The following is a 144,179-nucleotide window of genomic DNA, read 5'->3' as shown; positions in this document are numbered from 1 at the left end:
AGGCACATATCATAAGTAGGAGTTTAAGATGTTGAAAAACATCAGTAAAAGTTTTTACTCAAGAAAGTTCTGTGCAAATAAGCATATGAAAGTTTACTTCATCAGCAAACACAATTCCAAATCCCAATACACAAATGCTTTGTTTAATCCACCATACTTATTTGGCTAATCCAATGAAAATTCAAAGAAAGAAAATAGCTCTTTAGTTAAAACAGTTAAATATTTTGTGCAGGAAATATATAAAACCAGCTCAAACCAGGTTTTGTCATTAAGCATTCTCTTTTTTTTTTTTGCAGAGGATAAAAACTTTCTTTATTCCTTATTAACAGCATTGAGTTTGCTAATGTTTATTTTGATGGTCTAATGAAAAAGTTAGTGGATTTCTTTTTTTATTTTTTTTAATTTTTTTATTAGTGAAACACCATGAGGTACAGTTATAGACTTACAAATTATTGTGGTTGTATTTCAGTTATACAATGATCAAGGAACCATCCCTCCACCAGCGCCCATCCTCCACCACAAGTCCCAGCATCCCTCATCCCATCATCCACACCATCCTTGCAGTACCTTTAACAGGGTCCCAGAGCACCACCAGGAGTAATCTCTGAGCATTTCTAGGTGTGACCCAAAAAGACGGCGTATTCCCATAACTGCAAACAGAAAAGCAGGTGAATGCGGGACTGTGTGACTGACCAAGCAAGTAGCTCCAGAGCAGAGAGGACAAAATAGGGGAAACACATGTCCTGGGATACAAGCCACCATAGCTGCTAGGGCGAAAACGGGGCCAGCACACCCTAGGGGACCGATGATGTGCATGAGGTCGGAATCTAGAGCACAGAGCCAAGAAGGCCTGGGCACCTCCAATGTGGCACAAAAATAAACAGGAAAGAAAATAAAGCAGCAGGATGGAGTAACAGAACAGAAGATCGGGCTGTGAACCCAATCTTCCCATATGGTCCCCCAAGCACTGCCAGGTGCAATGCCAGAGTGCAGGGCCAAGAATAATCCCCAGAATCACTGGGTGCAGCCCTCCAAATAAAACAAAATATCCAGATGCAAGTGTTCCACCCTCAGCACCCCATATGGTTCCTGAGATATGTCAGGAGTCATCCTTCAGTACTCTTTAAGCTGGGTGTGGTTGAAAAGCCAAATACAACACAACTGAAATAAACATAGCCTCCATAAAGAAAGTATCGGGTCCTCTGACAAGGAGGCACAAAGCAGGATCCTTCCTGAAACAACTCAGAGAAATTTGGCCCAAGAAGACCGAGCACTTCTGTCACTGCATCACCTTGTCACTCTCCTCCCACCTAGGGATGGGTATCCGATGGCATGTCACCAACTTCTCCTGCCTCTGATTTTCCCAAGGATCAGAGACATGAAAGAGGAGTTAGAGCAGTGAGCACTGGAGAGGAGCACAATCCCCAGCCATGGCCAGCCACACCCTTGGGCACTGGCTCACAGACCCACCTGGGGGACACTGCTTAATGCTTCTGTCTCCCAAGAAGAAGCAAAATGGGTTGGCATCTGTGCTGCCTTCCGCAACACAAGCTCTGGGCATGGTTACAAAGGGGAAAACTCAGCCTTATCTTGGCCTGAGGACTCCTCCCTGGGTCCTACAAAAGGCTCTCACAGGCACAGACAGAGGCTGACTCAGAGGTCAGATCACGTGCATCAGCGCCCCCTGAAGGTTGGCAGCAGGGCTGCCCCCACAACCATACCCCAGAATGTGGCTCTATCACTGGTCCAGCACTTCTCCTCTTAAAAAAAAAAAACCCACTTTACACACACACACACACACACACACACACACACACACACACACACACACCCCTTACCCCCATTACTCACCTCAATAAACAGGGGTCTAGACAGGGCTTTTTCAACTTGATGTGAAGAAGCAGAAATTCCTGTTCCGGCAGAGAGTAAAGCTAGCGAGATGCTTGCCTTGTTGACAACAGTCAATCCTCTGCATCCCTACGCATCCCCCATGTCCCCCAGAGACTCCAGGAAAAATACTTGAGCCAGGAGCCAGAGTAAGCCCTCAGGGTATCTTAGTGCATGCAGAGCCACCCATTCTCCACACCAAAAATAGCCCCAAAAGGAAACTAAAACCCCTGTCACCTGTGGATCCACTGCTCCGGATCGCCCCATCATACCAGGGAAGCCAGTGAAAAAGCCGGACAGTAACAGGGTCTCTTGGAATTGCGGGAGCTGTGACTCTGCCCAAACTGAATCTGGAGATTTTACTGCAGCGAATCTGGGGCCAAGGTCCCAACGTAGGCCAGCTGGAGGTCAGAACGGCCAAGCCCCTGCCCTCGGCAGGACCCTCACCCCCAAGGTCCACAGCCCCCTTGCTCAGCCCCGTAGCCACCGATCACTGCTCCATTGCAGAGCTGGAGGCGATTGTGGCCACAGGAGCCCCCAGGGATCACTCACTCACATCCTCCTCCCTTGACCTCGTCAAAGATCCACCGCACCTCAGGAACCACATGATATCAGGGAACAAGTGAAAAACAGGTGCAAAAGTGCCCCCCCAAGCTGCCGAGGACCCGCAGCTCAGTGTGGACACGGGGAACTGCCAGACGCTCATGGGAGATAGTCCCCATTCTGCCACAAAGTTGGCCTTTAAAGCCCCACTTTCTCACAGAGCCCTACTCTGTCCTTTACCCACATGAACAATAAAATTGACCCAGTCTCCAGGAATAGAAGCACCAGGAAGTGCTTCTTGTGATGTCACTTCTGTTTCCGCAAGCAGCCTTAAAGAGCCAGACTGCAGATGTGGAGAGAACTATTATGCCCACCAAGGTGAATCTGCAGCAACAGGGGGATGGGCTCACATTAAGGGGTGGAGAGGCAGCTGCTGTACTGGCAGGTCACACAGTGGAGGGCTAGTGACAGGTAAGAAGTCCTACTGGGCAGACATGAGCCAATGCTCTCACTCACAGTCCATAAGGAAAAAAGCAAAGGTGGTTCATTCAAAGTCAAAGAGACAGAGAGGGAGCAAGTAGGGCACGGAACAATGACCTTCTCCAGGAAATCATCAATCAAGGTAGGGTGAAAGCAGTGACTTGAAGCCAGGACAAGAGCAGAGAGAAATTGCCCTAGTATCAGCCCAGAGAGCTGGAGAGACACTGGAACAGGAGCAAAGGCTTGTAAGAACATCAGAGAACACTGTCCAGTCAACGTTCTATGACTGCCAACAAGTGAGCAGTGAACAATCATCTACAAGGAAAACCCAGGAGGCAGTTTCCAAACCCTGAGTTGGGCTAGAGAGATAACACAGCAGGAAGGATGTTTGTCTTGCATGCGGACTACCTGGTTTGATTCCCAGCATCCCATAGGGTCCCGTGAGCACTGTCAGGAGTAACTCCTGAGTGCAGAGACAGGAGTAACACCTTTTCATTGCCAGGTGTGACCCAAAAAGAAAAAAAATAGACTCTGAGCAACTCTGAATGTGGTACACAAGCCAAAACAAAACAATCATACTGAAAAAGTGTCATTTGCAAATCCCAGCCTCCAGCAGGGATCAAACCACCAAGTGGCCCTGCCATATCATGACAGTCAAAGGCCAGAAAACAAAAGGGGGGCTGGGTTCCTGCCGTTTGAAGTGAAACTGAAGGTTCTACATGAGTGAGTGATGCCAGGGCCAAATTCTCTGGAACAGGGCAGAGCAAAGTCCCATGCTGTAAGGTCGGGACCGCCAAGCCCTGCCCTCTGCATGTCCCGCATGCCCCAAGTTTAGCCTCTGTGCTCAGCCCCACGCCCACCTGCTGCTGACCATTCATGGAGCTGGAGGTGATGGTGGCCAAAGGGGACCCCCACTATCACCCACACACTGCAAACTCTGCAACCCCTAAAGCCTCTGGGTTCCCGTAAAGCATCCCTCATGCCTCAGGAAATGGTTGATATAAGAAATGAGAGAAAAACAAGCACAAAAGCCCCCCCCCCCCAAGCTGGAACGACCCTGGCGCTTACAGGGCAGAGAATGAGAGGCACTGGGCGCTCACAGACCGCCACTCTCATTCTGACAAAAAAAAATAGATCTTCACAGCCCCCCTTCCACGAAAGGCCGCCATTTCCTCCTATACCACCAGACCAATGGTGGCCTAATCAGGCAACCACAATGGGAAGAGAAAAAATACCTGAAGGTCTCTGGCCTGGGATGCCCCTTCTACTTCTTCCTGAACCTGAGCCTTAAAGGGCCATGTTCCAGATGCACAGACCCTTTTCGCGCACCCAGGTTAATCTGTGCTTCAAAGGAGATGGACTGGATAAAGGTGTAGAGAGTTGGCTGTGAAGAGTGGTGGGTCAGACAGTTGGGGGCTGGGGATAAGAAGGCCTCTGATCCTGTACTGGTCAGTCAAACAATGACCCAATGCTCTCACACACAGTCCATCAGAAATAATTCAGCTGCGGTGATTCAAGGTAAAACAGGAAGGTTGGTACAATTCACCAGATGCTGAGTATATTGGGAAAATAATCAAGATGGGCTGAAAGCAGTGACTGCAGAGCCAGCCCTGGAGATGCAGAGAGGAACTGACCTAGCAGCAGCCCAGAGAGCTGGACAGACACTGGAAGAGGAGCAGAGGCTGGTAAAAACATCAGAGAAAACTGTCTGGTCAACTCACTACCCCTTGAAAACACCAAACCAGGGCACTCTTGCCTACAAGGAAAACCGTTTCAGAAGCACAATTTTAAATCCAGACCATGGGGCAAGAGGTTAGTACAGTGTTCAACCCTCAGAATTCCAAATTTCAAATGGTCCCCTGAGCACCTCGAAGTGCAAAGCCAGGAGTAGGTCCTGAGAACTGCCAGGCTGCACAAAAATCATATATTCCGACCCTAAAAATGGGGCTAATGGGCAGCAAGTGATTTCAGTCACCTTGTAGCCTTTTTTGTCCTTTAAGCAGATCTGAATCCTTTCTATCATTCTGGTGACTACTACATTGAGGGGAATTTGCTAATTCTAAATACAATTAATTTTTTCTGTAATATTGTTGAACTTGGGGGGGGTCCAGGAACGTGACCAACCTTGTAAGTAACCATAGGTAAATGGAACAGCCTGCTGGGATGTGGGGAGCTGAACCATATTCCCGTCATTTGATTCAAGGGGCCCCTTCCATCCTTTCCTGTCTTTTTAAACACAGGAATGTTCATTTAAATTGTTTCCAATAGGGTTCAAAGAGGAGGTACAACAGACAGGACATTTGCTTTGCACCAGGTTTAACAGGGTTCCTGGAGTACCACCAGGAGTAATCTCTTGTGGGAAGCCAAGAGCCCTCTCATAGACCCTGGCCATGGTTCCCATACTAAGAACTGTTTGGGACAGACATTGGTGACAGTTTCCCAGGACTTCCTGATCTCAGTGAGTGCCTGATCTATAGCAAGCAACATCAGAGTGACAGCTTATTTGGCCTTATCTATAGTAACCTCCAGGATACATCTACTCCCTAAGACCCTTTGATATACAAATGTAAAGCTCAGGAAACACCTACTGCCATAAGGTCCTTTGATATACAAATGTAAAGCTCAGGACTCACCTTCTGCCACAAGACCCTTTGATGTGTAAATGTTTACCTTGAATGTTAGGTAAAGCTCTTGTTGCTGACCTTACCATATATGGTTATACTACTTCTGCTGGAGCTATAGCACAGTGGGTAGGGCGTTCACCCTACAAGTGGCCAACATGGCCGACCCGAGTCCGATTCCTCCGCCCCTCTCAGAGAGCCCGGCAAGCTACCGAGAGTATTCGATATGCCAGACACAGTAACAACAAAGTCTCCAATGGAGACGTTACTGGGCCCGCTTGAGTAAATCGACGATCAACGGGAGGGCCTTTACCTTTTACCTTTTACTTCTGCTCCTGACTGAGCTGCCGGACCCTATATAAACAGCCTGTATCCCTCAATAAAGTGCTGTCCCTTTTTCTGTTTCTAAACTGTACTCTGTCTCTTGTGTCTTGTGTTCATTTGGTCGGTCCTTCCCTGCACCTACGGATCCTAGGACCACCTTCGCAGGACGGAGAGTGGTTACCGGGGCCCCCTGCAATCTCTGAGTATTTCCGGATATGACCCAAAAATAAGGGAAAAACAAAGTTTAAAATTTAAAAACAAACTGTATTCATGGCACTCCATTAAACAACCTTGCCAGGGCCATTTAACTAAGACAACACTTTCTGAAACATGTATCCTTTATACTTACACAACACTAACCAGTACCTGAACACATGGGAGCAAGAGATGGCATGGGGGAAGGAGCTGGTCATACATAGCCCACCTGGACTCCAACCACGGTACCCCATAATGATCCTGAGTCCCCCAGGTATGGATGACTGAACTGAGAGAGACGAGTAGGACTCAGCTGGCTGTGGCTATAAAGAACAGGTATGAGCAGGCCCTGAAGAACGAAGGTGTGGCTGTTTCTCTTCCATTATCCCCCAAACAAGGGCCTCAAAACCAAGTCACAGGGGCTGGAGCAATAATCCAGGGGGAGGACTTTTTCCTTGCATGGCACCAACCCAGTTTCATTCCCTACCATCCCATATGGTCCACAGGCACCACAAGGAGTAATTACTGATTGTGGAGGCAGGAGTAACCCCTGAGCATCACTGGGTATGAACCAAAAAGCAAAAAAAAAAAAAAGTCTAGACATAATCACAACAAAGAATAAGACAGGAGTGAGTCTTGACAGCCCTGAGCGAAGGGGATATTTTTTGCCTTTTAATTCACATTCCTCCTGGCTTTCACCAGAAAATCCAAAAAAGTACATGTTTACACATCAAGTTTAAATTGTGGAACCGTGGCATAGACTTTCCCGTGTAGACTGACAACACAGAAAGTTTGTTACACACTAACGGATTATTTCCTTCCTGGCTGCACTTTTGTAGCACAGCATCCCATGGTACAAAGAAAACAGACTTTACCAAAGGGGCCTGTTTTGACATTAAAAATTGTTATTACGGCATTGAGTTATCTAATATGAATTTTATGATGTTTCCTAAGACCAGAAGCAAACACAAAGGCCTTCCCACATTCTTGACATATATAAGACTTCACCCCAGTGTGAACTGCCCTATGTACATATATGCCGGAGGCCTGACGGAAGGCCTTCCCACACTCCTTACAAACATAAGGTCTCTCTCCAGTGTGAATGCTCATATGCCGAGTAAGGCTTGCGGATTCAACAAATGCCTTTCCACATACCTTACATCCATAAGGCTTCTCTCCTGTGTGTTTTCTCATATGACAAGTAAGTTTTGAAGGAAAAAGAAAGACCTTCCCACATACCTTACATTCAAAAGGTTTCTCTCCAATGTGAATATGATGAGTAAGGCTTGAGGAATAAACAAAGGTCTTCCCACATTCCTTACAAACAAAAGGTCTCTATCCAGTGTGAATTTTCATATGGCAGGTAAGTCTTGAGTATACAACAAAGGCCTTTCTACATATCTTACATCCATAAGGCTTCTCTCCATTGTGAATTCTCATATGCCGAGTAAGGCTTGAGGACACAACCTTACATCAATAAGGCTTCTCTCCAGTGTGTTTTCTCATATGACAAGTAAGTTTTGAGGGATAATAAAAGGCCTTCCCACATACCTTACATCCAAAAAGCTTCTATCTTTTGTGAACTCTTATATGCCGAATAAGGTGTTAGGAATAACTAAAGGCCTTCCCGCATCCGTTACATATATGAGGCCCCTCTTCAGTATGACTTTTCATATGCCCAGTAAGGGTTGAGGATCGAGTGAAGGCCTTTCCATGTGCCTTATATTTATGTGGTTTCTCTCCAGTATGAATTTTCCTGTGTCTAGAAAGGTATGAAGAGTAACCAAATACCTTCCCATATTGCTCACACGAATATGCTTTCTGTCCAGTATGAATTCTCCGATGTTTTAAGAGGTCTGAGGGTCCAGTGAAGGCCTTCACACAGTCCTTACATGTATGTGGTTTCCCTCCAGTGGGGATATTCATGTTATCCCATTGGGGTGATGCCGGATTCAAACCAGTCCCTTGCTGCTGACACTCCTGGGAATTCTGTCCACTGTGGGTTTCTAAGGGAACATCACAGTCCTGGGAACATGGGGAAGCTCCCCCACATTCCTTACTCTTGGACAGGGTCAATCCATGGTGACTTTGCTTGTGGGCCTTTCGGTGTGAAAGACTCACTCTAAACAGTGCTCCTCTCCCACATTCAAGGGTCTGCCCCAATGTTGGGGTTTGTAGACTGAGAATAGCTGACTGTGTGAACCTTTTCCCAGGGGAGGGATTCTTCAGAGTGAGGTTGCTCTCTCCATTCTGATCACCCTCAGAGGCCATCCTGCCTGCCTTGGCATCCCCGTGTGGCTGAGGGCATAAATACACACTAGAGACTTTTTCACAGTGTGAAGGGTCAGAGACATTCCACTCGGGCTGGCTGCTTTCCTGTAGAACAGCAGAGGATTCCAATTATCATTCTATGCCTTAAGAGTCTCCATGTTAACTGAAATTGATACCTGCAGATTGGTTTCTAACATTTGCACCAAAACAATGCAATTCCCGACCGGTGGATGGCATTACCATGGACTAACCTAATGTTTCTGTAAGAAACACATGGGAAATTGATGAATGCCAGGCCATTAATTTGTTAAATCAAATGAAAAATCACAGCATTTACATGAAACACAATACAATTTTGTTTAGGATTTGAGCAGAGATGTCAGCACCCAGTCAAGATAAGGGTCCTGGACCTCAAACATCACACTATGAATCTGTTCCTGGCCATTCCTGGCCCCACACTTTAAAAATAACATGCTGGTCCACTGACATTTTCCCTTAGTATTATAATATTGATTCCAAACTTGCAAATCTTACCATATCACTCATACTCGCTGACTGAGTTCCCAAATCCTGAAGCCGTGCTTTGAGTTCTGAAATCAAACACAATACACAATGTAAGAAGTCTTCGAATGAAACATACTTAATCAGGCAGTACAGCTTGAGGAAATCTCTATGGTCCTCACAGTCCAAAGTATCCCACAGAACAGGGAAGATCCCGGGGAGGATTGCTGTGAAAAGGTTGGCAATCCCACAAGATGTATTTTTTTCTTTTTAGTTTGGTGAACATACGCAGTGATGCTCAGGAAACTATATGGGATGCTGGTTATTGATCCAGGTGGACAGTGTGCAGGACAGCACATTTCCTGCATTACTATCACTCAGAGCCAAATAGCTTAATTATGGCCTCACTTATTAACTAAGCATAAAAACGCAAAAAAAAATTATTGAAGATACAGTGGTATTATAGGCTGTACAGACAGCTGGTAAGGGAAAGACAGGAGGACCAAGGAGTGAGAATTTCATGGACTGCCAGAAGAGGAAAAATAATGTCAAAGCCAAGAAAGTAAAACACAAGATTATTACACCACAATTCTTGGGAGCGAAGGGCAGCGTGAATGTAGCACAGATGCCTGGATCCAGGAACCCAAGGATATCAGGGTCAGCAGCGCATTTCACATGTGCTCAGGGCACCCACACACTGCCCCGGTCCTGAGCCAGGGAGGGTTCTCAGACACTCACCTGCACGCATGCCTCTCCTCCCCGGCCTCAGGGTCCCTCCTTCCAGCCAGGAGATCACCGCAGGCTTCACCCCAGAATACCCTGAAAGTCACAGAGATAGAGCATGGAATAGTGACAAGGAAAACGTGACAAGGAAACCCCATGTGTCCATATAAAATGGAGTCAATTACTGGAAAGGCATGAACAGAATCTGCACTTCTAAAATGCTCCAGATTTGGAGTTATCCAAGAGCTAAGATTCAGGACTTAATTTAAGAGTGAAATATGGGGCCCCAGAAAACACCACAAATAGTATAGCCCGGGTCTTAAAGGGCCAACAGGGGTTTGATCACAGCACAGCACGTAGTATTTTTTTCTCCAGTTTGGGATCCTCAGCTGGGGATGTTCAAGGCTTCTCCCTGACAGAGTACTCAGAAATCACCTTTGATGTTGCTTGAGGACCACATGGGATGGTAATAATAGAACGCATGTCCAGAACTTGCAAGACAAGCAATGTGCCCGCTGTACTCTCACTCTAGTCTTGGCATCACATGCAATGTACTGAGCCTGCGTGAACTGATGCCTCAGTGCAGCAAGCCCCAAAGCTTAACAAATCCAAAAATGGCCAAAGACGACGAAAGCACCAAATTGGTTTTAAAAATAAACATAAAAGGATGCAGAAAGACGGCACAGTATGTCAGGAACGGGCCTTCCTCAAGGTCAATTAAAGTTTGATCCTGACATTCAGTAGGGTCTCTCAAGCCATCAGATGTGAACCGTGACTGCATAATCCAGAGGCAAATCCTGACTCCTGATGAACCAAGAACCACTGGAAATGACCACGAGCACTGAAATGGAGCAATATCAGATGGGCTGAGGCCCTAAGAAATAAATGAGCTATGTTGGGATCGATATTACAGCAGGCAGGACACGGACACTGCACACACGTACAGGATTGATCCCCAGCAGCACACAATGTCCCGGACCACAACCAGGATGAATAACTGAATACTCAGTCAGAAATAACCCCTATGTATTTGTAAGTATAAACCCAAACCAAATCAAAACAAAATAAAAGGGAATGCCCTGCCACAGAGGCAGGGTGGACAGGGGGGTGGGGGGTGGGAGGAACACTGGGATTAGTGGTGGTGGAGAAAGGGCACTGGTGGAGGGATGGGTACTTTATCACTGTATAACTGAAAGCTAAGCACAAAATTTTTAAGTCTACAACTGTTTCTCATGGTGTTTCAATAATAAAAATTGTAAAAAATTAAAGAAAAAGAATACATATAAAAATAAATTAACTGAAGTTGTAGGCCTGATGCAATAGTACCGGGATTAAGACAGCAACCTTTTAAGCTGCCAAGTGTGTTCAATCCTCAGAATCCCATGGCCCCTGAGCACCCCCGGGAGTGATCCCTCAGCACAGAGACAAGAGGATTCAGGTTGTGCCTGAAATAAAAGCAAAACTAAAACAAATACTAGAAATTATATGTAGTACAAGAAGTGATCAGAGAACTCAGCACTGGCAGGAACCAGGAAGTTTTTAGAGAGACTTGAGCGATGGTACAACACGTGGGGAGCTTGCCATGCACGGGGCTAACCTGAGTTGAACCCCAGCACTCCAGACTCATGCAAACCCACAGAGAGTGATTCCTATGGACATAGCTTAGAGTAAGCTCCGAGCATCGCTAGGTGAGCACCAACAAGAAAACCAGGGAAGGAGCTAGATAAACAGCTACTGCATGTCTGCCTTCGCTAGGACAGTCACAGCTACTGTTGGACATACAGTCACAGCCCGGCATAGGGAGCCAACACGGGCCTGCCAAGACAAGGTTGGCCCCGCACTGCTCTCACCAATGGCCCACAGGTTCTGGTAGGTCTCCAGCATCACGTCCTTGTAGAGTTTTCTTTGAGAGGCATTCAAGCACGTCCACTCCCCTGGGGTGAAGATCACAGCCACGTCGTGGAAGGTCACCGTGTCCTAAACCAGCATACAAACGGGGCAGAAGTCAGGGTCTGTCACCACCCTGCTCCCTGGGCTGTGAGGCCAGGACCCCAGGGCCCTAGAGGGGCTCAGTGTCTGTCCACTCGGGAGGAACCAGCCTCCACCCGAACTCTGGCAGATGGGTCCCAACTTCTAAGACAGCTGCATCTATGAAAATGTGAGGATGCTCTACTAGAAGGTTCCTGAAGGTGGCAGACTTGCTCCTGATGCCAGGGAATTCCAGCACTGCTCCTATGAGCACCGCAGAGTTTACTCTCTGAGCACACAATCAGTGGGACCCAAATGAGTGACCCTGCTTTCAGCTCAAAACACTAAACATACACCCCTTGTATCCCACAGTCACTTGAGCTGCAAGGGCACAAACAGGTCCAGCACAGCTGGGGACCCATGATGCACATCAGGCACAGAGCCAAGAGGAAGCCCTGAGCATCTCCCCTGTGGGACAAAAATAAATACGAAAAGAAACAAAGCAGCATGACTGTGTAACACGACAGTGGGTGGTGCTGGTGATCACCACCATCTCATAGGGTCCCCTAAGCAGTGCCAGGTACAATGGCAGAGTGTATAGCCAAGAGTATAATCCCCAGAATCACTGTGTGTTGCTCCAAAAACAAAACAAAATACCCAGACACCAGCCTTTGATGTCCAGCACCCCAAATGGTCCCTGAGACATGTCAGGAGCCATCCTTGAGCACCAGTAATCTTTGAGCTGTTGTGGTCCAAAAGCCAAATACAACAAAACTGACACAAACGTGGCCTCATACTGCAGAGTTAGGTGCCCTCACAAGGCGGCAGGAACTTTCCTGAAGCAAGTCAGAGACAGAAAGCCCAGTAAGCCTGACGCTCCTGTCACTGCTTCACCTCATCTTGTCACTCCTACCTGGGGTCGGTGTGTTTGATGGCATTTCACCATCTTCTCCTGCTCTAGTTTTCCCGAGGATCAGAGAACTGGAGGAGAAGTCAGAATTGTGAGCACTGGACAGGAGCAAAATCCCCAAGTTCTGACCAGCCAAACCCTGGGGCACTGGCTCACAGACCCCCCTGGGGGACACTTGTCAGATGTTTCTTTCTCCCCAGCAGAAGCCAAATGGGTTGGCATCTGTGGTGCCTTTCACGACACAAGTTCTGGGCTTGGCTACAAGAGAGAAAAGTTGGCCCTGCCTTGGTCTGGAGACTCCTCCCGGATCCCACAGCAGGTTCTCACAGGCCAAGTCAGGAAAGACTGAGGCCAGGAAATCACGTGCATCAGCGCCCCGTTCCGGCCACCAGTGGGGCTGCCCCCCCCCCCCCCCCCCCCGTGATAGAGTCACATTCTGGACTATGATTGCCTGGGAAAGCTCCTCTTTTCTAAAACAAAAACAAACAAACAAACAACAACAAACAAACAAGGGCTTGAATGGTAGAACAGTGGGTAGGATAGTTTGCTTTGCAAGTGGTTGACTTGGGTTCGATTCCCAGCATCCCATATGGTCCCATGACGACCACAGAAGTAATTGTTCAGAGGTGAACCAGGAGTAACCCCTTGCATCGCCAGGTGTGACACAAAAAGTAAATATTTTTTTTTAAAAAGTGTCTACAGACATACAGTTTTACCAGCAATACACAAAGACACGAACCCACAAGTGTACACACACACACACACACACACACACACACACACACACACACACACACCTTTTACCCCCAGTACTCACCTCGATAGACAGCGGTCAAGGCAGGACTTTGCAACTTGATGTGAGGAAGCAGATATTCCTATTTCAACATACAGTAAACCTGTTAGGATGCTTGTGTTGCTGACACTAATAAATCCTCTGCATCCCCAGGGCCCCAGAGCACTGCCAGGAATAAAATCTGAGGGCAGAGCCAGAGAAAACCCTCAGGGTATCTTTGGGAATGCAGAGTCCCCCATTCTTCACGCCAAAAATAGCCCCAAAAGGAAAGTGTCACTGGGAAACCCCGGCCAACTGCAGATCCACTACCCCTGCCTGACGCTGGAGGGCAGGAATAAAAAAGTTGGACAGCAACAGGGTCTCAGACTTTGGGGGAGATGGGGATGATGTAGGCAGGTAGATAGGGAAAGGCTCTCTGCAATGAAACAAAGTCTCATAGAAGAAGAATTCTAGGACCAACCTACCCTGTGGACACAGAGAATAAAGACTTGATAAGACCACCCCCAGACCCTGAAGATATGGGCCTCCTCCCCATGAAATTCCTCCTTCCCGAAAACCCACTTTCAATCCGGTTAACTCCAGCGACCCAGCCCCAAGGAGATTCCAGGACACTCCAAGTCAGATGATTCTCGAACCCCCTCTCAATCCGGTTAACTCCAGTGACCCAGCCCCAAGGAGATTCCAGAACATTCTGAGTCAGAAGGATCTATAAGAGCCAGCTCGAGAGCCCACTTGGGGGTCTCTCCACCCTCGGAGAAGCCCGCGTTCCCTCTGATGCGTTACTCTCTCTCTCTCTTACTATCTGCTTATCCCTTTCTCTCCCTCTCCAAAAGCCTCCAAATAAAATCTGTTACTTCACTGCTCGTCTACTCCTGAAAATCTTTTCTGCGAGCGAGACAAGAACCCCAGAAACCTCGGGTAAGGCTTGGGACTGGTCTCTCCTTTCCTGCAAAGAGCGAATTCTCGCCCCAACTTGAGTCCGTGGCACCCCGAGCAATCGGGTGGCGGTGATTAACTCCCGTGCGGAGAAGATCAAGCGGACTTCACGTGTGGTTGACGGCCACCTTGTGGGGCTGGCAGGGCTTAGGCCCGTGCCGAGCAGCTGCTCACTGCAGACTTTACCGGTCCTAGCCTACCCAGGGTCCCGTGAGACAGAGGCGGGTGGGGAGAAAGTGACTGTCTTTCTCCTCCCCACTTCACATAAGTCACCCGTGGGGCCCACAGACATCAGATGGCGACTACGAAGGGACAGATGCAGTGAAGAAATCCACGAGGAAGGAGGTAATCTGTGGAAAATCTGTTGTGGAAGTATGCTCCCTTGGAAATCTCTAGTGGGGAAGGGGGAGGAATGTGATAACCTCTGTGTGAATGTGTGTGTGCATGAGCACCCTGATAGGTCCTCCTATCAGGCGTGATTTTGTAGCTCCACGACCTGGCACTCTTAAAGTCCCTCTAAAGTCACGGAGCTCGAGTGGGCTGCTTGCGATTCCACGGAGAACATACGGTCAATGGTGGCACTGGCATAGATGCGGGTCGCAAGTCACAATGCTGAACCACTAAGGCTAAATTCTCCAAAGGCCAGGCATGCATCTGAATGGTCTCTGCAAAGAGGCACCCCTCCTTTGTCTGTCTTGCGTCACCGTCCACTATGGGAGGAATGGGAGGAAAGCCCAATAGTGTGAAGATTCTGGGAAACTAAAGCAGATCAATTTCCAGACTGAAAATCTCTCCAGTCTAACTAGAAAATCCTTTTCCCCAGCCTAACTAGAAAATCAGTTAGAGGTCATTTGAAATGCTAATGAAGGCAGTCCAGAGGTAAGGCAGAAAGAAAAAAAAAGGGTAACAGGCAGGTAAGAAGCCTGAGAAAAGCAGAGAACCAGCAAGAAGCAGGGAAGATGTAACAAGCTAAGAAAAGGCAGAACTTTTTCAAGGAGCAGAGTTTTAAGACCACAGCACTAGGTTAGGCTCGGGCACACAGCTGTGGCTCTGCCCGATGCCAGGCCCGCCCAGGGACGCCTGCGGTGGAAGCAGAGGCCATTGGTGGACACGGTCCAAATCCAATGAGCCTCTGAGTGAAGGCCTATCCACGCGGGGTTAGAGTCCCCTTGGGAGAAGCCAAAGTGGAGGCCTATCCACGAGGGGTTAGAGTCCCCTTGGGAGAAGCCAAAGTGGAGGCCTATCCACGAGGGGTTAGAGTTCCCTTGGGATAGACCTGGGAAAAGTTCTGCTTGAGAACCATTCTGTCTTAGGTTTTTCTGTTCCATAGGTCGTTGCTGGTAATCAGAGACATGGGCAACTCAACTTCAATACCTAAAGATTCCCCTCTGGGTTGCTTATTAAGACATTGGAAGAGCTTCCATTTAGGTAGTTTAAATAAGGAACGTCTTGTCAACCTCTGTAACATCACATGGCCTGAATATAAGCTAGAGCATGGGAAAACATGGTCAGTAAATGGCAGTTTGCATTACCAGACCATTTCACAGTTAGATCGTTTCTGCAAAAAGGAAAAGAAGTGAGATGAAATTCCTTATATCCAGGCCTTCATGGCACTATATGAGGATTCAGAGAAAAGGAAAAGCTGTCGCATCTGCTACGTGCATGTTTCAGAAGTAAGAGAGCCAGAATCAGACTCTATAGATGATATTCTAATGTTGAACTCCCCAGGAACTGCCCCAAAGGCGCCCCCACCTCCATTCTCAACTGTGCCTCTATCTCCATTTCCACCTCTGCCTGCTGGTCTGGCTGGGGCGGCCTCTAATGAGTTACCTCCCTCACCGGAATCACCACCAATGTGGTCTAGTTCCAGGTTTCCTGGTCTGGCAGCCCAGGAGCAATCCACACAAGAAAAGAAAGGTTTAGAGAAAAGTGCTAGCGGGTTAGCTCGCCGTGATCATAGAACAGTTCAGGAGAGTAGCCCCCCTTCAGATGAAGGGGCTAGTGCAGAGGAGTGTGCTAGCAAAGGAGCTTGCTGCCAGCCCAAAGCAGCTCATGCAACTCAGGCATGCCCCTCCCTGTCAGAAGCAAGTCCAGCAGGGTGCACCTGGAGCGGTGCTTGCTATCATCCCAAACCTGACCCCAGTCCTGTTAGGCTGGCCCAAATGTTTCCCCTAAGGGAAGTGCCTAACGGAGAAGCAGGCACAGTGAAGGTTCATGTGCCTTTCTCAATGAGTGACCTTCACCGATGCAAACAACAGCTGGGGAGATTTTGGGAAGATCCTTCAAAGTTCACAGAGGAATTTCAGGCCCTGATTTATTCTTATGAGCTCACCTGGGATGACATACAAGTAATTCTATCCAATTGTTGCACCCCAGATGAAAAGGGACAGATTATAACAGCTGCACAGGCCTATGCAGATGAGCTCCGGGCTAATGACCCTGATTACCCTGTGGGTTTAACAGCAGTTCCCTTAACAGACCCAGAATGGGATTATCAAACTAGGGGAGGCAAGAAAAGGCGAGACCACATGATTAACTATCTAATATCCGGCATGAAGAAGTGTGTCGTTAAGGCTGTGAACTATGACAAGGTAAAGGCAATTATGCAGGAGAGAAATGAAAATCCCTACCAATTCCAGGGGAGGCTGATAGAAACAATGAGAAAGTATACGAACATAGATCCCCAATATGAGACAGGAAAAGTCCTGATAGCCTCTTACTTTATAAGTCAGTGTGCCCCTGACATAAGGAGGAAGCTTCAAAAGTCAGCCATGGGACCCCCGACCACTCTAAGTCAGCTTCTTGAAATCGCTTCCAGCGTATATAACAATCGAGAACAGGTAGAGAAGGCCGAGAAAGTCCAGAGAGATCGGTTAAAACGACGAGATCAGGCTCAGCTGATAGCAGTTGCTATCGATAAAGTCCTGAGACCTCAAAGTAACCCTAGAGGCAGGTCCTCAGCTGGAAGATCCTAGATGAGCCCGTCCGAAGGGGAGTGCCTCAACTGTGGAAAAGTGGGACATCAGAAATGGCAATGTCCAGATCTACAACCACCGCACGGGCCGTGCCATAACTGCAAGCAGGAGGGCCACTGGAAAAGGAATTGTCCTCAGCTCCAGAAAGGGCTGCGGCCAGCTCCTGCTCTAGAGGCCCCAGTGCAGGAAGACTGAAGAAGCCCGAGGTCATCACTGGCTCCTGACTCCAACTTGGTGATAACAAAAGCTGAGCCTCGGGTTACCTTTGACGTAGCAGGTAGGGATATCGACTTTTTGGTCGATACAGGAGCCACCTACTCTGTCCTTTGCCAATCTCCAGGACCACTCTCGGCCAACTCCTGTGTAATAATAGGGGTAGGAGGTGTCCCTGTGAAAAGGGTATTTACTCAACCATTGAGCTGCAGCTATGGAGATATTGTCTTTACTCATGCCTTCCTAATTGTCCCAGAGTGCCCAACCCCCCTATTAGGAAGAGACATAATGCAGGTTTTAGGAAGCACCCTTCAGCTCTTCCCCTCGAGGGAAAGGATCTTTATAGCGATTTTATTGGATAACTCTGACACAGACCTCCCAGGCATTCCCCTTGAGATTAGAAGCGCTGTAAACCCTGTGGTATGGGATCAAGGAATGCCTGGAAGAGCCTTAAGAGCATCTCCAGTAAAGATTAGCCTCAAGGAAAATGCAGGTTACCCACATAAGTGTCAATATTCAATTAAACCTGAAGCCAGAAAAGGGCTACAGCTGCTGGTAGAGAAGTTCTTAAAATATGGACTGATAGTGCCTTGCCAGTCACCTTGTGATACTCCAATCCTTTCCGTAAAGACGTCAAATGGTGAATACAGACTAGTACAGGACCTCAGAGCTGTTAACGAAGCAGTGGTTCCAATCCACCCTATTGTGCCCAATCCATATAACATCCTAAATTAGGTCCCTGGTAACTCTGCCTGGTTCACAGTACTGGATCTAAAAGATGCATTCTTTTGCATTCCCCTGCATCCTGATTCTCAGTTCCTCTTTGCCTTCGAATGGACTGACCCTAATTCTAACGAAACACAGCAATATACCTGGCCTGTTCTTCCTCAAGGCTTTAGAGACAGCCCCCACATTTTGGGGAATGCACTGGGTAAAGAACTCAGAGAGTTACAGCTAAAGGATGGAGCTGTCATACAGTATGTGGATGATATTCTTATTTGCAGTCCAACAAGGGAAGCCTCCATTAGCCATACAATCCAAGTATTAAACTTCTTGGGGGAAAGAGGATATAAGGTCTCCCCCTCTAAGGCGCAGATTGTCAAGCAAAAAGTTAAGTATCTAGGATATGTGCTCACACCTGAAGGCCGAACACTATCTAGTGACCAGAAGGATATCATTTTAAAGCTTGCGGAACCACAAACTAAGAAACAGTTGAGAGGCTTCTTGGGCATGACAGGATTCTGTAGACTGTGGATCCCCAATTATGGAATCATAGCTAAACCTCTTTATGAGGCTCTAAAGGGAACAGATTTTGAGCCTCTAAACTGGAATAAGAGTTGCCAATCAGCATTTCAGAACCTAAAAGACCAGCTGGTCGCAGCCCCAGTCCTAGCAATACCTGATCTGGAAAAGCCTTTTACTTTGTACGTAGCTGAAAAACAGGGAACAGCCCTGGGGTTGCTACTTCAAAAGTTGGGAGAGACTCCTAGACCTGTTGCCTACTTATCTAAACAGCTTGATAGCGTGGCCCAGGGTTGGCCCGGATGTCTGCGAGCAGTAGCAGCAACTGCCCTTATGGTAGAGGAGTCCATTAAGCTCACTCTTGGACAACCGCTAGAAGTTATGACTCCTCATCAGGTCTAGAGCGTGCTAGAAATAAAAGGCCATCAATAGCTAACGGGTGGAAGGCTAGCGAAATACCAGGCCTTACTCTTAGATTCTCCAGAAGTGACCCACAGAACTTGTCAGACCCTGAACCCGGCAAACTTTATTCCCCTCCCTGAGGAGACCTGTGAGACCTTAGACCATAGATGTGTAGAGGTGATTGAGCAAGTCTATTCCAGCAGAACTGATTTAAAGGAGACACCCCTGGACAATCCAGATGAAACCTGGTTTACTGATGGAAACAGCCTAGTACCTGAAGGGACTCGAAAAGCTGAATACGCCATTGTTAGCCTAACTAGGGTAGTGGAAGCTGAGGCCTTACCAGGGGGAACATCAGCTCAGAAGGCAGAATTAATTGCTCTCACCCGAGCCTGCCAGCTGGCTGAGGTACTGAGAGTGAACATCTACACTGACTCTAAATAGTCTTGCACGCACATGCTGCGATCTGGAAGGAACGAGGATTTTTAACTGCTAAAAATTGTCCAATAAAACATGGGGAAGAAATTCTAAGACTACTGGAAGCTGTGCATGCCCCTAAAGAGATCGCTGTTATGCACTGCAAAGGACATCAAAAAGGAGACACTGAGATTATTAGAGGAAATCGCCATGCAGACACTGTAGCTAGAAAGACAGCCCTTGATTCTTGTTTCATCATGGGACTGATACCCCATTCTGAAGACATTCCCTCTAAGACAGAATATACAGCAGAAGAGGAAAAATGGGCACTAGAACGAGGTTTCCAAAAGGAAGTAGATGGATGGTTTACCAAACAAGGAAAATTGTTGATTCCAGGGCCAATGCAGTGGAAGGTCATTAAAGGGCTACATGAAGCTTCCCACATGGGAAGAGATGCTCTAACAACACTGGTGAAAATCATTTTCCAAGGAAAAGGACTAAATAAGACAGTAAGAGAAGTGACTCAAAATTGTGCTTTGTGTGCTGTTAACGAGCCTGGTGGGAATCCCAGGCCTCCCCTTCTGACACCACCTGTTCAGCATCGAGGAACTTATCCAGGGGAAGATTGGCAGCTTGACTTCACACAGATGCCTAAATGCTCAGGGTACCGGTATTTGCTGGTCTTCATTTACACCTTCACTGGATGGGCAGAGGCCTTCTTAACACGCACTACCACAGCCAGAGAAGTATCTAAGGCATTACTTAAGGAAATAATCCCTAGATTCGGCCTGCCTAGGTCATTACAGAGTGACAATGGACTGTCCTTTGTTTCTAAGGTCACCCAGGATCTAGCCTCTGCTCTAAAGATTAAGTATAAACTTCATGCAGCCTGGCACCCTCAATCATCAGGGAAGGGGGAGAAATTCAACCACACCTTCAAGAAGATTTTAGGGAAATTGTGTAAAGAAACACCTGAGTCCTCGCTGTCCCTCTTGCCAATAGCCCTCCTCAGACACCGAATGGCTCCAAGAACAAAACTTCAACTCAGTCCCTTTGAATTGCTCTATGGCAGACCCTTTTTAACTACAGATCTCTTACTGGACTCAAAAAGTCTAGACCTGACCAAATATGTTGTTAATCTGGGACGAGTACAACAGGCGATTCAGGAATATGGGAATGCTGTTCTACCCCACCCAAATAAAGAATTACCTCCAAGTAAAATTCAGCCCGGTAGCTGGGTCTTGCTAAAAACCTGGAACGCTGGGTCCTTTCAGATCACCTGCTGCCTAAGTGGAAGGGACCTTACCAGGTTATCCTACGCACTCCTATGGCTGTAAAACTTAACGGAATTTCTAGTTGGGTTCATCTTTCCAGGATAAAACCAGTTTCATCTACATCACACAGCGATGAAACCCGGGCAGAGGAAGAAGTGACCTATTCCTGTGAGCCTATTGAAGACCTAAAGCTCCTCTTCAAGAAGAACTAGAGAGGACACTTCGAGAGAGAGTGTTCCTATCAAAAGCCAAGTACCATGTCTCTTTGTTTGAAATTGCTCTTAATAGCCATAATTGAAATGCAGCTAATAGAAGCAGGGCCTGACCTGTTCTTACAGTGGACCCACCAGTATGCAAAGGAAAGAAATTAGAGTCCATGCTGGGTATGTGGCCTCATGCCAGCACCTTGGGGTTCATCCAGCACCTTGGGGTTACCCTGGTGGGTGTCCCCATTTCAAGGGACAGACTGGGCTTCTCTCCAGGATTTTATTAACTCATATAAGATACTGTTTCTTTCTTCAGATATCCCTATCACCAGATCCAATGTAAGCAAATGGCCTGGTGTTTTTATATCCATAAGAGAGCCAGGACACAACATGTCCTTCTCCATTAGCCAGACTCAAAGAGAGGCCAATGCTTATGCCAAACAGCCATCAAATATATCAAGACACGTAGCACCTTCTAAGAGAGTTAGACATACCGAAGAAGGACTATACCAGGTCTGGGATCAACATACATGGATGACTCCCTCAACAGGGGCTCTAAGTAAAAAGGCCCCATTATGCTGGGAACAAAATCGGCCACGGGCTTCTAAATACTACACCCGTTCCCTAGATATGGGGTGGCTCCAACCTTTCATGTGTGAGCAGGTTCAAATCCTACAACCTACTGATTGGTTTGCAACAGATTGGACAAGGAGTCCAGGGATTAGATGGTTTGCACCAAATGGGTCTCACTGGTTATGTGGACAGAATTTAAGGCCCTGGCTTCCTCCCGGCTGGAGTGGCCGATGTACTTTAGGCTTCGCCTGGATGCAAGGCAGATATGTACAGACACTTCATCCACACAAACCAGCTAACTACCGACATATGGTCCACCGCTGGACTAGGTCAGCTTTCCACTGGTATGATCATTTGGGTTTTTTCTTTGCCCCACAAATTGGAATAGAAGACATTGCTCAACATATAGAGACCCTGACGAAGTACGTGCAAAAATCATTAAATGATACCCACAATAGTCTCTCCCTCATTAACTCAGAAATGTCTCAAATGAGAAGGGCAGTTCTCCAAAACCAGATGGCCCTAGATATACTCACTGCTGCTCAGGGAGGAACTTGTGCGGTCATAAAAACTGAGTGTTGTGTGTATATCCCAGACTATAATGCTAACATATCTAACTTTCTGGATGAAATGAAAGCACAGGTACAGTCTCTTGAGGACTCCTCTCCAAGTTTCTGGGACCGGATCACTTCATGGTTTGGAGGAGGGTGGACATGGGTGGAGAAATTATTACTTTCCATCCTTATGATCATAGGCATAAGTATAGGATTATGCTGCTTCGGGTTCTGCTGTTTTAATTTCTGTCTCACCATCCCAGACAGAACGTTATCTAAAGCCATAGACCATTCTGCCCTTGCTAGATCAGAGGCGGCATTCTACTCTAGGGTCTAATCATCTCAAGTGATATCGCTCAGTCTAATAGATCCAATCTTCTTTTTCAGATAACTCCAGAAACCGAACCAATTCATTGCTGAGGGCCACTAAAAGCTGAGATAGTATGTGAGATTTCACCCCTTGTGTAGGCAGGGCCAGCACCCCATTGTCAGCATGAAGCAGCTCCAGAAGATGGACCTTCTGCCATTTTCCCTTAAAGATTTAAGGTGGTGAAATCTCTAGGGGGGATTTGATGTAGGCAGGTAGATAGGGAAAGGCTCTCTGCAATGAAACAAAGTCTCATGGAAGAAGAATTCTAGGACCAACCTACCCTGTGGACACAGAGAATAAAGACTTGATAAGACCACCCCCAGACCCTGAAGATATGGGCCTTTTCCCCATGAAATTCCTCCTTCCCGAAAACCCCCTTTCAATCCGGATAACTCCAGCGACCCAGCCCCAAGGAGATTCCAGGACACTCCAAGTCAGATGATTCTCAAACCCCCTCTCAATCCGGTTAACTCCAGTGACCCAGCCCCAAGGAGATTCCAGAACATTCTGAGTCAGAAGGATCTATAAGAGCCAGCTCGAGAGCCCACTTGGGGGTCTCTCCACCCTCGGAGAAGCCCGCGTTCCCTCTGGACGCGTTGAAAGAATTCATATTAGGGCATCAAATTTTTTGCATGCTTCAGCTAACTTGCAACATTGCTTTCTGTAAAACTGCTTGACTGCTTTGCACCTGGGGGAGAGGGGACTTGGAAAGTGAACAGGGCATAACTTATTTCTAAATCAAGTATGACAGGATTCAGGTGTATTTACTGTCCCTGAAATGTATTGTCTCAGTAAAGCACCCTGCAGATTTGGGTAAAGGATAACTCAGGATGGAGGTGGTTGGGGGAAATTGCCCTTTCCTGGAATGTATTGTCTCAATAAAGCACCCTGCAGACTTGGGTTACTCAAAATGTGTATGGTCAAGGGAGATTACCTAAGGCTTAATGATTCCAGCTATAACCTTGCTTGTGCTGACAATCTATGTACGTAAATGCTGATCTTTGAATCTATAGGCTAGGGAGTGAGGTACTTTTAAATGGATTGGTTAAGAAAGTAAATGTTGTTACAAATCTATTGGCTATGACATGTGTGGGCCTTGCTGTAACGGCCAGTGAAGGCCTATATAAGATCCCCTTTGAAGAAGATCGGGGCTCTCAGCCACTGCTCTCTCTGGGGTGTGCTGTGGAGCCCCAGCATGCTGGTCTAAATAAACCCCGTTTTTACTCCTGCAGGAATTGTGTCTATCTGGTCTCTCCGTGCCTCCCAGGGCTAGGGAACTCCCGATCCCAACAGCGTTACTCTCTCTCTCTTACTATCTGCTTATCCCTTTCTCTCCCTCTCCAAAAGCCTCCAAATAAAACCTGTTACTTCACTGCTCGTCTACTCCTGAAATTCTTTTCTGCGAGCGAGACAAGAACCCCAGAAACCTCGGGTAAGGTGTGGGACTGGTCTCTCCTTTCCTGCAAAGAGCGAATTCTCGCCCCAACTTGAGTCCGTGGCACCCCGAGCAATCGGGTAGCGGTGATTAACTCCCATGCGGAGAAGATCAAGCGGACTTTACATGTGGTTGACGGCCACCTTGTGGGGCTGGCGGGGCTTAGGCCCGTGCCGAGCAGCTGCTCACTGCAGACTTTACTGGTCCTAGCCTACCCAGGGTCCCGTGAGACAGAGGCGGGTGGGGAGAAAGTGACTGTCTTTCTCCTCCCCACTTCACACAAGTCACCCGTGGGGCCCACCGACACCACCACTACATCCCCCGACGAACCTCCCAAAGTTCCACGCCCCCCAAAAGAATCCATCATACCTCAGGAACCACTGGATATCGGGGAACATAAGAAATACAAGCGCGAGAGGCCCCTTGAGCTGGCGCAGTCCCGCGGCTCACAGCGTGGAAACGGGGAGGTGCAAGGCACTCACAGGAGGCCACCCCCGACCTGCAGCAAGGCAAAATCGGCCTTCAGAGTCCCGCTTTCTCGCTGGGCCCCACTTTGACCTTCACCCAGGTGAACAAGGACTCTCTGACCCTGTTTCCAGGAAGAGAAGCACCAGGAAGGCCCCGCTGTGATGTCACTTCCGGTCCTGCAAGTAGCCTTAAAGGGACAGACACCAGATAACCATTATCCCCACCCAGGTGAATCAGTGGTGGGAGGGGGATGGACTTGCATAAGAGAGTGGAGAGGCAGCTGCTGGATTGGGAGCTCGGGTAAGAAGAAGTCCCCTGATGCTTTACTGGTCAGTCAAGTGTGGAGTCAATGCTTTCACACACAAGGCCATCAGGAAAACTAAAACAGGGTTGATCCGGGTAAAACAGGCAGGTAGGGAGTGGGTGGGGCACAGGACAGTGAGTTTACCAGGAAAGTAACAAATCAAGATGGGGGTAAAACTAGTGACTGGGCAGCCAGCCCTGGAGAAGAACTGGAACAACCCAGACAGAGAGCAGCCACCTGAGTGCTGGACAGAAACTGAAAGGAAAGAAAGGCTGCTAAGGACATCTGAGAGCACTTTATGCGTTAATGCTCTACCCCTGACAACACACGAAAAATGGAAAGTCACCGGCAAGGAAAGTTCAATGGGGAGGCTTCAGAAATACATTTTCAAACCAGAGTATGGACCAGGAGTGATGAGTACAGTGAATTAGCACTTGCAGTGAACTTGGTCAACTTGAGTTCCATCCCTAGCATCCCAAATGGTTGCCTGAGCACCACCAGACACTAGGAAGTGTCAGGTGTGGTTCCAAATAAATATTATTGAAAGAAAGCAACCCAGCATAAGTGCCCATCCTAGAATGGAGGTGTATACTGAGCTCACAGTTAGCAAACTTTCCTGATGAAAAGGCCTTATTTAGCCTTTTCAAAAACCTAAATGATGTATAGCATCCTAGTGACTACTAGATTATTGGGATTTTTACTGCTTCCAAAAGCAAAGAGTGTCAGGCTTCCCCCCCCTCTAATATTAGTAAAGTGACAAGTGCTCTTCATTTTTATTTATTTTTTGCTTTTTGGGTCACACGTGGTGATGCATAGGGGTTACTCCTGGCACTGCACTCAGGAATTACCAATGTCTGTGCTCAGGGGACCATATAGGATGCTGGGAATTGAACCTGGGCAGCCACATGCAAGACAAGCACCCTACCCGCTTGCTCCAGCCCCTCTTCTTTTCCTTTTAAAAAAAATTGTTCATGGCTAATACCTGGCTCTGCACTCAGGGTATCCTATAGGATGCTGGCTTCAATCCTGGTCAGCAGCATACAAGGAAAATGTCCTCTTGGTGTACTAGCCTCCTGCCCCATGGGGGATTCAGGGGATGATTCTTTATTTGCTTGGGGCGCAATAGTATTTGGTGGACCTATTTGACTTTCACATGCTCCCACTCATAAATAGGTTCTGGAAGTCTCACAGGAAACTGTAAGAGAATGCAGAGTCTGGTGCTGCATGAGGGTTGTGCTGGACTGTGTGCCCTGGTGCGCCCTCTCACTCCCATCCAGGGGCCTGTTACTTGACCCAAGGCCCAGGTCCCAATTGTCCCACCTGGAGACTAGTCAGTAGCCTGGGGAGGGTCCCTCCACTACTCCCCCCATCTCTGCTCTGGTTCATTACCTGGACCAGGTTGGTCTTCCTCACATGGTCCCAGGTTTCGATGCTCACGACCTTCACCTCCACATCTACCTGACCGGTCTCCAGGGGGATGAGCATGTAGGGCACCGTTTTGGATGAGGTAGTGAGCACAACCACCCTCTGACAACAGGGGGATCCTGGCTTGGACGCCCTGCACAGAGCCTCCTTGTGGGAGAATTCCTCTCGGACCTGGGGACAGGGCGGGGTGGTGGTTGGGGTTCGTGTCCATCCTTCCTGCTTCTTGCTGCCCTGAGGATCCCCAGAGCAAAGATACTTCTTCGTGCTGTGTAACCTCAGGGAAGCTGCTGCATGTCACTGGGCCTGCATTTTTCTCCTCTCTACATGTGTCATTGCAGGGACTGGGAGATGATACAGGAGTGAGGTTGCAAGCTTGGTATGTGTGGGTTCAATCCGCAGTTCTACACAGAGACTCGATCCCCCAGTGATGGACAGGTTCTCTAAAGGCCCTTTCGGGTGTCGGCCCAGGGTGACTCAGGTGACCTCCAATACCTCATCCTGGAGACCTTGCAATGAACTGCCACCAAATTGACCAGGGATTGCCAGTGGGGACCCCAGTCGATTTCTTGAGCACTGCTGTTGCATTCTCAACAGAAAGCATCATGGTCACCCCCTCTCCTCCACTTGGGTGCTTGGGAGGGAAGCAAAGGAGAAAACATCATCGAAAAAACAGCTTTGCCAAGGAGTTTGGTGGTTTCCAGCCCCTTAGCGCTCTCCCACTTTAATTTTTTAGTAATGTTGTTTTCTGCTTTTTGGATCACATGCAGCAATGCACAGGAGTTACTCCTGGCTTCGAGCTCAGGAATTACTCCTGACAGTGCTCGAGGGACCATTATGGGATGCTGGGAATTTAATCTGGGTTGGCTGCATGCAAGGCAAACACCCTACCTTCTGTGCTATTACTCCGTCCCAAAAGTTCTGCCTTGAGGATCAGAGAGAAAGGTTAGAGGGTAGGGCACCATCCCTAGCACCCCAAAGGATCCTTGAGCCTTGCCAGTAGTGATTTCCAAGCACAGAATCAGAGGAATTCTCTGAGCACCGCTGCATGTGGCTCCAAACCAAGTAATAATAAGATAAAAGCTTGGATCTGAGGAGATGCTTAAAGGGCTGCAGCATATTTTGCATGTGAGAGCCCCAGGTACGGCTCCTGGTACCACATGGTCGACTGAGTCCTACCAAGGGCAACCCTTGGGGCTGGAGCGATAGCACAGCGGGTAGGGCGTTTGCCTTGCACACGGCTGACTCCACTTCAATTTTCAGTATCCCATATGGTCCCCTGGCCACTGCCAGGAGTGATTCCTGAATGCAGAGCTAGGCGTAACCCATGAGCATCGCCGGGTGTGACCCAAAAAGAAAAAAAAAATCCAGATCCTACCAAGGTCAACCCTTTAGCACCAAGTCAGGAGGAATCACCTGTATCCAGGAATAATACTAAAACCAAATAGGAATTTGAATAATAATCATAGTAATAAAAGGAGAAGATATGCCAAGGCCAAAAATAAAAAAAGAGCAGGTCACACGGCTTGCTTGCTCTTCCGAGCCTGCTCTCTCCACATTTCCCATGAACCCACATCATTCCCTTTTTCTCTCCCGGCCATGTTCTGTCCTAGGGCCACACTGGGTGTGGGTGTGCTTAGGGCTTTTTCTGGCTCTGCAATCAGGGATTATTACTCTTACCAGTGCTGGGAAATCATGCAGGATGCTGGGGATCAAACCTAGGTTGCCACAGGCAAGGAAAATGCCCTCCCTGCTACAGCATCCTTGAACTGAGGCTGAATCCCATATGATCAGGGAGATGAAAGTGGGGACCCTCCCGCCAGCACCGTGGGGTCTCAGCTGGGCAGGGCGGCAGGAGTACCAGAATGGGACTTCCGTTTACATCTCCCACCGAATTGTGCCCCTTTTCCTGGGGCTCAATTCTCCCTGGGAGCCCCCAACAGGGAGGACAAAGAGAGGATTCAGTCCTTGTTCTTGCAGGCCTTTGCACTCTTGGAACGCTCATGAGTGAGGGCTCCCCTGAGCTTGGGTAATCATGAACCCGTTTATGTTTTAGGGCCTTAGGGGGCTACCTGGTGATCTCACAGCCCCAGGAGACCCCGGTGTGCCAGTGAGTATGGCCTCTACTCCACATTCAGCGTTGTCCCAAATTCTGTCCTGTTTCCCCATCACCCACCCCAGATGTGGGTGAACCACGGGAGTTGAGGAGGAGGCACGAATCACCTTCACATCCCTTCAAGCCCCACCCTGCCCCCAAGATCCCACAGGTCCCCTAGATCTCCTGACTGTCCCCCATACACGGTATAGAAAGCACCCCAGGAGACGGGGAGACCCCAGGCATGTCGGGGCACCAGTGAGTAGGGTGGGGGGAGCGGGGAGTCCAACGTTCTCCAAAAAGGCAAGTCGTGGGCTTACATCCACAGGGTCCGCCTGGTGCTTCTTGGAACCTGACCCACGGAGGTTCCCCAGCAAGAGGGTGAGTGATGCATGTCCAGCTGCAGCCTCATCTCATGCACCCCACTGTGCCTGCACCCTGCATCCCAAGTCTCCACATGAACTTCAGGCCCCTCAACCCTCAGCCCCCGGGTACCCCCAGTCATCTAGGACCTGAAGGCCGAGAAAGGGAGAAGGGCATCAACGTGTGCCTTTTTCATTTTTTTTTTTGCTTTTGGGGTATACACAGAGATGTATAGGGGTTACTCCTGGTTCTGCACTCAGGAATTACTTCTGGTGGTGCTCAGGGGACTATATGGGATACTGAAAATTGAAGCCAGGTCGGGCAGGTGCAAGGAAAACGCACTAACTGCTGTGCTATAGCTCCAGCCCCACTGCTGAGGACTTTTAATTTTTATGGGGATTTGGTGGAGCCCGCGAGGTTCTGGGGACCATCAGAAATGCCTAGGATTGAATCTCATCTGCCACAAGGAAGGCATATTTTCATTTTTAAAAAATTTAAATAAACCTCTTCCTCTTCGTCCCCAATGCTGTGTCATTCTTTTTCCCCACCCAGGTCAGTTTATTCGCCAGTACTCGAACTCTGGACTTGGCTTTCTCCGTATAAGAGCCCCAGGCAACCTCTAGGACCCTACATCAAAAGCAGCCCTGAGCCTCTGCCTCTTCCTCTTCATCCGCAACGCTGTGCCCATCTTCTTCTCCACCCAGTCTTTACCTCCCCCACACCACATTCCCGTGAGGGTGTGGCCTCTTCAGAAGTGGGCTTTGGTAGGAGTGGGCCTGGCCTAATTTTAGGCGGGCCAACGCTCACACAGCCGAAGGTAGTTTACTCATACCCAGAAATCTAGTGTAGCATCACAGTTCCCATACCCACACAACAACATGAAGAAAAAAACGCAAATGCTCACCACGTGGGGAGGACGATGGAAAGAGTCCAGAAGCCTCAGTAGGTCCTACTCACCGAAGGGAACTCTCTGACAAAGAATTCAGATATGAAGTCATAGAGATGTTCAATGAACTCAATGAAACAGTCAGAAAGATATCCAGTAAACTGAAGGAGGACATGAAAGATACAATGGACCGGACAATCGAGAAAATCCAGGAAGAAATGAGAGCAGAGATTAGAAAACTATGGCACCGAAATGTCACAAATTAAAGTTTCCGTACATGAAATAAAAAACTCAGTCTGTGCCCTCAACAGTAGAATTACCACAGCAGAAGACAGAATCAGTGAGCTGGATGATCAGCTGCACCAAGCTAACTGTCAACAACAATGGCAAGAGACCTCAAAATAGCTTGAGAGCGAATCAGAGTCTTAGATGATTCCAAGAGGAACAACATTAGAATCATTGGAGAACCAGCAGCTCAGGGAAACAATCCCAATGAAAAAGCCATGGTTCAACAAATCATTGCTGAAAAATTCCCAGAGCTCAACAATGCAGTCATTCAGATTCAAGGAGCCCGAAGAGTACCAGATAAAAGATCACAATCACACAAATCACAAATCATCCTGTTAATCGTCGATTGTTTCAAGCAGGCCCCAGTAACGTCTCCTTCATCCTAGCCCTGAGATTATATTGAAGGGTCTTTAGGAGAATGAGACACATCATTGTTACTGGTATTTTGCATATTGGGGACGCCACGGGGCGTTTGCCAGACTCTGCCATGTGGGCAGGCTACATTCGGTAGCCTGCCAGTTTGTCCAAAGTAGGAATGAGATAATAAGATGTCATAATAGGATGTCACGCAGCCGCAAATGCGGTTCCGGGAGCTGGTTTTTATAGTTTCTGAGTCTTGGCCATTGATGGGATTACACGGCGCCAGGGGGCCAGTTGGTGGGTGTGACCCCCGCCTACTGGAATTTGGAGGATCTGGGTGGAGGATGCTCAGCCCAAATTCGAGTAGGATTGGAGATCTCGGCCCCGGAACCCGCGTGACTTTGTCCCTCTGCCAGTACCTTCATGTGTGCGGAGAGTGGTCTCAGCATGGTGGTGGCTGGTCCTGGAGATCTTTGGCTGCTGGAGCCCTGGTCGGGGCAGGGAGGAAAGCTCAACCCGCTCCCCCCCAAGGGGCCCTGGCAGCGAGGACAGTCAGGCGCGGGGGCAGGAGACTGCATTCTTCTCTTCAGGGAGCTGGTTTTTATAGTCTCTGAGTCTTGGCCGTTGATGGGATTACACGGCACCAGGGGGCCAGTTGGTGGGTGTGACCCCCGCCTACTAGAATTTGGAGGATCTGGGATAAAAGATTCCCTAACAAAAACACTCCAAGACATATCATAGTGAGAATGATCGATGCTGCCAATAGAGACACAATACCGCAAGCAGCAAGGTCAAAGAAGGAAATCACACACAAATGTGCACCCCTTAGCTTCACAGCAAACCTATCAGAGGAAACCCTCCAAGCCTGAAGGCAAAGGTGGGGTATAGTGAAAAATCTCACTGAAATGAATGCTTCAAAAAGAATAATCTATCCAGCTTAACTCTCACTCAAACTCGAAGGAACGGCACACTATTTTCTAGATAAACAGCAGCTCAGGAACTTCAGACTCAAAACCAGACCTAAAACAAGGGCTAAAGGGGCTACCATAAGACAAGACAAACCCTACAAGCACTATAGACCACTACAGAAAGATGACGCAAAACTCCATAACAATAATCTCTCTCAATGTCAACCTTCTAAGTTCACCAATTAAGAGACAAAGAGTGGCAAAATGGATTCTGAGACAGAACCCAACATTCTGCTGCCTACAAGAAACTCAACTCACCAGTCAGAGCAAACACAGACTCAAAGTGAAAGGATGGAAAACAATCCTGCAAGCAAACAGCTCCCTCAAAAAAGCTGGGGTGGCCATACGAGTATCCGACAACACTATTTTCAGGTTGAAAATGATTAGAAGGGACAGCGAAGGCTATTTTCTCTTAATCAAGGGATACGTACAACAGGAAGAAATCACACTCTTAAATGCATACACACATAATGAGAGAACAACTAAATATTTAAAACAACTGCTCACAGATTTTAAGGAGGGCATTGCTAGCAACACAATAGTAGCTGGAGTCTTCAACATCGCCTTATCACCTCTGGATAGATCAACAAAAACAAAACTCAGCAAAGAAACATTGGCTTTGAAAGAAGAAATAGAAGAGAAAGGGCTTATAGACCGACACAGGACTTACAACCCAAAAAGAAAGAATATACATTCTTCTCCAGTGTGCACAGAACATTTTCCAAAACAGACTATGTGCTAGGACACAAAACATACTTCAATAGAATCGGGAAGATAGAAATAGTATCAACAATCTTTTCAGACCATGGCCCAGCAATACCACTCCTGGGAATATATCCCAGAGAGGCAAAAAAGTATAGTCGAAGTGACATCTGCACTTGTTTGTTCATTGAAGCACTGTTTACAATAGGTAGAATCTGGAAAAAAAAACCTGAGTGTCCGAGAAGAGATGACTGGTTAAAGAAACTTTGGTACATTTACACAATAGAGTACCATGTAGCTCTAAGAAAATATGAAGTCATGAAATTTACATACAAGTGGTACTGCATGGCAAGTATCATGCTAAGCGAAATGAGTCAGAAAGAAAGGGACAGACATAGAAAGATTGCATTCATCTGGGAAACATAAAGTAACAAAATAGGAGACTAACACCCAAGAACAGCCGATATAAGTACCAGGAGATTTATTCCATGGCTTGGAGGCCAGCTACACATGCTAGGGGTAAAGGCAGCTCAGATAAAGAAGGGAGCACCAAATAAAGCCCATTTCAACATTCTACAATTCACCCTATAAAGAGCCTGGCCAGGGTCACTCACTTTTTGTGAATATTAATGTTTAGTGCATATGTACATTTAACAAAAATATGGATAAAAGGTTTGTAGAAATGATACAGCAGATCAATTCCTTGCTTGTACATGGCTGAACGCGATGCTGAGCCCCTGTAAGGATACCTGTGCCTGACCTGGTATGGATCCCTGAGCTCAGAGCTAGCAGTAACGCCCACGCCCTGTGGGGCACGGCTCCCCTAAACATAACACAGGAAGTTCTGAAGAATGAACGTATCCACTTTCATAAAGGTTCACTGCAGCATTGTGGTTGATTTCTGCCATAATTCCCGCAAACCAGGGCCTCTGGGCCAAGCCAGTGTAAGAGCAAATAATGACACAATGGTGAGCTGTGACAGTGTGGAGATAAAACTCTCTGCCATGTTGACATAGGTAACTGCATCTTGAACCAGCACACACAAGGGGAGGAGGCCATCCCACTCCACACAATAGGGCCAAAGGATGATATACTGCAACACCGTAGAGGAGCTCAGGGCCTCTCCCGTCTCCCTACTTCAGAAGGAAGAAACTGGCCTCCACCAACACTTTAGGGTGATGGGCCCCAGTAATCACAGTATGGAAGCCAGATCTCTTACAATGGCACTATACTGAAAGTTGATGGACTTGCACACAGCCACCCCAGGGACAAAGCCAATGAACACTGCTCCTGTGAGCACCAGACAGAGTAATACCTAAGCACAGACCCAGTAGAACCAAAAGAAAGCAACACTGGGTTGGACTGAACCAATAGACATTCGTCCCTCATGCCACACTCCCACATAACCTGTTCTAGGGATGAGAAGGAGACACTCAATTTCCAGTGAGCAACTCAAAGATGCTGTGGACTGGAGTACCCTTAGGTTGACCACATGCAAGGCAAGCACTGTACTCGCTGTACTATGGCTCTGGCCAATTCTAAAATGAATTTCTTCTCAGCACACTAGGAGTGACCCCTGAGCAAAGTTCCCCTTCCCCGATCATGATCACGACCATCCTTTTGTTCGTCGATTACCTCGAGCAGGCCCCAGTGACATTTTCTTCATCCTAGCCCTGAGATTCAAGGCTATTTCAGGGTTAGGAGAATGAGACCCATCATTGTTACTGGTATTTGGCATATTGGGTACGCCACGGGGAGCTTGCCAGACTCTGCCATGTGGGCAAGTTACATTTGGTAGCCTGCCAGTTTGTCCAAAGTAAGCATGAAATAATAATGTCGCTCAGCCGCATTCGCTTCTGGGATCTGGGTTTTGTAGTCTCTGAGTCTTGGCCGTTGATGGGATTACACGGCGCCAGGGGGCCAGTTGGTGGGTGTGACCCCTGCCTATTGGAATATGGAGGATCTGGGTGGAGGATGCTCAGCCCCGATCTGAGCAGGCTTGGAGATCTCAGCCCTGGAACCCACATGCCTTTGTTCCTCTGCCGGTACCTTCGGGTGTGCGGAGAGTGGTCTCACCATGGTGGTGGCTGGTTCTGGAGGTCTTCGGCTGCCAGAGCCCTGGTCGGGGGGGAAGGGAAACTCAACCCACTCCACTACAAGGGGCCCCGGCGAGGACAGCCAGGCATGGGGGCAGGAGACTCTGCGCTGTTCTCTTCCAGGATCTGGGTTTTATAATCTCTGGGTCTTGGCCGTTGATGGGATTACACATTACACGGCACCAGGGAGCCAGTTTGTGGGTGTGACCCCTGCCTACTGGAATATGGAGGATCTGGGTGGAGGATGCTTCCCCATACTCACATATCTTCCTTTCAGAAAAACATAAAAAAACAAGTTTACCGATGTAGCCACCCCAAGAACCAGTATCCCTGATATCCTGGTCAGGGAGTGATGAAGAGAAAGGGACTCTTTGCAACTGCGCATGTGGAAATAGAAATTCTTTTCCCCCTAGGAGTATTGCTGTTTATTCAGCCATTAATTAGGCTGATTGAAATGGGCATGAACTACACCTTACTTTTTCACCCTTTTTTCATAATTTTATTTATTGAATCACCGTGAGAGCAGTTACAAAACTTTCGGGATTAAATCTCGGTCATACAATGAAACACCCATCCCTTCAGTGAGCCCGTTTTTTTACCACCAAAAACCCCAGTATACCCCCCATTCCACATCCTCCACCTACCTGTGGGGCAGATGATTTCCACATTACTCTCTCTCTCTACTTTGATCACATTCAATATTTTGACACTAGACCCACCATTACTATTTGGGATTTTACCCAAGCACTGAGATCTGCCAAAAAGGCAACAATAGACAATTTATTTTCTATTGCAGGTTATAAATAACATATGATTTTTTAATTTTGAAAATTTAACAATATGGAGGGATTTCTGCCAAAATCTGCTGGGTTCTGATAGTTGTTCCTGAGTCTATGGAATCATGGCCATTAAGCAGCTTTATCAGAAGAGAGGCGGTTCGTGGGTGCAACTTAGGGTCTCGGGGCTGGAGGAAAGGGTCACCTCCACACCAATACGTTGATGCCCATTGTATCTTGTCACTGTGGGCCCAAACCTGACTTTCCAATGGCCTCTGAGGATGGTGGCCATGGATCCGCCAAGGGGAGCAGGCGGAGGCACAGCATCCTTTCTCCCTGTGTGATCTGGCGACAGTAACCTACTGCGTGGTCCCAACGCATTTCGGCCAAAAGCTGCTGGGTTTCTAGGTTTGTTTCTGAATCTCTGGGATCATGGCCATTAAGAAGCTTGATCATGAGCCACAGAGGCCATTCATGGGCACCAGGCAACTCGGGGGCTCTTTGGGGTGGGGAGAAAAGGACCGGCTCCACCACCATCCCCTTAGGTACTGCATGTCTCATCACTGCGGGACCAAACCTAACCGTCCAGAGGCCATTGGAGATAGCATTCACCGAGCCACCAGGGGTAACAGGCCACGGCACGAAACCTATTTCCACCTGGGGTGACCCAGCACCGGTAACCTACTATAGGGAACAGATGCATTTCTGCTAAAAGTCGCTGGGCTCTGAAATTTGCTTTGAGTCTCTGGGATCATGGCCGTTAAGTAGCTTGATCCCAAGCAAGAGAGTCCATTGGTGGGCAGTGACACAGGGTCTCATTGGGGCAGGGAGGAAAGAGCCATGTCACCCCCATCTCATGAGGCCCTGCGAGTTTCGTCACAGCAGGCCCGAACCTGACTGTCCAATGGCAGATGTCCAATGGCAGATGGCAGCCGTCAAGTCAAAGGGGGAGCAGGCAGAGGGACACACCCTTTCCCCCTTGCCATTGTCTGACACTGGTAGCCCATTGTGGGGACTGGGTGCATCTATGCAAAGGCTGCTGGGTTCCAAGATTTATCTCTGAGTCTATGAGATAATGTCCTTTAAGCAGTTTGATCAGGAACCAGTGAAGCCTTACCTCCATATATATAGCTGAGCAAGAAATTGTTTCTTGGTGTGTCTCACACATACCTAACTTTTGAGTGTTTACTTTCCTGGTAAACTTTGCCCCAGTTTTTGGAGTCTGGCCAAAGGCAGAGCAGCAATTTGGGGGTATATGGAAGTCTGAGGGTGCCATCAGTCTGCTGATACACTCGCTTCACAGCCACAGATTGACCTGCTGGGGGCACCACACCGCCAGGAAGTAGAAATTCTTGATATGGAAAAAAAACAATATTGGAGTTAGACTCACCGTAAATTGAGTAGGATGTTTGACTTGCTGATCCAGGTAAAGCCTTCCCATCCCATAGAAGCCCGGCAGCACCCCAGAATAATTCCCGAGCTGCAGAGCCAGAAGTAAGCCTTGAACATCGAAGAATGTCTTTTCTTCCCTTCCAACTCCACGGAATATAAAGAGCTACTAAAATTAATCCAAAGAGGGGCTGGAGTGACAGCAGAGAGGACAGGACATTTTCCTTCCACGCGACCAAATCGGGTTTGATTTCCAGCAACGATATGTCCCCTGAGCACTTCCAGGAGTAATTCCTGAGTGTATAAGCCAGGGGTAACCCCTGTGCATCGCTGGGTGTGACCGAAAAAGCAATATATATATATATAATCCAAAGAGCAAATTTCAGAGGCAAATACCTCTCACTTGTAAAGACACACCCGGAAGGCCCCATCCCAGCATGGGAGCCAATAAAAATGACAGCGACATATCTGGAATTTTGATTAGTGTTATATCCAGTCCAAAGACTCCAAACAGGGCCACACGCTGTCCTGAGTAGGGAGGTATGAGATGGCTAGGACCTCCACTTTCTGCAGGTCCCTCAAACCAAGGCCCAAAGTCCATGTGCCCACCCACCAGTACCATCTTGGACCTGGATGTGATTGTGGCTGCAAGGGCTTTCAGGATAACGCACCCTCACCCAATATACCTGCGCCACTGAACAGCCCCCAAGCATCCATAAAAAGCACCACATCCCCTAAAGCCTGGTTATCCAGAACAAGTGAAATAAAACAAGGGTGAAAGTTCCCTACAAGCTGGCATGATCCACGCTGAATTTCCCAAACCAGAGGCACAGGGTGCTCAAGCATCCCAAATCCTAACACAGAAAGGACTGAAGAATGAAACTTTGCCTTATTTCCACTTTCAAAGGATTCAAATCAGCATCTTGGGTGATTTCTGCCATAATTACTACAAACCAGCACCTCTTGGCCAAGCCAGAAGCAGAGCAAACAATAACACAGTGGTTAGCCATGACAGCTCTGAGCAGGGGGTGATTTTATACCTGTTTATTCAGTCAACTTTCTCCTAATTTTCATCACCAAGACCCATTATTTACAAGTTTAATAAAAAACGCAAGCTCAGCACTACTTTACTGACATAGCTACAGCCTGGGTGAAAATTAGCAGGTACCTTTCACTGACATGAGAAGGCCGTCACAAGCAGGCAGGCTTACTTCCCTCGTAACCTCACTTTTGTAGCACCCTTGACCATCTTGTCCAAAGGAAACTCGCTTTACTGAGCTGTTCTGTTCTGACCTTAGAGACTATCATTAAGGGATCAAATCATCCAGTATGAATTTTTCTATGTTGACTAATGTGTGAGGATAATATGAAGCCATTCCCACATTCCTGACATATATGCGGTTTCTCTCCAATATGAATTCTGATATACTAAGAGAATAGCACCAAGTGATGGCCTTCCCACATGTCTGACACTGATAAGATTTCCCTCCACTGAATTTTACTGTGCTGAGCAAGGTATTCAGAATGGTAGGGCTTCCCACATTTATCACGTATATAAGGCTTTTTTCCAGTGTGAATGCTCCTATATACACTAAGTCTTGAGGCTCCAGCAAAGGCCTTTCCATATTCCTTATATATATAAGGTTGCTCTACAGTGTGAATTCTCCTATGTACATTAAGTATTGAGGCCACTGGAAAGGCCTTCACACATTTCTTACATATACAGTTTCCCGCCAGTGTGAATTTTCCTATGTACAGTATGTCTTGAGCATCCAGAAACGGCCTTTCCACATTTCGTACATATATACAGGTTCTATCCTGTGTGAATTCTCCTATGTACACTAAGTTTTGAGGATCTAGTAAAGGCCTTCCCACATTCCTTACAATATATGGTTTCTCCCCAGTGTGACTTTTCCTACGTGCAGTAAGTCTCGAGGCTCCAGCAAAAACCTTTCCACATTCCTTACATACATATGGTTTCTCTCCAGTGTGAATTCTCCTATGTACAATAAGACCTGAGGCTCCAGCAAAGGCCTTTCCACATTCTTTACATATATATGGTTTCTCTCCAGTGTGAACTCTCCTATGTACACTAAGTCTTGCAGCCCCAGCAAAGGCCTTTCCACATTCTTTACATCTATACGGTTTCTCTCCAGTGTGTATACTTGCATGTCTACTGAGGCTTGAGGATTGAGTAAAGGCCTTGCCACACTCCTGACATATATAAGGCTTCTCTCCACTATGAGTTTTCATATGTCTATTAAGATGTGAGGTCTGAATAAAGGCCTTCCCACAAGTCTGACATTTATGTGGTTTCTCTCCTGGATGAATTCTCCTATGCATAAAAAGATACGATGGTTTAGTGAAGTTCTTCCCACATTGTTCACATGCATAAGGTTTTGCTCCTGCATTTATATTCATATGGACACGATGGAGTAAACCTTGACTCACACTTTGTCGTTGGTGCCAACTTTTCCGGGGATTCTGTCCACTGTGATTTTCTAAGGGAATACCACGGGCTGGAGCGATAGCACAGCAGGTAGGGCGTTCGCCTTACAAGCGGCCAACATGGCCGACCCGAGTTCGATTCCTCCGCCCCTCTCGGAGAGCCCGGCAAGCTACCAAGAGTATTCGATATGCCAGACACAGTAACAACAAAGTCTCCAATGGAGACATTACTGGGCCCGCTCGAGCAAATCAACGATCAATGGGAGGGCCTTTACCATGGTGCTGAGAACATGGAGAGGATCCCCAACATTCCTTACACTTAGATGTGTTCTGCTGATGGTGACTTTGGTTGAGGGTACGTCGCTGTGAGGGTCCCCCTATAAACAGTGCTGCTCTCCCTAGACGCTGCCCCACTGGGGGGTTTTCTGCCCGTGAACTGAAAACAACACACACCAAGAAATTTTTTCCTGGTGAGGGCATCTTCAGAGTGAGGTCGCTCTCGCCATTCTGATCACTCTCAGAAGACATCCCACCTGTTTCGGTGTCCCCAAGGCACGAAGGGCAGGTCTGCTCACTCAAAACATTGTCACAGAGCGCAGGATCAGAGACATTCCTCTCAGGCTGGCTGATTCTCTGTAGAACAGCAGAGAAGGATGCCAATTAACACTTATTCTCCGAGTCTCCTGTCAAAAACTTGAGTCTTTCACATGTATTATCTCACATATGCACAATACAAATGCAATTACCGACATCACTTAATCACTTAACTTCCCGTTAGTCGTCGATTTGCTCGAGTGGGCGCCAGTAACGTCTCTATTTGTCCCTGTCGCGTGCTACTGTAGCCCAATGGCATCTGTTCGCTCAGGGAACATGAAGAGCCTCAAACCGATCATTCATGACCTTCACGAGAAGTCTGACAATCTGGTAGGTTGGCGGCCACACAGTCTTTTGACATCCCGTGGAATCCAGTCAGTAACAGCTCTAGTCCAGCGGTCGTCTTTAAATCTCATTACGTGACCAGCCCATCTGATTTTTGACACCTTGACAAACGAGACAGCGTCCCTGATTCTTGATCATCGACGGATGTCAGAACTCTGGATTCTTTCTCTCATTTGAGTGAAACGTGATATTCCAAGCATAGCTCTTTCTATTCTTCTTTGGGAGACCTGAATAGCGTTCTCATCTTGTTTGCGTAGGGTCCAGGTCTCTGAGGCATATGTTAATGCAGGAAGAACAGTGGAACCAAAGAGATGTGCCCGGAGTCAGAGGTTCTTTGTCCTCTTAGCTATTTCTTCGACGTTCTTGAAGGCGTTCCAAGCTGGTCTCTTCCTCCTGCGCAGCTCGGGTGCCAGGTCATTTGTCATGTTGACTTCTCGACCTAGATACACATAGTTGTTGCATTCGGAGATGGTCGTTCCATTGAGAGTGAATGGGGCATCAGGAACGAAGCTGTTTCTCATGAACACTGTCTTCGTAAGATTCAGCTGTAGTCCTACCTTTCCACACTCACGGTCAAAGTCGGCCAGCATTTGTGCCGCTTCGCTGATGTTTGGTGTTATTAAAACAATGATATCAGCAAAGCGGAGGTGGTTTAATTGCCGACCATCTATCTTCACTCCCATTCCGTCCCATTCCAGTCGTCGCATGATGTTCTCGAGGTTGGCACTGAAGAGTTTTGGTGAAATTATATCACCCTGCCGGACCCCACTCTCTTGACATCAACGATCATTTCTTTGTAGAATGGTGAGATCCTGGTAGTGAATCCGCAATACAGCTCACGGAGGATCCTGATGTATTGGACTTGAATGCCCTGATTGGCTAGGGCTTCAATGACCGCTTCCGTCTCAACAGAATCAAAGGCCTTCTTTAAATCATTGAACGTTAAACAGAGTGGCATCTTGAACTCCCGAGAAACCTCAATGAGTTTGGTTATTGTGTGGATATGGTCGATGGTGCTGAATCCTTTGTGGAACCCGGCTTGCTCGCATGGTTGGCCTTCATCTAGTGTTCTCTCAATCCTAGTTAGGATGACTCGAGTGAACAACTTGTAGATGACAGACAATAGGCAGATAGGGCGATAGTTGCCAATGTCATGGATGTCTCCCTTCTTGAACAGTAGTACGGTCCTGCTGGTTTTCCATTGGGATGGAACCTTGCATTCAGACAGGTAGCGAGTAAAGAGCCGAGCCAGTGTATTGATGAGTACTGATGGCAGGTTCTTCAGGTGTTCAGGTCTGATCTTGTCTGGGCCGGGTGCTGTTTGTTTCTTTACTGACGAAATGGTGTGTCGGATTTCGGAAGGGAGAACGTTGGGAATGACATCCATCCTGTGGAATTTGGTATGTCGGCAAGTGGACACGGCTATCGAAGAGATTTGAGTAGAATTCATGGATAATCTTCTCCATTGCCATTCTGGAAGATGTTATGGATCCATCAGGACGTCATAGGGCAGTCATCTTGGTCTTGTAGTTGGTGAAGGACAGGAGGGCATAACAAATACTTTTCCCAGCTTCTGCCACATCTACCAGTACTTCTGCTCTTCTCTCTTTGAGGTCTTCCTTGATCGCATCTCTGCACTGCTTTGCGAGCTCGGACATTAGCTTGCGGTTGCTTGAGGCATGCGCCAAACCACGCTGGCGAATTAGCTCAAGAGTTTTCGAAGACAGGCGTTTTTTTGTGGCTATTTCTCTCTTGGCGTTCCTCGCACATTCATGTAGGTGCTGAACCAGTCGATCGTATTCCTCGTCAATGTTGTCAACAATGGCATCTTCCCATGTTGCCGCAATAGTGCCAAAGAGTTCCCAGTTGGTGGTCGTTCTGGAAGTTCTCTTTTTGAACTTTGCAGCCCTTTCTCCCCACTCTGTTAAGTAGAATTTTGCATGAAGGACACGGTGGTCCGATCCTGTTCAAAATTTTGGGACAATAGTGACATCGTTCATGGAAAACCTTCGATTGAATATGATGTGGTCTATTTCGTTGTGGAATCGTCCACCAGGAGACTCCCATGTCCAACGTTTAGATTCTGCCTTCTGGAACTGCGAGTTACCATGGATGGTCTTGGTCGACATGATGAACTCAGACAGTCTCTCACCCTGTTCGTTCCATTCTAGGCCATTGGTCCCGATGTGAAGTTCTTCAGCTGATCTTCTCGGTTCTATCTTGGCATTAAAATCACCCACGATGATCTTGTAGAAGGTGTGGTCTTCTTTTTAGAACTTCTCCAGCTCCATGTAGAATTTTTCGATTTCTCTTTCATCATAATGAGATGTTGGTGCATAGACAACGAAGATAGAAACTGCAGGCAGTGAGCCACATCTATTCACATGTAAACGTCCGATTCGGGTTGTTAGGCATTCGAATGAATCAATGCTCTTGGCAAAGTTTGTGTTGACAAGGACACCGACGCCTCCGACACCTCTTTTATCGCATGTTCCGAGGAACAATTCTTCTCCAGTGTCGAAAACGGCATGGTGAGATTCGTGCCTTCTTGTCTCAGTCAGACCAATGATGCTGTATTTGATCATTCGCGCTTGTACCATCAGGTCCTCGATGGATGTATCTGATGCTAGCGTACGTGCATTGAAAGTACAGACGATCATTTTTGTCTTCCTTCATTGTGGCAGCCTAGTTCGGCCTTGAGATTTTGACATATGGATTACCGACATATGAATTCTTATTATAGAATAACTTCACGTTATTGTAAGTTGGGCACACAAAATTGATGGACACAGAGTCAGTAAATTCTGTGAATTCCCGCCCCCTCCAACTTAATAAAGGAGCAAACTGGAAATAATTCCTCCTATAGAAAACTGACTCACCCTTTTAAAGACAAAATGAAATACATCACATGTGGGTTTGATTAATGCTCATTGCAGAACCTGTGATGCAGGAGTGACGGCAACGTTGCATCGTCACACAGCTGAGACAGACAAAGCGGCCATAAGTGATGGCTTTCAGGATCAAAGAATTTTTTGTTTTTTTCTGTTTTGTAATTTCTATTTATTGGGGTTGTGTGGATGGAGGGGCACACCATGCAGTGTCTAGTATCAGTTCTGTGGGTCGATGGAGACCATAAGGACTGCTGGGCATGGAATATCCATCCCTGTGCAAAGCAAGTATATCTTTCACTGCACTATCTCTAGGACCCACAAATTAGCATTGTAAACAACTACCAATGTCAAGCAAATGAAAACTCACAGTATATTTATACATGGTTGATTTCAGTACCTAGTGAAGCTAACGGTCCTCTACTCCAAGCATCAGGCTTTGGAATTCCTCCCTGCCACGTCGAGCCCTCCACCTTAACAATTACATACTTGGTCCACTGAGCTATCCCGCTGGCATAATAATATTTATTCTGAATTAGCGAATCTTACCAACGCAGTCGTACTTGCTGACCTCATTCCCAAATCAAAGTGCTGTAATGCCAAATCCTGAAGCCGCGGTTTCAGTTCTGGAACTTAACACAATATGCAATTCAAGAACTTGTCAGAAAAAAAAAAAGTTGGAAAATGATGCCACGAATTTAGAGTACATCTCTGTAGTTCTCAAAGTCCAAAGAGTCCCACACTAAGGAAAAGATCCGGTTAGTGGAAAATTGTCAGGATCTTGGCAAAACTACACTAGGTTTTGTTTTTGCTTTTGAGCAGACCTGGTAACGTTCAGGAACCATATGTGATGCTGGTTATTGAACAGGTCACCTTCAGGCAATGCAAGGCACTCCTCCATGTACTATAGTTCAGATCCAAACTAGCTCTGTTATGTGCTCACTTATTCGGATTTAAACAAAAAGGTCTAAAAATATTTTTACAGGTATAGTGATACCGTGGTTGTGAATCCAATCAGGTAAGTCATAGATAGGGGAGGGGGTGAATCAGGAACGGTGAATCTCATTGACTGACAGAGAGCAAAAATAACAACAAAGACATGGACGCAAATTACAGGATCATTCTGTGACAGAGAGTCCAGGGGAGTGAAGAGCCGCATGAGTGTGTCACAGACCCATGGATCCAGGAGTCCACCGGACTCAGCAGTGTGTTTCATACATGCTCAGGTCACCCATACACTGCACAGGGCCTGAGCTAGCAAAGGTCCTCAAACATTCCCCTGCACACACACACCTCTCCTCCCCGACCTCAGGGCTCCTCCTTCCAGCCAGGAAATGACCACAGGCTTCATCCCAGAGTGCCCTGTCTTGACAGAGACAGAGGCATGGATAAGATACAAGGAAAAGGTGACAGGTAAATCCCCGTGTTTTCCTGATATAACTGGGCAAATATCTGAAAGGCATCAGCAGAATGTCCATTTCCAAAATGCCACATATTTGTAGTTATTCGAGAGGTAAGACCCAGGTTTCAATTTAAGAGTGAAATAGGTGAACCCTGAATATACCACAATACTCTAGACCTGGCCTTGTGGATGGCCAACAAGAGGTTGATCAGCACAATATGTTGTTGGTTTTTGTCTTGTTTCGGGCCTCATCTGCCAATGCTTAGGGTGTCTCCTAACTCTGTATTCAGAAATCACCGCTGATGGTGCTTGGGGATCAGGGATTGAACTCACGTGCACTCCTTGCAAGACAATCACTTTCCTCCCTGTACTGTCTCTCTTGGACCAGCACCACATGGAGTTTCCTGAGCCCCTCATGAACTCATCACGGATTTCAGTAATACTAAGTGCTTAATAAATCTGGAAATGGCCAAAGGTGGCAAGAGACCCTTATTTTTAAGCTGAAAAATGTTTCAAGAAAGAGAGCACAGCAGGAGTTTCTCAAAGCCAACCCAGTTGCGATACCTGACATCCCCTAAGATCCCTCATGCCATCCAGGAGTGATCTCTGAGTGCAGAGTCCAGGAGGAAACCCTGAGTCCTGCTGAAGTCTCACAAAAACCATTAGAAGTAAATCCAAGCACTGAAATAGGGCAGCAATTATGAGTTGAGAGACGAAATATTAAAGCCCCGGTGGCAGGAGAGATAGTACAGCACATAGGACAGAAGCATTGCACACACATGTGGGTTTGATCCCAGGCAGCCCATATGGTCTTGGAACAATGCCAGATTTGGATCCTGAATACAAAGGCAGGAATAATCCCTATCCATAAGGAAAAAAAAAGAAAAAGAAAAAAACCCTCTGACTTGAGAGCCTGGTTGAATAGTACTGGGGGTGAGGTACCAATGTTTTAAGTTGCCAAGAGGTTTCAGTCCACGGTACCCCGGTTCCTGAGCACTCTTAGGAGTCATCCTTTAGCACAGAGCCAGGAGACCTGTGGACTGTACCTGCAAACAAAGGCAACAGCAAAATCAATTAAACACAAAAAAGTTCATGTAGTACACAAGGTAAATTGATTCACCAATGGCTGCAACTATTTAAAGGGACCTGAGCGATAATTGGGCAGATAGGGATTTTCCCATGGACACAGTAGAAACAGGTTGATCTGAATCACCCCACAGGGTCCTGCTACTCCACCAGAGTGATTCCTGAGGACAGAGCTGAGAGTAAGCCCTGATTATCCACAGGTGAACCCTAAAAAAAAACAGGGAGGGAACAGCTACCACACGGCTGTCCAACATCCCAGCTCATCACAATGACAGCTACTTTTGTACACACAGCCACGGCCCAACCCCAGGAAGCCCAAGTGGGTCTGTCCAGACACGGTTGGCCCCACACTGCTCTCACCGACAGCCTGAAGATGCTGGTAGATCTCCAACATCACGTCCCTGTAGAGCTTCTGCTGAGAGGCCGCCAGGCATGACCATTCCTCCGGGGTGAAGTTCACAGTCAAGTCATGGAAGGTCACTGCGTCCTGAGTCAGCACACGGAGAGGGTGGGAGTCAGAGTCTATCTTAGCCTCATTCCCACTACTGTGAGGCCAGGACCCAGGGTCTATATTGTCGCTGGGCCTCTCCCCTCTGAATGAACCAACCTCCACGCATGGCTGACGGGCCCCAGAAATCACATAAGGCAGCTGGATCTGCTAAAGTGGGAGGACATTATACAGAAGGCTCTTGGATGTATCTGCCTTTCCTGGTAACCCCAGGTCCAATTCGAGCACCACTGGTCCAGTGATCACTGTAGAGAGGATCAGCTGAACACAGACTTGTACGATCCTAAAGACCATCCCTGGGTGCAGCAGAAACCACTGCCTGCCCACTGCTGTAACCCCACAGCTCATGAACACTAGGACTGAGAACTCGACAGTCCATATAGACAACTAGCCATAGCTGTGTACGGACATGTGTGCCTGTAGGAACTCACTGCTCAGGGCCGCCCCAAATTCCTCTCAAAGAAGTTAGAAGTTTCTTGACCCCAACATCTCTACTAGCCTCAGAGATCCTTGGCTCTTTCTCCTTCAGATAAGTGCATGCCCAGAAATCGACATGTCTGGCAATGCCAGAGTGCAGCACATGGAATGATTGTGAGAATCCTTTGCTGTGCTACCCCAAATAAAACATAAAACCTAAAATGAAACCCTTCGACCTCCAGCATCCCATTGGTCACCTAGACCTGTAAGGGATGATCATTGAGCACTGAGCTTCCAGTACTCCTCATGCACCACTGGGTCGGCCCCAAAGCCAAATAAAACAAAACAAACATACACAATAGCAGCTTCGAAGAGCAGAATGTGATGGTCTGATCGGAAGTCTCATCCTGGAATCCGTCCAAAAGAAACTCAGAACAGATAGCCCTGGGGGCTGGAGCAATAGCACAGCGGGTAGGGCTTCTGCCTTGCACGCGACCGACCCGGGTTCAATTCCCAGCATCCCATATGGTCCCCTGAGCACCACCAGGAGTGATTCCTGAGTGCAGAGCCAGGAGTAAGCCCTGTGCATCGCCGGGTGTGACACAAAAAGAAAAAAAAAAGAAACAACCCCAAACAGATGGCCCAGGAAGCCCGGGCACTCCTGGCACTATCTCATGTCATTCTGTCCCTCGACTCCTACCTGGGGACGGTCTATCAGAGACCGTGTCACCATCTTCTCCCACCACTGTTGTTCTGAGGAGCAGCAGGAGACTCCGTGCAAAGACCTGGAGAAGTCAGAATAGTGAGCACCAGAGAGGAGCACCTCCTCCCACCCCTGAGCTCGGACCAGCCAAACCCTTGGGTAGAGGCTCAAAATTCCACCTCAAGGAGACAGTGGCAGAAGCTCCTGTCTCCGCTGGGGATGCAAATTTTGCTGGCATCTGTGCTGAACTTCAGGATAGGAGCTAGGGCCCAGGCTGCAGGGGTGGAAACGACAGCCTTCTCTGACTCTAAAATTCCTCCCTAGATACCACAGGAAAGTCCCTACAGGCCCAGCTAGGGGCTGACTCTGAGCCCAAGGGCTCCTGAAAACCAGCGCCCGCCCCCTGCAGGCTCGCAAAAGTGCTACCCCTTGAGAACTATAGCCTGGAATGTGTCTTTTCCACTGGAAAAGACACAGGGATATAGAGTGGACAAATGTTCAGCCACTCTCTTGCAGGGTGGACAGAACCTGAGCCTGGGCACTCTGTCCCAGGAACCAAGATCACTTCTGGGCACAGTTGGGTCAGAGACACAGCCCTGCTCTTTACCACTGGACCTGAGCCCTTATGGGTCCTGATTCACTCTAATCCTAAAACGGCACATCTGCGTGAGCCTCAGCCAACACTTGCTCCTGTCGTGCAAGAATATATTAGAAAACCGCGCAAATAGTCGGTTGTACAGCAAAATAATTCAAATAGCCAGGGCATTTACTAAGGACCTTAATATGAACTGTCAGGAATTAAGACCTGAGCACTGTAGATTATGAATAAAAATACTGAAAGAAAAAGGCAAATTCGAAGCACAAGAAACAAACAGAAATCATGTGCAAAATAAGAGGGAAGAAGATTTCAATAGTCAAATAGCAGGACCTTAAAACTTTGTTTTTCTGCTCTTCCTCTTCACCCTCCAAGCTGTCCTGGTCTTCTTCTCCACCCAGTCTTTACTCCCCCCCCCACAACCGGTTCCGGTGGGGGCATCGCCTCTTCTGAAGTGGGCGTGCCGTTGTTAGAAATGGGCGTGGCCTGATTTTAGGCAGGCGGCCCCTTAAGCAGCTGCAGGTACTTTAGACATACCAAGAAACCTAGTACCCATACCTACACACCAACATGAAGAAACAACGCAAATTCCCACCACATGCGGAGGACGATGAAAAGAGTCCAGAAGCCTCTGTAGGTGCGACACACCGAAGGGACCTCTCTGACAAAGAATTCAGATATGAAGTCATGAAGATGTTCAAAGAACTCAATGAAACAGTCAGACAGATATCCAGTAAATTAAAGGAGGACATGAAAGAAAGACTTGAGAAAATACAGGAATAAATGAGAGTAGAAATTGGAAAGCTACGCACAGAAATGTCACGAATTAGAGATTCTGTAGATTAAATAAAAAAACTCAGTCTGTTCCCTCAATAGTAGAATAACCTACTGATTCTGAGGACAGAATCAGTGAGCTGGAAGATCAGCTGCACCAAGCCAACAGGCAACAACAAACAATGGCAAGGGACCTCAAAATAGCTCTAGAGTGAATCAGAGTCCTAGGAGACAATTCCAAGAGGAACTACATTAGAATTATTGGAATACCAGAAGCTCAGGGCAACAATCCCAATGAAAAATCCACGGTTAAACGAATCATTGCTGAAAAATTCCCAGAACTCGACAATGCAGCCATTCAGGTTCAAGGAGCCCAAAGGGTGCCAGCTAAAAGAGACCTTAACAAAAACACTACAAGACATATCATAGTTAGAATGATGAATGCTGCCAATAGGGACACAATACTGCAAGCAGCAAGGTCAAAGAAGGAAATCACATACAAAGAAGCACCCCTTACATTCACGGCAGACCTATCAGAGGAAACCCTCCAAGTCCAAAGGCAATAGGGGGATAGAGTGAAAAAACTCACTTAAATGCGTCACCAGGAATACTCTATCTGGCAAAACTTACTCAAAATTGAAGGAACGGTACACTATTTTCTAGATAAATAGCAGCTCCGGAAATTCATAGACTCAAAACCAAACCTAAAAGAAGGGGTAAAGGGGCTACTATAAGACAAGACAAACCTTATAAGCACAACAGACCCTTACAGAAAGATGACACAAAGCCCCATAACAATAATATCTCTCAATATCAACAGTCTAAATTCACCAATTAAAAGAAACAGAGTGGCAAAATGGATTCAGAGACAAAACCCAACATTCCGCTGCCTATAAGAAACTCATCTCAACAGTCAGAGCAAACACAGACTCAAAGTGAAAGGATGGAATACAATCCTGCAAGCAAACAGCTCCCTCAAAAAGCTGGGGTGATCATACAAGTATCCGACAACATTAATTTCAGGCTGAAAAAGATTAGAAAGGACAGCAAAAGCTATTTTCTCTTCATCAAGAGATACGTACAACAGGAAGAAATCACACTCTTAAATGTATATGCATCTAATGAGGGAACAGCTAAATATTTAAAACAACTGCTAATCGATTTTAAGGAGGACATTGCTAGAAACACAATAGTAGTTGAAGACTTCAACATTGCCTTATCACCTCTGGATACATCAACAAGAACAAAACTCAGCATGGAAACATTGGCTTTGAAAGAAGAAATAGAAGGGAAAGGGCTTATAGAACTCTACAGGGCTTTACACCCCAAAAAGAAAGAATACACATTCTTCTCCAGTGCACACGGAGCATTTTCCAAAACAGACCATGTGCTAGGCCACAAAACATACCTCAATAGAATCAGGAAGATAGAAATAGTATTAACAATCTTTTAAATCCACGATGAGCTGAGGATAGAAATGAATCACACACAGTCACGGAGAACCAAATCAAACACCTGGAAATTAAACAACTCAATGCTGAACAATGAGTGGGTAAGGAAGGAAGTCACGGACGAAATCAAAAGATACCTGGGAGTGGCTGGAGAGATAGCACAGCGGATAGGGTGTTAAACTTGGATGCGCCGACCTGGTTTTGACTCCCAGCATCCCATATGGTCCCCTGAGCACTGCCAGGAGAAACTCCTGAGTGCAGAGGCAGGAGTAACCCCTGTGGATGGCCAGGTGTGACCCAAAAAGCAAAAAAAAGGATACTTGGAAACAAATGAGAATGAAGACATGAGCTACCAGAACTCATGGGATACAGCTAACGCTGTATTAAGGGGAAAATTCATAGCTCTGAAAGCATTTTTTTAGAACAGAAGAAAGGATGCACATAAACAACTTGATTTCACAGTTCAAGATCTTATACAAGATCAACAGAATGAGCCCAAATCAGGCAGAAGGAAAGAGATCATAAAACGTAGAGCAGAAATCAACGACATGAAAACCAAAGAAACAATCCAAAAGATCAATGAAACCAAGAGCTGGTTCTTCCAGAAAATAAACAAGATAGATAAACCACTAGCAACACTCACAAAGAAAGAGAGAGAACCCTAATAAATCTAATCAGAAATAAGAATGGGTATATCAGAACAGGAACCAAAGAAATTCAAAAGATCATCAGAGACAACTTTGAAAGTCTGTATGCCACGAAACAAGAGAACCTAGAAGAAGTGGATAAATGTCTGGATTCCTATAATCTCCCAAACCAAAATCAAGAAGATCTAGAGTACCTGAATAGACCTATGAACATCAAGGAAATTGAAACTGTAATCAAAAGTCTTCCCCAAAACAAAAGCCCAGGTCCAGATGGATTCATTAGCGACATTTTCTAAACATTTAAAGAGGATCTATTTATTGCCAGTTCTTCTCAAGGTTTTCAGGAAATTGAAGAAACAGAAACTCTCCCAAACAGTTTCTATGAAACCCATATCTCTCTCATACCAAAAGGAAACAAAGACAGCATAAGAAAAGAAAACTACAGGCCGATATCACTGATGAACAAGGATGCGAAGATTCTCAACAAAATACTAGCAAATAGAATTCAACAACTCATCAAAAAGATCATACACCATGACCAAGTGGGATTCATCCCGGGGATGCAAGGATAGTTTAACGTTGGAAATCAATCAACATAATCTATCATAACAACAAAAGAAAAGATAAAAATCATATGATCATATCAATAGATGTAGAGAAAGCATTTGACAAGATTCATCAGCCGTTCATGATGAAAACCCTCACCAAAATGGGGATAGAGTGGATTTTCCTCAATATAGTTAAAGCCATCTACCACAAGCCTAAAGCAAGCATCATCCTCACTGAGAGCCTTTCCTCTAAGATCAGGGATGAGACAAGGATGCCCACTCTCTCCACTATTGTTCAATATAGTACTTAACTAAGGAAGTAAAGGACCTGTGCAAAGAAAACTACAAAATGCTACTTCAGGAAATAAAAGAGGACACGAGGAAATGGAAAAATATCCTCTATTCATGGATCAGGAGAATTAATATTGCCAAAATGGCAATACTTCCCAAAGCACTGTACAAATTCAATCCGATCTCTATTACAATACCCATGACATTCTTCAAAGAAATGGAGCAAACACTCCTAAAATTTATATGGAACAATAAGCCCCCACGGATAGCTAAAACAATTCTTGGGGAAAAAAAATGGGAGGAATCAATATCCCTAACTTCAAACTCTACTACAAAGCAGTTATAATTAAAAAAGCATGGTACTGGAGCAAAGGCAGAGCTGCAGACCAATGGAAGAGGGTTGAATATACTGACACCCCCCCAAGCATATGATCATCTAATCTTTAATAAGGGCCAGGAAAAGTGAAGTTGAGCAAGGAAAGCATCTTTAACAAATTTTGCTGGCAAAACTGGATGGCTACATGCAAAAAGTGGGCTCAGATCTCTGCCTAACACCATGTACAAAAGTAAGATCAAGATGGATTAAAGACCTCAACATCAGACCGGAATCCATAAGGTACATTGAAGACAAAGTTGACAAAACCCTCCATGACATTGAAGCAATGGTATCTTCAAATGGTTTCACAGCACTGGCCAAGCAAGTGAAAACAGAGATAGACAAATGGGACTACCTTAAACTAAGAAGTTTCTGCACCTCAAAAGAAACAGTGACAAAGTAAAAGACAGTCTACAGAATGGGAAAGAATATTTGCCGAATACACATCCCACAAGGGGTTGATATCAAGGATATACAAAGTACTGGTTAAACTCCACAAGAAAAAAACATCCAACCCCATCAAAAAATGAGGCAACAAAATGAACAGAAACTTTCTCAAAGAAGAAATCCGAATGGCTAAAAGGCATATGAGAAAATGCTCCACATCATTAATCATCCAGGAGATGCAACAAAACAACAATGAGATTTCATTTCAATCATTTCACACCACAGAGACTGGCCCACATCCAAAACAACAAAGCAACCGGTGTTGGCGCGGACGTGGGGAGAAAGGGACTCTCCTTCACTGCTGGTGGGAATGCTGACTGCTTCAGCCCTTTTTGAAAACAGTATGGACGATTCTCAAAAATTTAGAAATTGAGCTCCCATTTGACCCAGCAATACCACTCCTGAGAATATAGCCCAGAGAGGCAAAAAATTATAGTTGAGGGGCTGGAGCAATAGCACAGCAGGTAGGGTGTTTGCCTTGCACGCGACCAACCTGGGTTCAATTCCCAGCATCCAATATGGTCCCCTGAGCACCGCCAGGAGTAATTCCTGAGTGAATGAGCCAGGAGTAGCTCTTGTGCATTGGCAGGTGTGACCCAAAAACCAATATATATATATCGCGGCCGCGCGACATCTTATCATCTCATTCCTAATTTGGTCAAACTGGCAGGCTACCAAATGTAACATGCCCACACGGCAGAGTCTGGCAAACTCCCCGTGGTATACCCAATATGCCAAATACCAGTAACAATGATGGGTCTCATTCTCCTAACCCTGAAAAAGCCTTGAATATGGCACTTTAAAAAAAAAAATCTCAGGGCTAGGACGAAGAAGACGTTACTGGCACCTGCTCGAGGCAATCGACGAACAACAGGGTGGTCGTGATCGTGATATATATATATATATATATATATATATATATAGTCGAAGTGACATCTGCACTTGCTTGTTCATTGCAGCATTGTTTACAAGACCTAGAATCTGGAAAATACCTGAGTGTCTGAGAACAAATGACTGGTTAAAGAAACCTTGGTACATCTACACAATGGAGTACTATGTAGCTGTTAGAAAGGAAGTATCACGGTCCTCCCGTTATTTGTTAATTTGCTCGAGTGGGCCCAGGAATATCTCCATTGTGACTTGTAGTTACTGTGTTTGGCATATCAAATACGTCACGGGTAGCTTGCCAGGCTTTGCTGTGCGGGCAAGATACTCTCGGTAGTTTTCCAGGCTCTCCAAGAGGGGCGGAGGAATCTAACCTGGGTTGGCTGGGGTGGCTGCATGCAAGGCAAACGCCCTACCGCTGTGCTATCGCTCCAGCCCGTTAGAAAGGATGAAGTCATGAAATTTACATACAATTGGTACTACATGGAAAGTATCATGCTAAGCAAAATGAGTCAGAAAGAGAGGGACAGACATAGAAAGATTGCATTCATTTGGGGAACATAAATTAACAAAATAACAGACGAACACCCAAGAATAGCCAAGATAAATACCAGAAGGTTTATTCCATGGCATGGAGGCCAGCCGCACACTCTAGGTATAAAGGCAACTCAGATAGAGATGGGAGCACCAAACAAAGGGTGTTGGGAAGATCCGCCAAGGATGGGAGATGCATGCTGAAAATAGACTATAGACTGAACATGATTGCCACTCAATGCCTATTTTGCAAACCACAGCACCCGAAAGGAGAGAGAGAGACAAAAGGGAATGAGCTCTACAGAGGCAGGGTGGGATGGGGGATGGGGGCGTGAGAGGGATACTGGGATTAGTTGTGGCGGAGAATGGGCACTGGTGGAGGGATGGGTACTCGATCACTGTATAAATGAAACCCAAAAATTTGTAAGTATACAATTGTACCTCATGGTGTTTCACTAATAAAAATTATAAAAAAATAACTTGGTATTTCTGCCACGGTTTTCCATGAAGTATTATTCTCTTTTTCTGCGATCACACGTTTTCTGTGTCCATGTGGGTGTGTCTGTGTGGGTGTGTGTTAATGTTTTTCTTCTTTGAGTCAGAACCAGCACTGCTCAGGTAATATTCCTAGCTCTGCACTCAGGTTTCACTCCCGGCAGGTTTGGGTACCAGTGGGATTCAAGATACAGAACTTGGGTTGGCTGTGTGCAAGGCAAGCACCCTACCTGCCGTACTTTTGCTCCGCCCTTTTCTATGTAAGTTTCTTCCAAAAATACCAAGAGTCATGAACACAGCTCTCCCTCCCCACCCAAAAAAAATCTTCTTTCAAAAAATAAACATTTAAAACTCCTTTACCTCAGGGAGAGATGAAGGGTGCTTTGCAGCCTGACGTGAGGGAGTTGAGGTTCCTGATCTGGAAAAAGAAACAACAGTGTTGAGTTTGGACAGGCAGTAATGTGAGTTGGGCATTTGACTAGATGAAACGATCAATCCTCTGCATCCCATATGGTCCCCAACAGCGCCAGGGATAATACCTGATATTAGAGGCTAGAGTAAGTCCTGAGCATCTCCGGATGTGCCCCCTCCCCCACAAAAAAAACAAAGAAGCAAAAACAGCTCCCCAAGTACATTTTCATTGGAAAACCCCTGGCACCTGAAGGTCCCCTCCCCCGTCCCCTTCATGACACTGGCTATCACAGCTGACAATGAAGATGACCAGCAACAGGTCTCCTGCCATTAGGTGGAGGGGCTTCAGATCTGCCCCTCAAATCTGGAGATTCTACAGAAGATTAGCGCCGGCGGTTCAAATATGGAACTGCTGAGAGGGTTGGGATGGCCAAGCCTCCAGCTGAGTCCCGCATTCGCCCGCTGTTGCTCCATCCCAGAGGTGGAGACGATGGTGACCATAGAGGCTCTCCAGCATCAAGCACTCACAGCTGCGAACCGTGATACAGCCCCCACTGCACCCCAAAAGCTCCATGTCCCCCTAAAGACTCCACCACACCTCAGAAACTGACAGAATACCGTGGAAGAGTGAAAAAAACAGTGCAAAAGAGCCCCCCAAGCTGGCTCGGCCCCTCCGGTCACTGTGGAAACGGGAAGCCGCGGGGTGCTCACAGGAGGCTACTTGAGTCCTGCCACAAAATCCGCCTTCAGAGTCCCCCTTCCAGGATGGGGCACAAATTTACTTGTCCTTTTCCAAGTGAGCAAGAGCCCCAGTGCCTGTGTCAGGGATGGATAATGAACCATGGCATCACTTATGACATCACTTCCGTTTTCATAAGGTGCCTTAAAGAGCCAGAGTCTAGGCACTGAGAACCTTTTTGCCACCCAGGTGAATCTGTGCTGTAAGGGGGATGGACTCGAATAAAGGAGTAGAGTGGCAAATGCTGGACTGGTCTGTCACACACTAAGGGGCTTGAGGGTAAGAAGTCCCCTGATCCTGCAGTTGTCACCAAACATTGAACCAATGATATCTAGACACACAATGCTGCCCTGACTCTTGCCAAATGATCCCTGAGCTCAGAGACAATAGTGAACTCTGAACACCGTAGGCTGTGGTGAAAAACATAACACAAAAAAGGAAAATTCTACCAAAGGGGGAAAATGATGTGCAAAGACAAATTCTAGAGTGAAGAGTCAAATTTCTGTTCCTTAAAATCCCCTATTCTTGATATTTCCCTGCTACAGAAACTCAGTTTCTCCTGAACCCCTATTTTCTTTCTCCATTTTGCATCTTTCTTAACTGTACATACATATATATGTGTCTTCGTGTGATTTTTCTTTGGAGGCCACATCTGGCAGACTCAGGGTTTATTCCTAGCTGTATACTCAGGAATCACTCTTGTACGGACCATATGGGATGCAGGGATGCAGGGTACCTAGGTCGATTGCTTGGATGGTTAAGTGCTTACTCGCTGGCTCTGGCCCTAAATAAATGTGCTCCTAGCACACCCAGGGTGATCCCTGAGCAAATGTCCTTATCCCTGAAAAAACAAAACTATCTTGCTTAAAAGAACACAGCCCTTTCCCTTGTTGGATTAGAGTTCTAAACAATTTAGGTTTAACATTGATCCATCATTTCTCCTCTGCTACAAGGAGCTTAGGCTTATTGAGTAACATCCATCCCAATGCTTCTGAATCACTCCCATTTCCTAGCATTCATTTTTAATTTCCAGGTGCTTCTACTTCCTCTATGCATTAATCACCCATTTCCCCTATACAGAACCTGTGAATTGTAAAGTCAGATTCTTCAGAGAGATTTGGATTTTGTATTCGTAAGTGAAATTTTGACTTTCCCTTTCCTTTATTTCCTCTGCAGTTTACTTTAGACAAATATCCTTTTTGCTCCTGGACAAGGACCAGTGCAGAGAAGATTGTGCTGGGAGGATCTTGCATAGACAAAGGAAGACAATATTATGCTTTTGTGACTTCAGAGTTAATTGTCTCCAGATACTATATACTCCTGGGCATTGTCATATTTATGATACTTAAGCCTCAGCTGGCCTATGTTCCTAGCACATCAAAAGCAAGAGCCTGGATGGAACCAGGATAGCTCTGAGCTACCCTGGCATTGAAAAGGGACAGGTAAGCACCATAACAAATTCTGTCATTGAGGTAGACAGGTAGATAGGGAAAGGCCCTTGACAATGAAACTTGGATTAACAAAATTTCATCGAAGAATTCTAGGACTGATCCACCTTGTGGATACAGAAAAAAAGACCTTATAAGACCATCAGCAGACCCTGAGGACATTGGCCCCCTCCCCAAGAAGTTTCTCTTTTCAAAAACCTGGGCCCTCTTCCTTAATCTGATTAACTTTAGTGATTCAGCCCAAAGAAGACCCTCACCACTCCCAACCTCCCTGGTAACCTCCTCGGTAACCAATTGCAGAGTGCTGCTACTGAAGATAAGCCCGGAGCTGCCACAGATGTCCCCAAAATACAATCAAAAATAGCCTAAAAGTATATTTTCATTTGCAAACCGCAACCTCTACTAGGAACACGGCCCCAGGATGGCCCTGGACATCAAGGCTACTAATGACTAGTGACCGAGGGCTACAGTGTCATTTGCCATTAGGGAGCTGTCCCCCCACCACCCTCCCCCCCCCCGCCGCTCAAAAGGGAACAGTCCTTTTATAACTTTGGAGGCAACACCAGCAATATGGACGAGAAACTTCTGACTCTGTGCTCAGGAACCCGTCCTGGTGGAGCTCGGAGATCGAACTTGGATGGGCCAGATGCAAAGCAAACGCCCTAACCGCTGTGCTATTTCTCTGGTCCGCTATGTGAATCTGCAGGTTTTGCAGCAGTGAGGTCGGGGCCAAAGCGTCCAGGACAGGGCCCAGCGCATTCCCGTGCTGGGAGGGTCAGGACGGCCCAGACCGACGCTCTGCAGCCCCCGCGCTCAGCCCCGTGCCCACCCGCCACTGCCCCACGGCTGAGCCAAAGGTGATTGTTGCTGCAGGAGATCCCGGAACCACGCACTCACACCCCCGACACCTGCGCCCAGGCACAGCCCCCACTGCACTCACCAAAGCTCCGCGTCCCCCACTAGACAAGCCTGAGCTTGAGAGTAGATGGTCTCCAGATAATATTACCTCCTGGACATCTGCTCTTTTGACTGAAACCTCAGTTGCCCTTACTTCCTCGATCCCCAAAAGAAGGGTCCAATGACGGACTAGATGGACCCAGGGCAAGTGGTGAGCTAGCTACCCTGGCATCGAAATGGGCCTGGACAAAGTACTATAATGTTTATTTATATGAGCCTGGTCATGGACAAATTCTGTCATGTATCAAAAAGTAATAACTAGAATTGGACACTGCTGGGATTAGGAGTGATTGATCCGGCCTGAGCACTGTAATCTAATCTGTGGTGAGAAGTCCCCAGGAGAGTCACCCACAACCCTAAAAGTATCTATTACTGTGTCCATACAAAATGTTAATCATTAGGAAGTAAAACGAAATATGTCAATTAAGTTCCTGGTCTAAGGAGATGAGTAACACACCTTAAGGGCTGCTTTTTCTTCGTGGGATGCAGGTGATGGGGAAGTCTGGAAAACCATTTTTTATTGTGCTTCCCGTGGGGAGGCATGGATTGGGGTCGTGGTGAGGGAAGAAAAAGAGAAGCTTCAGGGAGACAGGGCGAATGAAGGAGACTGAGAAAAGGGATGGTCCTACTCCACCCAGATCCCCTAACTTCCAGTATGTAGGCGTTACAACCACCAACTGCCCCCAGCGCTGAGTAATCCCATCAATGGCAAAGACCCAAAGACTATAAAACCCTGCTCCTGGAAGAGAAGAGCACAGTCTCCTGCCTCCGCATCTGGCTGTCTTACTGGGGCCTCTTGGAGGAGGGTGTGTTGAGTTTCCCACCCCAATATGCAACAGGACATCGGCTCACCCACTCCAGTACTGCTAAAAATGATACATGAACTCAGAACCAAAAATAACCCCTGAGCATTGAATGCTGCTTTGGTCAAAAAAGTACACTATATTAAATAATAAAGACATTTCTGGGGCTGGAATGATGGTATACCAGGTAGGGAGTTTGCCTTCCATGCGGCCAACCCAGGTTCGATTCTCAAAATCTAATATCGTCCCCCAGCACTGCCAGGAGTGATTCTTGAATGCAAAGCCTGAGTAAACCCTGAGCATCGCTGGGTGTGACCCTAAAAATGCAAAAAAGAGAAATTTCTGTGGAAAGATATTGGAGACACAGTATAGCAGGTGAGGTGCTTGTCTTGCACTCGGCCAAGCCAAGTTTGAATCCTGGCAACCCATACGGTGCCCTGAGCCCAGCCAGGAGTGATACCTGAGTGCAAAGGCAGGAGAAGTAACTGAGTCTTGCAGTTGTACTTACTACAGACTGAATAATTAATTCATTCAAATGAATAAAGTTATGGTGGCCAATAGTGATCCTAAATTGCATTATTAGAGGGTTTAGGGCACACTCTGGAAGTGCCCAAGCTACTTCCTGCTAAGATTGCATATTTGGTTGCAAGACCCACTGTAGCACCACCCTGATGCACCCCACCAGACCGCAACCTGAGCTGGCTTAAAGCTCCACACCTTGGGGACTTGAATGACAGCATAGACAAATGAGCATTTCTTTTGAAGGTGGCTAACCTGTGTTTAATTCTGGGCATCCCTATGGTTCCGAGCACCACTAGGAGTGCTTGCTGAATTTAGAGCCAGGAGTAAGCATAATGCCTCACTGGGTGTGACCCCAAATGCAAAATAAATAAACAAAAAGGAAAGAGAAGCTCCCCACCTCCCTGAACTCCCAGAACCCACTGAATGAACAAGAACCAGTGAAAATCAAAGGCTCTGCCAAATGTGTTTGAGCCCCAAGCACATAAAGAATATGATGCGCCCCACCCCCCATCCAGCCCGGCCATCCCCCAAGAATGACAGGACAGAGGAGAGGGTGTTTTTTCCTTCAGGCTGCTGACCCAGATATGGGGTACCCTGAGCAACCCCAGGTTTGACCCCTAAACACTGCCAGGTGGGGCTCAACACCCCCCACGAGGAAAAAGGATGCGCCCCCAGGTCCCTTTGATGAGGGAAACCCATGCTTTACCTACTCCACAAGCAGCCAAAGGAATGAAAGGGGGCCAGTAACGGGATGTCCTGGGGACACTGCTGGGATGATCCACCCACCCCTGTAACTGACCAGGTGGCGGGAGTCGCCCCGAAACTAAATTAACACTGATGATCCCTCACACGCCCCATCAGCTCTGGGGGGAGACTGAGACTCCCTCTAGCTCTGACACTTTCTGCTTTGTGAGGGGCCCGAGCGATGGGTCAGCAGGGAGGGCGCTGGCCTCACATCCCGACACCCCAAAGGGTCCTCGGATCCCCAGGGAGGGAGTCCTGAGCGCCACCAGGTAGGGGTCTAAAACACATAAAAAATTAAAACTTTTTTCCACTTTTATTTGTTTCGTTATTGTCCTTGTTTCTGGAACTTTCAGAACGAACTTAGCGCTTCAAATTCATTTTTCTCCTTGACCACGTGCTTCCTCTACCTACCCATATTTTTGTGGGGTCTGGGGGGCTTTGCCCAGGGATTACTCCGGACTCTGGGCTCACTCCAGGCTGGTACCGGGACACTGTGTGGTGCCGGGATTGAACCCGGCCGGCCGCGTTCCCCCATTATGCATCTTCCTAAATAAGTTCTACTTAGTAAAAATTACTCTGTGTCCCTCAAAATCAGTTTATAAACAAGATAAAACGTTTGGCAGGAGCGCTCTGTGCGCTCCGGGTGAGGGACCGCTACCCCAGGCCACCGCCATGGAGCAACCCCGCCGCCCACAAGGCGGAGGACGCAGAGGTTCAGGCGCTCAGAGCGACCACCTGGGCGGGTGGCGGGGGCACCAACCTTCGGGAACCTCCCTCCCCCCAGGGTGCCCCCTCACCCGCTCGTCACCTTCCGCAACCAGGCGACCCACTGGCACCTCCCCACAGAAAGCCAAGCCCTGGCGGATAAAGGTCGAGGATTTTGTGATGTCACCTGCACGTGTGCCCAGAGCCTTAAAGGGCCAGGCTTCAAATATCCCTGACCAGGTATTTGCCTGCTCAGGAAGGTTCATTTTTCTCGTTTCCGGGATAGGATTAGGTGATCCAGACAGCTGGGGGTCGCCAGGTCTGGGATAGATAGAGAGGGATGAGCTGAGCAGATAACATGTCGAACAGAGAGTGTTTGTATTTACGAAGGAAATAAAATTCACAAAAGTACTTTGCAAACAGCCACCAAGACCATCTCTGTGAGTCCCGATGTTCACGTATATATTCATTTACAACCCTCAGCCACATGCTAGAAATAGGTCCCCAGGAATCTTTCTTTTTTAAGTAAATAGATTTCATTTGGAGGATTTTTAAGCTGTGGAGTGGGGGGAAAGAAAGAAAGAAAGAGAGAGAGAGAGAGAGAGAGAGAGAGAGAGAGAGAGAGAGAGAGTAAAGTTAGACATGAAAGCATGAATGTACACATCCAAAGAGGGGAGATGCGGGCAACACATGTGCTCGGGAACCACATGTGCTCGGCCATGTGGGTGCAAGCAGCACATGGGCACATGGGCTCCGGCAGCATATGCGCCCCCCGGGAATCTTTCTGGCAGGTGCCAATAAAAAGACGGGCTTCAATAAGGTCCCTCACCATTGGGGGCTGAGGAGCTGCCCCTCAAAGTGATCTGGCAGTTTTACACACACATGTCTACACCGAAAGCTGCGGGACAGGGCCTGGTACAACCCCTGCTTGAGAAGGCTGGGATGGTCAAGACTTCTTCCATCAGCAGGTCGGGCATCCTCGAGACCCACAGCCCCCCATGTTCAACTCCGCACCCAGGTCATGCTGCCCCATCGCAGAGCTGGAGACGAATATGCCCCCAAGCTCACACCCGCGACCCACGTGCCGTGTTAAATCCTCCCAATGCAAACAGCAAAGCTCTACATTCTCCTAAAGCCTCTGGAGCAAGGCAGACCCCAGGAACCCACTGGATATGGATAAGGGGGACTGAAAAACAACCACAAAATTGTCCTGAAAGCTGGAACAATCCCATTGGTCACATTACAGGCACTGAAGGTGAGAGGTCCTCATGTCCTGCCACTGATTGGCATTCAGTTCCCCCCTTCACCTGAAGTATCAGTTTGTCCTTTAAACACTTGCCTGTATGAGGCCTGATCCACTTGACAGCATTAGGAAGTAAAGGTGCACATGGAAGACTCCTGTCTGTGACATCATCCATTTCACCAAGGAGCCTTAAAGTGCCAGGTTCCAAGTGCAGACAGACCATTATGGCAGCCCAGGTGAACCAGTGCAAGGGGGATGAGCTCGAATTAAAAAGAGGAGAGGCAAGTGCTGGAGGGGCTGTGCCTGATAGTCTTCTCGTAAACAAAATTCTAGACCTGCAGGCTGGTTTCTAACATTTACCCAACTCGGTTGCAATTCTGACACATGGATGGATTTTCCAGGCAACGACCTAACGTTTCAGCAAGATGGACAAGCAGAATAGACCGACAGTAGGTCACATAGCTGTGTGATTTTTTTCCAACTCAAAGAACAGACACAGTAAGTGGAAATGACTCCCTCTGCAGAAAATTGAAGTACCAGTTTAGAGTGAAAATAAAAGGGGCCCGAGACTGGGTTTGGTACTACCTTAGTTTGAAGCTTAGTGGGATAGCTTAGTGGGATACACGTGCAAAGGCAATGATGCATTCCCACACAGCCGAGACAGACCTTTGAAAACATCTCACCTGAAGCAGATTCCTCTCGAGGATCAATGAGTTTTCTGTTATCTTGTTCTCTTTATTTAGGTGGGGAGAGGGTCACACCAGCATTGCTCAGGGATTCCTGCTGCTGGGACTCTCGGGGCCGAGAGAGATAACCACGAAAAACCCGCCTTTCTTCGAACACTCTTGAACTTATTCGCCAACGTGGCTTGGCACATGCCTCAGGAAACAGCAAGCGAATGTCCAAGCTCGCAAAACAATGCAGAGAAGCCATCAAGGATGGCCTCAAAGACAGGAGAACAGCGATGCTGGTAGATGCGGCAGAAGCCGTGAAAAACCTTCGTAATGCCTGCCTGTCCATCACCAACTACAAGACCAAGATGACTACCCTCCAACATCCTGATGGATATATCACATATCTCAGAAGGGCAATGGAGAAGATTATTCATGACTTCTACTCAGATCTCTTTAATAGACACGTCCACTATCCCACATACTACATTCTGCATGACTGACATATTGTTCCCAATGTTCTCCCTTCCAAATTTCAACACGCCATCTTGTCGGTAAAGAAACAAAGAGTACCTGGCTCAGACAAGATCAGACCTGAACACTTGAAGAACTTACCAACAGTACTCATCAATACACTGGCTCGGCTCTTCACAGGCTACCTGTCTGAATGCAAAGTTTCATCCCAGTGGAAAATCAGCAAGACTGTACTACTATACAAGAAGGGAGACATCTATGACATTGGCAACTATCGCCCAAACTGCCTATTGTCTGTCATCTGCAAACTGTTCACTCGAGTCATCTTGAATAGGATTAGCAGAACACTAGATGAAGAACAACCAGGTGAACAAGCCAGGTTCCGAAAAGGATTCATTGCCATGTACAATATCCACACGATTACTAAGCTCATTGAGGTTTCTCAGGAATTCAAAATGCCGCTCTGTCTAACATTCATTGATTTAAAGAAGGCCTTTTTTTCTGTTGAGATGGAAGCGGTCATAGAAGCCCTAGCCAATCAGGGTGTACAAACTCAATACATCAGGATCCTCCATGAGCTGTATTGCGGATTCACTACCAGGTTTTCACCATTCTACAAAGAAGTAATTATCCATGTCAAGAGAGGGGCGTGGTACCAGACACCTGGGAAGTAGAAATTCTATATATGGAAAAAAAACACCAATATTGGGGTTGGACTCACTATAAAGCGAGTAGGATGCTTGCCTTACTGATCCAGGTCAAAGCTCCCCATCCCATAGGAACCCAGCAGCACTGCAGAATAATTCCTGAGCTGCAGAACCAAAAGTAAACCTTGAGCATCAAAGAATCCCTTCCAACTCCCCTGAATTTAAAAAAAGCTATTAAAATTAATTCAAAGTGGGGCTGAAGTGATAGCAGAACAGGTAGGACGCTTGACTTGCACATGACCAACCCGGTTTCGAATCCCAGCAACAATATGGTCCCCTGAGCTTTACCAAGAGTAATTCCTGAGTGCATAAGCCAAGAGAAACCCATGTGAAACGCTGGGTGTGACCCAAAAAGCAATAAATAAATAAATAAATAAATAATAATCCAAAGAGTAAATTTTCAGAGGCAAATATCTCTCACTTGTCCAACCACGCCCCAAAGTCCCAAACCCAGCACGGAAGCCAATGAAAATGACCAACGCCAAAAGTGTCCCTTTCCTTTGGGGCTGCCCGTGAACATATCTGGAGTTTCGATAAGTGTTATGTCCAGTTCAAAGGCTCCAAACATGGTCCTGCGCAGTCTCGAGTAGGGAGGAATGAGATGGCCAAGACCCCACTCTCTGCAGGCTCCTCACAACAAGGCCTGAAGTCCATGTGCCCACCCTCCAGTGCCATCTTGCACATGGCTGTGATCGTGGCTGCAGGGGCCCTCAGGATAACGCACCCTCACCCATGGCACTTGAGCCAAAGAACAGCCCCCAATGCACCCCTCAAAAGCTCCACATCCTCTAAAGCCTGGATATTCAGAACAAGTAAAAAAAGCATGAAAGTGCCCTACAAGCTGGAGTGACCTGCCGCTCAAGTTCCCAAACCGGGATTTTCAGGGTGCTCAAGCATTCCAAATTCTAACACAGGAAAGACTGAAGAATGAAGGTTTACCTGTTTTTCCATTTTCAAAGAATTCAGTGCTGCAACTTGGTTGATTTCTGCCATAATTCCCACCAAACAGCCCCTCTGGGCCAAGCCAGAAGCATAGCAAACAATAAGAGAGTAGTGAGCTGTGACAGCTCGGAGCATGGGGGTGTTTCTATACCTGTTCATTCAGTCACCTTCCTCCTTATTTTCGTCACCAGGACCCATTATTTACAAGTTAACACACAAGCAATTTTAAGCCCTAGAATACTGGCATAGGTGCAGCCCGGGTGAAAATCAGCAGGTACATTTCAATGACAAGAGAAGCCTGTTCTGAGCAGGCAGCCTTACTTCCCTCTTAACTGTACTTTTTAACACCCTTGACTATTGTGTTCAAAGGAAACTTGCTTGTCTGACTTGTCCTGTTCTGTCCTTAGAGACTGTTATTAAGGGATCAAATCATCCAGTATGAATTTTTATGTGTTTATTATGGTGTGAGGGGTACATGAAGCCCTTCCCACATTACTGACATATATGCAGTTTGTCTCCAGTATGAATTCTCACATAATGAGTAAGAGAATAGCACCAAATGAAGGTCTTCCCACAAGTCGGACACTAATAACGTTTCCCTCCACTGTGAATTTTCCGGTGCATAGCAAGGATTTAGAATGGCAGAAGGCCTTGCCACATTTCTCGCATATATAAGGTTTTTCTCTGGCATGCTCGAACACGCACGCAAAGCAGTGCAGCTCGCACTTTGTCCGAGCTCGCAAAACAGTACAGAGATGCGATCAAGGAAGACCTCAAAGAGAGAAGAGCAGAAATACTGGTAGATGTGTCAGAAGCCTGGAAAAGTATTCGTAACACCCGCCTGTCCTTCGCCAACTAAAAGACCAAGATGACTGCCCTCCGACGTCCTGATGGATCCATCACATCCTCCAGAATGGCAATGGAGAAGATTGTCCATGACGTCTACTCAAATCTCTTCGATAGCCATATCCACTTGCCGACATACCAAATTCCACAGGATGGGTATGTCGTTCCCAACGTTCTCCCTTCCGAAATCCGACACACCATTTCGTCCGTAAAGAAACAAACAGCACCCGCCCCAGACAAGGTCAGACCTGAACACCTGAAGAACCTGCCGTCAGTACTCATCAATACACTGGCTCGGCTCTTCACTCGCTACCTGTCTGAATGCAAGGTTTCGTCCCAATGGAAAACCAGCAGGACCGTACTACTGTTCAAGAAGGGAGACATCCATGATATTGGCAACTATCGCCCAATCTGCCTATTGTCTGTCATCTGCAAGTTGTTCACTCGAGTCATCCTAAATAGGATTGGCAGAACACTAGATGAAGGACAACCATTCGAGCAAGCCGGGTTCTGCAAAGGATTCAGCACCATCGACCATATCCACACGATAACCAAGCTCATTGAGGTTTCTCGGGAGTTCAAGATGCCGTGAAGATAGATGGTCGGCAACTACACCACCTCCGCTTTGCTGATGACATTGTTTTAATAACACGAAACATCAGCCAAGCGACACAAATGCTGGCCAACTTTGACCGTGAGTGTGGAAAGGTAGGACTAGAGCTGAATCTTACAAAGACTATGTTCATGAGAAACAGCCTTGTTCCTGATGCCCCATTCGCTCTCAACGGAACGACCATCTCCGAGTGCAACAGCTATGTGTACCTCGGTCGAGAAGTCAACATGACAAATGACCTGGCACCTGAGCTGCGCAGGAGGAAGAGAGCGGCTTGGAACGCCTTCAAGATCGTCGAAGAAATAGCTAAGAGGATGAAGAACCTCCGGCTCCGGGCATGTCTCTTTGATTCCACTGTTCTTACTGCATTAACTTATGCCTCAGAGACCTGGACCCTACGCAAACAAGATGAGAACGCTATTCAGGTCTCCCAATGAAGAATAGAAAGAGCTATGCTTGGAATATCACATTTCACTCAAACGAGAGAAAGAATCTGGAGTTCTGACATCTGTCGACGATCAAGAATCAGGGACGCTGTCTCGTTTGCCAAGGTGTCAAAAATCAGATGGGCTGGTCACGTAATGAGATTTAAAGATGACCGCTGGACTAGAGCTGTTACTGACTGGATTCCACGGGATGTCAAAAGACCGCGTGGCCGCCCACCTACCAGATGGTCAGACATCTTCGAGAAGATCATGAACGTTCGGTTTGAGGCTCTTCATGTTCCCAGAGCGAACAGATGCCATTGGGCTACAGTAGCATGCGACAGGGACAAATGGAGACGTTACTGTCACCCGTTCGAGCAAATCGACGACTAAAGGAAATTTAAGTTATGTTATTCTCTGGCGTGAATGCTACTTTGTACACTAAATCTGAGGCTTCTCAAAATGCCTTTCCACATTTCTTACATGTATATGGTTTCTCTCCTGTGCGTATTCTCCTATGTACATTAAGTATTGAGGACAAACAGAGGCCTTCCCACATTCCTTACCTATAACGTTTCTCTCCAGTGTGAATTTTCCTATGTACACTAATATTTGAGGCTGTAGCAAATGCCTTCTCACATTCCTTACATATATACGTTTTCTCTCCACTATGAATACTCCTATGTACAGTCAATTGTGAGGAAGAAGTAAAGGCCTTTTCACACTCCATACATATCTAAGACTTCTCTCCAGTATGAATTCTCATGTGCAGAGTAAGGGAAGAGAACCGTGTGAATGCCTTTCCACATGTCAGACACTGATAAGGTTTCTCTCCAGTGTGAATTTTCCTATGTTCACGAAGTGTTGAGGCTGCAGCAAAGGCCTTCCCACATTCCTTACATATATGTGGTTTCTCTCCAGTGTGATTTCTCCTATGTTCTCTAAATGTTGAGGCCCAAGCAAAGGCCTTTCCACATTCCTTACATATATATTGTTTCTCCCCAGTGTGAATATTCCTATGTTCACTAAGAGTTGAGGCTACAGCAAAGGCCTTCCCACATTCCTTACATATATACGGTTTCTCTCCAGTGTGAATTCTCCTGTGTTCAGTAAGTTTTGCGGCTCTAGCAAAGGCCTTTCCACATTCCTTACATATAGTCGGTTTCTCTCCAGTGTGAATTCTCCTATGTACACTAAGATTTGAGGCTACAGCAAAGGTCTTCCCACATTCCTTATATATATATACGGTGTCTCTCCAGTGTGAATTCTCCTATGTAAACTAAGTCTTGCAGCCCAAACAAAGGCCTTTCCACATTCTTTACATCTATACGGTTTCTCTCCAGTGTGAATAATTGCATGTCTACTGAGGCTTGACAACTGAGTAAAGGCCTTGCCGCACTCCTGACATATATAAGGCTTCTCTCCATGAGTTTTCATGAGTTTTCATGTGTCTATTAAGATGTGAGGTCTGAATAAAGGCCTTCCCACAAGTCTGACATTTATATGGTTTCTCTCCTGTATGAATTCTCCTATGCAAAATAAGATTTGATGATCTACTGAAGGTCTTTCCACATTCTTCACATGTATAAGGTTTCACTCTTGCATTAATATTCATATGGTCATGATGGGGTAACCCTTGACTCACACTTTGCTCTTGGGGCTGACTTTTCTGGGGATTCTGTTCACTGTGGTTTTCTAAGGGAAAAACACAGTGCTGGGAACATGGAGAGGCTCCCCCACCTTCCTTACACCTAGATGGGTTCTGCTCACGGTGACTGTGGTTGAGGGTATGTTGCTGTGAGGGACTCACTATAAACAGTGATCCTCTCCCTAGCAGGTGCCCCATTGGGGAATTTTTTGCCTGTGAACTGAGAATAACGCACTCCAAGGAACTTTTTCCAGGAGAGGACTTCTTCAGAGTGAGGTAGCTCTCACCATACTGATCACCCTCAGAAGACATCCCGCCTGTCTCGGCGTCCTCATGGGGCTGAGGGTAGGATTGCTCACTAGAGACATTGTCACACAGTGTAGGATCAGAGAAATTCCACTTGGGGTGGCAGTTTTCCTGTAGAACAACAGAGGATTCTAATTACTGACATATTCACTGAGTCTTCCTGACCAAAAACTGAGCCCTTCAGCTGTGGTTTCACACATATGCACCACACAAATGCAATTTCCGACATACGAATTGTCTTACAATAGAATAATTTCATGTAACTGTAAGTTGGACACACAAAATTGATGGATGCAGTGTCAGTAAATTCTGTGGCTTTCTCCCCTTTAAATTAATGAAGGAATACAACTGGAAATAATTCCATCTATAGAAAATGGAAGCATCTATTTCAAGAGAAAATGAAATAGATCCATATGCGGGTTTGGTTAAAGTTCCGTGTGGAACCTGTGATGCAGGGGTGAAGACAATGCTGCATCGTCACGCAGCTGAGACAGACCACGTGGCCATTGCAAAGCTCTCACCACAAGTGATGCCTTTCAGGATCAATGAAGTTTTTTGTTCTTTCTGTTTTGTAGTTTCTATTTATTGGGGGTGGGGTGGGTGGAGGGGCACACCATGCAGTGTCTAGGATCATTTCTGTGGGTCTATGCTGTCTATAAGGTGTGCTGGGTAAGGAATATCCGTCCATGTGCAAAGCAATTATATTTCTCACTGCACCATCTCTAGGGCGCAGAAATTAGCTTTCTAAACAACTACCACTTTCAAGCAAATAGAAACTCACAGTATTTTTATACATGGTTTATTTCAGCACATAGTGAAGCTAAGGGTCCTATACTCTAAGCATCAGATTTTGGAATTCCTCCCTGCCATTCCCAGCCTTCCACCTTAACAATCACATACTTGGTCCACTCCTGCTGGCATAATAATATTTATTCTGAATTAGCGAATCTTACCAACTCACTCATACTTGCTGACCCCATTCCCAAATCAAAGTGCTGTAATGCCAAATCCTGAAGTCGTGGTTTCCGTTCTGAAACTGAATAAAACATTCAACTCAAGCACATGTCAAAAAATGTAGCATAATGATGCCATGTAGTTAACAGTACATCTCTGTGTTTCTCAAAGTCCAAAGAGTCCCACACTAAAGAAAAGATTCGGAGAGTGGAAAACTGTGAGGATCTTGGCAATTCTACACTAGGTTTTGTTTTTGTTTTTGAATAGACCTGGTAATGTTCAGGGAACTAGGTTATTGAACAAATTATTGAACAGGTCACCTTCAGGCACTGCAAGGCACTCCCTGCTGTACTATCGTTCAGATCGAAACTAGCTCTGTTATGGTCTTACTTATTCGAAAGCCATGGAAGCACATTACAGGATCATTCTGTGACTGACAGTCCAAGGAAATGAAGAGCAGCATAAGTGCGGCACAGACCCAAGGATCCAGGAGACCAAGGCCCCAATCTCAGCAGCGTGTTTCCTACATGTTCATCGCACCCATACACTGCACAGGGCCTGAGCCAGGAAGGGTCCTCAGACACTCACCCGCACATACGCCTCTCCTCCCCGACCTCAGGGCTCCTCCTTCCAGCCAGGAGATCACCGCAAGTTTTATCCCAGGGTGCCCTGCCCCAAAAGAGACAGAGGCATAGATAAGTGACAGGGAGATGGTGACAGGTAAATCCCCATATTTTCCTGATACAAGTGGGCATATATCTGAAAAGCATGAACAGAATGTCCATTTCCAAAATGCCATATATTTCTAGTTATTCGAGAGGTAAGACCCAAGAAAATACCACAAATACTATAGACCTGACCTTGTGTATGGCCGACAGGGGGTTGATCTGCACAGTATGTTGTTGGTTTTTGTCTTCTTTGGGGTCTCACCTGGCCATGCTGAGGGCTGACTCCTGACTCTGTATTCAGAAATCACTGCTGCTGGTGCTCGGGGATGACATGGGATGCCTGGGATTTAACCCACGTGCGCCGCTTGCACACATCTGCCGCCCAACCCCAGGGAACCCACGCGGGTCTGTTTAGACACGGTTGGCTCCACACTGCTCTCACCGACAGCCTGCAGATTCTGGTAGGTCTCCAGCATCACGTCCCTGTAGAGCTTACGCTGAGAGGCGTCCAGGCATGACCATTCCATCGGGGTGAAGTTCACAGCCACGTCAGGGAAGGTCACTGCGTCCTGAGTCAGCACACAAAAAGAGTGGGAGTCAGAGTCTATCTTAGCCTCATTCGCACTACTCTGAGGCTAGGTACCAGGGTCCTATATTGTCGCTGGGCCTCTCCACTCCAAATGAACCAGCCTCCAAGCACACGCATGACTGACAGGCCCCAAATATCACATAAGGCAACTGGATCTGCTAAAGTGGGAGGAAGTTTTACAAAGGTTCTTGGATGTATCTACCTTTCCTGGTAACCCCCCAGCCAATTCGAGCACCACTGTTCCACTGAGCACTGTAGAGAGGATCACCTGAACACAGACTTGTACGATCCAAAAGTCTATCCCTGGGTGTAGCAAAAACCACTGCACACTCAACGCTGCAACCCCACAGCACATGACCACTAGGATTGAGAACTCAACAGTCCATATAGACAACTACTCAGAGCAGTGCATGGCATGTGTGCCTGTAGGAACTCACTGCACAGGACTGCCTCCAATTCTGCTCAAACAAGGTAGAAGTTTCGTGACCCCAACATCTCTACTGGCCGCAGAGATCCTTGGCTCTTTCTCTTTGGGATCGGTGCATGCCCAGAAATCCACGCACAAGATTACGTGAACCCAAGACTGTATGACGGAGCAGGTAGTCTCTCCAAAGTAGGAAGGACAAAATAGGAGAAATGCAAGTCTGGGGGCCCAAGTCACTGTAGTTGCCAGGACGCAAACGAGGCCATCACACCCCAGGGTGCTCTGAGGCCAGTCAGTTGTGAATCCAGAGCACAAAGTCAAGAGGACAGCTGATGACAAAAACAATGCAAAAGAAACCAAAGCAGCAGGTTGGCGTAACACGACAGCTATTCCGGGGACAGCATGTAGGACTGGCGATCCCCGACATCCCATATGGTCCCACAAGCACTACCAGGGGCAATGCCAGAGTGCAGCACAATGAATGATTGCGAGAATCCTTGCTCTGCCACCCCTAATAAAACAGAAAACCCAAGATGAAACTTTTGGACCTCCAGCATCCCATTGATCACCTAGACCTTTCAGGAAAGAGCACTGCACACAGAGCTTTGAGTACTCCTCATGCACCACTGGGTTGGCCCCAAAGCCAAATAAAAGAAAACAAACATAGACAAAAGCAGCTTCAAACACCAGAATGGGACGGTCCGATCAGACGTCTCATCTTGGAATCCGTCCAAAAGAAACTCAAAACAGAAGGCCCAGGAAACCTGGGCACTCCTGATACTACCTCATGTCATTTTATCTGTCTATTTCTACCTGCGGACGGTTTATCAGAAGCCGCATCACCATTTTCTACTGTCACTATTGTTCTGAGGATCAGCAGGAGGCTCCGTGCAAAGACCTGGAGAAGTCAGAACAGTGAGCACCAGAGAGGAGCACCTCCTCCCACTTCTGAGCCAGACCAGCCACACCCTCGGGCACAGCCTCACAATTCCACCTCTGGGAGACAATGGCAGAAGCTCCTGTCTCCGCTGGGGATGCAAATTTTGTTGGCATCTGTGCTGTACTTCAGGAGAGGAGCCTGGGCCCAGGCTACAGGGGAGGAAAAGACAGCGTTCTCTGATTCCCGGATTCTTCTCTGGCTCCCACAGGAAAGTCCTTATAGGCCCTGCCAGGGGCCGACTCTCAGTCCAGGAGCTCCCAAACACTAGCGCCCCCCTTCAGGCTGGCAGAAGTGCTGCCCCCAGGGAACCGTTTCCTGGAATGTGGCTCCACCATGTGACTTAGAGTGGACAAACCTTCGACACTCGCTTACAGCGTGGACAAGGACATGAACCTGGGCACTCTGTCCCGGGGACCTCAGTATTTGCCACAATGGCAGGTGTCGTCTGCTCAGGGAAGATGAAGAGTCAGGGGTGCTTTGCAGCTTGATGTGAGGGAGCTGAAATTCATGAACCTAAAAAAGATGTACAAGTATTGTGGTTAGATGGCAATAATGTGAATTGGGCGCTTGACTAGATGAACCGATCAATCCTCTGCATCCCATATGGCCCGTAGCAGCGCCAGGGACAATACCTGAGCTTAGAGACTCGAGTAAGTCATGAGCATCTCCGGGTATGTGCCCTTTCTCCCCCCTTAAATATAAAGAACCAAAATAGCCCCCCCCAAATACATTTTCATTGGCAAACCTCAGCCACCTGCAGGCCACCTTCCCCCTCACATACCCCGCATGATCGCGGCTCTCACGGAAGACAATGAAAATGACCAGCAACAGGTCTCCTGCCATTAGGTGTAGGGGCTGAAGCTCTGCCCCTCAAATCTGGAGATTTTACAGAAGTGAGCTTAGGGCCGATGGTTCAAACATGGGACTGCTGGGAAGGTTGGAATAGCCAAGTCCTCGGATGATTCCCACATTCAGCCATTGTTGCCCCATCCCGGAGCTGGAGACGATCGTGGCCAAAGAGGCACCGTAGAATCACGAACTCAAAACTGTCACTCCTGAACCCTGAGACAGCCACCCCTGTACCCCCAAAGCTCCGCGTCCCCCTAAATCCTCCACCACACCTCACGATCCACCTGGATGTTGGCGAAAAAGTGAAAAACCAATGCAAAAGTACCCCCCAAGTTGGCTCGGCCCCTCGGCTCAGAGTGTGGAAACGGAAAGGCGCGGGGTGCTCACAGGAGGTTGCTTGAGTCCTGCAACTAAATCCTTCTTCAGACTCCCCCTTCCAGGATGGGGCACAAATTTACTTGTCCCGACCCAAGTGAGCAACAGTCCCAGTGTCTGATTCAGGGATGGAAAATGAAACATGACATTTATGACATCACTTATGACATCACTTCTTTTTCCATTAGGTACCTTAAAGAGCCAGAGTCTAGGCCCTGAGAACCATTTTGTCACCCAGGTGAATCTGTGCTGCAAGGGGGATGGACTCGAATAAAGGAGTGAAGAGGAAAATGCTGGACTGGTCGGTCACACAATGGGAGCCTGGGGGTAAGGAGAAGTCCCCTGATCCTGCAGTTGTCAACTAACATCGAATCAATGATATCTAAACACAGAATGTTAACCTGACTCTTGTCAAATGATCCCTGAGGTCAGAGACAAGAGTAAACACTGAGCACTGTAGGCTGTGGTGAAAAATATAACAAGAAAAAAGGCAAATTCTACTGAAGGGGGGAAAATGATGTACAAAGACAAATTTGAGAGTGAAAGATTAAACGAGTCAAATTTCTGATCCTTAAAAATCCCCTATTCTTGGGGCCAGAGAGATAGGACAGTGGGTAGGGCATTTGCCTTGCACGCGGCCAACCCGGGTTCGATTCCCAGCATCCCATATGGTCCCCTGAGCATTGCCAGGAGTAAATCCTGAGTGGAAAGCCAGGAGTAATCCCTGTGTATTGCCAGGCGTGCCCCAAAAAAGAAAAAATAATCCCATATTTTTAATCTATCCGTGCTACAGAAACTCACAGTTTATCCTGAATCCCTGTTGTTCTTTCACCATTGTTTGTGCATATATATGTGTATATATAAGTGTGACTTTGTGTGATTTTTGTTTCGAGGCCAAAACCGGCAGATTCAGGGCTTACTCCTATCTCTACACGCAGGAATCAATCTGGTACAGACCATATGGGATGCAGGGCATAGAACCTGGGTCGATTGCTTGGATGGTTAAGTCCTTACCCACTGTACTATGACTCCGGGTCTAACTAAACGTGCTCCTAGCACGCTCAGTGGGATTCCTGAGCAAATGTCCTTACTCCTGGAAAACCAAAACTTTCTTGCTTAAAAAAAAATCATTTACCCTGGTTAGATTCTAGTTCTAAATAATTTATGTTTAACATTGGTTCATCATTTCTCCTTTGCTACAAGGAGCTGAGGCTTACTGAGGAACACACATCCCATCACACCCATTTCCTTAGTATTCATCTTTAATTCCCTGTGTTCTGCTTCCCCTATACATTATTCACCCATTTTCCCTAATCACAACCTGTGAATTGTAAAGTCAGATTCTCCAGAGATCTCTGGATTTTGTATTTGTAAATAAAATGTTGACTTTCTCTTTCCTTTATATCCTCTACAGTTTACTTTAGAAAAATATCCTTTTTTTGCTCCTGAACAAGGACCAGTGCAGTCCCAGGTTGGGAAGATTGTGCTGGGAGGATTGGGATGGCCATGCCCCCAGCCTTCAGCTTTGTATAGACAAAGGAAGGCAATATTATGCTTTTGTAACTTCAGAGTTAATTAACTGCAGATACTATATACTCCTGGGCATTGTCATGTTTATGAGACTTAAGGCTCAGCTGCCCTTTGTTCTTAGAACCCCAAAGCAAGAGACTGGATGGACCCAGGAGAGCTGTGAGCTACCCTGGCATCGAAAAGGGACAGATAAGTACCATACCAGAAGGGTGACTGATCATTTACGCAGATAAACATTTGGCAGAGTAAATTCTCATGGGGAGATTTACCCAAGGAGACACTCTGTCTCCCAGGGACAACTACATTGCTTTTATCTTTTCCTCTAGTTGTATAAGCTATCAACATTTGTATTTGTTTGGATAAACACAGTAAGAGACAAATATACCAACACTTAGTTCTCTGGGCTTTGACAGCAAATAAGGCTTTTTTTTTCTTTTTGCACTTTTTGGGTCACACCCAGTGATACAAGGGGATAATCCTGGCTCTGCGCTCAGGAGTTACTCCTGGCATTGCAGAAGGGACCATATGGGATGCTGGGAATCGAACCCAGGTTGGCCGTGTGCAAGCCAAACACCCTACCCGCTGTGCTATCTCTCCAGCCCCCAGAGCAAATAAGGCTTTTAACACTTACTTCTCTGGGCTCTGAGAGCAAGCAAGGCTTTTACTGTAAATCCCAGACTAAGTCTTCAGGCCAGTTCACCTTGTCCTTCCCCATGGGGATCCTGTCTCTAATGTTGAAACTGTTTGCATCAAGACCATGCACACGTGCTTTCTAGAATGTTCCATTTAGAAGCTGGCGTAGTTTTCCCACTTGCCCCTGGTCCATACAAGTTCCACGGCAGAACCTCTCTTTTGGGGTGTTAGGAACTACAGTAACTGAAGCCCGAGTCAAGTAATTATGACCAAGCAATTATGCCCAGGAGTAGATATACTTGAGTCCATCTACTCCGAAATACTAGGAGCATAAACATTGATGGTCTTTCTGTGTTTAACCAAAGAACAGTGCTGTAGAGTGAAAACATAAAAATGCTATAGGGGAAACAGGAAAGCAGGTACAAATCCACAGCCACTTCAACTACAAAGCAGTACAAATACAAAGTTGAGAATAACCAGAAAATTATGGTATATAATTAATCAAGACTGGCCTGGGGAACTGAGACAACGCGAAGAAAAATACAAAGGAAATGTTAAAGATAAACTTTAACTAAATTAGGGATGTTAGCAAGGACATGATAAGCTTCTCTGGGAGGAGCAAAAGAAGCAATTCACAGATGAAGCCTAAGACACTTTGGGTTAATATCTAGCAGATCACCAACAGCCTGGCCCCTGTTTCCTTCTTTGATCCTCTGTCACCCTTCACCGGCCAGGGTGCGGAGACCAATCACAGCCAACAAAGGCATGCAGCGCATGTCCAGACATTATTTGAACACAACTCTCAGTGCAATAGCCGGGTTTTGCCTAATCAGGGAGAGATGAAGAGTCGGGGTGCAATTTTCAAATTGCTTTTAGAAAATTGATTTTACAGAAATTCTTCGTTAGAAAAAACAACAATGTAGAATCAGAGATATTAAGCTGGGAAAGGCGCTTCCCATGCTGACCCTGGTTGATATTCAGCATCTCACATGACACCTAAAGAACTTAAAGAACAAGAATTCCAGAGTGATGCTCATTAAGGAAGCCCCGAGATTACATATTTGTGCCCAAAATACAACCAAAAATAGCCCCAAAGTAAATTTTCAGTTGCAAACCGCAACCACCCGAGAACCTTACCCAAGGGATGGTCTGTAAATCAAGGCTACTAATGAATAGTGACTGAGGGCTACAGTGTCATTTGCCATTAGGGAGCTGCCCCTCAAAAATGAACAGTCCTTTTATAATTTTGGAGGCACCACCGGCGATATGGACGAGAAACGTCTAACTGCGCTCAGGCACCTGTCCTGGTCGAGCTTGGAGATAGACCTTGGGTGGGCCAGATGCAAAGCAAACACCCTAACCGCTGTGCTATATCTCAGGTCCTCTAAGTGAACCTGCAGCTTCTACAGCAGTGAGGTTGGGGCCAAAGTGTCCAAGACAGGGCCCAGCGCAGTCCCGAGCTGGGAGGGTAGGGACAGCCCAGCGCCCCCCACCCACCCACTCGGCCCACCGCCCACCTGCCACCGTCCCACGGCAGAGCTGCAGGGGATCCCCAAAACCACGAACTCACACCCGCGACCCCTGCGCCCCAGGACAGCCCCCGCTGCACTCACCAATGCTCTGAGTCCCCCACAAAACCCCGCTGGGTGGCAGGAACCGCGTAGATATCAGTTGAAAAAGCTTAAAATTGTCCTTTGAGCTGGCTTTGCTCCGCCCCTCAGAGCAGAAACCGGGAGGCGCGGTGCAGGGTGCTCACGGGAGGCCGCTAGTGTCCTGCCACGAAACCGGCCTTCATAGACCCCTCTCACGATGGACAGACAGCCTCTTCTCCCTTCACCTGCTTAACAAATGGAGGCCTGATCCAGCATCTTGCAACCAAACATGTAAATGCCCTGCTGTGACGTCACTTCCGCTTCTGCAAGCAGCCTTAAAGGGCCAGACACCAGCTGCGCAGAGAACAACTAGGAAAATACAGGTAAATGTGTAAGGCTGGTTGGCTGGAACGAAAGCACAGTGGATAGAGTTTTTGCCTTGTACGCAGCTGACTCAGGTTCAATCATATGAATTCTATACGGTCCCATTTTGGTGTATAAGAGATTGTTAGGATTTTACTGCTTCCAAAGTGTAAGTTTCAAAACATTTACCCTCAATGTTTGTGTAAATCAAATGGAAAACTGAATACAATGAGTGCAGATATGCTACAGCGAATGAAGTGCTTCCTTGCATGTGGCTCTACCCAGACACAAATTATGGACAGCACTGTGGGATGTGACTCCCAGAACATAACACCGAAGGGTCTGAAGAATAGAGGTTTGGCTGTCTATACAATGTCAAAAAAGGCTAACCACAGTCTCCTGGTTGATCTATGCCATGATCTATGCAAAGCAGGGCCTCTGAGCCAAGTCAAAATCACAGCAAAGAATGAAACCATGGTGAGTCGTGACAGTACCCAGCAAAATGCAATGTTAGTACCTATTTACTTCTTATTTAATTCCTTCCACGTTGCCTTATCACTAAGAACCATTATTTACCAGCTAACATACTGGGAAGTCCACATGCCAGGACATTGTCATAACCATGGTGCAGGGGATAATCAGCAAGTACCTTTCACTTACGGTACTAGTATCACAGGAAGCTTTCACATATAACAGGATTATTTCCTTCCTTCCTGTACTTTTGTATCTATCCCCAAACTACTTGTTGAAACTAAAATTGTTTTACCTAAAGGCCCTGTTCTGACGCCGGCCATTGTTATCATGAAAGTGATTGATCCAACATAACTTTTATATTTACTAAAACTTGAGGGAACATGAAAGCTTTCCTATATTCCTTACCTACAGGATTTTATCCAGGATTGTCTTTAAAGTTGCAGGTGAGAATAATTCCCTTTCCACGTTCTTACATAAATATACATATATTCTTACATATATAAATATGTATATTTATATATAGCTTCTGTCAAGTGTTAATTCTCCTATACATAAGGCCCGAGGATCCAGGAAAGTCCTTCCCACACTCCTGACAGATGTAATTTTTCACTGCAAAATGACTTTTCACATGCGCAGTAAGGGCTGGAGACAAACTGAACACTTTTCCACATTCCTTACACTTATGAGATTTCTCTCCGCTGTGAATTTTCCTGTTCAGAAAGCTATGCCAATTGCATCAAAATCTTCCTGCAGTCATTTCATATATAAGGCCTCAATCCAGGATAAATTTTTCTCACACACCAAAGCTTGAGGATTGAGTAAACATCTTCCCACACCCCTACATATGTCTTCTTCGAGAATGAATTTTCCTATGTTTAATAAGGAGTTAGGGGAAAGTGAAGGCTTTGCAAAAGTCATAACAAACGTAAGGTTTGTCTCCTATATCAAAATTTCAGTGTCACAAAAGGATTGTGAAATAAGCAAAGGCCTTGCCACACTCCTTACATATATACATGGATTCACTGCAATGTGCATTTTCTTTTGGACAAAAAAGTTTGAATAGTAAGTGAAGACCCTCCCATAGTAGTGACACGAATAGTGTTTCATCCACCTGTATGAACATTCCTATGCTCAGAAAGACCTGAGGTGAAAGGCCTTTCTACCAACCTCACATATATAAGGGTTTTCTACAAAACAGAATTTATGAAAACTAAGACTTCAGGAAGAAGCAAAGGCCTTCCTACATTGCTCCCAAATATAAGTTATCTCTCCAGTGTTCCATTGTGAGTTTTTCTGTGTATTAAGGCTTGTGGAATAAGCAAAGACTTTCACTCTGTATATGCATATGGTTTCTTTTCAGTGTGACTTTTTCTGTGCATACTAAGATGTATGAGTCAGAGAAAGGCCACAGCACATTCCTTACATGCATACAGACTCTCCAGCAGGAAATATCCTATGTATAAGGTATGAGGATCCATCAAAGGCCTTCCCACAGTCCTTAAACAGTTTCTCTCCTGTGTGGATGTTCACATAGTCCCACCGAGTTCATGATGGACTCAAAAGTTTGTCCTCAGTGCTTACATTTCTGGGAATTCTGTCCAATATGGGCTTCTATGGGAAAGTGATGGTGCTGAGGACATGGGAAGAGTGATCTTCTGATCACCCTCAGAACACATCCCACCTGTCTCGGCATCCCTGTGGGGATGAGGGCCAAATTGCTCACTCGAGCCTTTATCACAGTGTGCAGGAAGAGACATTCCACCAGGGCTGGCTACTGCCATGTAGAAGAACAGAGGATTGCACTCATTAGTCTATGCCATGAGAGTTTTCATGTCAAAAGAAATTAAGCTCTGTAGGTAGGTAGCTGGTAAGGTATGGGACAATGAGTTTCTTGGGGAAATAATACATCCAGATGGGGATGAAAGCAGTGACTCCGAAGCCAACCCTGGGGATTCAGAGAGGAACTGGCTTAGTAGAAACCCAGAGAGTTGGAGACTTGGAAGAGGAACAAAGGCTGGTAAGAACATCAGAGAGCAAGGTCTGGCCAACGCTCTACCCCTTGACAACACGCGAGCAGTGGACACTCAGCTTCAAAGAAAACCCCAGGAGTCAGTTTCAGAAACATGATTTCAAACTGAGAGTATCACGATAGTACAGTGCGCTGCATGCAGTCAATCAAGGTACAATGTCCAGAATTCCAAAGGGTCCCCTGAGCACTATCTGACTAATAGATGGATGGAATTTTCCTTTATCCAATCGTAAATGTTTCCTTTTTTACCTCTATTATTAGTAAAGTAACATGGGTGGGATCCAGGAATGTGACCATCCTTGTGAGAAATCACAGGTAAACGGAATGTTCTCCTGGGATGTGGAGATCTTGGGACCTGACCCATATTCCCACTTATAAAAGATTTCATCAAGGCGCCCCTTCTATCCTTTCAAACAACATTCTGTGCACAGTTACATGTATCTAAACTCTCCAACTGAGACCAGAGCAACTGTAGATCTGGGTAGGGTGTTGTTTGCACATGGCCAACCTAGGTTCAATCCCCAGAATCCTGTAGTTTCCAGGAACACCATCAGAAATAATACCTGAGTGAAGAACCAAGAGAAACCACTGAGGATCACCAGGTATTGTAGTATAATAGTGGTCTGCCCTTGCTCCCTGGCAGGTGAGATCTTATGTTTCTTGATTGCCCATAACCTTTTAATTACCTTTGTCAACTGATCAGACTTTGACTTGTAAATACTGTCTTTCTCTTCTCCTTAATGTCTTTTGCATGGTTAGCTATTTCAGAGCAATTGCTTTTTGTATGGATACAAGAAGACAGTTACAAAGAAAAGCCTGGGCTTGAGAGTTGGTCTCCAGATAATATTACCTCCTAGACATCTGCTCTCTTGACTGAAGCCTCAGCTGCCCTTACTTCCTCAATCTCATAAAGAAGGGTCCGATGCGGGACTAGACGGACCCAGGGCAAGTGGTGAGCTAGCTATGCTTGCATCGAAATGGGCCTGGCCAAAGTACCATAATGCTTATCTATAAGAGCCTGGTCATGGACAAATTTTGTCACGAATCAAAAAGTAATAACTAGACTTGGACGCTGCTGGGATTGGGAGTGATTGATCCAGCCTGAGTCTGAATCTGTGGTGATAAGTCCCCAGGAGAGTCACCAACAAGTCTAAAAGTGTCTATTACTATGTCCATACAGAATGGTAATCATTAGGAAGTAAAACTAAATATGTCAATTAAGTTGCTGGTCGAAGGAGAGGAGTAACACACCTTTAGGGCTGCTTTTTCTTCATGGGCTGCAGGTAACAGGGAAGTCTAGAAAATCATTTTTCATTGCGCTTCCCGTGGTGAGGCGTGGATTGGGGTCGTGGTGAGAGAAGAAAAAGAGCAGTTTCAGGGAGACAGGGGGAATGAAGGAGACTGAGAAAAGAGATGGTCTTCCTCCACCCAGATCCCCTATCTTCCAGTATATAGACGTTACACCCACCAACTGCCCCTGGTGCTGTGTAATCCCATCAATGGCCAAGACTCAGAGACTATAAAACCCTGCTCTTGAAAGAAAACAGGCAGTCTCCCACCTCCGTGTCTGGCTTTCTCACTGGTGCCTTTTGGAGGAGGGTGTGTTAAGTTTCCCTCCCATCCCCAAGCAGAGCCCCGGCAGCTCAAGACCTCTGGTTCGAGCCACAGCCATGCTTAAGACCACTCTCCACAAGTTCGGCCGAGCCTCACGCATGAAGGAACCGGCAGAGAAACCCAGGTGTGCAGGACCTGGGGCTGAGATCTCCAAGCTGCTCGTATTGGGACTGGGTCTCCTCCACCCATATCTCCCATCTTCCAGTATGTAGGTGTTACACCCACCAACTGTCCCCGGTGCCGGGTAATCCCATCAATGGCCAAGACCCAAAGACTATAAAACCGTGATCTGGGAAGTGCACAGTCACACGAAATTTTATTATCTAGTCTTAATCTGGAAAAACTGGCAGGCTACCAGAAGTATCCTGCCCACACCGCAGAGTCTGGCAAACTTCCCATGGTGTATTCAATATGCCAAAAACCAGTAACAATCATGGTTCTCTTTCTCCTGACCCTGAAAGAGCCTCAAATGTGGCACTTCTTAAAATCTCAGGAATAGGAAGAAGGAGACATTACTGGGGCCTGCTTGAGTCAATCGATGAACAACAGGATGACAACGAGAAAGTGAGAGAAGAGACACAGAGTTAGAGGACACTGTTGCGACTTAAAGAGAAGGCTGAGAGCTGAGATTAAGAGTGGCTGGGGAGATTGGAGAGGAGTCACAGAGAGCATTGGAGAGCGAGTTAAGAGAGAGGGTTGGATAGAGCTGGGAGACAAGAGACTGAATAAACTGCAAGTAATCAGCAACCAGCCTGGTCCTCATTCTACTTTCATCGGTCCACAGCAACAACTGTCCAGGGTGGAGAAGTGGCTCAAGAGCAACAAATGTGGACAGAGAGAGAGCTACCAGGAGAGACCGGGATCATCTATTAATGTGTAAATCCTGTTCAAACTCCCACTTCTCATAGGTTCCCCCAGGCCCCCCTGGAGTGACTCCTGAGTGCAGAGTCAGGAGTAAGCCCAGAGCACTTCTGGCTGTGATCCGAAAACAAAAACACAAAAAAGTGAACTGGGGGGGGGGCTGGAGCGATAGCACAGTGGGGAGGGTGTTTACCTTGGACACGACCAACCCAGGTTTGATTCCCAGCATCCCCAATGGTCCCCCAAGAACCGCCAGGAGTAATTCCTGAATTCATGAGCCAAGAATGACCCTTGTGCATCACTGGGGGTGATCCAAAAAGCAAAAAAAAAAAAAAAAATGAAAGTGAATTGTGTAGTTAATCAGAAAAAAGAACACAACTATCTCGACTTAGCAAAGAAGCATTTTTATGATGGCTACAGAGAAAGCACAGACCACGAGTTGCTTGTCTGGCACAGAGCTGACCGAGGTTCAATCTCTACCACCTCACAGGGTCCCCAAACCTAGCATTATCAATGAGAACAGAGCCGAGGTAAACTCTAATCTCCATTGGGTGTAGTCAACCAAAAATAAATCAATAAATTTAGGTGCCACAGCTATAGTCTGGTAGGGTACTGGCCTTGTACACGGCTGACCTGTATACCCCGGCACAACACTGAGTACCATTTGTTACCTTTTGGCAGCAACCACAGGGTATGACCATATATATATGTATATATATATACATATATATGTATACATATACACATATATATGTATATATACATATGTGTGTGTTTGTGTATGTGTGTATATCTATATCTATATCTATATATTTATATGTACATATAATATATATATATATATATATATATGTGTAATTTGTTCACTAGTCAACCTCCACCAACCAGTTTTGTAGAATGCAGGTTTGGATTTTGCTAAAGGTGGCAGAACTTTGAGCTTACCTGAGAGGTACTTGGAGGAATCCTGCTTTGTACAGGAGACTGTATCATAGTAGACTGCTTTTAAGGACAGGTCTTGCATTCCTAGCCTATCTCTGACTGCAGGAATTCAAATTCTATATAAATAATGTGAACCTTGTGAGAAAGTTACAGCAGGGGGCAGGGATGAGGCCCAGCTGGTAGATAGAGGTCAGGACAGGGTTGCTGGCACCTGGGGTCTCCTGGTGCAAACTTGAGCCAGAAGTACAGGCTGCAATTTCAAAGGCTATCAGCGGCACGAAAGAGCTGACAGTGAGTGGCAGGGCATTTGCCATGTACGCAAAAGACTTAACTTCACAACCTGAATTGCCAAGGAGTGATGCCGGAGAGCTGTTGGGTTTGGCAAAATCCCACATAGCCAATCCTCCTGCCCAAATAAAGGCAATGAGGAGTTAACTGCCAACAGAAGAGGTGCAAAATCTAGTAATATGTTCTGAATGGTCAGTCCTCTGGGTTTGTTGTTTCGGTTTTAGGACCACATCCAGAAATGCTCAGAGCTTACAGGCCAGGTTTTCAGGCTATGATTTACCTATGGTTACGTGATTTTATAAAAGAAAAAGAGGATGAAAAATTAGAGGATGAAAAATTATACTTGGAGCCAAAGTGATAGTACAGTTGGCAGGGCATATGTTCGGTCCCCGGCATCACATACAGTCCCCCAAGCACTCCCAGGAGTGACACTGATATTTGTGATTGAGGGGTGGTTTTTGTACCCTTTTACTTAGTTCCTATTTAATCAGTTTTCCCCTGGATTCCATCATCAAGGCCCATTATTTACACGGGCTAGAGCAATAGCACAGAGGGTAGGGCGTTTTCCTTGCATGCGGCTGACCCAGGTTCGATTCTGAGCATCCCATAAGGTCCCCCGAGCACAGCCAGGTGTGATTCCTGAGTGCAAAGCCAGGAGTATCCCCTGAGCATCTCTAGGTGTGACCAAAAAAAAGGACCATTTTTTACAGGTTAACATACAAATCAAGTCCAAGTGCTGGGGCACTGGCATAGGAAAAAGTAATCATTACTATTATTATTATGGTTTGCTATATAAGGAAACTCAGGAGGTTAATTCAGGTTCACCAGGAGCTCAGACCTTAGTAGGCGTATGAAAATACACAGTGGCAAGAACACTTAAGAGTTTACAGAATGGGAAGATCTTTGTGTTTCCCTGAATTGCAATCATCAGCAATTCCCTTTCCCTCATAGTACTGAAGACACCAGTTTAATATGAACTTGAGAACTGTAACGTAAAGAATGAACTAGGAGCGTATATTTAAGACATCAAAAGGTTGAAGCAGAGTGCTTGCCACAAGATCCCCCAAGCACCACACTTCCAGACTAATTCCTGAGTGCATATTCAGGAGAAAGCCCTGAGCATCACCAGGTGGGACACAAAAATGAAAAAAAAATGGTCAAAGGGCAAGCCATGAGGAACCCAGAGATAATGGAGGCATTGTATATCCCACCCAAGGGCTGGGGGAGATTGAATGATGCATTCAAGTTAAATTAAAATTCAGATTTTAGGGATTGCTGGGAGTTTGTCTTGCAGGGGATGACAGGATATAATCCCTTTCCCTCCCAGGCCCACCTGGAGTTATCCTGCCTGGGGAGCCAGAAGTAAATCCTCGGAATTTCTGATTGTGCCTTACCACACCCCTACAAAAAAGTACTTGTTTTCTGTATTGAACAGAAAGCGCTATGTCAGGAGGATCAGGTTTATAAATTACAGATGTGAGCGATTTCAGTGATCCCTGTGATCAAGGCTTTCTCTGCCTGTAGATGTTTTTTCTGGGTTCACCTCCAGTATCATATGGTTCCCTGGTACCTCAGGGAGTAATCAGCTACCTGGGAAGCACTGGGAACCTTAGGATTTGCATCTTTGGGGAGGGAGACATAGTCAACAGTGCTCAGGGCTTATTTATTCCTGCCTTTGCACTCAGGAGTCACTTCTCTGGGACCAGGATTGAGGGCTCCTACCGTCCTAACGTCCAGCAACTCCTAATGGTTTGGAGGGAATTGATGTAGGCATGCAGGCAGATAGGGAAGGCTCCCCCTCCCAAGGTAAAGGCAGTAAATTTCCCGGGAATAGCTCTGAAGTTGTGAAGGCCAACCTTGAAGAAAACAGAAACTAAGGCCTGATCACACCCTCACCTATGGCCAATAACAGACCCAGAGAAGCTCCTGCAGAAACAAAAGGCCAGGAAAGGAATTCAAAGAAGATCATCAACACTCTCAACCTGCCTAGGCAACCTCCTTAGCAACGGGACTTTGACCTAGGTAAAAGCCTAGATTGGATTCCCTTCTGTTCCAGGGAGACTTCTCATTGGCTTTCCCAGACATTTGCGGGAGCAGGGCAAGTGGGGGTTCCCCGAGTGTGGGAACCAAAGTCGAACTCCAGAAGGATGTGGGGGCCCCCAACACTGCTTCCGACCCCCTCACTCAAATCATATAGTCAGATCAGGAGGTGTGGACCAGGTGGGGTGGGGTGGGGGTTGGGGGATGACCCCAGACCTCAATGGTGCTGCTTCATTCTTGAGGGGTCTGTGTGCCAAGAGGAGATACCTCTGATGGATTCAACTCTCTTACACCCGCAAAGTAAGAGAGGGGATGAGAGAGTCCAGCATCTTCCATCCCTGGCCGCGTCTGACTGGGCCTTGGGTCAGAGAATAAACTGGGGATCTGTGTCCGGGTGTCCCTGCTGACTTGAGCTTGTCCCACTCACTCTATGTGTGGAAGGATACCCAGTGAGCAGTGCTCCAGAGCCAGCTACCCGAGAGCAAACAGGGTGACACAGGAGAGGCTTGCCTTCCCACAGTACTACGTGTCCAACCTACTCAGTTCTAAAGGTCTCCAGACCCCACTTCCACATATCATAGCACCCCGCATTGCTGAGGGTGCCATCTTCCGTCCTGAGTTTTGAGGTTCTTATACACATGAGAAGTCCCATCTCTTCTGTTCTCCGTGGAGGAGGGTGGCAGAAGCCAGATTCAACTCCAGCATCTCCAGATGTCTGGGGTGAAGGTAACAGCAATCAGAGAAACTAGGGTGTTTTAAGGAGAATTTTAATTAACATACATGGGGAGAGGATCTCACCAGCATTGCTCAAGGATTACTGCTGCTGGGACTCTCGGGGCCGAGAGAGATAACCACGGAAAAACTGCCTTTCTTCGAACACTCTTGAACTTATTCACCAATGTGGCTTGGCACATGCCTCAGGCAACCGCGAGCGAACATCTAAGCTGGCAAAACAATGCAGAGAAGCCATCAAGGATGACCTCAAAGACAGGAGATCAGCGATGCTGGTAGATGCGGGAGAAGCCGGGAAAAGCTTTTGTAATGCCCTCCTGTCCTTCACCAACTACAAGACCAAGATGTCTGCCCTCGGGCATCCTGATGGATCTATCACATCGTCCAGAAGGGAAATGGAGATTATTCATGACTTCTACTCAGATTTCTTTAATAGCCACGTCCACTTGCCCACATACCACATTCTGCACCATGGATATATCGTTCCGAATGTTCTCCCTTCAAAATTGAACATGCCATCTCGTGGGTAAAGAAACAAAGAGCACCTGGCCCAGACAAGATTAGACCTGAACACCTGAAGAACTTACCATCAGTACTCATCAATACACTGGCTCGGCTCTTAACACGCTACCTGTCTGAATTCAAGGTTCCATCCCAATGGAAAATCAGCAAGACTGTACTACTATACAAGAAGGAAGGCATCCACGACATTGGCAACTATCGCCCAATCTGCCTATTGTCTCTCATCTATAATCTGTTCACTCGAGTCATCCTGAATAGGATTAGCAGAACACTAGATGAAGAACAACCATGTGAACAAGGTGGGTTCCGAAAAGGATTCAGTACCATCTACAATATCCACATGATTACTAATCTCATTGAGGTATCTCAGGAGTTCAAGATGCCGCTCTGTCTAACGTTCATTGATTTAAAGAAGGCCTTTGCTTCTATGGAGACAGAAGCGGTCATAGAAGCCCTAGCCAATCAGGGTGTACAAACTCAATACATCAGGATCCTCCGTGAGCTCTATTACGGGTTCACTACCAGGATTTCACCACTCTACAAAGAAGTAATTATCCATGTCAAGAGAGGGGTTCGGCAGGGTGATACCATTTCACCAAAACTCTTCAGTGCCACCCTTGAGAACATCATGCGACGACTGGAATGGGAAGGAATGGGAGTGAAGATAGATGGTCGGCAACTATACCACCTCTGCTTTGCTGATGACATTGTTTAATAACACCCAACATCAGCCAAGAGGCAGAAATGAGACCGACTTTGACTGTGAGAGTGGAAAGGTCGGACTACAGCTGAATTATGAAGCATCACAATTACGAAGACAATGTTAATGAGAAACAGCATCATTTCTGATACTCTACTCGCTTTCAATGGAACCACCATCTCCAAATGCAACAGTTATATATACCTAGTTTGAGAAAGAAACATGATGAATGACCTGGCACCTGAGTTTCGCAGGAGGATGAGAGCATCTTGGAATGCCTTCAAGAGCATTGAAGGAATAACTAAGAGTACAAAGAACGTCCAGCTTCGAGCACATCTCTTCAATTCCACTGTTCTTCCTGCATTAACATATGCCTTAAAGACCTGGGCCCTATGAAAACAGGATGAGAATGCTACTCAGGTCTCTCAAAGAGAAATCTAAAGAGCTATACTTGGAATATCACGCATCACTCAAATGAGAGATAGAATCCGGAGTTCTGATCTCCGTCAAGGGTCAAGAATCAGGGACGCTGTCTGATCTTCTAAGCCATCAAAAATCAGATGGGCTGGACACGAAATGAGGTTTACAGACAACCACTGGCCTAGACCCATTACTGACTGAATTCCACGGGATGTCAAAAGACTGCTTGGACGCCCACCTACAAGATGTTCAGACTTCTTCCTCAAGACCCTGAAAAATCGGTTTGAGGCTCTCCATGTTCCTAGAACAAACAGATGCCATTGGGCTACACTAGCATGCAACAGGCATGCATGGAGACGTTACTGACACCCACTTGAAAAAACAGATGAATAAAGGGAGATCAATTGATATATTTTTCAGGTTTTAGAATTACTGCTTTTGTGCAGCAACATGGTTGAAACTGGAAGATACTGTCTTCAGTGAAGTTAGCCAGAAAAAGAAACAAAATCAGGATGCTGTTCACTCATCTGTGGAATACCGAACACTGGATATGGAAATGTAATGTAAAGGGGCTGCTTAAATCATCCCTAATTCCAGTCTTTAGAGAGAAGCCGGACAAAGAAGGAAAGAAATTTGGGGAGGAAGAGACCCAGAAGTTTACAGGGATCAGGGATTCATTTATGCCAGTGACATGAGTGAGGGGTGTAGCCATTTACCCAAAACCAAGCAGTTGGAGGACATCTGCATAGTTCTCACAGTCCAAGCAAGCCTACAGAAAGGGAAAATCTGCGGGAAGTGTTGCTGGGAGGAGCTCGGCAATCCCCAAAACATCCTTTTGGGTTTTGTTTTTAATCAGACCCAGTGATGCTTGGGATACCATAGGGGAAGCTGGACATCGAAGTTAGGGGGCATCTGTAAGGCGAGAACAGCAGTGATGCACTGCTGTTCTGGTCCTAATTACATTCACTCTGGGCTCCCAGTCAGATGCAACAGAAGTAAAACAAGAGATCTAAGCTGTAACCACTGAAACCTAGTCATGTGCTTTTCCAGATGACAGGCGGGGGCAGAGTGGGCACCTGGGTGGGGAGGGAATACGGGAACACGGGTTGAGGGAAGCTGATGCAGGAATTGGTGTTCAATGATTGTACGCCTAAATACAACTATCAATAACATTGAAAATACTGGCATTTTAATGAAAACTTTAAAAAACAATACAATAAAATACATTTCCAGATTTCAGCACCCATTGAGGTTAAAGACCCTCTAGTCCCAGCATTAGACTCTGATATTTTTCCTGTGATGGTGAGGCCATAGATGTGGTTGTGGGGATGGAGCCGGAGCCCACCCTTCAAGTCGCATGCTCGGTCCACTGAGCACTCCAATGGCATAATAGTTTCAACAAGAGAATCTTACAGCACACTTGTATGCAATACCCCTGTTCCCTAAAGAAATTCCTGTAATGCCACATCCTAAACCTGTGATTTGAGTTCTGAAATCAAACAAAATGCACAATGAGAATTAGTCCAATGTTGAATGGAATGCAGTTGAATGACCAAGCAGTTGGAGGACATCTGCATAGTTCTCACAGTCCAAGCAAGCCTACAGAAAGGGAAAATCTGCGGGAAGTGTTGCTGGGAGGAGCTCGGCAATCACCCAAAACATCCTTTTGGGTTTTGTTTTTAATCAGACCCAGTGATGCTTGGGATACCATAGGGGAAGCTGGACATCGAAGTTAGGGGGCATCTGTAAGGCGAGAACAGCAGTGATGCACTGCTGTTCTGGTCCTAATTACATTCACTCTGGGCTCCCAGTCAGAATTGAACATACACACAATAAAACATTTTTTGGTGCGTACAAGTGTACAGTAGATAGGCATTTGCCTAGCATGAGACTGACAGGGTTTGATCCTTGAACACTGCTAAAAGCAACTTACGAGAACCACCAGAAATAACTGCTGAGCATCCCCAGGCCCCATAACAAAAGAAAACTCAATTTCTTCCCATATTCAAAAACCCATGACAATGATCCAAAGGCAAAGATATGCAGGGTGTCAGATTGACTGAGCGGGGTCCAGAAAGGGTACCCGACCCTTTAGTTGTACAGTCTGGCCAGTTATACAACTGGGAAAACAAGAGCCTTGAAACACATGGACTACTTGACATACCTGGCAGATAGGGAAGAATCACAACAAAATCAAGAAAGCAAAGCACTGGATTTCTCCGTAATGAACAGCTCCGGGGAGAAGACACCCCTACCCCATGCCACACCCACACATTACATGTTCTAGGGATGAGAAGGGGACGCTCAATGTCCAATGAGCAATGAAAATATGTTGTGGACTGGAGGACTCCTGGGTTGGCCACATGCAAGGTACACATCCTACTTGCTCTACTATTACTCTAGCTATTTCTAAATAAATGGGAGAAAACGGGGGGAAATGGGAGAGCACTTAGAAAGCTTTCAGGTTTAAGTATCGGTCATACAATGAAACACCCATCCCTTCACCTTGCCCATTTTCCATCACTAAAAACCCAAGTATAACGCCACTCCACAGCCTTCCTCTACCTGTGGGGCAGATAATTTCCACATTCTTCTCTCTACTTTGATTACATTCAATATTTTGACACAAGACCCACCATTATTATTTGGGATTTTACTCCGGCACTTAGATCTGGTGAAAATGCAACAGTAGACAATTCTTTTTCGATTGCTGGTTATAAATAGCATATGATTTTGGAATTCTGAAACTTTAACAACTAAATCTGGAGGGATTTCTGCAAAAACCTGCTGTGTTCCGAGATTTGTTCCTGAGTCTCTGGGATTATGGCCATTACACAGCTTTATCACGAGCCAGAGAGGTGGTTTGTGGGAATGACTTAGGCTCTTGTTGGGGTGGGGAGGAATTGGCCAGCTCCACACCCATCCTGCGAGGCCCCATGTATCTTCGTGAGTGTGGGCCCAAACCTGACTTTCCAAAGGCCTTTGGCAGATGGAGGCCACCGAGCTGCCAAGGGGGAGCAGTTAGGGGGACAGCACCAATTCCCCCTGGGGTGGACCTGGGACAGTAACCTACTGCAGATGCATTTCTGCTAAAAGGCACTGGGTTTCGAGATTTGTCTCTGAATCTCTGGGATCATGGCCATTACTCACCTTGATCACAAGCCATAGAGGTCAATCATAGGTGCCAGACAACTCGGGGTTTCATTGGGGCAGGGGGGAAAGGGCCGGCTCCACCACCATCCCATTAGGCCCTGCATGTCTCCTCACTGCAGTCCCAAACCTAACTGTCCAGAAGCCCTCAGAGATGGCGGCCACTGAACCGCCAGGCACGAAACCTATTCCCACCTGAAATGCCCAGCTTTGGTAACCTACTGTGGGAACAGAACACATTTCTGCTGAAAGCCGCTGGGTTCCGAAATTAGTTTCTGAGACTCTGGGATCATGGCCATTAAACAGTGATCAAGAGCCAGAGAGTTCGTACATGGGCAGCGACTCGGGGTCTCATTGAGGTGGGGAGGAAAGTGCAGCGCCCAGCCCAATCCCATGAGGCCTTGCATGTCTTGTCACTGCAGGCCAAAACCTGTCTCTCCAATGGCCTCTGGAAGATGCTGGCCACAAAGCCACCAAGTGGGATCCCCCTTGTTGTGGTCTGTCGCCAGTAGCTCATTGCGGGTATGGGGCGCATCTCTGCAAAAAGCCGCTTGGTCCCGAGATTTGTCTCTGGGATCATAGCCTTTAAGAGGTTTGATCAGGAACCAGAGAGACCTTGCCTCCAATTATATAGCTGAGCAGGAAATGGTTTGTTGGTGTGTCTTGCACATACCTAACTTTGGCTGTTTACTTTCTTGGAAGACTTTGCCCAAAGTTTTTGGAGTCTGGCCAAAGGCACAGCAGCAATTTTGGAGTATCTGGAAGTCTGATGGTGCAATCAGGCTGCTGATGCAGTCGCCTTACAGGCACAGATTGACCTGCTGGCGGTACCATAATCCCGTGTTGTAGAAATTCTATATATGGGGAAAAAACACCAATAGTGGGGTTGGAATCACCTTGAAGCGACTAGGATGCTAGCCTCCCCATCCGATAGGTACCCAGCAGCACCACAGAATAATTCCTGAGATGCACAACCAGAAGCAAACCTTGTGCATCAAAGAATCCCTTCCAACTCCCCTGAATAAAAGCAGCTATTAAAATTAATCCAAAGAGGGGCTGAAGTGATAGCAGAGCGGGTAAGAGGTTTGACTTGCACGTGACCAACCCGGTTTCGAATCCCAGAAACAATATGGTCCCCTGAGCTTTACCAGGAGTAATTCCTGAGTGTATAAGTCAGGAGAAACCCATGTGAAACGCGGAGTGTGACACAAAAAGCAAAAAAATATATATATAATCCAAAGAGTAAATTTTCAAGGCATATACCTCTCACTTGTCTAAACACGCCCCAAAGTGCGAAACCCAGCACTGAAGCCAATGAAAATGACCGACGGCAAAAGTGCCCTTTCCTTTGGGGCTGCCAGTGAACATATCTGGAGTTTCAATAAGTGTTATGTCCAGTCCAAAGACTCCAAACAGGGTCCTTCACAGTCTCCAGTAGGGAGGAACGAGATGACCAAGACCCCCACTCTTTGCAGGCTCCTCACACCAAGGCCTGAAGTCCATGTGCCCAACCTCCAGTGCCGTCTTGGACCTGCATCGATGGTGGCTGCAGGGGCCCTCAAGATAATGCACCCTCACCCATGACACCTGAGCCACAGAACAGCACACAATGCACCCCTCAAAAGCTCCACATCCACTAAAGCCTGGATATCCAGAACAAGTAAGGACCAAGCGTGAATGCACCATACAAGCTGGCTTGACCTATGCTCAAGTTGCCAAACCAGGATTTGCAGGGTGCTCAAGCATCCCAAATCCTAACACAGGAAATACTGAAGAATGAAGGATTACCTATTTTTCCATTTTCATAGTATTCAATGCTGCATCTTGGTTGATTTCTGCCATAATTCCTGCAAAACCAGTCCCTCTGGGCCAAGCCAGAAGCATAGAAAACAATAACCGAGTAGTGAGCCATGACAGCTCTGAGCAGGAGGGTATTTCTGTACCTGTTTATTGAGTCACCTTCCTCCTTATTTTCATCACCATGGCCCATTATTTACAAGTTAACAAACAAGCAATTCCAAGCACAAGAATACTGGCATAGGTGCAGCCCGAGTGAAATTCAGCAGGCTTCAGCAAAGGACTTCCCACATTCCTTACATATATACGGTTTCTCTCCAGTGTGAATTCTCCTATGTACACTAAGTCTTGAGGCCAAAGCAAAGGCCTTTCCACATTCCTTACATATATACGGTTTCTCTCCAGTGTGAATTCTCCTATGTACATTAAGGCTTGAGGCTGTAGCAAAGGCCTTCCCACATTCCTTACACATATACGGTTTCTCTCCAGTGTGAATTCTCTTATGTATAGTAAGTCTTGAAGCTCTAGCAAAGGCCTTTCCACATTCCGTACATATATAAGATTTCTCTCCAGTGTGAATTCTCCTATGTACATTAAGGCTTGAGGCTGTAGCAAAGGCCTTTCTACATTCATTGCATATATACGGTTTCTCTCCAGTGTGAATTCTCCTATGTACATTAAGGCTTGAGGCTTTCGAAAAAGCCTTCCCACATTCCTTACATATATACGGTTTCTCTCCAGTGTGAATTCTCGTATGTACACGAAGGTTTGAGGCTTCAGCAAAGGACTTCCCACATTCCTTACATATATACGGTTTCTCTCCAGTGTGTATTCTCCTATGTACATTAAGGCTTGAGGCTGTAGCAAAGGCCTTTCCACATTCCTCACATATATAAGGTTTCTCTCCAGTGTGGATTCTCCTATGTACAGTAAGTCTTGAAGCGCTAGCAAAGACCTTTCCACATTCCATACATATATACAGTTTCTCTCCAGTGTGAATTCTTCTATGTCCACTAAGATTTGAGGCTTTCGCAAAGGCCTTCCCACATTAGTTACATATATACGGTTTCTCTCCAGTGTGAATACTTCTATGTACACTGAGGCCTGAGGATCGAATAAAGTTATCAGCACACTCCTGACATATATAAGGCTTCCCTCCACTAGGTCTATTAAGACAGGAGGTCTGAAAAAAGGCCTTCCCACATGTCTGACATTCATGAGGTTTCTCTCTTGTATGAATTCTCCTATGCATAATAAGATGTGATGATTGATCGAAGGCCTTCCCACATGCTTCACATGCAAAAGGTTTCGCTCCTGAATTTATATTCATATGGTCATGATGGAGTAACCCTTGACTCACACTTTGTTCTTGGGGGTGACGTTTCTGGGGATTCTGTCCACTGTGGTTTTCTAAGGGAACACCACAGTGCTGAGAACATGGGGAGGCTCCCCCACATTCCTTACACGTAGACGGGTTCTGCTCACGGTGACTGTGGTTGAGGGTATGTTGCTGTGAGGGACTCACTATAAACAGTGCTTCTCTCCCTAGCAGGTGCCCAATTGGGGAATTTTGTGTCTGTGAACTGAGAATAACACACTCCAAGGAACTTTTTCCAGGAGAGGGCTTCTTCAGAGTGAGGTAGTTCTCACCATTCTGATCACCCTCAGAAGACATCCCGCCTGTCTCGTCGTCCTCATGGGGCGGAGGGCAGGATTGATCACTCGAGACATTATCATACAGTGCAGGATCAGATACATTCCACTCGGGGTGGCAGCTTTCTTGTAGAACAACAGAGGATTCTAATTATTGACTTATTCACTGAGTCTTCCTGTCAAAAAACTGAGCCCTTCAGATGTGTTTTCACACATATGCACCACACAAATGCAAATATTGAAATATGAATTGTCTTACAATTGAATGACTTCATGTTACCGTAAGTTGGACGCACAAAATTGATGGATAGAGAGTAAATTCTGTGAGTTTCCCCCTTTTAAATTAATGAAGGAATACAACTAGAAATAATTCCTTCTATAGAAAACGGACACATCCATTTCAAGAGAAACTGAAATACATCCACAGTGGGTTTGGTTAAAGCTCAGAGTGGAACCTGTGATGCAGGGGTGAAGACCACGTTGCATCGTAACGCAGCTGAGACAGACCACGTGGCCATTGCAAAGCTCTCACCACAAGTGATGGCTTTCAGGATCAATGAAGTTTTTTGTTCTTTCTGTTTTGTAGTTTCTATTTATTGGTGGTTGGATGGGTGGAGGGGCACACCATGCAGTGTCTAGGATCAGTTCTGTGGGTCTACGGTGTCTATAAGGAGTGCTGGATAAGGACCATCCATCCCTGTGCAAAGCAAGTATATTTCTCACTGCACCATCTCTAGGGCGCACAAATTAGTTTCTAAACAACGACCACTGTCAAGCCAATCAAAATTCACAGTATTTTTTTTATACATGGTTGATTTCAGCACCTAGCAAAGCTAAGAGTCCTCTACTCCAAGCATCAGGCTTTGAAATTTCTCCCTGCCAATCCCAGCCTGCCACCTTTACAATCACATACTTGGTCCACTCCTGCTGGCATAATAATATTTATTCTGTATTCGTGAATCTTACCAACTCACTCGTACATGCTGACCCCATTCCCAAATCAAAGTGCTGTAATGCCAAATCCTGAAGTCGCGGTTTCAGTTCTGAAACTGAAGACAACATGCAATTCACACGTCACACATGTCACAATACGTAGCAAAATGATGCCATGTGGTTAAGAGTACATCTCTGTGGTTCTCAAAGTCCAAAGTGTCCCACACTAAACAAAAGATTCGGATAGTGGAAAACTGTGAGGATCTTGGCAATTCTACACTAGATTATGTTTTTGTTTTTGAGCAGACCTGGTGATGTTCGGGGAACCAGGTTTTGAGCAGATTATTAAACAGGTCACATTCAGGCACTGCAAGGCGCTCCCTGCTGTACTATCGTTTAGATCCAAACTATCTCTGTTATGGTCTTACTTATTCGAAAGCCATGGAAGCAAATTACAGGATCATTCTGTTATTGACAGTCCAGGGAAATGAAGAGCAGCTTGAGTGCGGCACAGACCCCAGGATCCAGGAGACCAAGGCCCCAGTCTCAGCAGCGTGTTTCATACATGCTCAGGGCACCCATACACTGCACAGGGCCTGAGCCAGGAAGGGTCCTCAGACACTCACCCGCACACACGCCTCTCCTACCCGACCTCAGAGCTCCTCCTTCCAGCCAGGAGATCACTGCAGGCTTCATTCCAGTGCGCCCTGCCCCAACAGAGACAGAGGCATGGATAAGTCACAGGGAAAAGGTGACAGGTAAATGCCCATGTTTTCCTGATATAAGTGGGCATATATCTGAAAAGCATGGAGAATGTCCATTTCCAAAATTTCACATATTTCTAGTTATTCGAGAGGTAAGACCCAAGAAAATATCACAAATACTCTACACCTGGCCTTGTGTATGGCCTACAGGGGGTTGATTAGCACAGTATGTTTTTGTTTTTTGTCTTGTTTTGGGTCTCAGCTGGAAACGATCAGGTGAGACTCCTGACTCTGTATTCAGAAATCACTGCTGCTGGTGCTAGGGGATGACATGGGTTGCCGGGGATTTAACCCACATGCGCCGCTTGCAAGAAAATCACTTTCCTCCCTGTACTGTCTCTCTAGGCCCAGCAGCACATGGAGTTTCCTGAGCCCCTCATGAACTTTTCACGGATTTCAGTAAAACTAAGTGCATAATAAATCTGGAAATGTCCAAGGGTGACAAGAGACCCTTATTTTTTTAAGCTAAAAATGTATCCAGAAAGAGAGCACAGCACGAGTTTCTCATGGACAAACCTGTTGTGATACCCGATATCTCCTAGGGTCCCTCATGCCAGCCAGGAGTGATCCCTGAGTGCAGAGTTCAGAAGCAAACCCTAAGTCCTGCTGAAATCTCACAAGAACCATTAGAAGTAAATCAAAGCACTGAAATAGGGCAGCATCTTATGAGTTGAGAGACGAGATATCAAATCCCGTGTGGTGGGAAAGAGATAGTACAGCAGATAAGACAGAAGTGCTGCACACACATGTGGGTTTGATCCCAGGCATCCCATATGGTCTTGGAGCAAGGCCAGGTGTGGATCCTGAATACAGAGGCAGGAATAATCCCTAATCCCTATGGAAAAAATAAAATGCAAAAACCGTGAGTGACTGGTGCAAAAGTACTGGGGGTGAGGCAACGACAATTTAACTTGCCAAGAGGTTTCAAGATACGGTTCCATATGGCCGCTGACCACTCTTATTAGTCATCCTTTAGCACAGAGCCAAGAGAACTGTGGACTGTGCCCCCCAAACAAAGGCAATAGCAAAACCAATTAAACACACAAAATTTTGTGTAGTACACAAGTAAATTGTTGCAACAATGGATGGAACTATTTAAAGGGACCTGAGCGATAACTGGGCAGATAGGGATCTTCCCATGGACACAGTCGAAAATGGTTGATCTGAATCACCCCATAGAGTCCGGCAACCCCACAAGAGTAATTCCTGAAGACAAAGCAGAGAGTAAGCCCTGAGTATCCACAGATGAACCCTAAAAAAACGAGGGAGGGCAGAGCTACTGCACGCCCGTCACAGAGCTACTGTTGGACACACAGCTGCCGCCCAACCCCAGGGGGCCCACGCGGGTCTGTTTAGACATGGTTGGCTCCACACTGCTCTCACCGACAGCCTGTAGATTTTGGTAGGTCTCCAGCATCACGTCCCTGTAGAGCTTCCGCTGAGAGGCCTCCAGGCATGACCATTCTTCTGGGGTGAAGTTCACAGCCACATCATGGAAGGACACTGTGTCCTGAGTCAGCACACGAAGTCTCATTCCCACTACTCTGAGGCCAGGTCCCAGGGTCCAATATTGTCGCTGGGCCTCTCCACTCCGAATGAACCAGCCTTCTTGCTCAAGCATGCCTGATGGGCCCCAAAAATCACAAAAGGAAACTGGATCTGCTAAAGTGGGAGGACGTTATACAGAAGGTTCTTGGATGTATCTGCCTTTCCTGGTAACCCCCCGGCCAATTCGAGCACCACTGGTCCAGTGAGCACTGTAGAGAGAATCACCTGGACACAGACTTGTGTTATCCAAAAGACTATCCCTGGGTGTAGCAAAAACCACTGCACATTCACCGCTGCACCCCCACAGCTCATGACCACTAGGATTTAGAACTCGACAGTCCATATAGACAACTACTCAGAGCAGTGCATGGCATGTGTGCCTGTAGGAACTCACTGCACAGGACCGCCCCAAATCCCACTCAAAGAAGGTAGAAGTTTCTTGACCCCAACATCTCTACTGGCCGCAGAGATCCTTGGCTCTTTCTCCTTGGGATCACCGCATGCCCAGAAATCCACACACAAGATTATGTGAACGTAAGACTATATGACCGAGCAGGTAGTCTCTCCAAAGTAGGAAGGACAAAACAGGAGAAAAGCAAGTCTGGGGGCCCAAATCATTGTAGTTGCCAGGGCGCAAACGGGGCCAACACACCCCAGGGTGCTCTGAGGCCAGTCAGTTTTGAATCCAGAGAACAGAGTCAAGAGGACAGCTGATGAAAAAAACAATGCAAAAGAAGCCGAAGCAGCAGGTTGGCGTAAGAGGACAGCTATTCCAGGGAAAGCATGTAGGACTGGCGATCCCCAACATCCCATATGGTCCATAAGCACTTCCAGGGAAAATGCCAGAGTGAAGCACAAGGAATGATTGCGAGAATCCTTGCTCTGCCACCCCAAAGTAAACAGAAAACCCAAGATGAAACCTTTGAACCTCCAGCATCTGATTCATCACCTAGACCTTTCAGGAATGAGCATTGAGCACTGAGCTTTGAGTATTCCTCATGCACCACTGGGTCGGACCCAAAGTCAAATAAAACAAAACAAACATATACAAAAGCAGCTTCAAACAGCAGAATGGGACGGTCCGATCGGAAGTCTCATCTTGGAATTCGTACAAAAGAAACTGAAAACAGATGGTCCAGGAAGCCTGGGCACTCCTGGTACTATCTCATGTTATTCTATCCCTCTACTCCTACCTGGGGATGGTTAATCAGAAGCCGCGTCACCATCTTCTCCTGTCACTGTTGTTCTGAGGATCAGCAGGAGGCTCCGTGCAAAGACCTGGAGAAGTAGGAACATTGAGCACCAGACAGGAGCACCTCCTCCCACTCCTGATCTCAGACCACCCACAACCTCGGGCACAGCCTCACAATTCTACCTCTGGGAGACAATGGCAGAAGCTCCTGTCTCCGCTGGGGATGCAAATTTTGTTGGCATCTGTGCTGCACTTCAGGAGATGAGCCTGGGACCAGGAGACAGGGAAGGAAAAGACAGCTTTCTCTGATCCCCAGATTCCTCTCTGGCTCCCACAGGAAAGTCCCTGTAGGCCCTTTCAGGGGCCGACTCTCAGCCCAGGAGCTCCCGAATACTAGCGCCCCTCTGCAGCTGGCAGCAGTGCTGACCCGTGGGAACCTTAGCCTGGAATTTGGCTACACCATGTGACTTAGAGTGAACAAATCTTCGACACTCTCTTGCAGGGTAGACAAGGACATGCACCTGGGCACTCTGTTCTGGGAACCTCACTATTTACCACAATGGCAGGTGTCGTCTGCTCAGGGAGAAATGAAAAGTCAGGAGTGCTTTGAAGATTGATGTGAGGGACTTGAAATTCATGAACCAGAAAAAGATACACTGGTATTGTGGTTAGAAGGCAATAATGTGAACTGGGTGCTTGACTAGATGAACCAACCAATCCGCTGTATCCGATATGGCCCCCAGCAGCGCCAGGGATATTACCTGAGCTTAGAGACGCGAGTAACTCATGAGCATCTCCGCGTAGGTGCTCTCTCTCCCCCTAAAATATAAAGAACCAAAAATAGCCCCCCAAATACATTTTCATTGGTAAACCTCTGCACCTGCAGGCCCCCTTCCCCCCCATATACCCCGCATGATCGCGGCTATCACGGCAGAAAATGAAGATGACTAGCAACAGTCTCCTGCCATTAGATGGAGGGGCTGAAGCTCTGCACCTCAAATCTGGGGATTCTACAGAAGCGAGCTTAGGGCCAATGGTTCAAACATGGGACTGCTGGGACGATTGGAATAGCCAAGCCCTCGGATGATTCCCGCATTCACCCACTGTTGCCCCATCCCGGAGCTGGAGACCATTGTGGCGAAAGAGGCACGCCAGAATCACGAACTCACAACTGTCACACCTGTACCCTGAGACAACCCCCACTGCACCCCCAAAGCTCTGCGTCACCCTAAAACCTCCATCACACCTCACGATCCACGTGGATGTTGGCGAACAAGTGAAAAACCAGCGCAAAAGTGCCCCGCAAGTTGGCTTGGCCCCTCGTCTCAGAGTGTGGAAACGGGAAGGCGCAGGGTGCTCACAGGAGGTTGTTCGAATCCTGCAACTAAATCCTTCTTCAGAGTTCCCCTTCCAGGATGGGGAACAAATTTACTTGTCCTCTGCCAAGTGAGCAACAGCCCCAGTGTCTGAGTGAGGGATGGAAAATGAACCATGACATTTATGACATCACTTATGACATCACTTCCGCTTCCATTAGGTACTGTAAAGAGCCAGAGTCTAGGCACGGAGAACCTTTTGGCCACCCAGGTGAATCTGTGCTGCACGGGGGATGGACTCGAATAGAGGAGTGGAGAGGCAAATGCTGGACTGGTCGGTCACACAATGGGGGACTGGGGGTAAGGAGAAGTCGCCTGATCCTGCATTTTCACCTAACATCGAATCAATGATATCTAAACACAGACTGTTACCTTGACTCTTCTCAAATGATCTTTGCGCTCAGAGACAAGAGTAAACACTGAGCACTGTAGGCTGTGGTGAAAAATATAACAAGAAAAAAGGCAAATTCAACCGAACCGGGGGGCGGGGGGGAATGATGTACAGAGACAAATTCGAGAATGAAACATTAAAAGAGTCAAATTTCTGGTCCTTAAAAATCCCCTATTCTTGGGGCTAGAGAGATAGGACAGCGGGTAGAGTGTATGCCTTGCACACGGCCAACCTGGGTTCGATTCCCAGCATCCCATATCGTCTCCTGAGCATTGTAAAATAATAAGTAAAAATAATAAGTAAAAATAATCCCATATTTTTTATCCATCCCTGCTACACAAACTCACAGTTTATCCTGAATCCCTGTTGTTCTTTCACCATTGTTTGTGCATATATGTGTGTATATATAAGTGTGACTTTCTGTGATTTTTGTTTCGAGTCCACAACCGGCAGATTCAGGACTTACTCCTAGCTCTACACGCAGGAATCACTCTGGTACAGACCATATGGGATGCAGGGCATAGAACCTGGGTCGATTGCTTGGATGGTTAAGTCCTTACCCACTATACTATGGCTCCAGGACTAAGTAAACGTGCTCCTAGCACACCCAGTGGGATTCCTGAGCAAATGTCCTGACTCCTGGAAAACCAAAACATTCTTGCTTAAAAAAACAAAACCCTTTACCCTGGTTGGATTCTAGTTCTGAACAATTTAGGTTTAACATTGGTTCATCATTTCTCCTCTGCTACAAGGAGCTGAGGCTTACTGAGTAACACCCATCCCAATCACACCCATTTCCTTAGTATTCATCTTTAATTCCCTGTGCTCTGCTTCCCCTATACATTATTCACCCATTTTGCCTAATCACAACCTGTGAATTGTAAAGTCAGATTCTCCAGAGATCTCTGGATTTTGTATTTGTAAATAAAATGTTGACTTTCTCTTTCGTTTATATCCTCTACAGTTTACTTTAGAAAAATATCCCTTTTTTGATCCTGGACAAGGACCAGTGCAGTCCCAGGTTGGGAAGATTGTGCTGGGAGGATTGGGATGTCCATGCCCCCAGCCTTCAGCTTTGTCTAGACAAAGGAAGGCAATATTATGCTTTTATAACTTTAGAGTTAATTAATTAACTGGAGATACTATATACTCCTGGGCACTGCCATATTTATGAGACTTAAGCCTCAGCTGTCCTTTGTTCTTAGCACCCCAAAAGCAAGAGACTGAATGGACCAAGGAGAGCTGTGAGCTACCCTGGCATCAAAAAGGACACGTAAGCACCATAACAGAGGAGTTACTGATCATTTGCACAGATAAACATTTGGCAGAGTAAATTCTCATGGGGAGATTTACCCAAGGAGACACTCTGTCTCCCAGGGACATCTACATTGCTTTTATCTTTTCCTCTAGTTGTATAAGTTATCAACACTTGTAGTTGTTTGGATAAACACAGTAAGAGACAAATATCCAAACACTTAGTTCACTGGGCTTTGATAGCAAATAAGGTTTTTTTTGCCTTTTTGGGTCACACCTGGTGATACAAGGGAATACTCCTGGCTGTGTGCTCAGGAGTTACTCCTGGCATTGCTCAAGGGACCGTATGGGATGCTGGGAATCGAACCCAGGTTGGCCGTGGGTGCAAGCCAAACACCCTACCCGCTGTGCTATCTCTCCAGCCACCAGAGCAAATAAAGCTTTTAACACTTACTTCTCTGGGCTCTGAGAGCAAGCAAGGCTTTTACTGTAAATCCCAGACTAAGTCTTCAGGCAGGTTCACCTTGTCCTTCCCCATGGGGATCCTGCCTCTAATGTTGTAACTGTTTGCATCAAGACCATGCACATGTGCTTTCTAGAATGTTCCATTTTGAAGCTGGGGTAGTTTTCCCACTTGCCCCTGGTCCATACAAGTTCCATGGCAGAACCTCCCTTTTGGGGTGTTAGGAACTACAGTAACTGAAGCCCGAGTCAAGTAATTATGACCAAGCAATTATGCCCAGGAGTAGATATACTTGAGTCCATCTACTCCGAAATACTAGGAGTATAAGCATTGATGGTCTTTCTGTGTTTAACCAAAGAAAAGTGCTGTAGAGTGAAAAAATAAAAATGCTATAGGGGAAACAGGAAAGCAGGTACAAATCCACAGCACTTCAACTACAAAGCAGTACAAATACAAAGTTGAGAATAACCAGAAAGTTATGGTATATAAGTAATCAAGACTGGCCTGGGGAACTGAGACAACGCGAAGAAAAATACAAAGGAAATGTTAAAGATAAACTTTAACTAAATTAGGGATGTTACCAAGGACATGATAAGCTTCTCTGGGAGGAGCAAAAGAAGCAATTCACAGATGAAGCCTAAGACACTTTGGGTTAATATCCAGCAGATCACCAACAGCCTGGCCCCTGTTTCCTTCTTTGATCCTCTGTTCCCCTTCACTGGCCAGGGTGGGGAGACTGATCATAGCCACCAAAGGCATGCAGCGCATGTCCAGACATTATTTGAACACAACTCTCAGTGTAACAGCTGGGTTTTGCCTAATCAGGGAGAGATGAAGAGTCGGGGTGCAATTTTCAAATTGATTTTAGGATACAGAAATTCTACGTTAGAAAAAAACAACAATGTGGAGTCAGAGATATTAAGCTGGGACGGGCTTCCCAGGATGACCCTGATTGATATTCAGCATCTCACATGAAACCTAAAGAACTTAAAATAAAAAGAATTCCAGAGTGCTGCTCCTTAAAGGAAGCCCCGGCATTACATATTTGTGCCCAAAATACAACCAAAAATAGCCCCAAAGTAAATTTTCAGTTGCAAACCGCAAACACCCCTAGTACCCCACCCAAGGTATGGTCTGGAAATCAAGGCTACTAATGAATAGTGACTGAGGGCTACAGTGTCATTTGCCATTAGGGAGCTGCCCCTCAAAAATGAACAGTCCTTTTATAGTTTTGGAGGCACCACCGGCGATGTGGACGAGAAACTTCTAACTGCGCTCAGGCACCCGTCGTGGTCGAGCTTGGAGATCGATCTTGGGTGGGCCATATGCAAAGCAAACGCCCTAAGCGCTGTGCTACCTCTCAGGTGCTCTAAGTGAACCTGCAGCTTCTACAGCAGTGAGGTTGGGGCCAAAGCGTCCAAGACTTGGCCCAGCGCAGTCCCGAGCTGGGAGGGTAGGGATGGCCCAGCGCCCCCCACACCTGGCCCTGCGCCCACCTGCCACCGTCCCACAGCGGAGCTGCAGGGGATCCCCAGAACCACGCACTCACACCCACGACCCCTGTGCCCCGGCACAGCCCCCGCTGCACTCACCAATGCTCCGAGTCCCCCACAAAACCCCGCCGGGCCGGGCCGCAGGAACCGCCTGGATATCAGTTGAAAAAGCTTAAAAGTGTCCTTAGAGCTGGCTTTGCTCCTCCCGTCAGTGCAGAAACCAGGAGGCGCGGTGCAGGGCACTCACGGGAGGCTGCTAGTGTCCTGCCACGAAACCGGCCTTCATAGACCCCTTCCACGATGGACAGACAGCCTCTTCTCCCTTCAACTGCTTAACAAATGGAGGCCTAATCCAGCATCTTGCATGCAAACATATAATGCCCTGCTGTGACATCACTTCGCTTCTGCAAGCAGCCTTAAAGGGCCAGACACCAGCTGCGCAGAGAACAACTAGGAAAATGCAGTTAAATGTGTAAGGCTGGTTGGCTGGAGCGAAAGCACAGTGGATAGGGTGTTTGCCTTGTACGCAGCTGACTCAGGTTCAATCATCTGGATTCTATATGGTCCCATTTTGGTGTACAAGAGATTGTTAGGATTTTACTGCTTCCAAAGTGTAAGTCTCAAAACATTTACCCTCAATATTTGTGTAAATCAAATGGAAAACTGAATACAATGAGTGCAGATATGCTACTGCGAATGAAGTGCTTCCTTGCATGTGGCTCTACCCGGACACAAATTATGGACAGCACTGCGGGATGTGACTCCCAGAACATAACACAGAAGGGCCTGAAGAATAGAGGTTTGGCTGTCTATACAACGTCAAAAAAGGCTAACCACAGCATCCTGGTTGATCTATGCCATGATCTATGCAAAGCAGGGCCTCTGAGCCAAGTCAAAATCACAGCAAAGAATGAAACCATGGTGAGTCGTGACAATAGCCAGCAAAATGCAATGTTTGTACCTACTTACTTCTTATCTAATTCCTTCCTCCTTGCTTTATCACTAAGAAACATTATTTACCAGTTAACATACTGGGAAGTCCACATGCCAGGACATTGTCATAACCATGGTGCAGGGGATAATCAGCAAGTACCTTTCACTTACGGTACTAGTATCACAGGAAGCTTTCACATATAACAGAATTATTTCCTTCCTTCCTGCACTTTTGTATCTATCCCCCACATACTTGTTGAAACTAAAATTGTTTTACCTAAGGGCCCTGTTCTGACGCCGGTCATAGTTATCATGGAAGTGACTGATCCAACATAATTTTTATATTTACTAAAGCTTGGGAGAACATGAAGGCTTTCCTATATTCCTTACCTACAGAATTTTCTCCAGGATTGTCTTTAAAGTTGCAGGTGAGAATAATTCACTTTCCACGTTCTTGCATAAATATATATATTCTTACATATATAAATATGTATATTTATAAATAACTTCTCTCCAGTGTGAATTCTCCTATGCATAAGGCACGAGGATCCAGGAAAGTCCTTCCCACACTTCTGACAGATGTAAGGTTTCACTGCAAAATGACTTTTCACGTGCGCAGTAAGGGCTGGAGACAAACTGAACACCTTTCCACATTTCTTACACTTATGAGATTTCTCTCCACTGTGAATTTTCCTGTTCAGAAAGCTATGCCAATTGCATCAAAATATTCCTGCAGTCATTTCATATACAAAGCCTCAATCCAGGATAAATTTTTCTCACACAGCAAAGCTTGAGGATTGAGTAAAAATCTTCCCACACCCCTACATATATTTTCTTCGAGAATGAATTTTCCTACGTTTAATAAGGAGTTAGGGGAAAGTGAAGGCTTTGCAAAAGTCATAACAAACATAAGGTTTGTCTCCAATATGAAAATTTCAGTGTCACAAAAGGATTGTGAAATAAGCAAAGGCCTTGCCACACTCCTTACATATATATTATATATATATGGATTGACTGCAATGTACATTTTCTTATGGACACAAAAGTTTGAATAGTAAGTAAAGACGCTCCCACAGTAGTGACACATATAGTGTTTCATTCCCCTGTAAGAACTTTCCTATGCTCAGAAAGACCTGAGAAGAAATGAAAGGCCTTTCCACCTACCTCATATATAAGGGTTTTCTATGAAACAGAAATTATGAAAACTAAGACTTCACGAAGAAGCAAAGGTCTTCCTTCATTGCTCATAAGTATAAGTTATCTCTCCAGTGTGAGTTTTTCTGTGTATTAAGGCTTGTGGAATAAGCAAAGACTTTCCACTGCATATATGCATATGGTTTCTTTCCAGTGTGACTTTTTCTGTGCATAATAAGATTTTTGAGTCAGAGAAAGGCCACAGCACATTCCTTACATGCATACAAACTCTCCAGTATGAAATCTCCTGCATATAAGGTATGAGGATCCATTGAAGGCCTTCCCACAGTCCTTACACTTAAACGGTTTCTCTCCTCTGTGGATGTTGACATAGTCTGACCGGGGTCATGCTGGACTCAAAAGTTTGTCCTCAGTGCTTAAATTTCTGGGGATTCTGTCCATTATGGGCTTCTATGGGAAAGTGATGGTGCTGAGGACATGGGAAGAGTGATCTTCTGATCACCCTCAGAAGACATCCCACCTGTCTCGGCATCCCTGTGGGGATGAGGGCCAAATTGCTCACTTGAGCCTTTATTACAGTGTGCAGGAAGAGACATTCCACCAGGGCTGGCTGCTGCCATGTAGAAGAACACAGTATTCCAATTATTAGTCTATGCCATGAGAGTTTTCATGTCAAAAGAAATCAAGCTCTGCAGGTAGGTACCTGGTAGCGTACGGAACAATGAGTTTCTTGGGGAAGTCATAAATACAGATTGGGAGTAAAGCGACTCCGAAGCCTACCCTGGGGATTCAGAGAGGAACTGGCCTAGTAGAAATTCAGAGAGCTGGAGACATGGAACAGGAGCAAAGTCTGGTAAGAATATCAGGGAGCAAGGTCTGGCCAACGCTCTACCCCTTGACAACACGCAAGCAGTGGACTCTCAGCTTCAAAGAAAACCCCAGGAGGCAGTTTCAGAAACATGATTTCAAACTGAGAGTATCAGGCTAGTAGAGTGCGTTGCATGCAGTCAATCTAGGTACAATGTTCAGAATTCCAAATGTTCCCCTTAGCACCATCTGACTCATAGATGGATGAAATTTTGCTCTATCCAATCATAAATGTTTCCTTTTTTACCTCTAATATTAGTAAAGTGACATCTGTGGGATCCAGGAATGTGACCATCCTTGTGAGTAATCACAGGTAAATGAAATGATCTGCTGGGATGTGGAGAGCTTGGGACCTGACCCATATTCCCACTTATAAAAGATTTCATCAAAGGGTCCCTTCCATCCTTTCAAATAACATTCTGTGCACAGTTACGTGCATCTAAACTCTCCAATTGAGACCAGAGCCACTGTAGATATGGGTAGTGTGTTGCTTGCACATGGCCAACCTAGGTTCAATCCCCAGGATCCTGTAGCGTCTCCCAGAGCGCCATCAGAAATAAAACCTGAGTGCAGAGCCAGGAGAAACCACTGAGGATCACCAGGTATTGTAGGATAATAGTGGTCTGCCGTTGCTCCCTGGCAGGTGAGAGCTTATGTTTCTTGATTGCCCATAACCTTTCAATTACCTTTGTCAACTGATAAGACTTTGACTTGTAAATAATGTCTTTCTCTTCACCTTAATGTCTTTTGCATGGTTAGCTATTTCAGAGCAATTGCTTTTTGTATGGATACAGGAAGACAGTTAGAAAGAGAAGCCTGAGCTTGGGAGCTGATGATCTCCAGATAATATTACATCCTGTACATCTGCTCTCTTGACTGAACCCTCAGTTGCCCTTACTTCCTCGATCCCCAAAAGAAGGGTCCAATGAGGGACTAGATGGACCCAGGGCAAGTAGTGAGCTAGCTACCCTGGCATCGAAATGGGCCTGGACAAAGTACCATAATGCTTATCTATAAGAGTCTGGTTATCCCCCTTTTTGATTCATGACAGAATTTCATTTCATATGTGTGTGTGTGTGTGTGTGTGTATGTGTGTATATCTATATCTATATGTATACGTAATTTGTTCACAAGTCAACCTCCACCAACCAGTTTTGTAGAATGCAGGTTTGGATTTGGGCGCTACAGGTGGCAGAACTTTGAACTTACCTGAGTGGTGCTTGGGGAATCCTGTGTTGTAAAGGAGACTGTACCATGGCTGACTGCTTGCAAGGACTGGTCCTGCATTCCTGGTCTATCTCTGACTGCAGGAATTCAAATTCTATATAAATAATATTAACTTTGTGAGAAAGATACTGCAGGGGGCAGGGATGAGGCCCAGCTGGTAGATAGAGGGCAGGGCAGGGTTGCTGGCACCTGGGGCCTCCTGGTGCAAACCTGAGCCAGAAGTACAGGCTGCAATTTCAAAGTTTTGCAGCGGCCTGGAAGAGCTGAGAGTGAGTGGCAGGGCACTTGCATGAACGCAAAAGACTTAACTTCAGAACATGAATTGCCAAGGAATGATCCCGGAGCACTGCTGGGTTTGGCAAAACCCCGCATAGCCAATCCTCCTCCTGCCCAAATAAAGGCAATGAGGAGTTAACTGCCAACAGAAGAGGTGTGAAATCTAGTAATATTTTCTGAACGCTCAGTCCTCTGGGTTTGTTGATTTGAGACCACACCAGAAATGCTCAGAGCTTACACACCAGGTTTTCAGACTATGATTTTACTCCTATGGTTACGTGATTTCATAAAAGAAAAAGAGGATGAAATATTACACTTGGATCCAGAGTGATAGTACAGTTGGCATGGCATATGTTCGATCCCTGGCATCACATACAGTCCCCCAAGCACTGCCAGGAGTGATTCCTGAGTGCCAAGCCAGAAATAACACCTGAGAATTAACGCTGTGTCCCAAAAAGAAAAAAGAAAAAAAGAAAAATTAAATTTAGCCCAAACGAGATTTTAAAGTCCATAATTTCGCTTAGAGCCTCCAACTCCAACTCCTTCATTTTCCCCTAACAGCCATCTGTTGAAAGGGCTCTAGAAATTTCACATATAAGAACTTTCCATGAAGGTATAAACAGGACAGAGCACACCAGACTGAAGCAGATGCAAGCCACCTGCAAGGCCAGAGGGCCTTCACTTGTATCCAGTGTCCACTAGTCCACTGAGCACAGAGCAGGTCACAGATCTCAAGTACTACCAGGTGTGGCCCCAAATCTCACCTCCTCTGCTCCCCAAATACTGAGATACACCCAAGGAGAGGAGCTCAGAGTGCTGAGCACCTGATTTACCTTTGAGGGACATGGCATGGCTCCCCCTGCATCTCAGACACACAGACACAAGAGGGGGGGAGTCTCTGAGTATCTACAAGTTTGTAGCAAATGGAGCGCGGCGGGGAGGGAGGGAGAGGAAAAGACAGGAGAAACGCTCCAACTCCAAAAAGATGCATAAAAAATTCTCATGTGTCAAGACAAATTCTGAAGTGGGAGGGTTGGAGTCATACCTAGTGATGCTCAGGGGACAATATCACCTAGTGATGTTGTGGCAGGGATAACTCTGGTAACCGCAAGAAAGACAAACGCCCTCCTGGCTGTACTACTGTCCCAGCCCCTAAGAGTGAGACATTTAGAACCTATTGCAGATGGTCCCTGGAAAACCCCTTTCTGCAAGTACTCACTTCAACAGCAGGGCACACCCCTGGTCTTGGAGAGATGGACAGTGGAGATGCTTGGAATCTGGACAGGTGAGGCAGAAATTCTTTTTTCTGAGGAAATATAATCACATAGGGTTAGCAATGCTAATAAGTTGATAGGGTGCTTTTCTTTCAAGCAGCTAAGCCGGGGTTAATATGCAACAGGACATAGGCTCACACACTCCAGCACTGCTAAAAATGATGCATGAACTCAGAACCAAGAGTAACCCTTGAGCACTGACTGTTGCTGTGGCCAAAAAACGTACAATAAATTAAGTAATGAAGACATTTCTGGGGCCGGAACGGTGGTACAGCAGGCAGGGTGTTTGCCTTCCATGCGGCCAACCTGGGTTCAATTCCCGAAGTCCCATATGGTCTCCCAGTACTGCCAGGAGTGATTCTTGAATGCAAAGCCTGCGTAAACCCTGAGCATCGCTGGGTGTGACCCTAAAAATAAAAAAAAAAAGAAATTTCTGTGCTCGCTTCGGCAGCACATATACTAAAATTGGAACGATACAGAGAAGATTAGCATGGCCCCTGCGCAAGGATGACACGCAAATTCGTGAAGCGTTCCATATTTTTTCATTGCAGCACTCTTTACAATAGCCAGAAACTGGAAGAAACCTGAATGCCCAAGAACAGATGACTGGTTAAAGAAAGTTTGGTACATCTACACAATGGAGTACTATGTAGCTCTTAGAAAAGATGAAGTCATGAAATTTACATACAAGTGGTACAATATGGAAAGTATCATGCTAAGCGAAATGAGTCAGAAAGAGAGGGATAGACATAGAAAGATTGCATTCATCTGGGGGATATAAAGTAACAAAGTATGAGATTAATACCCAAGAATAGCTGAGATCAGCACCAGGAGGATTACTCCATAACTTAGAGGCCAGCCGGGTATCCTAGAGGAAAGGGCTGTTCAGATAGAGAAGGGAGCACCAAATAAAGGATGTTTGGAGGATCCTCCCAGGAGGGGAGATGCATGTCGAAAGTAGACTATGGACTGAACATGTTTGCCACTCAATGCCTCTTTTGCAGACCACAACACCCAAAAGGAGAGAGAGAACACAGAGGATTGCCCTGCCACAAGACAGGGGGGATGGGGGGATGGGGGTGGGAGGGATATTATCCATGGTGGTGGAAAATGGGCACTGGTGGAGGGATGGGTATCTGATCATTGTATAATTGAAACCAAAGCACAAAAAATTGTAAATCTACAACTTTAAAAAAAATAAAATAAAATAAAGGGGAAAAAAAAAAAAAGAATTGATCTCATTTCAGCACCAGGTTGATTACTCCATAACTTAGAGGCCAGCCGGGTATCCTAGAGGAAAGGGCAGTTCAGATAGAGAAGGGAGCACCAAATAAAGGATGTTTGGAGGATCCTCCCAGGAGGGGAGATGCATGTCGAAAGTAGACTATGGACTGAACATGTTTGCCACTCAATGCCTCTTTTGCAGACCACAACACCCAAACGGAGAGAGAGAACACAGGGGATTGCCCTGCCACAGAGGCAGGGGGGGATGGGGGGATGGGGGTGGGAGGGATATTATCCATGGTGGTGAAAAACGGGCACTGGTGGTGGGATGGGTATCTGATCATTGTATAATTGAAACCCAAGCACAAAACATTGTAAATCTACAACTGTAAAAAACAAAAATAAAATAAATAAATTTAAAAAAAAAAAAGAAATTTCTGTCTAAAGAGATTGGAGACATAGTATAGCAGGTGAGGTGCTTGTCTTGCACTCAGCCAAATCAAGTTTGAATCCTGGCATCCCATACGGTGCCCTGAACCTGGCCAGGAGTGATTGCTGAGTGCAAAGGTAGGAGAAGTAACTGAGTCTTACAGTTGTACTTCCTACAGATTAAATAATTATTTCATTTAAACGAATAAAGGTGTGGTGGCCAATAGTGATCCTAAATTGCATTATTAGAGGGGTTAGAGTACACTCTGGAAGTGCCCAAGCTACTACCTGCTAAGATTGCATATTTGGTTGCAAGACCCACTGTAGCACCACCCTGATGCACCCCTCCAGACCCCAACCTGAGTTGGCTTAAAGCTCCACACCTTGGGGCCTGAGTGACAGCATAGACAAATGAGCATTTCTTTTGAAGGTGAAGAACGTGGGTTTAATTCTGGGCATCGCTTATCGTTCCTAGCACCAGTAGGAGTGTTTGCTGAATTTAGAACCAGGAGTAACCATAATGCCTCACTGGGTGTTACCCAAAATGCAAAATAAATAAAAAAAGGAAAGAGAAGCTCCCCACCTCCCTGAACTCCCAGAACCCACTGAATGCACTAGAACCAGTGAAAACCAAAGGCTCTGTCAAATTCTTTTGAGCCCCAAGCATATGAAGAATGTGCCCAGCCCCACCCCCATCCAGACCCGACACCCCTCAAGAACGACAGGACAGAAGGGAGGTTGTTTTTTCCTTCATGCTGCTGACCCAGATATGTGGTATCCTGAGCAACCCCAGGAGTGACCCTTGAACACAGAGAGGTGGGGCTCACACCCCCCACGAGGAAAAAGAATGCGCCCCAGACCCCTTTGATGATGGAATCCCATGCTTTATCCCTACTCCACAATCCACCTAAGGAACGAAAGGGCACCAGTAACGGGATGTCCCGTGGACACTGCTGGGATGATCCACCCAACCCTGTGACTGACCAGGTGCTGGTCGTCGCCCTGAAACTAAATGAACGCTGAGGTGCCCTCACCCGCTCCATCAGATCTGGGGGAGACTGAGGCTCCCTCTAGCTCTGACTCTTTCTGCTTTGTGAGGGGCCCGAGCGACGGGTCAGCAGGGAGGGCACTGGCCTCGCATCCCGACACCCCAAAGGGTCCTCGGATCCCCAGGGGGTAGTCCTGAGCGCTACCGGGTAAGGGGCTAAATCACATAAAAAAAATTAAAACTTTTTTCACTTTTGTTTGTTCGGTTATTGTCCTTGTTTCTGGAGCTTTCAGAACGACCTTAGCGTTTCAAATTCGTTTTTCTCCACCACGTGCTTCCTCTACCCACCCACCTTTTTGGGGGGCGCTGGGGGGCTTTGGTCAGGGGTTACTCCCGGCTCTGGGCTCACTCCAGGCCGTGATCGGATGCTGTGAGGTGCCGGGATCGAACCCGGCCGGCCGCGTTCCCCCCTTACGCATCTTTCTACGTTCCCCCCTTACGCATCTTTCTAAGTAACTTCTACTCCGTAAAAATGATCGTTTTTCCCCAAAAATCAATTTATAAATAAGATAAACCTTTCAGCAGCAGCTCTCGGTGCGACCCGGGTGAGGGGCCGCCACCCCGGGCCACCACCACGGAGCGACCCCGCCGCCCACAAGGCGGAGCCGGCGGAGGTTCAGGCTCTCAGAGCGACCACTCGGGCGGCCGGCGGGAAACCGACCTTCCTGGACCCCTCTGGCGCCCTGGGTGCCCCCTCACCCGCTCCTCACCTTCCGCACCTAAGCCGCCCGCCAGCACTTCCGCCGACTTCCAAGACGCGCAGGGAAAGAGGGTCCCGACTCTGTGACGTCATAGGCAGAGCGCCCAGAGCCTTAAAGGGCCAGGCTTCAAATATTACTGACCAGGTACTTGCCTGGTCAGAAAGGTTCATTTTTCCCCGTTTCTGGGATAGGATCAGGTGATCGGGACATCTGATATTTGCAAGGTCTGGGATAGATGGAGATTGACGGACTGAACAGATAGCACGTCAATCAGAAGTCTTTGTTTTGACGAAGGAAATAAAATTCACATTCTTGCAAACAGCCACTCAGACCTCTCTGAGTCCCCACGTTTATTTATATCACACTGAAAGTCCAGGTCTTGAGTAGCTTCAACTGTTTGTTTTCACAATGATAGGAGAGATTCAGAAACTAAGTGATTCACGTGGCTCAGAAAGGGGTCAGGGGTAGCCCAGAAGGGGACTCAGGGATTGGTAATGACTGGGAAGACATTTGTGTACGCAAAAATTCCTGTTTCTGTATGTGTGTGTGTTCAGAGCAAACGGTGCTCTCCAGTTAATCCTTGAGAGCTATGGGCAGCAACTCTTCAAACAGTGCTCAAAGTCTACATAGCAGTGATTCTACATGGATCAGACAAATGAACAGAAAGTCCCTTAACTGCTGTGCAGCTAAATAATCTTTTAATATTTTAATACTTGATGATTTATTAAGCTATAATTCTTCAAAATTTGAACCAGTGGGAAAGAATAACTGTACAGTAGTAGTACAGGAGAAAGCCTCTTTTTCAGACGTGTTGATCTATGATCTGTTGTTTGGCTATGATGATTTGGTGCTTGTTACCGTAAGAATATGAAATTAATTTAGTTTACAAGTTTACTTTTTAGCGGAGTTATTACAAAAACATACTCAATTTCTTGTAACCATTCCACTAGGGTGCCAGATCGTCACAGAGTGCAAACAGGAAAAATAGGCTAGGGTCCCCCCAAAGTGAGGTAGTAAACATCAATAGCTGATTACTTTGTGTATTCGCTTTTTTTTTGCTTCGGTAACTATGCTTGCGTCACTATGCTTAGATAAATTTACGGGGTACCAGGATGTGGGTCTGGTGAATTTAATTTTGTGGGTGCTTATGAAATGGACAGGTGAGTCAGGATGTGCTTTTTTTTCTAACCAACAGACTGTGCTTCTCTTGGGAGGCTGCTGCTTTGCCTGGCAGAACAGCCTGTAACCTGGTGTGAACAAACACTCCAAATTTTGGAGTTCATTCGAGATTTGATGGTGTGGGGACCCAACATCCCAAATCCCTGGGATGTCCGCAGAAAGCATTCAAGGGACCTGTTAGTACTGGCGATCTTCTCTCTGATCCCGAGAGTCAGCTGTGGGATGGTGTAGAAGGCTGGACGCAGCACAACCTCCCCTATCTTCAACTTCCCCTATCTTCCCACTACCACCCTGTCCTCCCATTGTTCATCAATTTGCTCGAGCAAGCCCAATAGTGTCTCCATCGTAATACTTGTTGCTATTGTCTTTGGCATATCTAATATGCCACGGGGAGCTTGCCAGGCTTTGCCATGTGGGCGAGATACTCTCGGTAGCTTGCCAGGCTCTCCGAGAGGGGCGGAGGAATCGAACTTGGAGCAGCCTCAAGGGCCGCGTTCAAGGCAAACGCCCTAACCGCTGTGCTATCGCTCCAGACCAACTACTACACTGTTCTGTTGAAAATATAGCTCTAAACATTTTAGGTTTAACACTGGTATGTCCATTCTCCCTTGTGACAGGGAGTTTAAGTTTTATTGGATTACACCCATACAATGCTCCTGAGGCACTCCCATTCCTCTATTTCTTGGAATATAGCTCTAAACACTTTAGGTTTAACATTGATATGTCCTTCCTCCCTTGCCAGAGGGAGCTTAGGCTTCCCACAGTGCTCCTGAGGCACTCCCATTCTTCTATGTTTCTCTGTAACTTCCATCTCTGTGCTTTGCTTTCCCAACTGGTCTGTCAAATATTTCTCCTAATCAGACTCTGTTAAGTTGTTAAGTTGTAAGGTCTGAATCCTCAGAAATCTGAGTGAAAAACTGCTTTTCTCTTCTCCTTATGTCCTTGGCATAATTACTTTAGAGCAACACCCTTTTTGTATAGACATAGGAAGATAGTTAATATTCTGACATTGTAACTTGGGAGTTAATTGACACCAAATAATACTTCATACCTGGCATCTGCTTTCTCAATCTAAGCCTCAGTTGCCCTTAGTCCCTAGCACCCCAAAGGCAGTGTCATGATGAGGGACTGGATGGACTCACGGCTAGCTGTGACATACCCTGGCATCAAAATGGGCTAGACCAAAATGCCATATGAGTTAAGAGCATGGTCATGGACAAATTCTGTCATGATCCAAAGAGTAACAACTAGATTGGTACCATGCTAGGGTTAAGAAAGACTAATCTGGCCTGAGCACTGTAATCTGAGATCTATAGTAAGATGTCCCCAGCTTAATGTATCTATTACTGTGTCCATATTAAATGACTACTAATTTTATTAAGGAGTAGAATTAAGATGAATGTTTATATGGTTCCTGGACTAAGGGAAGGAAAAACGCACCCATAGATGGAATTTCACCTTTAGGTGGGTCTTCTTGCTGAAAGAGTTTGTCCTAGAAGATGTTTCCTCTGAGAGAGGGACCATACATCCATTGATTGTATGACCTCGCCTATGTGTAATTGCTACCCCAACTCCCTCATGATTTGGGGGATAATTAATGCTATAAAAGTTGGCAAGGGAAAAAATCAAGAAAGAATCTGAGAGGGAAAATCCAAGAGAAATGAAGGAGATTCATGGAAGGAGAATCAGAGGAGAACTGAGAGGAGATTGGAAGAAACTGCAATTGATACCAAGGAGCCTGGACCTCATTCTGTCCGTCATCGACCCATGGCTGTCACCTGGCCAAGGGTGAGGGAAGCAGCCTGAGACCATCAAATTCAGGCGGCGGTGGGGGGGGGGGAGGGGAGAAGAGAGAGAGAGGAGAGAGGGGGCTTCATATTCATTTTTTGTAAACACAGCATGAACTGACAAACCAATTCTTTGAAACAATTACCACTTGTGTTTGCTTTCAGTAGATTAAAAAATTAAAGTACTTTATTGATATGAAAAATAATAGAATTTTTTTCAGTTTCAGTACCCAGTAAGGCTAAGTGTCTTTTACTCCCAGGATAAGACTCTGGATTTTCTCCTTGCAGTGTCCAGAGACCACAGATGTAATGGCAGGGAGAGAACCCGGAACCCCACCTTTCCAGTCACATGCTTGCTCCACTGATCTATCCCGCTGGGTATAATGATATTCATTTTTGAATGTGTGACTCTTACCAGCTCACACATACTCAGTGACCCTATTCCCAAGTCAGAGTGCACCTATGCCAAATCCTGAGACTGTGATTTGAGTTCTTAAATAAATCACAGCAAGTCAGGTAAGAATGAGTCGAATGACTCTTGGGTGAACAGGCCGAGCAGGTAGATGACATCTCTGTGGTTCTCACTGTCCAAACAGGCCCAGAGCAAAGGGACGATCCTTTGGGATTATTGCTGGGAGAAGCCTGGCAATCACACACTAGCCTTTTGGCTTTTCTATTTTACTAGAACCAGAGATATTTGAGGATCCTATGGGAACTGCAACTCAAACCCTGTGCAAGGCAAGCACCCTCCACACTATACTATGACTTCAGCACAAACTAGCTTTATTATGGGTTCACTCAATGACTTTTTAACATAAAAACAAAAGAATATTTCATAGTGGATCAGAGAGAGAATAGCAGGTAGGGCATCTGCCTTGCATAAGGCTGACAGGGGCAGGATTCTGAGCACTGCCCAAAGGAACCCCTGAGGACCGCCAGGAATAAACCCCTTGGCAACATCAGACCCCAAACCGATACAAAACAAAATGTCTTCATATACTCAAAAAACATGCAAATGACCTGAGGGCAAAGACAAGCTTAGTGACAGAGAGGGTGGGGTGCAAGGTGGTTCTGCTGCTCCTGAAAAGGGCACCCCAACAATACAGGCTGTGCAGCCAGGCTGGTAACGGAAAGGGGTACAAAGGACCCTGAATCTCATGAACACATGACTAATGAATAAGACTGGAACAAGCCAAGAAAGCAAAGCACAGGATCACTCCAGGGGAGCGAAGGGTTGTGCGAGTAGAGCACAGATGCCTGCATCCAGGAGCCCGAGGCTCCCTGGGGTCAGCAGCATGTTTCACACACACACTCAGGGCACACCCACGATGCCCAGGGCCGAGCCTGGGAGGGTCCTCAGACACTCAGCTGCATACACGCCTCTCCTCCCCGGCCTCAGGTCTCCTCCTACCATCCAGGGGATTACAGCTGGCTTCACCCTAGAATACCCTGCCCCCACATAATCAATGTAGAGATTAGTGACAATGAAAAGGTGAGAGTCCTAGCCCATGTGTCCCTGATATAACCAGCCAAGTTACTGAAAGTACGCAAACAACACAATCTTCACTTTTGCTGCCTTGCACGCAACTGGCCCAATTCAATCCCCGGATCCCAGATGATCCCCCAAGCAAACACCAAGAGTGATAAGTGAGTGCAGAACCCAGAGTCACCCCGAAGTATCATCGCGTGGCTGAAAAATGAAACTAAAGAAAACAAAATTGGACGCATACAAAATATAATGTTAGGTCCTTGAGAAAATTTTATTTGGGAGAGTTTTGAATTATTGAGTAAATAATGTATTATAAAGGTAACTTTAAAAGTATTGTGTATTTGTTTTGTTTTGTTTTGCTTTTTGGGTCACAGCCGGCGATGCATAGGGGTTACTCCTGGTTCTGCACTCAGGAATTACTCGTGGCAGTGCTCAGGGGACCGTATGGGATGCTGGGAATCGAATCCGGGTCAGCCACGTGCAAGGCAAACGCCCTACCCGTTGTGCTATTGCTCCAGTCCCCTGCCTTTTCTAAATAATTCAAGCACACCAGCAGTGAGCCCTAGGCAAAGCTCCTATTCACCAAAAAATCAAATATCTTCCTTCCAGTATCTTACTTTACCAGCGTTACACAAAACAACAGCGAGGGGAAGCCTGCTAAGGGAGAGATGAAATGAGAAAGGTGCTTTGCTCCTTAACATATTCCTACATACTCTTTTTTTTTCTTTTTGGGTCACACCTGGCGATGCTCAGGGTTTCCTCCTGGTTCTGCACTCAGAAATTACTCTTGCAGAGGGACCATATGGGAAGCTGGGAATCAAACCCGGGTAGGCCACATGCAAGGCAAATGCCTTACCTGCTGTGCCCAATCAAACTAATCAATCAAAATAATCAAAATAAATCGCTCCAGCCCAATCAAAATAAATCTTCTATTTTGTTTTTTTGGAGGCCACACAGCTGATGCTAAGTGGTAATTCCTGGCTCTGCACTCAGAAATCAATCCAGGTTGTTGCTAGCAGGATGGAACCTCGGTCTGCAATGTGGAAAACAAAGGCTTTCAGTGCTTTGATGTAGGTCCCTCACCCCAAGACCTGCAGTCCCCCTGCTCAACCCTGCTCCCACCCGCCTCTGCCTATCGCTGACCTGGAGGCGATCGTGCCTGCAGGGGCCCCCCAAGGTCATGCACTAACACCCACGCACCCTGCACCCTGGTACAGCCCCCATCATACCCCTCAAAGCTGTGTCCCCGAGAGCCTCCACTGCTCCACAGAAACCACCTGGATATCAGGGAACAAGTGAAAAAATGTGTGAAAGCGCTCCCCAAGCTGGAACAGGTAACCCTCTTATAGTACAGAGGCAGAGAAGTGTGGGGTGCTCACAGGAGGCCTTGTCTCCTGCCACAAAATTGGCCTTCACAGTCAGCTTTCCAAGAAGATACTCTACTTTGTCCTTTATCCACAAGAACAATGACTGCTGGGCCCTGTGTCCAGGACACCAGCATCTGGAGGGTCCTGAGTTCACTCTCACTGAGTGCAGAGTCAGTAGTAAACCCAAGCATCCAACAAGGAAAATGATGGAAATCCCCCCAAATTTATATTAAGCTAAAAACAAAGGGAAAGACGGAGGGTAGCAGGTATTACAGCAGGTGGGGCAATGGTCTTGTCAATGGTCAGACCAGGTATGATCCCCGACAACTCCATACTGTCCACCACCAGCCAGGCATGATCCCTGAGTGCAGAGACAAAGATCAAACCCTGAGTCCTGCTGGTTTGGTCCAAAACAAATTTTAAAAAAACTTAAAGAGTCCGATGAAGGCCAGATGACAATGCAAAGGATTCAGAAACATGCTTTGCATGCAGGAACCTCTGATTTGATGCTGGGCTACACCTGATCACCGAAGAACACTTGAAGTCACCCCAAGCACTGAGACTAACAGCAGATGAGGGGGTGAGACTTTAAGAAATAAATGATCTTAGGGGCTGTAATGACAGCATAGAGGGCACGGCTTGCATGCAAACCACCAGAGTTCGAATCTCAGCATCCCATATGGTCCCTGAGCACTGCCACGAGTAAATACTGAGGGAAGAACCAGGAGTAACCCCTGAACACCACTGAGTGTAGCCCAACAACCAAAAAATAAATGAATGGAATTTAATAGTTACAAATGAAAGACAATAAAAATTCCTAGTGTGTTCCGGAAACAACACCAAGAGCAAAAGCACAACACCCAAGTTAAATGTGGAAAGAGAAGTAAATTTATTTCGTTTGTTTTGAGTCACATACACAGCAATGTATAGGGTATATTCATGGCTCTGGGCTGAGGAAATACTCCTGGCCATGCCTGGGCTCCATATTGGATGTCAAGTATCAAACTAGTAGTGATTCCTGAGTGCAGAACCTGAAGTCACCATGTGCATTTCCAGATGGACCCCAAAATGAAACAAAGTAAAAAAAATAATTTGGACTCATAATAAATAAGGCCCACAACTGGGGAGATACTCCAGCAAATTGGGGCTCACCTGTTCCTTGCACATACTTAGCATTCTGGTCCCCGTCCATTCCTCTGGGGTGAAGCTCATGGCCACATCGGGGAAGGTCACCACGTCCTGACCGACATACACAGGGGACAGGAGTGAGGCCATCCCACCCCATACTATGGTGTAGGGCCTGATCACAGCACCCTCAGGCATAAGACAGCGAGGTGGGAAGAATGAAGAATTGCCTGATTTTTGATTCACAAAAATTTTTGGCAACATTATGGTTGATCTCTGCCATAAACCCCTTCAAAACAGGGCCTCTGGACCAAGCCAGAATCAGAGCAAAGACTGAGACAATGGTGAACCTTGGCAGTCCAAAGTGAGGGGTGGTGAAATATGTATGTATTTAATTTACTAAAGAGAAAAATCCCCAACTGCTAATAAAATTTTAGGATTAAAATTGATAAGAAAACAAACTTGCAATATCAATCGATGTAGTAATAAATTTATGTGAACATTGTTATATTTGATTGCAGGATTTTAAGACTCTAAGAATCTTTGAAGCTTTTTGTTGCTTCAATAGGTTTTTACATATTGATTTTTAATTTTTATTTAGTCAGCTTTCTATTGACTTTCATTACCAAAACCCATTATTTACAAGTTAATATACACGTGAAGTCCAAATGCTGGGGCACTGCTAAAGCTGAAGCCCGGGTGATAATCAGCAAGTACCTTTCCCTTATAGTACTGATGTCACTGGGAGCTTGTCACACGCTACCTGGATTACTTTCTTCTTGGCTGCACTCCTGCAGCCCCCTAACACTCCTGGTCCAAACAAAACTTGTCTTCTCTAGGGGCACTCCTCTGAATGTGGGAATAGTTATTAGGAATCACTCATCCAGTGTGCATTTGATGATGTCTACAAGGCTTGAGACGTATGCAAAGGCCTTCCCACATTAAAAAGATAAGATTTCTCTCCAGTATATGTTTTGATATGGCTAGTAAGGGTCATGGGTCGAGTGAAGGCCTTGCATTTTTCTTACATATTTAAGACTTCTCTCTACTATGACTTTTATTATTTTTTTTTACTTTTTCTTTCATAATTTTTTCTTCTTATATTTATTGAATCACTGTGGGAAAAGTTACTAAGCTTTCAGGTTTGTCTCGGTCATACAATGATAAAACACCTTTCCCTTCACCAGAACTCACTTTTAACCACTAAGAACCCCAATATACCCCCCTCCCAACCCTCCCAATGACTGTGAGGCAAGAATTTCTACTTACCTTTTCTCAACATTGATTACATTCATTATTTCGACAAAAGATATACCATTATTGTTTAGAATTCCCCCCCCCCCCAAATAATCAGAATTGTTGAAAAGGCACTGTGAAATACTTTGTTTTCTATAGCTGGTTATGAGAATCATATAATGCCATGGGGCCTCGATTATGTATTTCTCCAAAGAGCCAGATGATTATGAGATTGGTTTCTGTGCATCTGATGTTATGGCTGTGCAGGAGAGCCACTCGTGGGGGGCAACTAGTGACCTCGGTAGGGCGTGAAGGATGAGCCGGTACCAACCCCCTTCCCATGAGACTACAGTTGCCCTGTTACTGCCGGCACATACTTGGCTTTCCAATAAGCTCTGAGACGGCGGCCACATTATATGGGATCCAGATGCATTTCTGCGAAAAGCCACTAGGTTTCAAGATTTCTTTCTGAGTCTCTGGGATCATGGCCGTTAATAAGCTTGATCAGGAGCAGGAGAGGCCATTTTTATGCGGCGACTCGGGGTCTCGTTTGGACGGGGAGGAAAGGGCTGGTTCCAATCCCATCTGGTGAAGCCCCAAGTGTCTCATCACTGCAGGTCCAAACCTGATTGTCCAGTGGCCTCTGGAGGATGGCGGTCACCAGGCTGCCAGGGGGAACAGGCCAAGGCATGAAACCTATTCCCACCTAGAGTGGCCCAGCGCCAGTAACCAATTGCAGGAACAGGATGCATTTCTGCCAAAAGTCTTTGGGTTCTGAGATTGGTTTCTGAGGCTCTGGGATCAGGGCCATTAAGTAGTTCAATTAGGAATAAGAGAGGCCATGCCTCCAATTCTATAGCTGAGCTGGAGGTGGTTTGTGCGTGTGTCTCCCACATACCAAACTTTTGGCCATTTACTTTCTTGGTAAACTTTGCCCCAAGTTTTTGGGGTCTGGCCAAAGGCACTGCAGCAATTTTGGGGTATCTGAAAGTAAGACGGTGCCATCAGGCTGCTGATGCACTCACCTCACAGGTACAGATTGACCTGCTGGCGGCACGAAAGCCCTCTACTATGACTTTTAAAATGCATAGTAAGGCTACAGGGTAGAGCGAAGACGTTCCCACATGTCAGACATTTATATGGTTTCTTTCCAGTGTGATTGTTTTCTGTGTTTAGTAAAACACCAAGCTTGAATGAAAGCCTTCCCACAGTCCTTATATATGTAGAGTCTGTCTCCAAGACCAATTTTCCTGTAATTCTAAGACTTGAGGGCATAATGTAGGACTTTCCCCATCATTTACACATGTAAGTTATGTGTAATAAGGAGGAGTAACTGAATGGGTTCCCACAGTCCTAACAAATATAAAGGATTCCCCGAATTCATCTCAAAGATGGTAAAAGTGATTCGATCCTAAGGTTCTCTGCCCCAAATCCCTGGGACAGGCACATGCCCAGACCTGCACACACAGCATCATCTGAACATGAGACTGTGTGACTGAGCAGGTGAGGCTCTCAGAGCAGGAAGGACAAAATAGGAGAAACACATATCCTGGAGCGATAGCACATCGGGTAGGGCGTTCGCCTTACAAGTGGCCAACATGGCCGACCGGAGTTCGATTTCTCTGCCCCTCTCGGAGAGCCCGGCAAGCTACCGAGAGTATTCGATATGCTAGACACAGTAACAACAAATTCTCCAATGGAGACGTTACTGGGCCCGGTCGAGCAAATCGACGATCAACGGGAGGGCCTTTACCTTTACCTTTACCTTTACATGTCCTGGGGTCTGAGACATTTGTAGCCATCAGAGTACATACATAAGCAGCACACCTGGATTCCCCTGATGCCTGTCAGAGGTGAATCTGGAGCACAGAGCCAAGAGGAAGCCTGAGGATATACACTGAAGCACAAAAATTAACATGAAAGAAAACAAAGCAGCAGGGTAGAGTAACAAAACAGTGGGTCTGGGACAGCATTAAGGGCTGGTAATAACGCCGTCCCTTATAGTTCCTCAAGAACTGGCAGATGGTTATCCTTTGTACAGAATCAGAAATAACCTGAGCATCACTGGGTATGGCCCCTCCCCTTAAACATCTTCCAAAAACAAACAAACAAATAAGTCTAATCAGCGTTGGACCCCTGGCACCCTATACAGTTGGTACCCCAGTCTTGAAAGGAATGATCCTTGAGCACCACTAATAACACAGCGGTAGGGCGTTTGCCTTGCACGCAGCCAACATGGCCGACTGGAGTTCGATTCCTCCACCCCTCTCGGAGAGCCCGGCAAGCTACCGAGAGTATCTTGCCCGCACGGCAGAGCCTGGCAAGCCACCCGTGATGTATTCGATATGCCAAACACAGTAACAACAAAATCTCCAATGGAGATGTTACTGGGCCCACTCGAGCAAATCAATGATCAACGGGAGGGCCTTTACTTTATTCAAATCAAAAAAAAAATAAAACAGCGGCCTCAAACAGAGCTGATTAATCAGGCCAGGAGCCGGATCCACAGGCTCCTTCCTAAAACAATCAGAGACGATCAGCCTGGGAAGTTTGTACTACATGTCACTGCACTGCGTTGTCTTCTCACTCTCCCACCTGAAGATGGTGTGGCAGAGGCCATCTCACCATCTCCTGCCTGTTTTTCCTGTGGACCAACAGGAGGCTCCATGCAAGTACCTGAGCCGTGGGCACCAGAGAGGAGCGCAACCAGCCCCGGCCCCCACCTGACCAGAAGTCCCTGCATTGGAGCGAGAAAGGTAGTGACCAGCTGGATGTTTGGACACTGGTTCACAGAAACATCCACGGCGAGACACTGACAGATGTTCCTGTCTCTCGGGGAGAGAGAAATGGTTTGTGACCCAGCTGCTGTCAGGACAGGAGTGGTTGAGGCCTACAGGGGAGGAAACCCCAGTGCTGCCCAAGTCCGGTACTCTACCTAGGGAACCACACAGGAAGTTCCTAAAGGCCAGAGACTAACTCTGAGGCCAGGAACTCTCACGTAGCTGCAGCCCCTGCAGGCCCCCGTGACCACAGCGCCATTATTGGCTCTGCCGTGGGGCCAGTCACAGGGACTCAGGGTGGACAAAACTTCAGCTGTCCTCTTGCAGAGTGGGTAGGACACGGACCTGGGAGCTCTCTTTCAGGAACCAAGGTCACTTCTGGGCTCGAGTAGGCCCCAGGCAGTCCCAGCTCTGACCCTCTGGACCTGGACCCATCCTGGTCTTGATTTACTGTAATCCCCAATCAGCACATGAGCCTCATCCAGCACTTGCTCCTATTTTGCAAGAATCACTCTGAAAACCATGTAAAAAGTGTGTTGTATCACAAAACTATCCAAGTAACTAGGGTGTTTACTATGACCCATGATGTTATGTGTGTCTAACAACAGGAATTTCTAGAGTGAATCTACTTTGAAACTATGAATATTATATCTTGGGGCCTGGAGTGGTAATACAGTGGATAAGACATTCACTTTGCACTTGGCTGACCCAGGTTCAATATACTAGAATATATATGGGCCCCTGATCCTTGTAGGAAATGATCCCTGACATCAGAGGCAGGAATAAGCCACGGACAATGAATGGTGATTACCAAAAATACTGCAACTTCAAAAGGTAACTATAATGAAACAAGAGAACAACAACAAAAAATACCCAAGTGTCAATTCTGAGGCATACACACCAGGTCGCCAGATGTGAAGAATAGTGAGTTGGTAGGTCACATGGTAACACGTTCAGTGTTCTGTCTCTCCAAAGAAATACAGACACAGGGACCACAACAACTGATGGCCAATGGATAGTGCATAGTCAATCTTTAATTCAGAATCGAATAGCATACTTATAGAACATCTGAGGGGTTCTGAGGTACAGAACGTCACGTATTGTGATTCACCATTTACAGAGGTCAAGCGTTTCAACAGAGATAATTCTTTGCAGGGGAATTAACTCAAGGAGACGTTCTGCGGGAGACTTTGCTGAGAAATTCGCTCATGGGCTATATGCATCTGTGTTGCTTTTCTCCTTCCCTGCTCGTAAATACTAAACAATTAAGTTTACTTCGTATTAATATTTGAAATTATCAATACACACAGTAGAGAAACATCCCAAAACTTACTTCTCTGGGGTCCAGGAGCTAAGATTAAAAGCTGGCTGGGATCCAGCTTTCTGGAGTTAGCGACTACAGCAACTGAAGCCTGAGTAAAGTAATTATGATTGATGGCCAGCAGTATATATATTTAGAGTCAATTAACTCATAAATATTAAGAGCTTATCATGAATGGTTTTTCTGTTTTGAAGCAAAGAACATTGCTCTATAGTGATAGATTATAGATTATACAGGTTACAGCGGAAAGGGAAATGCAAATAAATGACTGCAGATACAAAGTCTAGAGTCACCAGAAGGTTTGACTTTATGATGTAAGGATAGATTAGGAGTGCTCATAAGAGCACTATAACCATCTTTGGGGGGAGCAAAAGTGGAAATTTACTGATCAGACCTAAAACACTTAGGATAAAGACAAACTCTAGAGTGAAACATTTGAAGTGGATTCTTAAGCCACTTTTTCTGTATTTTTCTATTCTGCAAAAATTCATGATTTCTCGTGAATACTCCTCCTCTCTCTCATTGCTCTAATAGCCTCTCTGTGTATATGTGTATGTGCATGCACATGTTTCAATTTTAGACCACAACTGGCAGTGCTCAGGGATTTGCAGCTCTGGGATCAGGGTTCAGTCCTAGTGGGGCTCAGGGACTATAAAATTACTAGACATAGAGAGACCTGGGTTGGCTGCTTCAAGGAAAGTACCCTACTTGCTGTACTATTGCTCTGGCCCTTTCTAAGTGAATTATTTCCACCACATCAAGAGTGACCCTGAACAAAGCTTCCCCAACAACACCCCTCCCCGCCCCGAAAATCAACTATTTCTCTTAAAAAAGGAAAACAAAACTTTACCCCCAGTACTCACAACAGCTGGGGGTCATCTGGTCAGGGAGAGATTACATGCGTGGGGTGCTTTGCAACTGGACCTTAGGATGGAGAAATTCTTTACCTAGAGAAAAATACAAAAGCTGGGACCAGAGACAGTAAGTGGGTACGAACTTGCCTTGCATGCAGCCAACCGAGATCAAGTCCCGGCATCCCTTATGGTCCCCAAGTACCACGAGCAGGAATTCCCGACTGCAGAGCCGAAAGTAAACCCTAACCACCATCAGATGTGGTACAAGAGCCAAACCAAAATGATAATAATGAAAAAGTTTCATTTGCAATCGCCACCCACCTGCAAGGACTGAGACACTGGGTGGCCCCACCGCATTAGGACAGTCAAACAAAGGACAGAGGACGACTGGGTCCCCTGCTGCAGTGGGGCGGGGGCCCCACCCTTCTAAGTGAACCTGAAGGTGCCACACTAAGGATGCCAGGGCCAAAGGCTCCGGACAGGGCCAAGCAAAGTCAGGTGCTGGAGGTTCGGGAGGGCTAAGCCCCGCCCTCTGCAAGTCCCGGAGCCCCAGACCCACCGGACTCTGACCCTTCCAGGAGCTGGAGGAGATCTTGGCCAAGGGAAATCCCAGGATCACTTGTTCACACCTGCGACCCCTGTGCCTGGCACAGCCCCCACTGCACCACCCAAAGCCTCTGGGTCCCCTGAAAGCTTTCGCCTTACCTCACCTCAGGAACCGCCTGGACATACTGAACAGTGGAAAGCAAGCGTAAAAGCACCCCCCCAAGTTGGCGCAGCCCCACCACTCACAGTGCCAAGACGCAGGGTGATCACCTGAGGCCACTTGCGTTCTGCCACAAAATCGGCCTCACAGTTTCCCTGTCAGGCCAGGCGCCAGTTCCTTCTCTACCCACGAGACCAATGGCGGCCAGAGCCAGGCAACCACAACAAGAACAGAAAGGATTTCTGAAGGGCCCGTCTATGACATCATTTCTGCTTCTGCCAGGAGCCTTAAAGGGCCATGGTCCAGATGCAGAGACCCTCTGTGCCCACCCAGGTGAATTCATGCTGCAAGGAGGACGGACTGGATAAAGGAGTGGAGAGGTAGCTGCTAAAGTGTTTGCTCACACAGTGGGGGCCTGAGGATAAGAGGAAGACCCCCGATCCTGCACTGGCCAGTATAACATTGAAACAATGATCTTACACACAGTCCATCAGGAAAAACACATGTGGGTTGATTCAAGGACAAACAGGCAGGTTGGTACAAGGCAACTGACATTGAGTTGCGTGAGGAAGTCATCAAGACGGGGTGAAAGCAGTGGAAATGGCAGCCTTCTATGATCCTCAGATTCCTCCATGGAGCACAAAAAATTCCCTAGAGGCCGAGCCAGGGGACTCAGGAGTTCCGGAGTACCAGCACCCCCTGCAGGCAGGTAGCAGTACTCCCCCTGGGAACAACAGCCTGGAATGAGGCTCTGACATGGGGAAAGACTGGGACTTAGGGTAGACAAACCTTCAGCCACTCTCTTGCAGGGTGGACAAGGGCATGCACCTGTACACTCTGTCCAGGGGAACAAGGTCACTCCTGGGTCCAGATAAGCCTGAGGTAGAGCCGTGCTCTGTCCTGCTGGACCTGGGCCCGTCTGAGTCCTGATTTACTCTAATCCTGCATCAGTACATCTGCATGAGTCTCATCTTATACTCGCTCCTGTTGTGCAGGAATATATTTGAAAACGATGCAATCACCCAGGTTTATAGAAAATAAATCCAAATATCCAAGGCATTTATTTACTAAGGACCATATTATGTACTGTGCCTGTCATTTGGAACTTCTCAAGATTACTTATACTGTAAATATTCTATTTTGGGGGTGGAGTGGTCTTACTCTCAGCTGACCCAAGTACGATACTTGGCCACGCTGAGCCCTGGCTGCAGTGATCCCTGAGCTGAGTCAGAAGTAAGGGCAGAACACTACATGGAGTGTCCAAAACTACAGCAACAACAGGACAACTATAAGAAAGCAAAACAAACAAACAAACAAAAATCATGTGCAAAGTAAAACTAGAGAGGAACATTTCAATAGTAAAAGAGTGGGTTCTTAAAACTCTGGTTTCTGGCATTTCCATAGTTTCACGGAAGGCTTATTATTCTCTTTTCTTGCAAGTACATGTTTTCCTGTGTGTGCAAGTGTGTATGTGTGTGTGTGTTTTTCTTTGAGCCATCACAAGCATTGCTCAGGGGGTATTCCTAACTCTGCACTCAGGGTTTCAAACCTGGAAGCTTTGGGGATCACTAGGATGCAGGGGACTGAACCCAAATTTATTGTGTGCAAGGCAAGTATTTGCTGTACTTTCGCTCTGCCCCTTCCTACATAAATTTCTTCCAAAAGTACCAGGAGTCCTGATCAAAGTTCCCTCCCACACACACAAATAAACAAGTATCTTCCTTCAAAAAAAGGGAAAAATTTAAAAAACGACAACAAAAATCTCTACCCTCAGAATTTATCCCAATAGCCACAGGTCACCCGCTCAGGAAGAGATGAAGAGTGGAGGGTGCTTTGCAACTTAACATGAGATGAAACTTGTGATCTGAAAAAAAAACACCAATAGTGTTGTTGGACATACAATGAAGTCTGTAGGGCACTTGCCTTGACCCGGTAAATTCTCCCCGTACCTATGTCCTGCAGCAACACCAGCAGGAATCATACCTAAGCCCAGAGCCAGAGGTAGCCCTGAAATCTCTGAGGATGCCCCCTCTCCCCAACGCCCCCTAAAACAACCCCCAAACCAAAAACAGCCCCAAGAGAATATGTTCATTGGCAAACCCAGCCACCTGCAGGTCCACTGCCCCCGAATGTCACGAACCAACACAGCGGCAATGAAAATGATGTACAGCAAGGGGACCCTTATCATGGGGGGGGGTGAGGGGGACTGCGGCTCTGCCCTTCAAATCTGGAGGTTCTACAGCTACGAGATTAGGGCCAAAGGCTACAATATGGGACTACCGGGAGGGTTGGGACAGCCAAGACCCCCGCCCTGTGCAGGTCCAGCACCCCCGTGCTAAGCCCCTCCCCCACCCGCCGCTGCCCCATCATGGAGATAGAGGCCATCAAGGCCTCAGTGGCCCCCATGGACCACGCCCACACACCCGCAACACTGCGCCCCAGTACAGCCCCCACCTTGCCCCCCAAAGCTCCCTGTCCCCCTAAAGCCTCCGCCATGCCTCAGGAACACCTGGATGTTGGGGAACAAGTGAGAAACCAGCGTAAAAGCGTCCCCCACGCTAACGCGTTGCTCACAGTGCAGAGACGGAGAGTCGCCCCTCTCCTGCCCCAAAATCCGCCTTCAAGAACCGCTTCCAGGTAGTTCCATGCCATCCTTCACCCAGGTAACAATGTTGGGACTGACTGAACCATCTCTGTCAGCAAGAACACAGGTACCAGGAAGGCCCTGTCTGTGACGTCACTTCCGTTTCCACCAGCAGCCTTAAAGGGCCAGGCTACAAGTGCGGAGAGATCCTTTCGGGACACCCAGGGGATCCTGTGCGGCCTATGAAGATTCGAATCCCAGCATCCCATATGGTCCCACAAGCACCGCTAGGAATAATTCCTCAGTGCATAGCCAGAAGTACCCTGTGTGTATCGCCAGATGTAACCCAAAAGGCCAAAAAAATGAATAAAATAAAATTTGAGATAACAAATTTGCAATATTAATATCAATAGGTGGAGAAAACAAATTCATGTGAACATTGTTATATCTGGTTTTAGGGTTGGTAAGACTGTCTCTTTAATTTTTAAAAGATTTTTTTGGTTCAAGAGGTTTTTCCTTTTATATTTGGTACTTATTTAGTCACTTTCCTCCTGTCTTCCATAACCAAGACTGTTATTTACAAGTTAACACACTGTGAAGTTTAAATGCCGGGACACTGGCATAACTATAGCCCTGGTGATAATCACGGAGTACCTTTCCCTTACAGGATGATGTCATGGGAAATGTTTCATGCTGGATTCTTAGCTTCTGGGCTGCACTTTTGTAGCCCCCTCCTAACCTTCCTGGTCTAAATAAAACTCGTCTTCTCTAGGGGGATTGTTCTAAACTTGGGGACAGTTCTTCGGGGTCAACTCATCCCATGTGCATTTTACAAAGACTACAAAGGCTAGAGAGGCACACAAAGGCCTTCCTACATTTACAAACATGAGTTTTCCCTCCAGTTTGTATTTTCCTATGGATTGTAAGAAGAGTTGACGGTTGAGTGAAGGCCTTTGCACATTCCTGATATATGTAAGACTTCTCTCCACATGGGAGTCTCCCGATGGACGGTTCCACAATGAAATAGACCACATCATATTCAATCGGCGGTTTTGCCTAACCGATGTTGCTGTTGTCCCAAAATTCCAAACGGGATCGGACCACCGTCTTCTTCGTGCAAAATTCTACCTCACAGAACGAGGAGAAAAGAATGCAAGGTTTAAGAAGAAGACTCCCAGAACAACCACCAACTGGGAACTCTTTGGCTCTGTTGCAGCAACATGGGAAGATGCCGTCATTGACAACATTGATGAGGAATACGATCGAATGATTCAGCACCTCCATGATTGTGCAAGGAATGCCAAGAGAGAGATAACCACAAAAAACCGTCTTTCTTCGAACACTCTTGAACTTATTCACCAACGTGGCGTGGCACGTGCCTCAGGCAACCACAAGCAAACGTCCGAACTGGCAAAACAGTGCAGAAAAGCCATCAAGGATGACCTCAAAAACAGGAGAGCAGCAGTACTGGTAGATGCAGCAGAAGCTGGGAAAAACATTCGTAATGCCCGCCTGTCCTTCACCAACTACAAAACCAAGATGACTGCCCTCCGACATCATGATGGATCTATCACATCTTCCAGAAGGACAATGGAGAAGATTATTCATGAATTCTACTCAGATCTCTTTAATAGCCACATCCACTTGCCCACATACCACATACCACATGATGGATATGTCGTTCCCAATGTTCTCCCTTCCGAAATCCAACATGCCATCTCGTCGGTAAAGAAACAAAAAGCACCTGGCCCAGACAAGATCAGACCTGAACAACTGAAGAACTTACCATCAGTACTCATCAATACATTAGCTCGACTCTTCACACACTACCTGTCTGAATGCAAGGTTCCATCCCTATGGAAAACCAGCAAGACTGTACTACTATACAAGAAAGGAGACATCCACGACATTGGCAACTATCGCCCAATCTGCCTATTGTCTGTCATCTACAAACTATTCACTCGAGTCATCCTGAATAGGATTAGCAGAACACTAGATGAAGGACAACCATGTGAACAAGCTGGATTCCTAAAAGGATTCAGTACCATCGACCATATCCACACAATAACCAAGCTCATTGAGGTATCTCGGGAGTTCAAGATGCCGCTCTGTCTAACGTTCATTGATTTAAAGAAGGCCTTTGATTCTGTTGAGACGGAAGCGGTCATGGAAGCCCTAGCCAATCAGGGCGTACAAACTCAATACATCAGGATCCTTCGTGAGCTCTATTGCGGATTCACTACCAAGATCTCACCATTCTACAAAGAAGTAATCATCCATATCAAGAGAGGGGTATGGCAGGGTGATACCATTTCACCAAAACTCTTCAGTGCCACCCTCGAGAACATCATGCGACGACTAGAATGGGAAAACATGGGAGTGAAGATAGATGGTCGGCAACTACACCACCTCCGCTTTGCTGATGACATCGTTCTAATAACACCAAACATCAGCCAAGCGGCACAAATGCTTGCGGACTTTGACCGTGAGTGTGGAAAGGTTGGACTACAGCTGAATCTTACGAAGACAATGTTTATGAGAAACAGCCTTGTTCCTGACGCTCCATTCGCTCTCAACGGAACCACCATCTCCGAATGCAACAGTTATATATACTTAGGTCGAGAAATCAACATGATGAATGACCTGGCACCTGAGTTACGCAGGAGGAAGAGAGCGGCTTGGAATGCCTTCAAGAGCATTGAAGAAATAACTAAAAGGACAAAGAACCTCCAACTACGAGCACATCTCTTTGATTCCACTATTCTTCCTGCATTAACATATGCCTCAGAGACCTGGACCCTACGAAAACAGGATGAGAACACTATTCGGGTCTCTCAAAGAGGAATCGAAAGAACTATGCTTGGAATATCACGATTCACTCAAATGAGAGATAGAATCCGGAGTTCTGATCTTCGTCAACGCTCAAGAATCAGAGACGCTGTCTCATTTGCCAAGACATCAAAAATCAGATGGGCTGGACATGTAATGAGGTTTACAGACAACCGCTGGACTAGAGCCATTACTGATTGGATTCCACGAGACATCAAAAGATCACGTGGACGCCCACCTATAAGATGGTCAGACTTCTTTGTCAAGACCCTAAATGATCGGTTTGAGGCTCTACATGTTCCTAAAACGAACAGATACCATTGGGCTACGCTAGCACGCAACCGGGATGAATGGAGACGTTACTGGCACCCGCTCGAATAAATCGATGAATAACGGGGATTAAGTGATTAAGTGATTAAGTGATTCTCTCCACTATGAATTTTCCTATGCATACTAAGGCTTGAATGTAGAGCAAAGGCCTTTTTTAACATGTATGGAGTTTCTCTCTGGTATGAAATTTTCTGTTTAGTAAAATATCAATTTTGAATGAAGGCCTTCCCACAGTCCTTCCATATGTAAGCTCTCTACCATATGAATTTTCTGTGATCACTAAGGCTAGAGGAAATAATATAGGCCTTCCTGCTTGCCTTACATACATAATGTTTCTTTCCAGTATGAATGTTCTTATATGTAATAATGAGTGAGAGGTAAGTGAATGCCTTCCAAATATATATATATAGACTATATATATATAGACTCACACTATATATATATATATATATATATATGGATTCTTTTAGTGTGCATTTGCCTGTGCTTAGTAAGTTCTGAGTACAAAGTAAAGGTCTTCCCACAGTCCTTACATGAGTAACGTTTCTCTACTGCATGAATTTTCTATGCACAGAAACCCCTGAGAAGGAAATAAAGGTCTTCAAAATTCCTTATCCTTACATAAATAAGGTCTCTCTAAATGAATTTTCCTATGCATACTAAGTCTTGAGGTCTTCCCATATTCCTTGGATGAATAGCGTTTCTCTCCTGTATGAATTCTCCTATGTATAATCAGGTATGAGGATAGATCTAAGCATTCCCACATTTTTTACATGTTTACAATTTCTCTCCTGTGTGGATATTCAGGTGATGGCACTTGTGTGGTGGCTGACTCAAATTGTGTCCGTGCTGCTAACAGCCCTGGGATTTTTCCCATCTGAAGAATTCCTGCCTGTCTCAGAATCCCCACAGTGATGCAGGCACTACTGCTCACTCGAGACTGTCACGGTGCACAAGATCAGAGACATTCCGCTGAGGCTGGTTGCTTCCCTAGAGAACAGCAGAGGAGGTTTACAATTATTTCTTGATTTCTTGAGGGTCTCCATGTCAAAAAAAAGTCAAACCCTGCAGGTTTGAGGTCTAACATTTCCACCATGGAAATACAATTATTGACACATATATGGCTTTTCCTGGAATGACCAAATAGTTTTGCACGATGTTCATGAAAAATTGACAGAAGTGTTGTTATTACATGTGTCCATTTTTTCTCAACTCAACGAAGAACACATTAAGTGGAAATTATTTCTATACAGAAAAAGGAAGCACCAGTTTCAAGCAAAAAAATACACCCAAGTCTGGGTTCGGTTGTAGCTCAGTACAGAGCTCGGGATGCATGTACGAAGGCAAGGCCGAGTCCCCACAAAGCTGAGAATGCAGGGGCCATTGAAATCATCTAACCTAATTGAATCAATGTCAGGATCAATGAGGATTTTGGGTTTTTTATGTTTATAAGTTGGGACAGTGTCACACGAAACAATGCTTTGCAACTGGAACTTAGGAAGCAGAAATTCTTGACCTAGAAAATAAGACATAAAAGTTGGGACGAGAGACAGTAAAGTGGGTAAAGGAATTTGCCTTGCACGTTGCCAACCCTGATCAATCCCTGGCATCCCATATGATCCCCGAGTACCATCAACAGGAATTCCCAACTGCAGAGCCAAAAGTAAACCCTGAGCATCTCCAGATATGGTACACAAGCCAAACCAAAAAATAATGAAGGGGCTGGAGGAAAAGCAGAGCCGGCACAGCATTTACCTTGCATGTAGCCGACCCAGATTTAATTCCCAGCATCCCACCTGGTCCCCTGAGTATCGCCATGAGTAATTCTTGAGTGCAGACCCAGGAGTAACCCCTGTGCATCGCCGGGTGTGACCCAAAAATAAATAAATAAATAAATATGTGAAAAGAAAACAAAGAAAAAAGAAAAGAAAAAAATTTCACTTGCAAACGTCACCCACCCACAGGGAATGAGCCACTGGGTCGCCTTTTCCCATCACAACAGCCAATCAAAGCACAGAGGTGAATTGGGTTTTCTGCTGCAAGGGGGCTGGGGCCCTGCCCTTTGAAGTGAATCTGAAGATTCTACACTAGTGATGCCAGGGTCAAAGGCTCTGGAAACAGCCAAGCTAAGACCAGTGCTGGCAGGTTTGAGAGGGCTAAGCCCCACCCTGTGCAGGTCCCTCAGTCCAGGACCCACCCCCCTCTGAGCCTTCCCGGAGCTGGAGGCGATCCTGGCTAAGGGGACCTTCCCACAATCACTTGCTCACACGTGCGAACCCTGCACCCTGGCACAGGCCCCACTCCACAGCCTAAAGCCTCTGGGTCCCCCTAAAGCCTTTGCCATACCTCAGGAACCTCCTGGATATCAGGAATGAGTGAAAAACAAAGGTGAAAGCACCCCCAAGCTGGACCAGCTCTGCCACTCACAGTGCAGGCGACTGGGAGGCCGCTAGTATCCTGCCACAAAATCAGCCTCCACAGTCCCCCTGTATAAAGAGCCGCCAATTCCTCCTCTACCCACGAGACCTGTGGCAGCCTGAGCCAGGCAACCATGACTAGAATAGAAAGGATGCTGAAAGACCAGTTCTGTGACATCACTTCCGCACCCACCAGGATCCTTAAAGAGCCATGGTCCAGATGCAGAGAGACGCTCTGTCCCCATCTAGGTAAATTGGTGCTTTAAGGGGGCTGGACTGGATAAAGTAGTGGAGAGGCAGCTGTTGGAGTGGTGGGTCACACAGTGGGGGGCTGAGGTAAGGACAAGAGCCCTGATCCTGCACTGGTCAGTCAACCACTGAAATAATGCTCTCACAAACAGTCCATCAGGAAAAAAATAAAACATGTGGGTTGATTCAAGGTCAAACAGGCAGGTTGGTACAAGGCACCTGACACTGAGTTTCATGAGGAAGTAATCAAGATGGGGTGAAAGCAGTGACTCTGAAGCCAGCCCTGGAGATGCAGAGAGGAACTGGCCTAGTAGCAGCTCAGAGAGCTAGACAGACACTGGAAAGGGGAAAAGCCTGGTAATACAATAAGAAAGCACTCTCCAGCCAACATGCTACCTCTTGAAAATGCCTGACTAGTAGACTCTTGCATACAAGAAAAACCACAGGAGGTAGTTTCAGAAACACACTTTCAAATCCAGAGTATGGACAAGAGGGATATTACAGTGGGGTGGACGCTTGCCTTGTATGTGGTCAATCTGGGTTCAATCCTCATAATTCCAAATGGTGCTCTGAGCACCATCAAAGTGAAAATCAAGGAGTAAGCTCTACACACTGCCAGGTGTGTACCACCAACAAACATTATTTATATATATAGCGATAGCACAGTGTGTAGGGCTTTTGCCTTGCAAGCGGCCAACATAGTGTACCCGAGTTCGATTCCTCCGCACCTCTCGGAGAGCTAGGCAAGCTACCGAGAGTATCTCGCCTGCACAGCAAAGCCTGGCACGCTACCCGTGGCGTATTCAATATGCCAAACACAGTAACAAAAAGTCTCAAAATGGAGACGTTACTGGGCCTGCTCGAGCAAAATAGATGAACAACGGGAGGAAAGATTTTTTGACATATATAATATATGGAGTATTTGTACTATACATAATGTATATCATATAAATTACATCACGGATCACGGTCCTCCCGTTGTTCATCGATTTGCTTGAGCAGGCCCAATAATGTCTCTATCATGAGACTTGTTGTTACTGTGTTAATCATATCAAATACATCACGGGTAGCTTGCAGGGCTCTGCCATGAGGGCAAGATACTCTTGGTAGCTTGCCAGCTCTCCGAGAGGGGCTGAGGAATTGAACTTGGGCCGGCCATGTTGGCTGCGTGCCAGGCAAATGCCCTACCCGCTGTGCTATTGCTCCAGCCCATAAATTACATATATATCAAATTTACATCAATGTACATATATGTACACATAAAAACTTAGAGTATATTCCGACCCTAAGAATGGAGGATAATAGGCAGCAAACAATTCTGGTCACTTTGGAGTCTTTTATAACCTTTAAACAGATCTGAATCCTTTTTATCATTGGGGTGACTACGAGATTGATGGAACTTTGCTAATTCCAAATAGAATTCTTATTTTATTTCTCTGATAATATTGAACTGACGGGTGGGATCCAGGAACTTGACCAACCTTGTGAGTAATCACAGGAAAATGGAAGGGCCCGCTGGGATGTGGGGTGCCTGGGGAGTGTTGGGATGTGGGGAACTGACCCATATCCACAACATTTGTCAGACATTTGAATCAAGGAGCCCCTTCCATCCTTTCAAACATCTTTCTACGCACAGTAAAGTTCATTTAAACTGTTTCGAGTAGGGGCCAAAGAGACAGGACAGCAGGGAGGACATTTCTCTTGCATTACCTTTTTTTTTTTTTTTGAATGGGAAAATACTTTATTTTCACAACCAAAGCAGAAAAGATTCCTTATGAGTAAAAGACAGGAAAGTTATTCCATATTTTACAACATGAAAACTTTTTTATAATTATAAATAATATAGGGCTGGAGCAATAGCACAGTGGGTAAGACATTTAGCTTGCACACAGCCAACATGGCGGACCCGAGTTCGATTCCTCTGCCTCTGTCAGAGAGCCTGGCAAGCTACCGAGAGTATCTCGCCCGCATGGCAGAGCCTGGCAAGCTACCTGTGACGTACTTGATATGCCAAACACAGTAACAAGTCTCATGAAGGAGACGTTACTGGGCTCACTCGAGCAAATCAATGAACAACGGGAGGACCGTGACCGTGATAAATAATATAGTCTCTGGGTCTTGGCCGTTGATGGGATTACACGGCACCAGGGGGCCAGTTGGTGGGTCTGACACTTGCCTACTGGAATTTGGAGGATCTGGGTGGAGGATGCTCAGCACCGATCGTGAGCAGTCTTGGAGATCTCAGCCCCGGGACCCGCATGCCTTAATAAAACCCAATCAAAGGACAGACAACAACGGGGGGTGGGGGGTGGGGGGTTGGGCCCTGCCGTTTGAAGTGAATCTGAAGTTTCTATACGAGTGAGTGATGCCAGGGCCAAAGTGAATCTGAAGTTTCTACACGAATGAGTGATGCCAGGGCCAAATGCTCTGGAACGGGCCAGAGCAAATTCCCATGCTGGGAGGGTCGGGACAACCAAGCCCTGCCCTCTGCATGTCCCGCAGACCCTGAGCTCAACCCCTGCGCTCAGCCCCACACCCACCTCCTGCTGACCATTCATGCAGCTGGAGGTGATGGTGGCCAAAGGGGACCCCATGATCACCCCCACACACCACAACCCCTGCACCCCCTAAAGCCTCTGGGTTCCCCTAAAGCATCCCTCATGCCTCAGGAAATGGCTGATATCAGAAATGAGAGAAAAACAAGAACAAAAGGGCCCCCCAAACTGGAGGGGCCCTGGTGCTTCCAGGGGGGAGAACAGGAAGCACTGCGCGCTCATGAACCGCCACTCGCTTCCTGACAAAAAAATAGGTCTTCACAATTCCCCTTACATGAAGGGCCGCCATTTCCTCCTCTACCACTAGACCAATGGCGGCCTGATCAGGCAACCACAATGGGAAGAGAAAAAAAATATCCGAAGGTCCCTGGCCTGGGACGCCACTTCCACTGCTGCGGGAACCTGAGCCTTAAAGGGCCCTTGTCCAGATGCAGAGGCCTTTTTTGCCCACCTAGGTGAATCTGTGCTTCAAAGGGGATGGACTGGATAAAGGTGTAGAGAGGTGGCTGTGGAGAGTGGTGGGTCACACAGTGGGGGGTTGAGGATAAGAACCCCTGATCCTGTACTGGTCAGTCAAACAATGACCCAATGGTCTCACACACAGTCCAACAGGAAAAACGCAGCTAGGGTGATTCATGGTAAAACAGGAAGGTTGGTACAATTCACTGAGTGCTGAGTTTCGTTGGGAAGTAATCAAGATGGGTTGAAAGCAGTGACTGCAACCCAGCCCTGGAGATGCAGGGAGGGACTGCCCTAGCAGCAGCCCAGAGAGCTGGACAGACACTGGAAGAGAGAGGCTGGTAAGAATATCAGAGAGCACTGTATGATCAACGCACTACCCCTTGAAAACCCCGAACAAGGGCACTCTTACCTACAAGGAAAGAATCAGAAGCACAATTTTAAATCCAGACCATGGGGCAAGAGATTAGTACAGTGGCTTCGGCGCTTGCCTTGCATGCGGTCAATTTGGGTTCAACCCTCAGAATTCCAAATGGTCCCCTGAGCACCATCGAAGTGCAAAGCCAGGAGTAGGTCCTGAGCACTGCCAGGCTGCACCAAAATCATATATTCCGACCCTAAAAATGGAGGATAATAGGCAGCAAGCCATTTTGTTTACCTTGGAGCCGTTTTTGTCCTTTAAACAGATCTGAATCCTTTTTATCATTCTGGTGACTACTACTTTGAGCGGACTTTGCTAATTCTAAATAAAACACTTAATTTTTTATGTGATATTATTGAACTTGTGGGGGGAATCCAGGAACATGACCAACCTTGTAAGTAATCATAGGTAAATGGAACAGCCTTCTGGGATGTGGGGAGCTGACCCATATGCCCGGCATTTGTCAGACATTTGACTCAAGGGGCCCATTCCATCCTTTCCTGTCTTTCTAAACACAGAAATGTTCATTTAAACTGGTTCAAATAGGGGCCCAAAAGTAGGTACAACAGACAGGACATTTACCTTGCACCAGGTTTAACAGGGTTCCTGGAGTACCACCAGGAGTAATCTCTGAGTATTTCAGGATATGATCCAAAAAGATGGGGAAAACAAAGTTTAAAATTTAAAAACAAACTGTCTTCACGGCACTCCATTTAAGAACCTTGCCAGGGCCATTTAACTAAGATGACACTTTCTGAAACATTTATCCTTTGTACTTACATAACGCTAAGCAGTACCTGAACACATGGGAGGCAGAGATGGCATGGGGGAAGGAGCTGGTGACACACATCCCACCGGGACTCCAACCACGGTAACCCATAATGATCCTGAGTCCCCCAGGTATGGATCACTCAGCTGAGAGTGAGGTCTAGGACTCAGCTGGGTGTGGCTCCAAAGAATATGAATCAGGAGGCCCTGAAGAACGAAGGTGTGGCTGTTTCTCTTCCATCATCCCCCAAACCAAGGGTCTCAAAACCAAGTCACAGGGGCTGGAGCGATAGTCCAGGGGGAGGACTTTTTCCTTGCATGGGGCCAGCCCAGTTTCAATCCTTCCCATCCCATATGGTCCACAGGCACTGCCAGGAGCAATTACTGATTGTTGAGGCAGGAGTAACACCTGAGCATCACTAGGTGTGAATCAAAAAGCAAAAAAAAAAGTCTAGACAGAGTCACAACAAATAATAAGAAGGGGTGAGCCTTGACAGCCCTGTGCGAAGGAAATTTTTTTTGCCTTTTAATTCACATTCCTCCTGGCTTTCATCAGAAAATCCAAAAAGTACATGTTAACATCCACATCAAGTTTAAATTGTGGAACCCTGGCACAGACTTTCCCTTATAGACTGACATCACAAAAACTTTGTTACACACTAAGGGATAATTTCCTTCCTGGCTGCATTTATGTAGCACAGCATCCCATGGTACAAAGAAAACAGACTTTACCAAAGGGGCCTGTTTTGACATTAAAATAACATTAAAAATTTTTATTATGGAATTGTGTAGTTGCTACCCCTAACTCTGTGGGATGGGAAATAAAGCCTGTGGGACATGGGTGAAGAAAGGGATAAAGAGCAGTGGGAGACTGGTATAGTGCACAGAAGAATGGAATAAAGAACAACTGATCACTGTGAGTCCACAAAGTAAAATGCGGGTCCCTTCCCAACAGAGACAGAGAGACAGGGAGACAGAAAACCACACCCTGATGGTGAAAATGGCCCCCCGTTTAATGCAGAACAGCTACCATACTTATAGAACGTCTGAGGAGGCATGAGCTAAGGGCATAGGAGTGACTGTTCATTTACGCAGATAAACATTTGGCAGAAGAAATTCTCAGGGAGAGATTCACTCAAAGAGACACTCTGTCTCCCAGGGACATCTACATTGCTTTTATCTTTTCACCTAGTTGTATAAGTTATCAATACTTGCAGTCGTTTGGATAAACACAGTAAGAGACAAAGATCCCAACACTTAGTTCTCTTGGCTTTGAGAGCAAATAAGGATTTTAACACTTAATTCTCTGGGCTCTGAGAGCAAGCACGGCTTTTACTGTAAATCCTAGACTAAGTCCTCAGGCCAGTTCAGCTTGTCCTTCCCCATGGGGCTCCTGTCTCTAACGTTGTAACAGTTTGCATCAAGACAATGCATATCTGCTTTCTAGAATGTTCCATTTTGGAACCCGGGTAGTTTTGCCACTTGCACCGAGTCCATCCAAGTCCCACAGCAGAACCTCACTTTTGGGGTGTTGAAACTACAGTAACTGAAGCATGAGTCAAGTAATGATGACCAAGCAATTATGCCCAGGAGTAAATAACTTCAGAGTCAATCAACTCCCAAATATTAGGAGCATAGAATTGATGGTCTTTCTGTGTTTAACCAAACACATTGTTGCATAGTAAAGACATAAAAAATCTAAAGGAGAAATAGAAAAGCAGGTACAAATACACAGCAGTTCAACTACAAAGCAGTACAGATACGAACTTGAGAATTACCAGAAAGTTATGGCTTATAAGTAATCAAGACTGACTTGGGGAACTGAGACAATGAGAGGAAAATACAAAGAAAAGGTTAAAGATAAACTTTAACTAAATTAGGGATGTTAGCAAGGACATGATTCTCTTCTCTGGGAGGAGCAAAAGGGGCAATTCACAGATGAAGCCTAAAACATTGTTAAGTTAATATCCAGCAGATCACCAAGAGCCTGGCCTGTTTCCTTCTTCGATCCTCTGTCACCCTTCACTGGCCAGGGTGGCGAGACTAATCATGGCCACCAAATGCACGCAGCACATACCCAGACATTATTTGAACACAACTCTCAGCACTCAGTGTAACAGCCGCGTTTTGCCCTGATCAGGGAGAGATGAAGAGTCGGGGTGCAATTTTCAACTTGATTTTAGGGTACAGAAATTCTATATGCTAGAAAAAACAACAAAGTGGAGTTAGAGATGGTAAGTTGGGAGGGGCGCTTCCCTCGCAGACACAGATTGATACTCAGCATCTCACGTGACGGCTAAAGATTAAAAAAAAATAATTGCAGAGTGCTGCTTCTGAAATAAACCCCGAGCTTCCATAGATGTGCCCCCCAAAACCAAAAATACCCCTAAAGTAAATTTTCATTTGCAAACCTCAACCACCCCTATATCCACGCACACAGGATGGCTCTGGACATCCAGGCCACTAATGAATAGTGACCCAGGGCTACAGTGTCATTTGCCATTGGGGAGCTACCGTCCCTCCACCCCGACCCCTCAAAAATAAACAGGCCTTTTATAGTTTTGGAGGCACCACTGGCGATATGGACGAGAAACTTCTGACTTTGCGCTGAGGAACCCGATTTGGTCCAACTTGGAGATAGAATTTGGGTGGGCCAGATGCAAAGCAAATGCCCTAACCGCTGTGCTATCTCTCAAGTCCTCTAAGTGAATCTGCAGCTTTTACAGCAGGGAGGTCCGGGCCAAAGCGTCCAGGCCAGGGCCCGGTGCAGTCCCGTGCTGGGAGGGTCAGGAAGGCCCAGCCCCCATGCTCTGCAGACCCCGCGCTCAGCCCCACTCCCACCCGCCACTGCCCCATGGCGGAGCTGCAGGGGAACCCCAGAACCACGCACTCACACCAGCGACCCCGGCGCCCCTGCACAGCCCCCACTGCACTCACCAAAGCTCTGCCTCCCCCACCAAACCCCGCCACGCGCAGGAACCACCTACATATCGGGAAACGGTTGAAAAAGGAGCCTGAGAGCGGCCTCCAAGCTGACCTGACCCCACCTCTCATAGTGCGCTGGACACCGGGATGCAGCTAGTGCCCTGCCACAAACCTGGCCTTCACAGACCCCTTCCATGCGGGACAGCAACCTCACCCCTCACCTAAACGCTAACACCAAAATGCCCTGCTGTGATGTCACTTCCGCTTCTGCAAGCTGTCTTAAAGGGCCAGACACCAGCAGCACAGAAAGCAACTAGGAAAATGCAGGTAAATGTGTAAGGCTTGTTGGCTGGAGCAGTAGCACAGTGGATAGGGCATTTGCCTTGCACGCAGCTGACCCAGGTTCAATCATCTGCATTCTATCTGGTCCCCCAAGCAGGACCAGGAGTGCAGAAGAGCAGGAGAAATCCGTGAGCACCGCTGGGTATGACCCCCCCAAAAAAAATGAAAAGTGTACTGCAAGTGGAATGGGCTCACATTAAGGAGTGGAGAAGTGGTAGCAAGAGTGTTCAGTCACAAACTGGGCATCTGGAGAAAGAAGTTCCCCGATCCTGTATTGCATAGTGACTCTGAAACCAGCCCTGGAGTTGCAGAGAGGAACTTATCTAGTAACAACCCAGACTGCCGGAGAGACACTAGAACAGGAGGAAAGGCTTCTACCCCTTAACAACATGAGAGCAATGGACTCATGTCTACAAGAAAAACCCCAGGAGGCAGTTTCAGATACAATATTTCAGACCAACAGTGGTCTGAGGGGTAGTATAGTGGTTTGGGCACTTGACTTGAATTCGGTCCACCTGACATCAGTCCCTGACATGCCCAATAGTGCCCTGGAACCACCAGGAGAAATCCGTAAGAACTTTTAGATTTCCCCCAAAGCGAAAATAGATAATTAAGTACATAAAACACAGCATACAGAACAACCCCCAGCATGGAGGCATACATGGGGCTAACAGGCAACAAACCACACTGGTCCCTTTGTAGACTGGCTTCGCCTTTTGAACAGATCTACATGCTGTTTACCATTTTGGTATATAATAGATTCTTAGGATTTTACTGCTTCCAAAGTGTAAGTCAAAAAACATTTACCCTCAATGTTTGTGTAAAGGTAAAGGTAAAGTAAAGGTCCTCCCGTTGATCGTCGATTTGCTCGAGCGGGCCCAGTAATGTCTCCATTGGAGACTTTGTTGTTACTGTGTCTGGCATGAGCACAGATATGCTACAGGGAGTGAAGTGCTTCCTTGCATGTGGCTGACCTGGACACAAATTATGGACAGCACAGGGGGATGTGACTCCCAGAACATAACACAGAAGAGCCTGAAGGATGGAGGTTTGGCTGTCTATTCAGTGTCAAAAGGGTTCACCACAGCATCATAGTTGATGAACCCCGCAAACCAGAGCCTCTGAGCCAAGCCAGAGTCACAGCGATGTCAGCAGGTAGATAGGGATAGGCCCTTTGCAATGGAAGAAGAATTCTATGAATGACCCAACTTGTGGATACAGAAAATGGCCTGATAAGACCATCCGCAGACCCTCAGGATATAGGCCTCCCCTTGAAATTCCTCTTTCTGGACCTCCCTGGTAACCTCCTTAGCAACGAACTTTTACCTGGAAAGAGGCTTCATGTGGGGACAGGCTGGAGAAACCCTATAAAGGCCACCTGGAACAAAGGAAGGGTGCACATATGCTGCCTGAGCCCATGTGCTGCTTGTGCCCACGTGGCCGAGCACATGTGGTGCCCGAGCACATGTGTCGCCCGCATCCCCCCTCTTGAGATGTGTACTTTCATGCTTTCGTGTCTAACTTTCCTGTCTCACTCTCTCTCCCTCCCTCCATACCTAAAAATCCTCCAAATAAAATCTATTTGTTTCACTGCTTGTCTACTCCTGAAATTTCTTTCTGCGAGGCGAGACAAGAACCCAGTAGCCCTGGGTCCCGAGTGGCAGAGGCGGGTGGGGAGAAAGTGACTGTCTTTCTCCTCCCCGCTTCACATATGTCACCCGTGGTGCCCACCAACATCAACAGCAAAGAATAAAACCAAGGTAAGTCTTGACAGCACCCATCAAAATGCAATTTTTGTACCTATTTACGTCTTATTTTTCCACGGGATGTCAAAAGACCGCATGGCCGCCCACCTACCAGATGGTCAGATTTCTTCGTCAAGATCATGAACGATCGGTTTGAGGCTCTTCATGTTCCCAGAGCGAACAGATGCCATTGGGCTACACTAGCACGCGACAGGGACAAATGGAGACGTTACTGGTGCCCGCTCAAGCAAATCGACGACTAACGGGGAGTTAAGTGATTAAGTGATTTACGTCATATTTAATTCCTTCCACCCTGGTTTATTACTAAGAATCATTATTTACCAGTTAACATTCTCGGAAGTCCACATACCAGGACGTTATCATAACCATGGTCCAGGTGATAATGAGCAAGTACCTTTCACTTATGTTACTAGTAACACAGGAAGCTGTCACACGTAC

The 144,179-nt window shown here is 46.6% G+C and overlaps 1 non-coding gene across 1 annotated transcript; it reads left to right on the top strand.

Annotated features, from left to right (window-relative positions):
• Positions 1-109,285: 109,285 nt before the first annotated feature.
• LOC130043122 (U6 spliceosomal RNA) lies at positions 109,286-109,392 on the top strand. The gene has a single exon (XR_008795317.1). It is a non-coding gene; the product is annotated as a U6 spliceosomal RNA (small nuclear RNA).
• The last annotated feature ends 34,787 nt before the right edge of the window (positions 109,393-144,179 follow it).

This window comes from Sorex fumeus, unplaced genomic scaffold (genome assembly GCF_029834395.1).
Source record: "Sorex fumeus unplaced genomic scaffold, SorFum_2.1 ptg000111l, whole genome shotgun sequence".
Classification (NCBI taxonomy): domain Eukaryota; kingdom Metazoa; phylum Chordata; class Mammalia; order Eulipotyphla; family Soricidae; genus Sorex; species Sorex fumeus.
The sequence above is the reverse complement of the archived record's forward strand: the minus strand, read 5'-3'. Positions and strand labels throughout refer to the sequence as shown.